This window comes from Rosa rugosa, chromosome 5 (genome assembly GCF_958449725.1).
Source record: "Rosa rugosa chromosome 5, drRosRugo1.1, whole genome shotgun sequence".
Taxonomy (NCBI): Eukaryota; Viridiplantae; Streptophyta; class Magnoliopsida; order Rosales; family Rosaceae; genus Rosa; species Rosa rugosa.
The window spans coordinates 9,712,224-9,834,119 of NC_084824.1; the positions used below are offsets into that span (position 1 = coordinate 9,712,224).

A 121,896-nucleotide genomic window follows, 5' to 3' on the forward strand; every position below is an offset into this window, starting at 1 on the left:
AGTTCAGTCGATACGCGGATCTGCGACGTGTTTCCAAGAGCTCGAGTTTTCAAGGCCTGAATGACTTAGCAAAATTCTGAGAAGATTGATCTAGCATTATGGACCATTTGAGAGCCCAACATATGTTTCCTTGGAGTTTTAGGGTGCCACATCACCTTTCTTTTGTGCTAAGTTATTAAGGAGTTCCAGAGGCCTAAAGCAAGAAGGAAAAGTTGCACCTTATAAAAGGAGAATGTGTCAAGATAGAGGAATGACCATTCAATATCAGATTTTCATCAAAGAAAGCTGCTGCCATCACGTGTTCACCTTCCATCTCCATTCAACAAGTTCTTTTATGTTTTTAAGATTTTCTATTATGTTTTCTTTGAACATGAGTAGCTAAACTCCTTTTCTAGGGCTAGGATGAGGCCCTAGCATGATTGTTTACATGTTTTGATATTCAATTGATGGATTAATAGTTTCTTTTTGATAAATTCTTAATCTCTGCTTGAATTGTGCTTATGTTAAAGTTCTATTGATTCGCGACCTTTAGGGCTTTGCATCTAGTTATCAAAAGATGAATTTGAGGCGTACCTGCAATATAATTCAAATTAGCTTCATGAGATAAAGAATTGTGAATTACATTATTGTCGTACCTGAAGTAATGGTTTGCATGATTCCCTTGTTTTCTAGAATGTAATGAGTCCTATATGTTAAATTTATGCCGTACCTGGATAGACTGCATGCTAGGATATACGACCTCTGCCGTACCTGGAGAGAATCATACACTTAAGGAAAACTATGGTCTAAGTGTCGTACCTGAACTTAGATACGGGAATTGTTATCAAAAGAAACGAAAGAATCCATTGGTTGGTTCAAAACGTAGATAAGATTGCTTGTGGTTGATTCCGACACCCTAGGCTCATCATCATCATATTCTTACTTTCAATCATTATAGACTCTTTTCAATTTCAGTTTATTTAGATTCACTTTTTAAGTTTCTGTTTTCAAGTTATTTTCCCATTATCAACAACTATTTTCAAAACCGTGAAAATCATAAGTCTTAGTTTGAGTCATTGTGTGTGTCTTAGTCGATTTGTGCTTATTGTTTTGTGTGTTTTTCGTTTAATTAACGTAGGTTTTCATATTGTGAAGTGAACTAATATCCTCGTGGGAACGACAACCCCTTTTCTTCCATTACTATACTACATCCACCCTGTATACTTGCAGGAATTCCATCAAGTTTTTGGCGCCGTTGCCGGGGATAATTTAGTTTACTTCAAAATATTGGATTCCTACTTTAATTCTAGTTGTGTTAGTTTGATTGGTTTTTCAAAATTTTATTTAGTTTTTGGAGTCGAAAAAAAAAAGTTGTGTTAAAATAAGTGAGTCCAGTTTTTATTTCTTTTACGTTCTGGAACTGTTTTGCAAAGCTGATTTCAAACTGATATTTTCATATTTTTCTAGGAGTGTGATACATCACCGGAAAGCTACGTGAGTCTAGTTTCCAACGCACCAAGAAGATCATCATTCTGAGCTGTGAGCTAAGAGATATTTGAGAAATACCAAACAGTACTCAATCTGCGCGGAAATCAGAGATTTTTTTTTGTTTCAAGCTGCAAAGAGTAAATTTTCATGGCTTTCCCTGGGTATTATTCCGAGCAAGTATACCACTCCAACACATATTCAATGTCCGAAAATAATTCATATTCATGGGATGATCCTTCATGGCCACAACAAGAACCATCTAATAGCAATTTGGGATGGGGAGATCATTCTAACAACTCATGGTCTGAAAATCCATATTATGAAACCGCACAATGGTCATATCCATCTAGCAATTTCCCATCATCTTATCAAGCTCCAATATATCAACAAGAAGATCCTACTGTTAAGGAGATGGTGGTTGAGCTATTCAAGAGATCAGAAAAATTTGATCAAGAGGTTGAAAGGCTTAAACATGATCAATCAAAGCTTGAAGAAAGGCAATCCAAGCTTGCACAAGCACTATTGGAAATTGAACTTCATATATCGCAGCTTGCTAATGCTTGGGAGTTAGAGGACGAAAGGCATGCTAGTGGAAGAGAAGAAAATTTTGATCGTAAGCCCGGTGAGGAAGATGACTATTTTGAGCTACATATTATTGATGATCAAGCTACCGAGAGCACCTATCTTCCTTCTTCTACTAAAGTTCCTATGGAGCTATGTGCTAACAAGCCAAAGAATGAAGAACCTGAATTCAAAGACGTGAGATCTCATACATTGGATGCTCTTGATGAAGTCACCACTGTGGTGGTTGATGCACCAAATCTTCAAGCATCTGCGGAGTACCAAATTTGCGAAGTTTTCCCTTCTTTACCCTCCAAGCTCGTTCTTCCCATTATTCCAGCTCCAAGACTTGAGCTCATCTGTGTTTTCAAGCCTCCCTCAAATTCTAAGGATGAGTTCCTCCCACAATCACTTCAACCTCCTTGGCCACCTCCTCTGCAATTGATGATGCTCTACTTAAAGTCCAATGCAAGAAATAGGGAACGGCCGCAAAAGAAAAAGATAAAAAGGAGGGAGCGTTGCAGATTTGAGAAAAGCGATTGGAGAATTGGAAATTCTCGTATAAGTAGGCTGTTTGCTGCTGGGATCTCAAGGAAGCTACTATTTTGGATATTTCGGGCATCTCGGGTAAAAGAAATCAGTTTTCACAGAGAAATTTGGGTTGTGATAACTTGCAGCAGAAGTGTCCGTTTTTGACATGTAATATGTCGATTTTATGTGATTTGACGAGAGCTACAAGACTCATTGCTTTGCAATGAGCCCCGGCAAATTTTGGCCAAATAACTCTGTCTTCAGTGTCCGATCCGGGGGTCAAACTTCACCAATTATGGAGATTTCTACTTGAAGCATGTCTTGGCCTTTCTTCCTCTTCGTCTACATCCAGGGAGCTCTAAACTCTTTCTTTTCTTTTCTTTACTTTTTGTGCTTCTTCCCTTACTTGTTTGATGCATTACTGCTAGCTAATATTTTCAACATTGAGGACAATGTCTCACTTAAGTTTGGGGGGAGGAATTTAGATTCTTGTTTTTAGCTTCACATGTGGTAGAATATATAGCTTAGTAGAAAATACTGAAAAAAAAAAAAAAAATAGTTCTACTTCGTTGTTATTTTGTGTGTCTTTTGCTTTAGTTTCTTCCAACACCTAGGATGAAAACTTGAATTTAATCCTTGTTAGAGCTGATGAATATGATAAGCATCAATTTAGGTCTGGACATCAATCTTTTGTTAATACTCTCTTATGGTGATCATGCTTGAAACACAACAGCCATTGTTAATATGAAAATTTGTGATCTAGAGAAGCATGTGACATTTAGTGTAGACTTAAAACCCATGTGAGTATTGAGCCTATTGCCTATTTTTGAGAGTGCTTTACATAGTTCTATGATCTTTCTTGTTAGATAGGTATGATCTCATCTCATTATTTTGTCCTAGAACTTGCTTCAATGACTCTCGAGACTTTATATTGATTCACATGATTTTTGGGAAGGGATTAAGGCAATTAGGATCATCACCATTATGGCCAAATAGCCTCCATTCCTGATTACATTATCCCTTAGTTAGCCCTTTGAGCCAAAATAAGCCTTTTCTTTCATAAAACACATATTCCCAACCCTTCACCCTTAAACACATATCCTACCTATGTTTTGAGAAATTAATGGAGCATTACAGAGATGCATATGAGGAATTTTGGAGTAAAGAATGTGTACTAAAGAAAACAAGTTTGGGGGTCGTGATGTGTACTTGCAGGCAAAGTGGAATTTGCAGGTCATACTTCTAAATTTCAGTTAAGGATTGTCAAAGTAGTTTTGAATGCAAGGTGTGTCTGAATAGTTACAAGAAAAAAAAAAAAAAAAGAAGAAGAAAGGAACGTAATGGAAGAGCTCGGAAAGAAGGTTGCCAAGCTTGGAATGTGAAAGCAAGAATGAAAGCTGCTTGGGAAAGTGACAGAAAGAAAAAGAGAAAAGAATGAGGCTATGTGTTAGGAACAGAGGAGTAAGTCGACGTGAAACCAACTACCAAGAAACAAGAATTGAAACTTGGAGTTTATGGTGCAGATTTTGTCTTCATTGTTCTATGGTTAGAAAGAAAAAAAAAAAGAAAAAAAAAACAATTGAGAATCACAAACCGTAGAGCCATGTCTTGAAGATTTCTTGGAGTGTGGTTTGGAGTATAAGAAGGTTAGATTGAAGTCAAGGTCTAACACAATGAAATTTGGCCTTCCATGTTCGTTATTTGAGAAGTGAAAGTGTGACACCTATGAGGATTTGGCTCTTGAGCATTGACTTATTTTTGCTCTATTGATTTCTCAGAACCTTTGAATTCCTTTATCTTTCGTTTCTTTTAGCCAAAACCCTTAGCCCCATTACAACCGGAACAAAGACCTTTATGATCCTAGGAAAAGTGTGAGGCAATTTGTGGAGATGAGTGAAAGAGGTGAGCCTATGGGGCAATTCTATAATTCAAGTGAAAGATATTCTTGCATGAGATCATTCTTTATTTTTATTTTCCAGAAAAAGCCTTTCCATCTTAACATTTATGTGAGCTATTTTGCTTTTATATATCCTTCGTCTCACATAAACATGAGTGAGTAGAATTACCCAGAAAATCTGAGCGCTTTATTCTGAGTGAAATCCTTGGTGAGATTTGAAGTTGAAGCTGATTTTCATGTGTCTATTTGGATTGTGGAAATTTGTATTGATTTATGGCTGTCTACACAAGCATGGTTGTTATCGGAATTTATTAGCACTCGATTGAAAGTTTTATGGACCTGTTTTGATAATTGTTGTTATTTGGATGCTATAATTTTGAGATTGATTCTCTGAGGTGATTGGAAGGATTAGGAACTTTCTTTCTTCTTGTGTGTTTGTTCTAGTTAGTCATTAGTTTCTATTCTTGTTTTGCTCGAGGACTAGCAAAGACTAAGTTTGGGGGTATTTGATGTGCTCATATTTTCCTATATTGTTGTACCTCTTAATCTTGATATTTATGTTTAGTTCTCCTTGTTTATAGTCTATTTACTTAGTTTAGTGTGTTTATAGGTATGAAGAGCAAGGATGAGAAAAAGAAGGAAAAAGAGAGGAAAAGGATTGAAGGTGCTTTGCAATCCTAAAAACTGAAGCAGCCTCTGCAGAATGGCTAACTTTGAGGATTAAACTGTACTGATCCAGAGATAACCAGAAGACGAGCCTTATATGCACGGAAAGCCCTGAATGTCTAGTTTCTGGAGAATTTTACGGTTCGTGATTTCGATATTCCTAGAGAGAGATATGGCCGTTTAAGTACAGGCAGTTCAGTCGATACGCGGATCTGCGACGTGTTTCCAAGAGCTCGAGTTTTCAAGGCCTGAATGACTTAGCAAAATTCTGAGAAGATTGATCTAGCATTATGGACCATTTGAGAGCCCAACATATGTTTCCTTGGAATTTTAGGGTGCCACATCACCTTTCTTTTGTGCTAAGTTATTAAGGAGTTCCAGAGGCCTAAAGCAAGAAGGAAAAGTTGCACCTTATAAAAGGAGAATGTGTCAAGATAGAGGAATGACCATTCAATATCAGATTTTCATCAAATAAAGCTGCTGCCATCACGTGTTCACCTTCCATCTCCATTCAACAAGTTCTTTTATGTTTTTAAGATTTTCTATTATGTTTTCTTTGAACATGAGTAGCTAAACTCCTTTTCTAGGGCTAGGATGAGGCCCTAGCATGATTGTTTACATGTTTTGATATTCAATTGATGGATTAATAGTTTCTTTTTGATAAATTCTTAATCTCTGCTTGAATTGTGCTTATGTTAAAGTTCTATTGATTCGCGACCTTTAGGGCTTTGCATCTAGTTATCAAAAGATGAATTTGAGGCGTACCTGCAATATAATTCAAATTAGCTTCATGAGATAAAGAATTGTGAATTACATTATTGTCGTACCTGAAGTAATGGTTTGCATGATTCCCTTGTTTTCTAGAATGTAATGAGTCCTATATGTTAAATTTATGCCGTACCTGGATAGACTGCATGCTAGGATATACGACCTCTGCCGTACCTGGAGAGAATCATACACTTAAGGAAAACTATGGTCTAAGTGTCGTACCTGAACTTAGATACGGGAATTGTTATCAAAAGAAACGAAAGAATCCATTGGTTGGTTCAAAACGTAGATAAGATTGCTTGTGGTTGATTCCGACACCCTAGGCTCATCATCATCATATTCTTACTTTCAATCATTATAGACTCTTTTCAATTTCAGTTTATTTAGATTCACTTTTTAAGTTTCTGTTTTCAAGTTATTTTCCCATTATCAACAACTATTTTCAAAACCGTGAAAATCATAAGTCTTAGTTTGAGTCATTGTGTGTGTCTTAGTCGATTTGTGCTTATTGTTTTGTGTGTTTTTCGTTTAATTAACGTAGGTTTTCATATTGTGAAGTGAACTAATATCCTCGTGGGAACGACAACCCCTTTTCTTCCATTACTATACTACATCCACCCTGTATACTTGCAGGAATTCCATCAAGTTATTATTGCCTCCTAATAATCATATTATTACCCTCCAATAATCATATTATTTACCCTCAAGTGAATTGCATAAACTCCGAAAACCAAAATGAATACACTACAGACACAATTGATCAATTTATATGTTTATTGCTCGACTGTTGAACATTTTTAAACCTCACTGGTCCTCATCATGACCACCACTTCTCCTCTTCAGTCTATTATGTGAGAAACAGTTCAAGGAAGACGACCAAAAAAACAGAAGCCGACGCTTTTGGCATCGAATTGTTCATGAACTCTCTCTCAATCGATCGGTTTAGTAGATTGCTGCTTTGGCTACCTTGCTTGTGAAATAATCGGAGGAAGAAGACCGATCGGAGAATATTCGCCAGGAACGACTTGTTGTTGAGTCCAGATCAAGCCGGAAAAAACATGATTGGATTGAATCGGTGAAAGATCGAGTCAAGGATCAGAGGTACGATCTCGCCGTCGTCTTCATTTCCGATGACTGGCGACCACGCCGCCCGGCCACCGTTGCCAAATTCTCCCCCAACGGCGAGTGGAACGTGTCCGCCGACGTCTCCGGCACCGTCAGGATTTGGGGGACCCACAACGATTTCGTCCTCAAGAACGAGTTCAAGGTCCTCTCGGGTCGGATCGACGACCTCCAGTGGTCCGCCGACGGAATGAGGACCGTCGCCTGAGGCCAAGGCAAAGGGAGACCTTGCGGCTGCGCGGGAAGTCGAGCTCACGGAGTTTATGGAAGGTTTGATGGAGAGGAGGTGTCGGTGATGGAGGAGATGGAAGCTTTCAGGTGAAACAGATCTGAGGCACAGAGAGAGAGAGATCGGAGAATGGGGATGAGAGAGAAAGAGCAGATCGGGGGAGAGTGGAGAGAGACAGGGAGATGCACATGTAATTAATTAATTGAGTTAAGGGCAAAACTGTCATTAAATATTAAATTGGGTAAATGAGAGTAAAAAACCCTTAGTGGAGTAACTGGGAGTATATTGGCCCAAATTTTGGTAAGTGGTCACAGCCCCAAAAACTTATCATACCTGAATTTGCACAAAAACTCCATCGTGTCTTCCACCCAATACCAGCGTTGAAAGGACAATGGCCTGATCAGAGGAATCTCAACCCTAATCCGGTACTTGCAAACCTTCTTCCCCTGCTTATCAATCTCCTGAAAATCTCCCAAAGTATATCCGATCATTGTCATCACCCTTTCAGATCTAAACGCAGGTGGAATACACTGCAGAGTGATCCAATAGGAGGACTTCACCAAAGGCACCTTCTCAATTGGCATAACCCCATCATACTCAGCCAAAGCCACGGGAGCACAGTTAAACCCCCATGGCGCACCCCTCCACACCCTAGCCCGATCTGTAGGATCCGAAAAAGTGAACAAAACCCTACCTCCTTCAGCTTCTTCAACTTGCAGCGTCCCATTGACCCTCCAAGCAGATCGGAACATACCTAGGAAGGAACAAACCTTGAACTCTCTAGCAGTGAGAAGTTTCCCAACCATAAAGACTTCAGATTGCCGCAAGCCCTTACCTTGCGATGGACGGAGATCTACCTTCTTCTTTCCCTTTGCCAGTGCAAGAGAGGAGGCGAGTCGGGCAGCCATGGCATCAACGGAACTCATGATGAGGCAGTTGAAACTTGGACAGAACGTCAAAACCCTAACCCTAGAGAGATAGAGAGAGAGAGCGGCGTTCTTATTTTTTTGGTAAAAAAAAAAAATTGTTCTATCAATCAAAACACATTTTAAAAATTATACTTTATTTAATGGTGAGATTAAGAAACATGATAATATTTTTTTGGCTAGTGCAAGATTTGTTTTTCCCTTTCTTTTTCTTCATAATAAAATTCAATAGGGGATGAGTCGGGTCCAGCCTATTTATCTGTTCATTAAAAAAAAAAAAGACAATATGAATATATATAAATGAGATTTTGCATGGTTTGGCACATTGAAAGCCTAAAAGGTGTCATGACACCTGTGAAATGCGTGACATGCCGAAAAATGTTAATCATTGTTAACACTTTTTTTCTTAAGATTCTTATGTACTATAAGCTAATGATTTGTAAAGCATGATTATAACGCGTTCCAATTGATGAAAACAAACATTGAACGAACTTTCTTATGAATTCTAAGTTTAAAAAGTTGTGGAAAAAAAGAAGAAGTTGTGATTTTAAATTTTGTCAATCTAAATAGTGTTCAAAAATCATTATTTAAGAGTGGAAAAATTTTGGTGAGAAAATAAGACCATGAAATTTTGGCCAAAACTCATGTGCTTTTATACTCTACAGTTTTAGACAAGAATGTGACTTTGCAAGGTATTGGAGAAGTTTTTTTTTTTTTTTTTTTCTTGAGACAGTAATGGAGTTTGGGCATGAACTATATTTTATTTATAATATTTATCTTTTTAGTTTCCTTTTTACCTTGAAAATAAATAAATAGAATTATATTTAATAAAATAAATTAATAATTAAAGCCTAAGTGAAGGGTTGAAACGCGGTAGTAAGCGGCATATTTTACTGCAATAGTGCATCGAATATATAAAAAAACCCTAGCCGCAAGAGTCTCTCTCAAATTTCTTCTCACTCGTCCGGCGACGCGTCCGACGGACGTTGTTGCCGGACGGGTAGGCCTAGTGTCTCTGTTTCTCGGCAAGTAGTGGCGTCGATCTTTGGTCAGTAGGTATTAGGTTTTGACCATTGTGAGTGTTGTGAAATTTTAATTAAAACTCGCAAGCGCACGAATCGTCGTTAGTATAGTGTGCAAGTACGAGGTCGTTCCAACTGAGGATTGATAATTAATTTAAATCCTAACCTAATTAATCCAAACACAAAAACACATAAACAATCAAACTAAAGAAAATATGGTTTTAAGGTTTTCGACTTAAACAAATAATGTGAAAATTAAAGAAAGAAAGAAACAAATAATGATAAAACCTAAGGTTTCAGAATCAATCGCTAACAATCCTATTTATGTTTCAATGCAATTAACAGATTCTTTTGTTTCTCTAGATGATAATTCCCGTATCTAAGTCCTTCTCAGGTACTCTAGACCATAGTTTTCCTTAAGTGTATGATGCTCTCCCTCTCGGGTAAAGATCTTATATCCTAACTATGTAGTTTATCCTTCTCAGGTATAAATTTAACATGCAAGACTCATTACGCTTTAGAAAACAAGGGAATCAAGCAAACCATTAGTCTTTCTCAAGTAATAATGTAATTTACCACACTTAATCACAAGAAGCTAATCAAATTATATTGCATCTCTGCTTCAAATTTGTCTTCCAATTACTATATGCAAAGCCCTAAGGTGATCAATCAAAGAACTTAAACATAAAGCATCAATTCAAATAGTGATTAAGCATTCATCATAAAGAAACTATAAATCCATCAATAAAACATTAAAATACATAAACAATCATGATGGAGCATCATCCTAACCCTAGAAAAAGGTTTAGCAAAATATAACTAAATAAAACATAGGAAAAACATAAAAAGAATGGAAGGGGAAAAGATGGGGAAGATGGATGAGTCGTCTCTGCTCCTTAGGCGTCTACATTGTGCTCCCGAGACTCTCCTTCTCATGTAAATTCGTGCTCCCTTATATAGGGAAGATTTATGCTCATCTTTAGCTTCAAGTTTCCTTGTAAGACTTGGATTTGGATTTCTTTCTTCATTTGGAATGGGAAAACCTTGAAATATCTCTTATAGAAGTAGGAATACATTCCTCATTGAATCCTCATCTGAATTAACTTCCTTGAAACATTAGGATTGACCATCTTGTGCCACGGAACTTGAATTCTCCACGAATGGTTGTAAATTCCCGAGCAGATTTCCTGTCCGACCTATCTTCACTCAAATAATCATAACTTTCTCCAGAAATATTGAAATCGAGATCTGTAAAATTATACAGAAAGTTGACATCCGTAGCTTTCCAATGATATAAGGCTCATTGTCTGATTCGATCTGAATAACTCCCAGTAATTCGGCGAAGTTGGATGTTCTGCACAGGCAGATTCTGGGACCTGGGCGTCTTTCAATCCTAGTTAGCTCATTTTAACTTCTTTTCTTCTCTTTATGAGACAAACCTACAAAAACACTATAACAACATAAATGACTCGAAATAAGGAGGACTAAGCATAAATACTAAGATTAAGAGGCAAAGAAATATAGGAAAATATGAGCACATCAGTGAGTTCGTGGGGTTTTCGGCCGGCGGAGGATGGACAGATGGATTGGAATGGGCGCGACTCATCGGGACTGGATGGAGTGGCTGGATCGATCCGGCTTGGATGGTCTGGTGGCTGGCTGGGGACGGGAAACCCCAGATCGGGGGTGATAGTTGGTTCGTTCCCGATCTGGTTTAGGGGGGATGGGTGGGGTGGTGGTGGTGTTGAGTTGGAGGTGATCCGAAATTGGGAGCGTGGATCTGATACTGATGCAGTTTGGCACTCTTCCTGCGGTGACCACAGTGGTGAGTGTCCCGGATTGCGCAGCAGGGGGCGGTGGCGAGTGTTTCGGTGCTGGGTTTGTTCTCCAACTTGGGCTTTCGAGGATTGAGGTGAAGGTGGTAGGGGATGTTTTTTGTTGGGGATTGGCCGGCGATGTTGGTTGACGGCGGTTGGGGTCTGAAGGAGGTGGCGGCGAGGTGGGTTTGTTGGTGCGACGCTGTCCCTTGCTGGGACGAAGGGGGTGGGGCGGATGGGCTTTGTCGTTGGCCTGTTTTTACTTATTTTTAGGGTTGGGTTTTTTTGTTTTGTTTTTCAGCATTAAGTCATTTTCAAGGTTTTGTTTTAAGTATTAGCTGTTGGGTCGGGTGCACTGCAATTTTGGCACAGACAATCTTCTCTTCGACGGTCTAAGGGGCATTCCTGTTCTGGAGTTGGGTCAGCAGCGGTGGCGAAAATGTCTGGCGGTGGCATACTAGCATAGACAATCATCCTTGGCCTTCTAGTGGGTTGTTCCTGTCTGATTTCGGGTCGGAGGTGATGGTGATTTGGAGCATTTGTGGATTGACGTTGTTGACATTAGGGTCCAGCATTTAGTCTCAGGTCTGACTGTCCAGCATTTCAATTTGGTTGGGTTCGAAGTCACAACGAGTGTAGACTTGGTCGATCAAAGGCAGGTCAGTAGGACTCTGAGTGGCGAGTTTGTGTTGACAAAGTTGTGTGTCAAGGATTAACTGCTCCTGCGCATTTTGTCTTTGTTGTTTAATTGTTGTGCAAGTTTTAAGTCTGTAGTTGAGTCGGGGCCTTTTTTGGCTCTGTCAGTCAGTCATTTTGGAGTTCGAGTGTGAAGTCCAGTGACAATTTCTGAATATGAGATGTTGCCAAAACTCATTGTATCCAGTTCATTATTAATGAAGTTTCTCCTTGATCAAAAAAAAAAAAAAAAGTGAAGGGTTGAAAAATAAAAGCCGACTTTTTATCTTGACTCCTTAACTATTTTGCAGAGCATGTTTGACAACAGAGTAGAAAAGAATACTTCAATTCAGGGTTAATTTTATAATTCTATTCATCCCACAATGAGGGTATATATACAAGTACAAAGGAGTAGTCTAACTCTAATAGGAAACAATCTTTCCATAATTACAGGATATCCTAATTAAATAAAATCCTAATTACATACAGATTTACAGCGATTCTACACTCCCCCTCAAGTTGGTGCATAGATATCTATCATGCCCAACTTGTCAACTGAGCTGTCAAATACCTTCCTGGACACTCCTTTAGTAAGAACATCAGCTAATTGCTCCTCTGAGTTTACAAATGGAAAGCGAATAACCTTTCTGTCAAGATTTTCTTTAATAAAATGACGGTCAACCTCCACATGCTTTGTTCTATCATGCTGAACTGGATTATGTGCAATCTCAATGGCAGCTGTATTATCACAATGCAAATCCATAGGCTTTTTAAGCTTGTAACCCAAGTCTTTCAAGACATTACGAATCCACAACATTTCACAGACTCCGTGTGCCATACCTCGGAACTCAGCTTCTGCACTTGATCTGGCAACAACTTTCTTCTTTTTGCTACGCCAAGTGACAAGGTTCCCTCAAACAAAAGTGAAGTACCCAGATGTAGAACGTCTGTCAGTTTTATCACCAGCCCAATCTGCATCTGTGTACCCAACAACTTCCAATTCATCTTTTTTCTGAAATAGTAACCCTTTACCTGGCGCCATCTTCAAGTACTTCAAAATACGAAAGACTGCATCCATATGCTCTTCACTAGGACAATGCATAAATTGACTAACAACACTCACAGCATAAGCAATATCAGGTCTAGTATGTGAAAGATAAATCAACCTTCCTACAAGACGTTGATACCTCCCTTTGTCAGTTGGAACTTGATCAGGATAAATAGCAAGTCTGTGATTCATCTCAATGGGTGTCTCCATTGGTCTGCAGTCCAGCATCCCTGTTTCAGCAAGTAAATCAAGGACATACTTCCTTTGTGAAAGCAAAATTCCCATCTTAGACCTTGCAACTTCAATACCCAGAAAATACTTCAGTTGTCCCAGATCCTTCATTTCAAACTCCTTTGACAGATACTTTTGCAATTCATTCCTCTCTTTCGGATCATCTCCTGTAACAATCATGTCATCAACATACACAATAAGAGCTGTAATCTTACCGTTCTTGCGTTTGATAAACAAGGTATGGTCAGAATTGCTCTGTCTGTACCCAAAGGCTTTCATGGATTTTGAAAATCTTCCAAACCAAGCTCTTGGAGACTGCTTCAGGCCATACAAAGACTTCTTCAATTTACACACCTTGCCAACGTCACTTGGGTAATTCTTAACACCTGGGGGCATATCCATGTACACTTCTTCCTCCAAATTCCCATTAAGAAACGCATTCTTCACATCAAACTGGTGCAAGGGCCAATCTTTGTTTGTTGCAAGTGAGATTAGAATCCGGACAGTATTAATCTTTGCCACAGGTGCAAAAGTCTCCTCATAATCAATCCCATAGCGTTGTGTATATCCTTTGGCAACCAACCTCGCCTTGTATCTATTAATAGTTCCATCTGCATTAAGCTTCACAGTAAATACCCAACGACACCCTACAGTCTTCTTTCCAACCGGCATAGGTACTAGCTCCCATGTTGCATTCTTTTGAAGAGCTTCCAATTCTTCATTCATCGCCTTTGTCCATTTTGGATCAGTCAATGCATCCTGCACGTTACTAGGAATAGATACAGTAGATAATTGATCAACAACAAGTGCATGTGACCCAGAAATCCTATGGTTAGACATAAAATTAGCTATAGGGTATTTAGCTTTGGCTTTGATATCTGGTTCATATTGTTTCTTAGGAATTCCCTTGGTAACCCTTTGTGATTTCCTAGGTTCGACACTTTCTAACCCAGAAGATTCATTAAATTTTAGGGGTACCTGAGGAGGATCATTCTGACCGGGATCTTCAGTTGGTGATGCAGAAGGGGGAATATCTTGTGTGCGAGCTTCAGATACGTCTTGATTTTGATTCAAACTATCCAGAAAAGTTGTCTCTTCTGTCTCGGAATTCACAACACTCTGTTCGGCAGTTACATTTTCTGTTTCGGAATTCACAACACTCTGTTCGGCAGTCGCATTTTCTGTTTCGGAATTCGCAACACTTCGTTCGGCAGTCGCATTGTCTATTTCGGAATTCATAATGCTCTGTTCGGCAACTGCATTTTCTGTTTCCAAATTTCTACCCTCAAATGTATCCTCCAAATTTTCCAAGTCTTCAAAGACATCAAAATCAATAATAGAACGAGGATTCCCTTCACAACCTCTCTCCCCCTGAAGGGAAGACTGAGAAGCGCCCCCTGAGTAATAAGGCTCGGATTCACGAAAAGCAACATCAAGAGAGACATGTAAAGTGCCAGTAAGAGGATCATAACATCGATAACCCTTCTGGAAGTCAGCATAACCAACAAATATACACTTACGGGCACGGGGATCAAGCTTGCTGCGTTGAGGCTTGGGAATATGAACATAAGCTGTGCACCCAAACACCCGGGGCTCCAAATTAGGCATAGAAGGGATGGTCAAAAGTGTATGAAGCTTCTGATGAGGATTTTGAAACTCAATCACCCGTGAAGGAGTACGGTTGATAAGATATGCTGCTGATTTCACTGCTTCTCCCCAATAGGACCGAGGTACATTCATTCCAAACAAGGAAGCACGAACAACTTCCATCAACTGCCTGTTCTTCCGTTCTGCTAAACCATTCTGTTGAGGAGTATAAGAATTGGAGGTTTGATGACGAATTCCATGTGACCGGCAAAACTCAATCATAGGGCCATTCACAAACTCTCCACCATTGTCAGACTGAAACACTCTGATGGATTGTTGATACTGAGTTGCCACCATTTTGTGAAATTCGATAAACATTCCAAATACATCACTCTTATTCTTCAGTAATGACACCCATGTCATGCGAGTGCAATCATCAATAAACGTTACAAAATACCGAGCTCCAGAAAGAGAAGGAATTTTCGCAGGACCCCAGACATCAGAGTGAATCTTCATAAAAGGAACAGGACTTTTATTAAGACTTGGTGAATATGAAATACGGTGACTCTTGGCCAGTTCACAAATGTCACAGTGGAAATCCAAATCACTAACAACTGAAAACAATTGAGGTTGCAGCTTCTTAAGATAACGAAAAGATAGATGACCTAAACGGCGATGCCATAACCATACAGCTTCCTTCGCATTCTCTACCCCGTTGATCTGATTAGCTTGTCCCAAAAGATGCTTCTGTTTCTTTCCAGTCTCTGTCAGATCCAGATAGTATAATTTCCCCCTTCTAACACCATAACCAAGAATCCGTCGAGTCAGAATGTCCTGAAACACACAGAAAGACGGATAGAAGGTCACAATACACGCAAGAGCTAAAATAATTTGACCAACAGACAGGAGATTATAGGCTAGTGATGGAACAACTAGGACAGATTCAAGGGTTAAGGTATCAGATAAAGCAATAGAACCTTCTCCGGTGACCGGAGTTGGAGTACCATCAGCAGTAGAGACAACGTCTTGAGGGGAACGTCTAAGGTTTTTCACAAGACTTGGGTCATTGGTCATATGGTCAGATGCACCTGTATCAATTATCCATGTACTATTAAAAGTAACCTTACCCTTCATACCTGACTGCGCTACATTAGCGGAGGCATTGTCTAGGTAAACTTCCTCTGTAGTAGCAACAGCGGCCTTGCCCAGATTCTTTCGCGGTTTCTTGGTGAAGTCCCACCAATCAGGGTAACCAATCACTTCATAGCACCGCTCCTTGCTATGACCTAATTCCCCACAGATAATGCACCTTTTGTTTGCATATGGATTTGATTTACCCAGAAGACGACGTGGAGAAGGTCCTGAGAAGCCTGGAGGAGGACCCTGTTTGCGTTGAGCCATAACAGAAAATTCGGTAGTCACCGAATGCCCAATAGCCTGTTTCTCTGATTGCATCATTGAGGAATTCATGATTTTCGCAGGTTTGGATTTTCAAGGGTTTCAAGATGGATATGAATGTTTTGGAAAAGAAAATTTTTTTTTCTTTTCTTTTTTTCGAAAAAAAGTAGGGTGATGGTGGTTTGAAATTCAGGATGGTTTGATTTCAATGGTGGTGGTACGCAGCGGTTTGTGGTGTTCTTCAGGATTCAGGATTCAAAGGATGCAGCGCAAGTTTAAAGGATTGAACTTGCTCTGATACCAAGTAGAAAAGAATACTTCAATTCAGGGTTAATTTTATAATTCTATTCATCCCACAATGAGGGTATATATACAAGTACAAAGGAGTAGTCTAACTCTAATAGGAAACAATCTTTCCATAATTACAGGATATCCTAATTAAATAAAATCCTAATTACATACAGATTTACAGCGATTCTACAAACAGCACCTGCACTCTTCTAAAATTTGACTGAAAAAGAACACGATGTTCTTAGTAAGGAGCATCTCCTACAATAAAAGTTATTTTCTTAAGAGTTATTTTCCTAAGTTAAATTGTCTAAAGTAAAATATAACTAGCAAATTTGTAACCTTTTATCAAACAATGCTATATATTTGTAAGTTAACCTAGAAAAAAAAAATGTTGAAACTTAATTGAACGTGGAAGTGTATGGCAGCTATGTTCTATTGTGATGTGAGCTCTGCTTGGGGATGCACTTGTACGTTTTCTTTCTTTCTATTCAACAAAGTTCATTCTCAGTGAAGTTTTAATTCCTTCTCTTGTATGGAAACAGCACCGCGCCGCAGTAGCATATGGATGTTTAATTATATATAGCACTTCAATGTTTGTAACCCTTCAAATTAATTTACGAAAGGTTATATATTTCAATTAAATAAAGATATTCTACGCTTCCGAACAACCCGAAAATTTGTGTACACTGACTCCACAAGACACGTATCAATTAAAACAATACTCGAAGCAGGCGACTACCTACCTTAAGGCTCAAGGCATGTAGTCATTGCCAGTGGCCCTTAAGAAGACAACTAGCTAAGAGAGAAACTGGAGCCGGATAGAGTTCCTACGTAGTGACACAACACCGATCTTAACTTTGATAAGATTTGTCAGACTAAATAAGAAAGATAAATAACTTTTATTCGATGCCAGATATATCAGATCTAGACAATATATTCTCTTCCATTTTTCATTGGTATAATATTCCTTTGCTTTTATTTATATGGAATAACAGATCCACCAGCCTTTTTAAAAAACTATAAAAGCAGTAAATGTGCCACACGAGGTTGGCCACTGCTTGTATGTTTCAAGAATATCAACTTTACCTAAGCTAAGACCTATTTGGAAATGAACAGGGAACTTGGGCTTATTCGATTCACATGAAGCTTCAGAGTTTATATCGTAATCAAATTTCTAAAAGCTTTATACTGATGTGTTTGCACAGATATTTTCTTTCGGTTCTTATATTCTGTTGGCGAAATTACAATAAAATATTATAATTTCTCTTGAGAGACTCGTTGACACAAGGCTGAGGCGCGGGTATCTCGCTCTCTTTAAGGAGATTCAAGCCCTCTGCGGAACAATGCCGGTGCACCAGAAATCTATTGACTTGTCCCCTCCAGGATACAACAGCCCAACAACAAGTTGTATGGCTCACACCAATCTGCACAAATTGGAGGAACCCAAAGCTCCACCAAAAGAACACCTTTCTCTGGCAAAAAAATATACAAGACTCTTTGGGGGATTTTGGAAAGAAAGTTGATGGGTGAATAGTTGAGTAAAAGTTTGATGTGTTTTAGCATGCAACAAATGGTGCTATTTATAGGCTCTTAGGACACTCCCTACAATTAATACGGTAGTAACCAAATGCCATAGGTTACAAAAATTAAAACCCAAAATAAAACAAAATAAAACACCATGAGTTACAAAATAAAATTCAAAATAAATTCAGAATTTAAACACACAAATAAATTCACCCAAATTTAATTTCAATAATAAATAAAATATTAAAATGTTACAACATTCCCCCACTCATTTTAATATTTTAAAAACAAATATAAACCAAAGTTACCGGCCAAAGACGAACCATTATGCATCATGAAGGTGTGCTCTGCATTGAACCTTCACTTAGTGAAACAGCAATCCCTACTCCAGAGTTGATAGTGGTCTCAGACTTGAACTACAACTGCTTAAGGGAAAATAAGAACTACTGCTCACACATAATAATTCAGGTGTTAATATGAGCTTTATTAGCCAGCATGTTACGGCCTTGTGCTTATCCCGGTTTTCATGAGTGTATTTCAAGAATAAGCCCAATTCTCATAGAGAGCGACCCCACTCTCACACTCATATAGGTAAAATCTGTCAAGGATGCTCTTGTAACTATGACATCCCACTCATATGAGCTACATATTTTATTAAGAGTTTTTTAAGTAAACTCAACCTTCATATACGTTACAAGATTAATGCACTTACATCCTAGGGATGAGTAAGAAAATTTAGTGCATTTTTCTTACGGCCACCTTATGATTCGTTTTTCCCATTGAACCCAGGTTTTAGGATCTCTAATCACCAGGTTGGGTGTCCTCATATATGGCTCATGACGATATGGGCTTCAATCCCATCCCCCTCGATGTACTCCAGACCTTATCTCTTGCCAAGCCCTTAGTTAAAGGATCTGCAAGATTATCACCTGATTTAACATAATTCACATTAATAATTCCATCACTCAAATATGATCTCACAGTACTGTGCTTTCTTCGTATAGGTCTGGATTTACCGTTATAATAACAGTTATTTGGAAAATTCTACAATGTGTTAACGTATGACATGCATACAATTGCCTTAAAAGTGGTAAAATGAGTCCTCAAAATAGTAATATTAGTCTTCAAAGTGGTAACATGAGTCCTTAAAGTGGTAAATTTTCTTAGTTACCACATTAGTCCTCAAAATAGTAATATTAGTCCTCAAAGTGGTAACACGAGTCCTTAAAGTGGTAAATTTTCTTAATTTACCATATGAGTCCTCAAAATAGTAATATTAGTCCTCAAAGTGGTAACATGAGTCCTTAAAGTGATAAAAATAGTTGATGTATGAGAAATGTTAACATACCATAGTTTTACCCCAGTTATTTACTCTACCAATAGCTGCAGTGCTATCACAATGAATCAATATAGGTGGTATAGGTTTTTCCCACAAGGGAATTTCATGCAATAAATCTCTCAACCAATTTGCTTCTTCACTTGCTGAAGCTAGAGCAATAAGTTCAGCTTCCATGGTTGAATTAGAGATTATTGTTTGCTTCTTTGATTTCCAACAAATAGCACATCCACCTAATGTAAAAATATAACCAGTGGTAGAGAGAGAATCACCTGACAGAGTATTCCAATCGGCATCACAAAAGCCTTCAAGTACAGCAGGATAATTTTTATAAAATAATCCATAATTTTTAGTACCAAGCAAGTATTTCATAACTCGCTCAATTGCATGCCAATGTTCTTTACCTGGTTTTCTTGTGAACCTGCTAAGTACTCCAACTACATATGCAATGTCAAGTCTAGCGCAGTCAGTTGCATAGCGCAAACTGCCAATTATGCTAGCATATTCCTTTTGATTAATCACATCATTTTCACTTTCCATAGGAAATAAGTGAACACTAGAATCAAAAGGAGTAGACACATGCTTGTGGCCAACATAATCATATTTCTTCAAAATTTTCTCAATATAATGTGACTGATCAAGAAAAATACCATCACATGTTTTTGTTATTTTCATGCCCAAAATAACATTAGCCTCACCAAGATCTTTCATATCAAAATTGCTCTTAAGCATAGTTTTTGTCTCATCAATTACATGCAAATTTGAGCCAAAAATTAACAGATCATCCACATAGAGGCTAATAATAACATGTGATTTTTTCCACGATTTATAATATATGCACTTGTCACATTCATTTGATTTATAACCATTTTCAATCATGCAGGAATCAAATTTTTCATGCCACTGTTTAGGATCCTGCTTTAAACCATAAAGGGATTTAGATAACTTACATACCTTGTGCTCTTGACCAGGTTCTATAAAACATTCTGGTTGGTCCATATAGATCTCTTCATCTAAATCACCATTTAGAAAAGCTGTTTTCACATCCATTTGATGAATAATCAAATCATGAATTGCAGCAATAGCAATCAATAATCTAATGGATGTAATCCTTGTAACCGGAGAAAAAGTATCAAAAAAGTCTATATCAGGTTTTTGCTTAAAACCTTTAGCAACAAGTCTAGCTTTATATTTGTCTACACTTCCATCCGGTTTGAGCTTTTTTCTAAGGACCCATTTACACCCAATGGTTTTAAAACCTGTTGGTAAATCTACTAATTTCCAAGTATTATTAGAAATTAGAGACTCCATTTCATCATTCACAGCCTCTTTCCAGAAAATTGCATCTGGTGATGATAAAGCTTCATGTAAAGAAATAGGATTTTCCTCAACATTATAAACATAATAGTCAGGGCCAAAATCTTTTTCAACTCTAGCTCTTTTACTTCTTCTAGGTTCATTGTCATAAGTTTATTGTATATGTAAATTAGAAGAAGAAGAACTAGGTTGGATAAAAACATTTTCTCTAGATTCTTGACCCCCACCATTTTTCGATTTAAAATGAAATTTTTCTTCATGAAAAATTGCATCACCAGATTCAATCACAACATGATTTTCAACATCAAGAAATCTATAGGCTGTACTATTTAATGCATATCCAACGAAAACACAAGTAGTAGCTCTAGCACCCAATTTTGGTCTTTTAGGGTCAGTTAACCTCACAAAGGCTAGACAACCCCAAACTCTAAGATAACCCAAATTTGGTTTATGCCCCTTCCACACCTCAAAAGGTGTAATTTTTGTATTTTTATGTGGCACTCTATTCAACACATAACAAGCAGTTAAAACTGCTTCACCCCAAAGATTAGAGGGAGCACCTGAATCAATCAGCATGACATTTGTTAACTCAATCAAAGTTCTATTTTTTCTTTCTGCCACACCATTAGATGCAGGTGAATAAGGTGGAGTAACTTCATGAATCACTCCTAAAGATTGAACAAAAGAATTGAATTCAGAAGAATCATATTCTTTCCCTCTATCACTTCGGAGCCTTTTAATTTTTCTACCAAATTGATTTTCAACCTCAAGGAGGAACTCTTTAAATTTGGCAAAAGCATCACTTTTATTTTTCAACAAATAGACATAAGCATATTTAGAACAATCATCAATAAAAGTGATAAAGTATCTGTTACCTCCACGAGTTAAAATTCCCTCAAATTCACACAAGTTTGTATGAATTAATTCCAATAGCTCGGTATTCCTTTCAACATTTTTGTGAGGCCTTCTAGTAATTTTTGCTTTACTGCAAGTCTCACATTTTTCAAAATCTTTTTGCACTGAAGGAATTAAACCTAAGCTACTCATGATTCCCACATATCTACTATTTATATGACATAAACGTGCATGCCAAAAATTAAAAGAAGAGAGCATATAAACTGAAGTAGATGCTTTATAATAATTTTTATTCTCAACGTTCAATTTGAACATGTCATCACAAGCATAACCTTTGCCCACAAATACACCTTTTTTGGTGATCACATATTGGTCAGATTCCATAGTTTGTTTAAAACCAGCCTTATTAAGAAGATAACTAGACATCAAATTTTTTCTCATGGAGGGTGTATGCAACACATCTTTCAAAATTAGCATCCTCCCAGAAGTAAATTTGAGTTCCACCTCACCAGTTCCAAGCACATAAGTAGTATGTGAATCTCCAAGCATAACGGTTTTGGGCTCCTTAAAAGGAGTGTATTTCTTGAACCAATCTTTATCATAGCAGATGTGCCTATTAGCACCACAATCTGCCCACCATCCTTCAACACTTTGAACCATATTTACATCAGTTATCATTGCCACATATGGTTCTTCAGTGACGTGAGCTTGAGGAACAGCGTCACGTTTTCGATAATTGCAATTTCGAGCAATATGCCCACTTTTGCCACAAACATAACAACAAGTATATTGTTGCTTATTTTCTGAAGGAGGATATTGGTTCTTATTCACATAGCTTGGTTTGCCTTTATTCTGTTGGTGAGATTTACCACCTTTTTTCATATTTTTCTTGTTTGGCTGCATATGAGAATTTTTATGAAAATGACCATTGGGCATATTATTATAGGAAGATACTAAATTTACCTTGGAGGTGTCATTGTTTGTATCTTGCATAAGAACATCTTGACCTCTTGCTTCCTCCTCAACGCGGATGCGAGTCGTCAAGGTCTCTAAGGAAATTTCCTTTTGTTTGTAACGCATGGATTTTTGGAACTCTTTCCATGTTAATCTACAAAACTTCTCAACATTTCTTTGAATAACAGTGAGTAGTTCATTATAATAATAAACATTACATGAGAAATAAGTCAAGAGATAAAAAAGAATAGTTATACTCATCTTTCTCAAGTTGAGATTTCCCATATTGTCGAACGGTTTCTCTTGTGCATGCTCCATGTTGTTGATTCTCCTTAAAATTGTTGGCGAAATTACAATAAAATATTATAATTTCTCTTGAGAGACTCGTTGACACAAGGCTGAGGCGCGGGTATCTCGCTCTCTTTAAGGAGATTCAAGCCCTCTGCGGAACAATGCCGGTGCACCAGAAATCTCTTGACTTGTCCCCTCCAGGATACAACAGCCCAACAACAAGTTGTATGGCTCACACCAATCTGCACAAATTGGAGGAACCCAAAGCTCCACCAAAAGAACACCTTTCTCTGGCCAAAAAATATACAAGACTCTTTGGGGGATTTTGGAAAGAAAGTTGATGGGTGAATAGTTGAGTAAAAGTTTGATGTGTTTTAGCATGCAACAAATGGTGCTATTTATAGGCTCTTAGGACACTCCCTACAATTAATACGGTAGTAACCAAATGCCATAGGTTACAAAAATTAAAACCCAAAATAAATCAAAATAAAACACCATGAGTTACAAAATAAAATTCAAAATAAATTCAGAATTTAAACACACAAATAAATTCACCCAAATTTAATTTCAATAATAAATAAAATGTTAAAATGTTACAACATATCCTAAAGAATCTACCATGGTATCAGGGGACTTGATATTTCATCCACTCATAGTTCAATACTTCAACCCCAAGGATTAAAATCCATGTGCACGTCGCACCCACCCAAAAGACGAGGAATGATTGTCTCAAGCTATTCGTTTTTGATTCTAGTTCTTCCAGACATTTGAACTAAAATTGTGGATGCAGAAGAGCTAGGGCAAGCGACCAGAAACCAGAAGACGCCTCTCTGACTAAAGCGGTCTCAGACTCTCAGGTCACATGAGGGGTCCTGATACGATCCAATAATTCAAGATATTAATTAGGAGATCTTCTACCACACATGTGCATCATGTTCTTCCAGTACTCTTAGAGAACTGCTTTCAATAGCTGATCGAAATGGTCCAAAAATATAATATATGTGGTAGCTCTATCTCTGTATGACAGAATCTCCCATTAGGGTGACTAATTCCGAAGAACCATGTGGTAGAAGTCTAAAACTGATTATTAGTTCATCTGTACTCGATCGCTAGCCAATAATTGATTAAAAAAACGAAAAAAAAAAGAAGATGAACTATACTATGAACTATACTACACCCTTTTTCAGCCCAGTGTTACCTAAATCGCGAGTCGTTGCGGTATGGGTACGTGGTACGAGTACGCGGTACATCAGTCTCTATGCTACGCGGTACGCTAAAATATATTAGTTAAAATTTTAATCAAAGATAGATTACATATGATAAACATAACTATGAAAAAATAATAAATAGATAACCATACATATGATAAATATAAATATTTTACGTAAATACCCTTTATACATATACTAGGAAAACAAGAGGGAGTCTTCTGTACGGCACCCGCACCACGTGGCAGTCGGGCGCCAATCACTGCCCAAGCAGGGGGCATTTTGGGTATTGCATATTAAAATTCAAGGACAGTTTTGGAAAAGAGGAAAAAATTTGGGGTTTTTGATTGGAGGGTCGCACAGCCCCACCACGTGGCAGCCCTCACGCAAGAATTTTTCAAACAACATTAATTTGAAAGGGTAGACAAGTAAAATTAGATACTAGAGGTAATAAGGATTTAGGATAAAAATCTTTTAGATATTATCTTCTTTTCTATCAGAATAGTCATTATCTTCTTCTCTTTTTGTTTTTTTGGTCCGAGTCATTAATTATCTTCTTCAGAAAAACAAAAAGAGGATAAACTCAAATGCTATTATTCACAGAAAAGAAAGCACAGAAGCTTTTTCAGAGATCTCACCGACGACAAAGTGTTGATTCTTGAAGAACACCCGACTTGATGCTGGGTAAATATGGGGTTGCTGGAATTACCGATCTGGTTCGCGATCGTACCACGTTTCGGATCGCGCGATTGGGATGGCGGGTCGCCGGCAAACCCAGCGATCCCAACATCTCTGTTTCAGCCTTCTGATAATTACATCATTGATCCAGCTGTACCTTGGATTGTCGTTGCTTTCAATCAGTCATTTGGAGTAACGGCATTGCTATGCCATTTTACTATTGTGGAAAAGCTCATCAGGAACCCTTTCTACCAAGTAATACAAGCATCTCTTATTAATTCACTTGCACGCTAAAGTACATTCCAAGCTTCATGTGCACGCAAGAAACTTATCAATATGAATGTTGAACGCTAAAGCTAGCTACATATGATCATGGGAAAATGTTAAGCATGTAGGAATCTATTCATTCACGTCCAATATCTTAATTAATAGTTTTACGTTTTAGTAAACTAGACTACAATTCGGATATTAAAAAAAAAAAAAAAAACTCGACCACAAATTTCAGTTACAATTTATCTATACTATTATTAAGAGAAGAGGCTTTGTTAGCCAAAATCTTAAATTTTGACAGAATTAACCCTAGAAGATTAATAAACTTTGAAAATTAATTAAATCACAAGGATAATTAAGACATTTACAAAATATATTTTTATTAAAAAAATTTGAAAAAAAATATCCACAACCCACTTTTCTCTCTCCCATTTTCTTTTCTCTGCAATAACCAACTTTTTTCTTTTTTCTTTTCTGAAAAAAAAAATTTAATAACTTGCACATGCAGAGCATGTGTGGAAAAATGCTAGTATTTTTGAATAAATGTGTAGTGTTACGAGTACATATTTCATATCGTCCAATATAAGTGGCTCAAAGTCCACGTATATACCAGAGCAAAACGAATTAATCCACGATAATTAATCAATTATATCAATCTACTTCTAATCGTGCTACTGTGTATTTAGCTTATACACGAAGAGAAGATCTTGCGTGGGGCACCCGTAGGGACATGTGGTGGAGAGGCCCAATCACTGCCCAGCAGGGGGGGTGTTTTGGGCATTTCACTTTAGGGAGCAGGGGCAGTTTCGAAAGAGATGGAAAATTTCATTTGTTCTGATTGGGTGGCCGTAAGGCCACGTGTTGGGGAAACCCCCACCTAAGTATTTGCCATACAGGAAACGTACACCTGACTGACTCCTAGAATTGGAATATATATGGAGGGACCAGCCCAGAGCCCTATATATATGCTCAACCCAGTGATCCATCATACACAGATATATGGCTCAGCGGAAAGATTGTAAGATGAGGCACCCAGCTATTGTGCATAGATGTCCTGATGTTCCGTACACTGAGAAGCAGATCATAAATATTTTCAAGAGCTTTGACCTGAATGGAGACGGCAAGCTGTCCTGGGATGAGGTGAAGGCTGCGTTTGCTAAACTTGGGGCAAACTTGCCCTACTACAGAGCTTGGCGAGGACGAATCTGTGCCGATGCCGACAAGGATGGCTTCATCTCTCTCGAGACCGAGCTCAATGAACTTGTCACCTATACCCTAAAACAAAGGTATAAACCGCAAAGTAATTAAACCATGCTTTTAGTTCATGCATGAGCTTAACTGCTAAGTACGTATTTTAGATTCTGTACGTGTTATATGTGTACGTGTGTTTGTATATGTGTAGACGCATGAGCGTCCTGGTGTGTAAGCAGTAATAAACATATAGCTGCGACCAACTAAGTGCAGGAAGGAGGTGACCTAATCCATATATACGTTGTCCCTCTTTGCATGTATTTCTAATTACCAAGTTAAAATAAGATTCAAGATGTTCTCTGACTGGATGTTTGTATTTGATATATATCTGTAATACCCAGTATTGAGAAGTTAACTAAAACAAATAAATATAAATTAGATATAAATTAGTTACTTGTAGTAAATCAAGAAATTGAGTACTCAATGTGTATTCAAAGAAAGTTAAATGAATTATATATATGTAGGTTTCTAAGCATACACGTGGTATTATATTTCTTGTTGACACATAGCAAATCTGGAGAGAAAGGGAAAGGTTGAGCATCTTCGTGGAGGCAAAAAGAAAGATAGAAAAGGAGGAAAAAAGAGAGAGAGAGAGAGAACGGGAGAGAAGAGAAGAAGAAGTTTCCTCTCGCTTCGGGAAGACTTAGTCTCGTCTCTCTCCTCGCACTGCTGCATTACCCAAACCCATACTCCTAGCTGATCCACTCATTAGCCTTGTCTCTCTTTTCCGATCACACCTCACGGCTTTAATATCATCTCTAATCTTTTTCAAGTGAGGAGCTAGTTTTTAAGTTCATAGGTAAAAGAGAAAGGTTGCTATCACTCCTACCTATTCAATTCAAGGGCGTCAGGGCAGGAGATTAATAGATCTCTGAACACCGATTTTCCCAACACTTTCTCTTCTCTCAATACAATTATGACGATATTTGATGGTGGTGATGAAAAGGTATCAATCTTAATTAGTCTATCTGCTGAAATCTAGACAATAGTGTATGTGGTTATAGTTTTTGAATTGGTGTCTATAAGATAATGATATATTTTTTTTTTGAAAGGATAAGATATATAGTGATAAGAACAATTCCAATTCACCTCTAATTCTGATTATTTTTGGATTATTTCGGGTTGGGTTGTTACAAATGGTATAAGAGCTTCAATCATTCTTTACATTCAATTAAATTCTGCCGTTATTCTCAACTCATTTGATATCAATGTATAAATGAATAAAAGAACATACCTACAACTGTAAAAGTGGTATAGGAACTAAGAAGAGGAATTTACCTGAATATATCTGCTTCCTAGAGATTACTGCATCCTTCTCTGGCTTCCACTTCCACGTACTGACCCATTACATATAATTTACATATACAAATTCTTAAATAGACGATACATTGGTATGGCTACATATACAAGTACAAGAGACAGCATCGTAAACTTTCAGAAACTAACAAATGAAGACTGCCCTATATACAACAGTGAGGAGAACAAGCACCTTACAAGAACAGTCCACCCCTTCTAACTGATAATTATAAACTTTCCTTAATGATTAACAGAGTTACTTCAACCTATCCTTTGCATTACCTGCAATCATTAACTACCATGTAGTTCCACAAAAACTAAATGATTCAGTTCATGTTAGAACACACTACAATACTTAAATAAGAAACACACACCTTTCACTCTAAATCATGTATTGATTCTTCAATTATAGCATGCAAATTTTAATTTGAAATAACTTTTAGTATGTCCTGATCATCACCTTCAAAATGTGGGCATGGAATTTCATCCAATAATAGAATGGCTTAAATAGTTAATGAACTTTTTTATTTTTTATTCTTCGAAAGGAACTTTTTTTTTTTTTTTACAGGGAATATGATTGAAGGACCTATGTATAGTTAATTAGTATTTCTAAGTTCTTCACCGTCAGTGCATAGAATATTTCTCGACTTCTTTGACTCATTCTCCACTAAACTCTGTCTCGATTTTTTATTTTTTATTTTACCAAAAACAATTTGACGGTACTCGGTGGTAAACAGAGAATCCCCAACATGACGTTTAATACAATTCTTTCCCGTTTGGATCATTTCTACTGAAATGCTCATTCTATAAAAGCACGAATTTAGAGTAGTTAGAATCGAATCTAAGGCAACTATTTCCCTCTCTCTGTGTCCAAAAAAGGCAACTATTGATACATAGCTGATTTGTTCCACCACCAATCTCCAAACTTGAGTTTTAGAACAGAACAACAGCCTAACAAATTTTTGAAAGGAAAAACATTACCAACTTTCAAGAACCAAAAACGAGAAAACACATATTTGGCAATCGGTCAATGGCCGGTTATACCAACATAAAACTGAATTTCACAGTTCCAGCACATTTCTAGAACTAAAAACAAGAATTCCAATAACCACGCTGTTTGTGATAGGCACATAAAAGAACCCCACACAATATACAAGTTGTGACATTGCAAGAAGAAGAAAAGCAGTAGTCATCAATCAATTTATTGAGTATTGACATAGACATGGGTCGTCGTCTAATTGCCGCAACTATCCTCACCTTCACCTTGTTCACCATCGTCATCCTTCCCTCCGAGGCCAAGGGAGAAGGCAAAGGGAACGGCTTACATGTCAGGTTTTACGCTTCGAGTTGCCCCAAGGTTGAGGACATTGTTGCTGAGGTTGTGGCCCGTGTTCATGAGCAAGATCCCAAGCTCCCTCCTGCCCTCCTCCGCCTTTTTTTCCATGATTGCTTTGTCAAGGTAAGAATTTCCTTAAAAAATTTACTTTATGTGCTGGTTATATATAACATTTCTCGTATAACATGTCAAGAGAAATTATTTTAATGACGGTGGATTATATAAAACTCTTGACTATTTAAACCCGCACTCATTTATGATCTGAACACTCGATCCTATAGTAGAATTCTGGCTTTGTCATTGTGTGCGTATATATAAATATTACTCTAAAGAATGTTTAACAATTCGATCATGTGTGCAACAGGGTTGTGATGCCTCGATCTTGTTGGACGCGACACCATCTGGTGAGCCTATAGAGAAAACATCACCAGCCAATGGTGAAACACTCAGAGGTCTTGAGGTTGTTGATGAGATCAAAGCCCAGGTAGAGCAGGAGTGCCCCCAAACTGTATCCTGCGCTGACATATTAGCATTTGCTGCTCGGGAAGCCGTTTACCTAGCCGGCCTACCCCGTCACAATGTCCCAGCCGGTCGCCGTGACAGTAGGACTTCACGTGCTTCTGATGTCAATGTCAACCTCCCTACACCTGTAACGCCTTTGGGAGACATTATAGACATGTTCGCCAAAAGAGGCTTGACAACAGAAGATATGGTTGTCTTGTCCGGTGCACACTCCATTGGCGAAGCACAATGCACCCAAATTAAAGACAGATTATACAAATATAGCGAAGCTCAGCCCCAAGACCCTTCCCTGGACCCAACCTATGCTGATGAGCTAGCCAGAAAGTGCCCAGCACCAGACACATTACCTGCGAAGCAAGCATTACGTACAATGGTGGACTTTGATCCAACAACACCACTTGACCTCGACAATCAGTACTATGTGAACCTGATGAGAGGGAGAGGCTTGCTTCAATCGGATCAAGTACAGACTGCTGATCCCCAAACCGGAGCAATTGTGTACAGAATGGCCGCTAGCTCTGAAACTTGGAGTAAAAAATTTCTCAAGGCCATGATCAAGATGGGGAGAATAAATGTTCTCACCAAAGATGAAGGAGAGATAAGGACAAACTGCCGGGCGTATCTGTAAAGAATATCAGTTATATGTTTATGAATAAAGCTTATATATGTTCCCTGAACTTAACTACTCAAGTATAACAGTTGAATTAAGAGAGAGATGGGAACAATTCAGGATGAACATGTTACGGGATGTAGGAGCCAAAGACTAGCTCATGGCTGGGAAGTTGGAACGAGTGGACCGCCATAGATGATACAGTTACATGGCAACTACAGCTTGAAATCAGCCCCCATGCCATTTCGCCAATAACTGTCTCTCGACTTGGCTCAATATATCTGGAGGAAGAAAGAAATAATTAAGTAGAAACTAATTAACATTTTAAGTAACACTACTACACAAAAGGCTTCACACGACGGTTTAAAACTGTCGTCTCACGTTTTGCATTTCCGTGGTCTATCGAGGCGTCGTCTGATGAAACGCTGTCAGACGACGGTTTTCAACCGTCGTATACCGATCATTGAGTCGACGGTTTGCAGCTGACTCCATCGTCTGATGGACCGGCAGATCTGCCGACATGCTGTCGACAAGCTGTCGACAGAAATATGTCGTGGTGTGATTTCTACTCATACCACAGTTTTTAGGATTCCAGCGTGGTGTGACTTCTACTCATACCACGGTTTCAGCGTGGTGTGGTGTGACTTCTACTCATACCACGGTTTTTAAGATTCCAGCCTTTGTCTCTTTGTTGTTCAGAAGTCAGTTTTTATTTTTAAGACGTTGTGTAAATTGTATACACACGACAGTTCTTCCAGCATAAAATGTGGTGTGATGACTTAAAAATTCAGTGCGCGCGCTTTCACACGACAGATATAACTCTAACCGTTGTATTGTGACATTTGAGACGATGATTTTTGCTTACTCGTTGTCTGTGTGTGTATCCAACAATGATATAAGTAAGAACCGTCGTGTGAATTGTAGAATTTTTGTTTGATTCCACCCTATAATCCTCATCATACGACATATCTTTCTATATATTGTTGTTGTAATGGCAAGATTTAGATTCTGGAATGAAAAATGACCAAAAGAACAGAAAATTAATCATAATAGATAGTTGATATAATCTCATAACAATCTAAATGGGTCTGATAATACAAAATAGGAGAACAGAAAAAAATCCAAGTCAAGTTCTAATTCACTGATCTCCTGCTCTTCTTAGCTTTTGTCTTCAAAATTAGGACCTGCTCTTCTTAACCAAATGCATTTTCTCGAAGAATATGCCTTGCAACAATAGGATCTGATATATACCGCAACAAATCCTTTCGGTCCAAACGCAAGCTTATACACTGAGCCATGCTGTAAAGTCCAACAGAAGGTTACAGAGAGAGTTAAATAACAAACCTTAGTACCACAGTTGCAAGAGTATCTTCTTATAACCAAAGGACAAGAAAAATAAGGAAAAAGAGTAACTTTCATAACCATGATTAACTCAAGTAAATAAAGAAAGGTCTAATATTCTATTGTACAAATGCAAAGGCGTATGATGGCATATGAGGATGCATATATATACCCTAAACTCTTTCAGGAAACTTTGTTAGACACTATATTTAGTGGCACCCATAGAGCACATGAAAATACACTTGGTCGTGTAAGCTGATTCTTATTGACAAAAGTAAAGTGGAACTAGTGAGAATGGAATCCTCGTATCTTGTAGACCAACAATACATAGACCAAAAGCAGACCAATAGATAACACCCAGACCAATGCCAATACTGAAAAAGAAAAAGCAAGCTAGTAAAGAATCATTTTTATCAATCGCCCTTATTTCACTTGTCTATGACAAAAGACTTAATTACAGTACGTAGACGTATAGGCAATGTTTTAAAAGGCTGAGGCGTAGCCGAGGCGTTTTCGGGAGAGCCTCAGCAAGGCGTTTGCCTTGAGGCGTAAGGCGTAAGCCTTACGTATAAATTAGCTGTATTTATGTATAGAACTAGTCTTATATATTGAACATGTATTGTAACCCAAAAACATGTATATAGAACTAGTCTTATATAAACCAATATCTTTAACTACTAACTCCACTAATTCGATTCAAGGCTGGCATAATAACCAAGAACAAATAACTAATAGTTGAAGACAATCCGGATTATTGAGATATTTGCATTACTGCTAGAAAGTTAAAAGGTTACCTGATATTGCATGAATCAAACCCTGCTAGTTTGGATGCTTTTGTCAAAGCATCCCTCCACTTGAGCACCTTGTCCTTGAAACATTCTTCAAGTTGAACAAATGTAGCTGCATAACTCTCCCTCTGGAGGCGTACTTGTGAAGGATCTATTCTGTAAAAAATGGGTATAACGATCTGCCCATGTCTTTCCTTGCATTCCAAAATCTGCACAAGTTCGTCCAAGCACCATGTAGACTTGAGCACAAGATGATTGTGCCGATATGATAGTAGCTGCCATAAACAATGCTTCTTTTCCAAGTGGCAAAATCTCCATTTTTCTAAACCATGTAATGTTATAAAAGGTTAAAAGAATAGCACTGAAGTTACTAACAATGGGACTCCAGCTACAGTTGATAAACTGTAGAGGAATTATAACAAGTCACTCCCAAAAAAAATAACACAAGCATAAGTAAAAGTAAAAGTTGATTCTAATTCTGAACTTACTTGTCTGCAGTCTTCAGATTTCTAAATGCAGATATTATATTCTCAACTTCAATGAGGGAGCTGTTACTTCTTTCTTCACTGGAAGCAGAGCTGTCTTCGACATGTTGTTTACACGGTAAGGACAAATAAGCCTAATTAAAAAACAGAAAAGATTTGATCAATATTCTGATGAGGGTTAAAGTACAAGAGATGCTACTGAGCGACTTAACATTGCAAGCCTCATTAAATCCATTTGGATATTCTATCATAGAATACACACAAGCACCTACACGTCTATCTATTTACATGTTTTGTTACCATAACAGAGTATATGCATAGCTAGGAGGCTAGAGGCTAGAGGCACAGTAGGTGAGATGCTACTCAAATCTATTTACATGTTTTGTACGATACCCATTTAAGGCCGTTGATTGCAGTAACCATAGTGACATATACACATAAATACACAAAATCCTGCATATCTTTTGAATACCAGAGGCTTTTGAATTAGATAATAACAGAAGCTTATAACACGAAATCCAAATTTTAATTCCAATTGCACATAACAAAGAAACACGAAACCATCCAAAGAAAAAAAAAATTCCCAGGCGTTCGCTTTAGACGCCTTAAGGCGAGCTTTGGCTGCCTTTTCCGCCTTCATCGGCGCCTTGTCCGCCTCTGCGCCTCACCTGCAAACAGACTCATTTTCTACAGCGTCTCACGCTTTCTAAGCCTTAAGGCGCGCTTTTTAAAACATTGCGTAGAAGTCTGAATCTAACATGCAAATGTTGGACCAAAGAAAAAAAAAGGGTTGCAGAGGAAAAGAGTTTTCTGCAATGACAAAGCCACCTAAGTTAGAAACTATTGAATCTACGGATATTATGGGGGATATGAAAGTTCAACGCAGAACTACTGCACCAACCATGACAGGCTCAATACAATAACAAAATGACAAAACTTTTCAAATTGTCATTTGTGAAAGTAACTGCAACAAAGAAGAAAGAACAAATGAGTATAATCAGGATGCATTCATAGTTTGAAATAGACTAGCAACCAACATATCATTCTTGAACATCAGTTATAAGCTAATAGAATTCCAATGCTTTAGCATCATCTTTGAAAAGAAAAAGGAAAAAAGTTGAGTTACAAAGAAAAGCCAGTACCTTCCTTACAATTCCATGCGTGTCATAAGCAAGACGTGCATCTACCTCAGTGGACACTTGGCCAGGAACTAGTTTTGCCAAATCAGCACCAACATTGACTAAAGCCTACACAACCGGAACATAATACTGAACCATATGATCTAGCTAACAAGGAATTCACATTACGAATGATTATGATACAAGACAACCAACCTTGTTACAGAAACATGACAATCTCAATTCGGAATTCTCATGCTTGTTACACTCCGAATCTGCCAGCGCCATATCCACAGCATTCTACACCAAAGAAAAGACCATCAATGACTACGTATTAGAAAGCAAACACAGTTTTTGTAATCTAAAATTCATTTTCCGAAGAGAAATGCTTACTCTAAATATGGTATCAGGGAACCTGGTTATAAATAATCAGTAAACTAGAAAATTCAGATACATAGAGAAGCGATTTCATTACTCCCCTGGTTCATACTAAAATCTTAGAAACAGAAAAAGAACGGAAATAATTAAATAACTTATCCGAAAACAGATAAATAGAAGATCAAGTCACTCTTATCAACTAACTAGCTAAAACATTATGATCATGTTAACAGAAAAATCAGATGCATAACAAAATCATAAAAATTTCAAATTCTACTTCTTTGTGAGTAACAAAAGAGAGGAAAATTATACTCAATGCCAATCAATAAACCCCCTCGCTACTGAAAATCCAAATTGCAATCTCAAGATTTAAAACTTCAGTCAACATGAAAACTGCATTGCAGAAAGGAAATTAAAACTTACAGGTATAAACCTTTTGCACAACAGGAATGATTCGAACACACCCCAAAATGAATTGCAAGTTCTCTAACATCCAGTTTGTTCCTGCACCACCACAACACAATCCAATCCACTCCAATAATCAGTATCCACTATATTTAGAAATGACATCAAAATTGAAACAAACAATAAAAAAAAATCAAAAACCCACTTTAGACCAAGGCTGTTCTGCAAGGAATTGAAGGATCTGGTATAAGCCTTCTTCAACATCCCACTCAAAAATCCACTTGAGAAAAGCCTCTACCTTTCTTTTCGTTTTTCAGCTTTGCCCTCAAAGATTGTTCCTTTAAGACACAAAGCAAGACAAAACATACAAACAATCAGATATTGGGATCAAAACTCGAGATCATATCAATGCAAACTAATCAATCAGTGTCGTAATACATACATGGAAATGTCTGAGCAACTCCCTCTCCTTTTCAGCATGACTAGCTTGCTCTTCCTCCTCCGGGTCACTATAGAGACATCAAGAACAACACAAGTGAGTAATGTTCAAATTAACCAGAAAAGAAAAGGATAATTAATAATAAAGTACATTGGTTTGAACAAAAAGTGAGGAGTTTATACGGTTTAACTTCAGCCTTTAGGCGAGCTTTTGGTATGAACCTCCTCTGAGTCAAAACAAAGCAAATCAGTAATATTGTATAAACTACAGGTTCACATTTAACAAAGGGCAGTGCACCATGCCTTTCTGGGAGCAGGAGCACCAGATTGTGGTCGTTGGCTCATTAGAGATTAAGATACAATCTACCAATCAACCAAAATCCAAACCACAATCACAAACGCCCTAAACCAAGCACATAACCAGGGACTTTACACGAACAAAACTTGCTCACCACAGCTGAAATCCCAGATAAAATATGGCTGATGACCACTATCTTCACCACCATAACCGATATCTGCAGAGCATTGGGTACAACAGTCTGTCATTTTCACACAAAAAAATAAAAAACCACATAACAAATAACACACCCAGCCATTCGAAAATTGAAAGACTCAACTCACATAATTAAGAACAGCATACATAGTATGCGCAACATCCGAGGCCTTAGCAGTGATCCTATAAGCAACATCCTCAGTCTGTTCAATGCAGCCTCCCATAGTCACGCCTGCTGCGAATAGATGGTGGACGAGCCTCGCCAGGACCAAAACCCCCAAAGCCAAGCCCTCATTTCGCAATCGCAAAAGATGGTAAAGCCAAAACCACTATTGATCTCTTAATTGAAGTAGTAGCAACTTAGTTACCTTCTTGGCCCAAATTTTGACATTTTTGCCTTCAATCTCAAATCCACAGCTCCAATGTACGTTCGAATCCAATACTGAGACCACAAAATTCAAATCCTAGTTACCCATAGCTGAATTTCGAATCAAAATCCTGAAGCCTGTCCAAAATCGACGCAAATCCCTAACCCTAATTAATCCGACTCCGATTTCGAACCCTGGCAATACGAGGTCTTCTTTCTCTGATTCAACTCCACCCGAAAGCAATAACCACCTTCGGCGAAAGATCTGAAGAACCCTAGAGGCTACCCATTAGGTTTTCTTCCCCTTCACTACTTCCCAGATCGAGTAACCAGATCGCTGCCCAGATCGCTAGAGGCAGAGATGGTTTTGGTCGAGGTTTGTCGAAGAGAGAGACAGCTTTGGTTGGGGTTTGTCGAAGAAGGGATAGGGTTGGGGTCTATCGAGAAAGGGTTTGTCGAGGAGAGAGAGAGGTCAGGGTTTGTGAAGAAGAGAGAGGTCGGGGTATGTCGAAGAAAGGGCAGGCGTTTGTAAGGGTCTCTCAGTGTCGGGGGTAGTTGTGGAGTGAATGCCGCTTTCTTCTAGGGCTTTGTTTTTTTCGTTTTTTCTTAAGTATATTTTGTCTAAATGGGCTCATTTGGCATGGACACATGTATAAGCAATTAGTCGATGCATATGTACAAGCCATCAGACAATGGTTTTACATATAAGTGTCGTCTGAATGCCACTTCAAAATTTTCAATTTTGCCTCCTCATGCTGCCTGGTGAGAGGGAAATAGATTTGGGGGGAGAGAATTGAGGGAAATGTTGGTGGGAATGTCGGTGAACATGTTTTGACTTACAAATCTATAGATTCACACCACAGTTTTAAAGTAACCGTCATATAAACACTACATGCTGAGGAAATTTAAGTGGTGCCAATTGGTGTGAAACTTGCCGCCTCTCTAACAATTTAACCTCACACCACGCTTCCATTTATAAACGTCTTCTGAAGCAATACATAATTCCAATATGAAAAACACCCGTTGGTTGAATTCATATTAGAAGACGGAAATTTTATAACCGTCGTCTCAATAATGAGAAATAATTCACACCACGGAAAACAGTGTAGCGTCGTATGAGAGGTGTCGTCTGATTCATTTTCTGTAGTAGTGTAATGTACGTATAGTGGAAATTGAACAACTTTTACCAACAATATTAGCAGCTTATGAACCCGGTGTTCTTCAAATTGTTAGTGTGAAGTGTGAACATAATTAAACGCTATGTACACACACTTGAGATGCATCAACCTTAAGTTAGAATCAAAACTCAGGAACAATTAAGCTCGAACATGCAAGCTTTGTTAGTGTGAACATAAATTGTTAATGTAAAGCGTGAACATAATTAAACGTTATGTTAATACGAGTTGAGCAAGCAAACAAACAAACTTTTACATTTGAATGGAAAAAAGAAAGTAATGGAATCTACAACTCAATCAATTTGTCAAAGTTTTTAAATGGAAAGAGCTTTGGCTCCCTATAATACACTACTAGAAGTATCGCTCTGATAAAAGTCATGTATAAAAAAATCAAACATGATACTCTAAACTTCCAAAACGATCGTACAATCATTTCTTATACCCTTTTATTTTGTTGTTGTTTTATAACATTTTGAGATTTCAACAGAACTTTTCCATTATAATGTGAGAACAAAAAAAATGTATTACATAACCGATACTGTAGTTGGGGCGGAGCCCCGCGTCGTAACCCACTTTGAAATTGGGCTCAACCTGGCTGAAATGTTGTACAAAGCCCCAACCAAAACAAAGAAGCCCATTAACAAACACCTCATATAGAATAGAGTGACTAGAACCCAAACCCTAGTTTAAACTGAGAGAGAAGAAGATCCTAGACCTAAAGCAGAAGCAAGAAGCGAGAAGCAGTTTCAGTGAAGAGTGAGACGAGCAGAGCAGCGCATCAATGGCGCTGGCTTTCGATGAGTTCGGCCGGCCATTCATAATCCTGAGGGAGCAGGAGCAGAAGTCCCGATTGAGAGGCCTCGATGCTCAGAAGGCCAACATTGCCGCCGGCAAGGCCGTCGCCAAAATCCTCCGAACCTCGCTCGGACCCAAAGGCATGGACAAGATGCTCCAGAGCCCCGACGGCGAGGTCACCGTCAGTAAGTTTCTCAAGCTTTTGCTTCGTCATTTCTCGTGGTTGTTTTGAGATTTAGGGTTTAGGGTATTGGGATCTGTGAGGTGAGCTCTTCATTTTCAGATTAAAACTACGTAGGCAAGAAGAAACAATTTCTTCGTTTGTGGTTATTTCACTGTGTGATTGTTTGTTTTGAAATTCTGTATGATTTTCTGAACTATTGGTTAGTGTATTATGAACCTGATTGCTTGATTTGGAAGTTTTTTTTTTCCTGTCAATTTCTGTTATTCAATTTCGATGGGTTTTGGTTATGTTATAGAGTTATAGGGTTTGAGATGTTCTTACCTTTGGTATCCTCTTTTCAGCAAATGATGGTGCCACGATCTTGGAGCAGATGGATGTTGACAATCAAATTGCAAAGCTGATGGTTGAACTGTCGCAGAGTCAGGACTATGAAATTGGTGATGGGACAACTGGAGTTGTTGTGTTGGCTGGTTCACTTCTAGAGCAGGCTGAGCGGCTCTTGGAGCGCGGTATTCATCCCATTAGGGTTGCAGAGGGATATGAGATGGCATCCAGGATTGCTGTTGATCATTTGCAGCATATATCAAAGAAATTTGAATTTGGACTGGAAAATATTGAGCCTTTGGTTCAGACTTGCATGACTACTTTGTCATCAAAGATGTAAGTAAACTTTTTTGGAATTTTCTTTCTACTTGTATGCCATTTTGTGATTTACCCATAGTTATGATGATTTAGCCATACCACCATCCTGTATGATGATTTCTGTCACGGACAATTTTATCTCGAGTAATAAACCATGCTTTCATGTTGAAAATTTGGCTTATGTAGATGTGGTGCTCTGCTTTATTTTTTTTCTCCCTTCTATTGCCGATTATTAGTGGCTTGTTGTCTTACTATATATCATTGGTATAATTGAGTTGAATGTAATATTTTCCTCGTAATTATGTAGTGTCAATCGGTGCAAGCGTCCCCTTGCTGAGATTGCTGTCAGAGCAGTTCTTGCTGTTGCTGATTTAGAGAGGAAGGATGTGAACCTAGATTTGATTAAAGTAGAGGGGAAAGTAGGGGGAAAATTAGAGGATACTGAGCTGGTTTATGGTATTCTTATTGACAAGGATATGAGCCATCCACAAATGCCCAAGCGTATTGAAGATGCAAAAATTGCTATCTTGACTTGTCCCTTTGAGCCCCCGAAGCCAAAGACAAAGCATAAGGTCGATATTGATACTGTGGAAAAGTTTCAGACTCTGCGTGTGCAAGAACAGGAATACTTTGATCAGATGGTTCAAAAATGCAAGGTAAGATTGCCTCCTATCCTAGTTTATATCTACCATAACCAATTTCTGATTTTCATGACTGCCACTTTTTTGACTATCAAGAATCTTCTCTGTTTTCTGTGGTGGGCTCTCTTGGGGAAGGGGGTTAACTCCTTGTTCACTGTTTTTATCATTCCATTTGAATTTACTTATGGATACATTGAGTTGCAGGATGCCGGTGCTACCTTGGTCATCTGCCAATGGGGGTTTGATGATGAAGCCAATCACCTATTGATGCACAGGAACTTGCCTGCTGTCAGATGGGTTGGTGGTGTTGAGTTGGAACTAATTGCAATAGCTACAGGTATTCGGATTTTTAGCACTTTTCAGCACTTGGATACTGTTTCTTTGTTGTTTCGATAGACAATATGAGCATTTTCTGTCTTATAATGTTGTCATCTTTCTTACCAACAAATTGCTGACATTTATGTATTTTTAGGGGGAAGAATTGTGCCCAGGTTCCAAGAGTTGACACCAGATAAGTTGGGGAAGGTATAACTCTTCAGGAATATTGTCCATGTTTTGTTCTTGTAGCAATCTCACATATTAAGTATTCATTGTTTCTTGCGTATGTTTTATATTCTTTATTGGTATTATTCAAACCTAATAAAGAAGTTTTTGCTTCTCAAAAGGCTGGCTTGGTTCGTGAAAAATCATTTGGTACTACAAAAGATCGAATGCTGTACATTGAACACTGTGCAAATTCAAGGGCTGTAACCATATTTATCCGCGGAGGTATGGTTCTATTTTACTTTTTGTGTTCCTTTTACCTCCAACTTGAATCAGCATGTCAATTGAGTGGAAATGGTGCGTATAAGATGAACCCTTTTTAGTAGCATTTAATGTATGAATTTGTGGAGGGTTGGCAGATTTCACATCAACCAGATTTTTTAATGTACTTTTTGCCTGACAAGGGATCATCTTTAAGGCTTATAAAGTTCTTATGAGAGATTTTGGTGTTTTGATTCATTAGGTAACAAAATGATGATAGAGGAGACCAAGCGCAGTATCCACGATGCTCTGTGTGTTGCTAGGAATCTTATTCGGAACAATTCTATTGTCTACGGTGGTGGCTCGGCAGAGATATCTTGCTCGGTTGCTGTAGAGGCAGCTGCAGATAAACACCCAGGAGTTGAGCAAGTATGAAGATAATTCATCACTCTTTCCCTTGCATTTTCTCTGTATTATTAGTTTACTGTCGTGACAATGAATCTTCCTTGTGTTCACAGTATGCTATCAGAGCATTTGCAGATGCTTTGGATGCTGTTCCTATGGCACTTGCAGAGAATAGTGGCCTTCAACCTATTGAAACACTAAATGCAGTGAAATCTCAGCAGATCAAGGTAAATAGAGCTTGTGATTCGAATTTATTCTGAATTTTGCAGTCTCTCTCTGTGGTAAACTTTTAACTTCAGCCATTCATTGTAGCATTCAATTTTGATCGTTTTTATATTTTTGGTATGCAGGAGAAAAATCCCCACTGTGGAATAGACTGCAACGATGTTGGCACTAATGATATGTGTGAGCAGAATGTCTTCGAGACTTTAATTGGAAAGCAGCAGCAAATCTTACTTGCCACACAAGTTGTCAAGATGATACTTAAAATAGATGATGTTATCTCCCCCTCCGAGTACTGATAGTTTGGCTTGATACATTGATGCTTGCTTCATCTGACGAAGGAATTTCTGTAATGTTTCTTGCTTTTTGGTTCAGAATTAATTTTGAGTGACTTGAACCATATTGCTTCACTTGAGGAAAACTGGTTGCCTGTAGATTTGGAGTGGCGTTCACTGATATTGTAGCATCGTCACTCCCCTATCTTAATGGATTGCTTTTTGTTGTACCTCTTGAGAGTTTATCGCTGATATGGGCGGATTTACTTTTGGTATTTGCTTTTGGTTTCGTAGGTCTTAGCTGAATTGCTTCTGGTATCATAGTTCTTGGAACAAGTATCGTAAATCTTCCTGTTTTGAGATATAAGATGCCACATCCCCTCAACACGCAAATTATCTATTGCCTCTTTGTCTTCAGTTCTTTATGGAATACAGACTAGATAAGTTTCCAGTGCTTCTGAGTTCTGATAGTGTAGGTCCTTCTGTCCTTTGGAAGGCTCTCAATCATTTTCATGTCATCTAATGTTCATGTTTGCATTGTCGTGTAGGCTAATTCAAGAACCTCGATCCTGAGATTCATGAGACTGTAAAAGCTAAAAACAATCACTATTTTCATTGATTTGTAGATCTACTGCAAATGTTGGTCGTCAGAGATGAACCCATATCCTGCTAATAATTAATGTCAGTTTTTCAAATTGCATGGTGCTCCGAATATCTGATCAAATTGGGCATATGTGAAAACTTGGAACGTGATATGTTATCTTCATAGGAACTTGATGAAGCCTCTGCTAAACCAGAGATCCAATCTTCCCTTCGTTTGGTTGCTAATATTTATTTCAGCTACCAATATCACCTTCAGAATTAAATTGTGTTAAGAGTTGTTTGAATTAGAATGACGGAAGTGCCATTCCTTTTTTCAAGTAATCTCTGCCGTGGATACTGTTGCTACTTGTGGATGGCATGGTGCTAGGACTGCTAGCTCTAGTCCTCATGAGTGTTGGTGATAACATTTATGGCAATCTGGCGTTGTCTAAATCAGAAAATTAATTGCATGCACTTGGGTTGTTTGTGACGGTTGAATCGTTAAAATTATCCCGTCAATCGGATGATCCATGCCAATTTTGTAATTTGATAATGTCATATAATTTTTAAAAATTAAACAAGTGAAGAGAACCAAAATTTACGATTTCAATTCAATGTTAGGCCTATTTTTCTTTGATATTAGACATCTGGGGATCTCAATGGTTTATCAGATATATGAAAACCTACGCAAAGCTATAGGTATATTTTTCAAGTCATAGTAACCACGGTTCCATATGTGATCACAATAATACATTATCTTAACAATATATCGGGTACATTAAATAATTTTTCGTTCGAATTAGATGGAGACAAGGAGATATACTCGACATACAAGTTTGTCAAGTCTACATTTCCTGTTGAAAAATGTTCTTCTTTAGGTCTGCAAAAGATGGACCTCCATCAATAAGAGCCAGCAAGCATTTATTTGCGCCCAACTTCATTCATTCATTCAAATCCCCAAAGTCCCCTAACCACTGCACCACCCATGTGCTGGGAAAACTGAGACGGACAATTCAGACAGAGATAGTCATAGATATATAACTTGTACTTTCACTTCACGTTTAATCATCAACACTTTGGTCTTGCTTCACAAAAATTACACACTTGGTTCAATGGCGAAACAAGCCAAGGTTGAGAACACCAAATTTAAAAAGTAAAAAAACTGATATACAACAACGCAATGGAAAATCCTATTAGCTACTAGTTGTAAATACATCCCATTTTTGTGATCAGCAACGTGAGCCCTTCTTACATTTGAGTGAACCAGCACCAGCTGTGATTGAGCTCACTAGGGAAGATGGCCTTGCACCCAAACTCGAAGCCTTGGCGTAACTCGAAGAAGCTCCTGCACCAGACGCTGTGAAAAATGCACCATTCATCAGTAAATCCCCTGAAGATCTCCAGTTCCATTTGCTCCACTCATTCTGTGGTGCATCCTCATGTTTAGTCACCTGTGACAAAGAAAGTAACATACTACATCAGAGCAAGTAAACAAGAAATCAAATTTACCGCGGTTGAGTTTCGAATTCTCACCTCTTTGTTAAATCTATCATTAGGTGCAAGAAACCTATTCCCTTGGCTGTTGATAGTTGGAGAAGCACTACCCCCAATTGCATACATTTCCCAATGTGTATAGTCATTGTTCACCACATGAAAATTTCCATGCCTACACCTGCAATTTACCACTGAATTAGTACTCTAACCGGTCGAAAGCTCACCTCAGTAAAACCCCAATTTTGACTGATTTTGACTACCTTGGCATCCTTTGAACAAGGCCTTCTCCAAAGTGATTGAACGCAATAGTGACCTGCATGTTCTTGTCCTGCGTGTAAGTGTCACTGTGACCCAACAACATGACCTTGTTATGGTGCGTCATGTAATTGTTGGAAATCGTAATAGCCGTAGAGCCATGAATCGCATCAATGAGACCATCACGGCAGTTGGAGAGAGAGCAATGATCCACCCAAACATGGCTTCCCCCGAAAATCGAGACCCCGTCTCCGTCGGACAAAGTCCTCCACCCATAATGGCTAGGAGAGTCTCTAACATAAGCATTCCCGCCTTGCTTGCAGTCGTGGATGTTCAAGCCGTGGATTATGATATTGGTGACGTATTGAATAGTAATGCAAGGCCCGCCGGCGATGTGTACATTGGCTCCTCGGCCGTCGATGGTCTTGAACGAGTTCATCATCAGCTCCTCTTTCAGCGTGATGGTCATGTCACCTTTGAAGATGATCCATAACGGCTCGTCTTGGATGACGGCGTAGCGGAGAGTCCCGGGTTTTGGGTTGACAGGGTGGTCGCCGGCGTCGGTGACGACGTAGATTTTGCCGTCTCTGCCTCCAATGGCGTGCTTTCCGAACCCGATTGCGCAGTCGGCGAGTCTCTGCCGGTTCTGCTCCCATTTGGGGTCGCACCTCCAGCAATCGTCGATGGGGTTTCCGCTTCCGCATGAAAGAAAACCCAAACTCCTTCGAGACGCATTAATGCTCCTGCAAATAACAAAGAATTATACATGATTGTTATTAGAAACTTTCGAATATATATTACAGAGAGTTTCGAGCAGTGAATCATAGTGAGGTTAATAATGGTGTGATACCTGTGTACTTCTTGGATTACGGAATCGGGGTTTGGGACCGGGGAGGAGGAAATGAGAGATGGGATAAGGAGGAGAGAGAGGAGTGAGAGAAGAGAGAGTGGCATTGCCATGGTTCTTGTCTCTGCTGGTTGGAAAAGGCAGAGAGGGAACAGAGGAGTGTGGGTTTGTGAGGAAGTTGAGGGGGAGGTGAAGTTGTATAAATAGGGGAACAATGGGGGTTTAAGAGCTTCAATAATAAACAATATTAATGGTGATGGTCCAACAGGATTATGATTTCTCTGATACAAAAGAAAATGGGGGTTCATGATTTCTGAGTTGAGGGGTCCCAAGACAGTAGTTTGGCCGTTAAGTAATCTCTCTCTTCCCGGAGGAGATTTTGCAAGCCAATCTGTTGATCGATCGGCTTTAAACTAATCCGATTGTTTTTTTTTTTCCCTTATCAATCGACGTTAAAAGAGAAGGATTCAAACTCAGGACTTTGAATATGGGTACGGGGAGATTTAGTTGTTCGATGATTATATTATTTAGCATCTTATATATATGGTATGAAGATAAAGTGTTCGAAGAATTGTCTAAAAAAATGTCAACAAATATCACACAAATTAAGAGTAAGGTAGTGTATCTCATCCCGCACACACAAAATTTATCACTCCGTCACTAAATGCTTACCGCCGCAGATGTTAATCGTTAGAAAACATTGGACCCTCAACGTCTTAACACTGTTGCAACATCACTATATGATATATTTATGATGCAAATTGCCAAGGAAACGAAACTAACAAAATGCATTATGAAAATCACTAATGTACACCGACACTTTCTCAATGAAAAAATTGTGTCGGTGAGTTTAGTTTAATGCACAGGGCAGAACATTTCCTTCTCTATCAGTCACATTCACACACAGGGAGGTCTCCTTTTGCATCTTCTTATGGAGGGTCTATTATCGTACACCTAAAATAGATGTGTTTGTGCCCTTTGTAGCTAAAAACACCTCAATCACTCTGAAGTTTCTTGCTTAGTTTCTTCTGAGTTGCAACCTCCTAAGTTTTAACCTATTCGATGACATGATTTATTTACCTCATTGTGTTAGTTAATTCTCCGGTTTTTAACCCTTTGTGGCTTCGGATTGAATAGCTATTCTACTTGAAACTATTCCGATCCTTCCTTATGAATTTAATGTCCTCTGAACAAAGGAAAAAGAAAGAAAGAACCAACAAAAAATACCCTTTTCTTAGAACATAGAACAAAATTGCACAGAAAGAAGCACATGTGTGAGATCAATGACATGGAGCATAGTGTGTAAATGGTTTACCCAGTGTGGAAGGTCTTAGATAAACAATCATAAAGACTTATAGACTTTTGTGTGCCTTTGTTGCATGTGGCATACCTCACCCTACCCTTTATTCATTCACTAATTTTTTGCTACATTTTCTCAATCCTAATTATATGGTATAGAATTTATAGATTGTTTCCTAATATGAACCTTTTCATAACCTTTTCACACCCCACTAAATTAGTTCAAGAAATGTAATTGAGGACCAAGTTCATTATCACTCCAACTAGGGATATGGTATAGAATTTACGGATTGTTTCCTAATATTTGCCTTTTCATAACCTAATATGGCCATTCTTCAACTAGGGACTATCATGTATTCTTCCTTTTTCTCTTCTATCCCCAGCTCACTTCCTCATTGCCCACATTACATTCACCTGCACTATTGTTGTGATAAGGAAAACCAAGTTCATTATCACTCCAATTGGTACTAACTCACTTTCCTAGATATCAACCTCCGTAGCCATCACATCCTTAGTAAGTGGACCTATTTTGTAAGAAAGAGACAATTTTGATTTTTTTTTTTTATAAATCTCGATAAGATATATTCAAAATAACATTAATTGTTTTAGTGAAGTTGTTTGAAAGTGTGAGGTTTAATACAATACATATTGGGTGAGCACTAATAGAATTGCTACATATCTACACTAAAATGTTCTCACTCAACTTTTCACCCGAAATTACATAGTCTATGATAAAGAGGAAAGGTAAACCCCTAAATCCTCTTCTTCTTCTTTTTTCTTTTTTTGGCAACATAAATCTTTAATTAATTAAATGACCAGAAAATTAATCTTCGGTTTGTGGTTGGATTAAGTGAGGGCGTTGGTTCACATGGGGGAGGGTCCGTACTATCCGTCCAATATGATGACGTGGCGACTTTTATGTTGAAAGTCACGTTCGCCCATGTGAGCTTTGCTCCCTTACATTCTGCTTTCTGTGGGTCCCATCGTACCTTAAGGGTCAAATCTGAACCCTCTGTTATTTAATTCTACGAATCTCAGGCCGTTATTGCTGGTAGTTGTTCATCTCCTAACGCAACTGCACCCAAAATTTTCCCATTTTTTTTGGTTGTGTTCGTTTGCCTGGTAAAAGTTCTTGGGGTCGATAACTTTCTCTTCACCTCCTTCATGAGAGTTAGAACAGTAGTACTAGAACCTCTCATCTGCTGATCTTCCCTATAAACTAATTAGAGACAAGAAGGATCATATCATGGGGACTTGTATGGATCACATCACTTCCTATGAGACAAAGAGGTTGAAGTCAGATGATTGTTTTGTTTGTTTGGTTGCTTGGTATTAGAGACAAGAAGGGTCATATCATAGGGAGTTGTGGGTAACCATTTTGCGTTTCTATTTTTTACTTTTTACTGCTATGTGAAATCTGCTTCTAAAATCTTGAATGTTTGAAATTTACTTTCGTTGAATCTATCGAAGGTGGTGTTGGTGTTGGTGTTAGTGTTACTCTATACGGTGAAGTTAATCAGAATATCTTTAATAATGCTCCTTATCAATTTCAAATGATCAACTATGATTACATAACACATGATGGAGATTTAAAAAAAAAAAATTAGTAGAGTTAATCATGAGTAAAATTGCTCTCACCATGATCAGTGATGAGTGCGGTGTGATGTGATAAGTACGTAGTGTCCTTCAGCTAAAGCACAGTGTCATTTGGCAGATGATGATGATGATGATGATAAATTCATAATGAGTATCTTGCACCTTGCTCATCGATCGAAAAATCAGGACCCAGAAAACAAGCTTAATTTGCGGCCATCTATATGGGGCTCGTGATCTTTAATTGCTAGCTTCTAAACAAATTAATAGCAAAGCTTAATCCATTTGTCTCATTCTAGCTAGCTAGGTCTAATAATTCAAGCAGATAATTACTGGGGAAACAGTGAAAATTAACTTCATAGCATGAGGGAATGCAACTATTTATTTATTTATTTTTGATCTGGTGGGTATACAACTGTGCATGAAGCATTTTCACACAGATGAGTGATCATCAAAGTTTTGTTTTCATTCTATCTTTCTCTACCTGCCTAGATCTGCTGAGATTGAGTCAACTATCTAGTACGAAATTTCGCATCTTCCTAGCTAGCTAACCCCCGGGACGTACAAGCTGATCAAGATCGAAGTCGATTTAATAACGAACTTGATTATATATATGAACTTAATTATGCAGGGAACTGGAGTACTATGTACCCAACAAGTTCATAGCTTTAATTCTGTTGTGATCGAAAGCAGAAAAAGCTAGAAGCATAGTCGGGTACTATGTACATTGTGCTTCTTATTGTTGTTGGTGATGTCGGTCGATCCTCGGACCTGATGGGCAATACATATAAGGCAAAGGCGAAGAAGGGACCGGTTACGTACATTTTGGTGATGTGAAACAAGAATATGAACTACTAATTCAAGTCACCAAAGAAATAATGAGTACTTAGGTACGTATAATCAATGCATGCAAATTAAGTAGCTAGTATCAGTACTATTGTATATTTGTATATATATGGATCGGGGTCGATCTATGTAGTTGGATCTTATTATTATGACAATGAATTGGTTGGGGGTGTACGTAGTAGTATAGTTACGTACATGTGAGCATGTGAGTTACTGCAGTGAAGGAACATGTACGTGTCGGCAAGAGGAAGATCCGAAGATGGATTTGATTGTGTTCCCCAATACTGACCAGGGGATCAGGACTGTTCGATCAATAGTGGAGGCATACAATAAATATCCAAAGATGGTAACACCGTCTACACAACTGCACCTCTATTTACAAAGTTTTAAACTTTGTCCTACTTCTGGGAAGGGTACACAGAAGAAAATAATCGCTAGACTGTTTTTTTTTTTTTAAGTTAAATTTATTAAAAGATTAAGAGAAAATACAAAAAAAAAGAGGGTACATCAATCAAAACCCCTCCCAGAGAGTTGAAATGAAAGCTGAGAAAAAAGCTAACAGAGAAAGCAAAACAAGGCTATAGTAAGATCTATGGGTGGCCATAGCAATTAGAACAACCACACATGCTAGCAGTAGCCATAAGAAACAAACCAGGAGATTGAAAAACTACACCAGCCGCACAAGTACACCATATAATTAAGCAAATTACAGGTGACTATACACCACATAATCGCTAGACCATTGATCACAATGATATGGTACGTATGCAATCGTTTGAATGATCAAAATTGGTGGGACACAACTGCAAACCAGCTACATCTCGAGTCATAATGTATACTTTTTATTGCAATTTGTATCGGCATAATTATAAATTATGTAAGAGAACTCTAACAGCTTCTCTATAATTTCTGTATTATAGGGAAGCAAAACTCAAAGCTCTAGCCTTTTTTTCTTCTCCAACTCCAATAGATTTCCTTAAAATTTTAGAGTTTGCTGTAAATATAGGGATTTTGGTTTTTTCTTTCCTCACTTTCTCTAAAATAGGGATAGTTATAGGGAATCTATTGGAGCAAAAGAGGCTTATTTTTCCCTAAAGTAGAGAAAAATCAAAATATAAGGAATCTGTTGGAGTTGCTCTAATGGTACACTTCTTCACACATAATATATTCGTTGTGAAGTAGATCGTTTTTGTTCACATGATTATATATATTCCAACAGTTTGCGCTTTGCAGGGTCCAAAATTTGGTGTTGAATTACTCACATGCATGTTTTTTACATTTTTTGTGCAAGCTAGGAATCTGTGATAGATGTTTAAATCGTGCAAGTACTCCTTAATTGATTACTAGTTATTGTTTCATTATTATTGAATCAAAACAAGTTAATGCGCCCTTAAGACCAGGGCTCTTTGAGGACCAGGTCTGAGTCGAGGGTCAAACTCCATCACATGCATGCCCTTATTCTTTCACATTATGCCCTAATTTTAAGGAAAATCGACAGTATTTGAAATTAATTTCATTGATTTGATTAACAATATCTGATTCACAGGTATTGCTAGCTAGTAGCTAGCTTAGGTTTCTTGTTGTATCTTCTCCCAAAAAAAAAAAAAAGGTTTCTTGTGGTACAGTCAAGGACACCAAGTCGTATACGATTTGTACGTAGAATTTGCAATTCGATCTGCAATCGTTCATCATCATAACCTAACTATGGAAGTATGGAACAGATAAACAGAATTTTATAATAACCGCTGGAATAACTTAATGATTGGATCATGTGCTAGCTAATTAGTTGCATTATTGTTTGTTCCCACTGATATAAACAACGTACGTACGTGATCGAAGGTGCACAGGAGAATAATACACTTCCCGACAGCTGGGTTTGTTTTGGTTATTGATCAAGCATGTTCGGTTGGATTGAGTTTGATGGATGGATTTGGATGTAGATCGATTTTTTTTACCTGAGATAGGGAGAGGAATTAGGGCTCAAGTTTCAGCCTTTAGTCCATGCATGTGGGCGGAAACAAGAAGAAATCACTAGGGATTTAGAGATGAATAATTTGTGGAAGAGGCATATCTGGGAATTTGTTGCTGGAAAGAGGGAAGTTTCGATGTTTATGTGAGTGGCGTTCTTCTGTCACCAGAAAAGATCAGCGATCTGGAGAATGTTAAATATATCTCAATTAGAACTGACCAATTTCGTTGAGTATGTAGAGTAATTACGTGATCAATTTGATACTTACGGTACATTTTAAGAGTCCATGAGAGTCTACTAACATTTCTTTTTTTCATTGGGGCATTACTATCTCCACTAATTATGCAACAAATCTGGTACCCACTATTCATTAAGAGCCCAAGAGGGCCCATATATATTTAAATGAAAAATTAGGGGTTTTGTCCATTTACTCTAATTCTAGGGTCATTTATCCCACTTATCCTATTAAGTTTTTTTAAATTCTCCCTTACTTATAAAGACTCTAATAAGGTATTCCTTAATACCCAATTAAGTTTTTTTTTTTTAGACTATTTTACCCTCACCCCTTTGTTACATAGAGAGAGAGAGAGAGAGAGAGAGAGAGAGAGAGAGAGAGAGAGAGATAGAGAGAAGCCATAGGAGACTTTGCCAGAATCCGGTCACAGGCAGCCGGATTCCGGCCAACGATCGCTGGATTCCGGTAATCAGCCACAGGCCACCGGACTTCTCTGAAAACTTCGCCGGAGGTCCCCAAAGATGTTTTCGGAGATCTCATAGGTCGCCGGAAAGGTTAATTGCCCCAAATAGACCTTTATTGCCCCTTAATAAACTTCTATTGCCTGCTAATAGACCTTTATTGAGGGGCAATAGAGGTTTATGAAACCTCGCTGGAAGTCCCCAAAGAGGTTATCGGATATCTCATGTGCGCAATAGACCTTTATTGCCCCCCAATAGACCTTTCAGTTGTCGAAATGGGAACTAATCTCCCTAAAATTAGACAAGAGAGCTTCTATTCATACCTCCTAAATTTGTATTTGGACCTCCCCTTCTAATATTTACACAAAACTTCCAATCTTGCCCTTTCTTGTATCCACACAATTTTTTCCAATACAAATCTACTAGTAATATCTTTTTTTTTCATCACTTAAAACTAGGGCTGGGCACGGGCTGAAATTGTGGTAATCCTGAAGCCCGTCCCGGAAATAGAGTTCGGTACGGGCCGAGACGGTTTAGGTTATTTTGAGAAATGATCCCGACAAGCCCGAACCCGATCGGTATCGGGCCGGGACCGGGCCCAATCAGGGACAGACCCGATTTTTTTTAAAAAAAAGACATGTTTCCTGAGTTTGCAATCTGGTGAAATCTTCCAGTTTGCATTTCTACTTTTCCATTATTTCAACACTGCATTAAAATGATCATTTCAAAAAGAGAACAAGCAAGAGTGCAATTCCCTACAACACTTCATCATTTCATAATCCAACAAGCTGATCTTATTCAATAAAAGCTAAAGCCTAAAACTGAATGAAAAAAACCTAAAAAAGACCAAATATGCATAATGCATAGTTCCACACTTCCACACTTGCAATTGCATACCAAACTGCCAAACTACCAAACCTGCAAGCTGCAGCTAAAAGCTAAACAAGAAGAAAAACAAAAGCATGACCAAATATGCATAGTGCTTTGTTGCATACCAATGTACCAAACCTGCAAGGCTGCAAGCTGCAGCTAAAAGCCTAAAAGCTAAAGTGCTAAACAAGAAGAAAAAATGACCAAATGTCCAAATCTGCATATTGCAATATTGCAATATTGCATAATGCATACCAAATGGGCAAATTACCAAACCTGCAGGTTGCAGGTAAAGCTAAAAAAGAAGAAAATATTCAAAGAAGACCAAATCTGCATAATCCAATAATCCATTACAGTCCACACAACTAAACACTTCAATTCCAAATTGTAAAAGATTAAGTTCTTAAACACTTAAGCCATAACTGAAAAGATGTGCACACCACTAAATGAAATCTTCAAAGTCCAAATATCTATCACATTACCAACTGCCCCAAGCTTTCCCTTACCTTTTGCTCTTGGAATTGGAGCTGGACACACATTGGTTTTGCTAGATGCAGTGCTTTCATGGTCTGCAAAAGAAAAAAAAAAAAAAGAGTGATGTAAATGCCTATGCATTGAAAATACTGAAAATAGTCAAAACACATGTAAAAACTAAAAAGTAGATACCTTTCTCAACTTCTTCATAAAACTAAAGGTTTTCAATTGAGCAATCATCAACAACCTCTGCAATATCATCACCTAGCAACCAGTTCTGCATGCAAATCAGTCCCTCCACTGTTTTAGGAGTTAATGAGCTCCTAAAATAGTCAATCACTCTGCCTCCTGTTGAAAAACAAGACTCTGAGGCCACTGTGGAGGTCTGAATTCCAAGAACATCCCTTGCTATTGCTGCCAATACTGGAAACTTGAAGTAATTTAGCTTCCACCAGCACAGGATGTCAAAGCAATCTTCATCATCAGTTGGGTCCAATGGAGCATCCAGGTATTGATCCACTTCATGTGCTACCACTGCCTCACTGCTTTCTTCAACAACATTCTTCCAATTATTGAGCAACTGGCCTCTAACTCCTCCTCTGCTGCTTCTACTTGTAACTGTGTTAGACGAAGAGCTTGGAGATTGCTGCCTTTGCAGGTGTCTACCTCCATCTACAACTAGGACATACTAAGACAAAAAAGACAGAAATTAATATATATTTGAAACCAAGTAAGCAACTGAAATTCAAACAATGGAAGTATGGAACTAGTGTAATACCTGATCATAGAGAGCAAGTAGAAGGGTTTTAATTTCCAAGGTTGTTCTCTGCACCTCATCATCATCTAAACCTTCAGTTTGAAAGATGTGAGTCACATTCTTCAACTTGAACCTTGCATCTAATACAAGGCCAATGATGATCATGTGATTGATTTCATGAAATGATTTAACCATCTAGATCTCTTGTTGGCTGCCATATCCATCAATATTTTCTCAGTTTCTGATTCACTAGCAATCTCAGGTGCCAAAAACATGTTCTCTATGTTTTTTTCCATGATAATCACATCATGGAAAGTTGTGTGCACAGTGGGGTGCAATGATGCACTAACTCTCAATGTGATATCATAGAACACTCTTAGAAACTCCACAAAGACCTCAGCCTTCTCCCAATCTCCCACTTCTGGAGGTCCAACCCTATTTCTCTTATTCTTGCTTGGTACAAGATTTCCATCTTCATCATATTCTTCATCTGGTTCCTTGAAGTAGTTTACAAAATTGCTATCTTCATTTTCAGCCATCACTGTAAATGCTTTCTTGAACTTCAAAGCTGCTTCCAACATTAGAAAGGTGCTGTTCCACCTAGTTGGGACATCCAAACACACAAGTCCCTTACAGGGAAGCTTATCTCTCTCCATAGTCTTCTTAAAAATATCCAATCTGTTTGCAGAAGATCTCACAAACTTCATTGCATTCCTAATTGCTAACACAGACTTTTGCAACCTCTTTAAGCCATGCCCCACTATTAAGTTAGTGATGTGAGCAGTGCATCTCACATGCATGTATTTGCCACTCAAAATCTGCTGATAAGATGCAGACTTGTTCATTTTAGACACAAGCCACTCTAAAGCAGACTTGTTTGCAGAGGCATTATCAACTGTAATGCACATGACTTTCTCAATTCCCCAATGCACTAAACATGACTCAATAAGCTTCCCTATTGATGACCCTTGATGATTTTGAATCACACAGAAATTAATAACCCTCTTGTGCATCTTCCAATCTATGTCAATGAAATGGGCAGTAAGCACCATGTAATTGACATTTTGAACACTAGTCCAAGTATCGGTGGTTAGACTCAACCTATACTTCCTCAAAGTTTTCCTCAAATCCTTCTTTTTGAAGTATCATACATACTTAGAAAGGTCCTACACAATTTCCTTCTAGAGGGAACATAAAAAAGAGGACACACTTTAACACAAAATCTGTTAAAGCCTTTCTTCGATCTCCACAAAACTAAAAGGAAGCTCATCAATGACAATCATCTCTACACAAGCTTCTAAATAATCATCTTGACTATAAGTTACTGTGGTCAGTCTATTGCCCTTAAATTTATCACCAACAAGATTTTTCTGCGGCTTATCCATATTAGGAGGATAATATCAACAATTCATGTTAATGTGCCTAATCATACCATAAGTGCCATTCTTAGAACTCTCAACAGCAAAATCACCGACCTTTCCCCTAGGACAATAGATGCAATGAGCTCTCTTATGAACTATCTGAATGTCTTTTCCATCAGCATCTTTAGCATGTTCAATCTTATCATACTCTTTAAAATGCTCCCAAACAAAGCTACATTTTATACCTGATTTTTCAGAAGGAGCCTCACCTACAGATGCAGCAGATTCGCTTCCAGAAGGTTGACTTGGAGCAGGTTGACTTGCAGCTACTTGACCTACTTCAAGAGTTGGATTTGGCCGATTTGTAGCTTCGGGTTGGCTTGTAGCTTCGAGCTGTGCAGGAAAAGCTGGTGATGTGGCTGTTTAAGAATCCTCAAGACCAGAAGCATCTGATCGAGGTCGAGCTATTTTCTTCCCTCTAGCCATCAGCTTCTTCAAGCTGCAAGATGTTGTTGAACTGAAATTGATGACTCGGAAGTTGCTGAATTTGGGAATTGGTGATGTTGATGACGTGATGTGCTGAATTGATGAACGATGAATTGGGGATCTAGGGTTCTAAGCTTGGAATCGATCAGAACGGTGAGTGATTGAGTGGTTACCGTTAGGATGAGAATTGGGGATTATCTTACCGTTAGGATCGACCTATCCAGTGTGCTCAAGTTCATATTAAGACTATAGACTCGAAAATCAACCAATCAAATGCCATATAAATAGAAAAATAAGAAAAACAGAATAAATGAAATTAAAACGGGCCGGGCCGAGCCTTTGCGGGATTCCTACCTTCCGAACCGAAGCCCGTCCCGTTTTAACTGAACGGGGACGGGCCCAAATAGTGGATTTTCAAGATTTCAAACCGTTCCGTCCCTCCAATTTTCGGTTCGGGATCGGTTTTCCAGTTTGAGGTGCCCAGCCCTACTTAAAACTCAGTTCATAGCCATGACTTAACACCATTCACCTTGTAAGCTTGGATACTCTTATGAAACTCCTTCTATATCTTAATAAAACGTGCAATTTACAATACCACAGGAGGACTATTATCAAAATCAATTTCCCTAAACCCAAATCAGGCTAGCAACATAGTCTACTCTAGCACACACAAAAAAACCATAAAAAGAGACCAAGATAACAATTAACGATCAACTCCATGAAGTGAAGCAATTAAGCCAAACTGGAAAGAAACAAAAAGAATAGGAAAATTTCTATGCTTTTCGATCATTATTTTCTCGATTGTTCTTCTCTATATTTTTTGTCCTTTATTCCATTTTGCAATCTTTAACATTCTACCTTAATCAAAGTTGCCCAATAATCCTCATGTATGGCTGTAAGAGAATGAGGGAGGGGGAAAGGGGGGGAGAAGAAAAGGTGCATATTTTATTTAATTTTTTTTATCTTTCATTTTGTTCATTTTTTAGAAGGGCAAAGTTGGATTTAAAAATTTCCAAAAATTGTTGGAGGTCTAAATACAATTTTAGAAGGTATGAATAGAACTTCCCATTAGACAAATAAAACTTTGATTAAGAAAAAAAACGAGGAGATTACATCAATTCAAATCATTTATTGTCCCCCAATAGACGTCTATTCCCCCAAAATAATTTTTTTTTTATAACTTTTTTCTTTCCTTCTGGGCATTCTGCCATTTTACCCAAAAAAATAAAATAATAATAATTGATATGGGCACCCATAAATTGCTCTGGGTACTGAATTGGAGATTTGGAGCAAACCCATCGTCAAACCGTCATCTTGCTTCTGCTGCCCATCCAAACACACGTAACCGGCGAGCACGTTTTTTATCAAGGCGGTTCGCCTCCAGAAGAAAACCGGGATTGAAACGGCCACCATCCAGTCAAAAATAGACCTCCGGGTAAAGCTATCCCCCTCGGCTATAGGTCGAAGTCCGAGTTGAGAAAGTTTCGAGAATCGACGTAGTCCATAACCCGGCACGAGTCCGACTCGTTCTGGCAGAGACTCAGTAACAGTCCCCGAAAATCGTTTCTGATAAGGCACGAGTCAGACTCGTCATTCAAAATCTTCCGCTGCATTATCTCTTTGTTGTACTTCTCGTGCCATGGTCTCTACATGTTCGCTCCTCGACTCCGGTAGCCGCGCACCTACCAGGTCTAATTGAAGAATCATTCAGATCGCACTCCTTGCTGCTGACGAGCGGGACCAGGATCCGAACCTGTGCAGACAAAATAGATCCAGAACAGAGTGTCCCCTGCCCCGGCGACTTAGTGCCAACGAGATCCGATGCGGCATCGACGCCAGCGTGAACAAGGACGAGAGAGAGAGAGAGAGGCAATGGTTGTAATTTTTTAATTGGGTGGAGGGCAAAATGGTCATTTGTTGTTAAATTGTGTATGTGAGAACAAAAATATGTTGCTGGGGTAAGTGAGATAATTTTTGCTTATTTTAGTGCTTTGAGTCAAGGACCCAAAAAACTATATATATGAGCTGACGAACAATTCATCAGTGAAAGTAATCTTCCTTTCTTTACTTGGGGTTGGTATATTACTAATCATGCATCAATATGGTTCCATAGGTTCACTGGAGCCCAGGAGGATCCACCCATGGAACTCGGTTACCAAAAAGGAACACCTCTGCCAGCGACTTCGCAGTTAGAATTAGAAATAGTTAATTGAAGTTTAGCTTTGGTGGATCAAGAAATTTCTCTCTCTAGCATGAGAGCACCTTGCCCCTACTGAGCAACCCGCACTGTAGTTAGTGCATACCCGCACTGTAGTTAGTGCTCCTTGTCCTTAGTTCATCTGTTTCCCTCTAAACTTTCCCTTATGTTCCCCTATTAACTTCTCATATTACCTAGTTCTTGGCTAATTCCTTCTCTACTTTTATTACTTGGATTACTTAATTAGCTCCTCCTTTTTTTCACACCACCTTTCCTCATGCAACTTGGTTTAGTACCTATTATTTGTTAGAGAGATTTCCTCTCAGCATTCAAAACTGATTCAGTAACTGCTGTAACAGTTTTGATATTCTGTATTTAGTCTTTAATGCTCTTCTTAGAGTTTTGTAACTATAGCTTATGTATAGCCTATATATCTGTACATTGTAAACACAATTGAATTAAGAGGAAATCATTGTTTACATGGTATCAGTAGTATAGGCTACTCACCTCGATCCTCTCTGTCTTTCTTGTCTTCCTATCCTTCCTTCCCCTCTCTCATGGCTACCACCACCTCCTCCAATCCTTCTCCCAATACTGCTAGCTTCATCAAACTCACCGAGACAAACTATCTCGTTTGGCTTCGCCAACTCAAGCCTTATCTCAAAGGGAATCAACTCTGGGGCTACATTGATGGGTCCAAACCAGCTCCTCCTCGTTTTCTACCCTCCACTACTGGCCAAATCACTGCCCAAGAACCCAATCCTGCATATGAAAAATGGCATACGACAGATCAATTGATCGTCAGTACCCTCACCACCACTCACACAGAAAACATTGCACAGCTTACCATTGGCTATGACACTTCCAAGGAGATTTGGGACTGTCTTCAACGTCACTTTTCCCAAAAGTCTATGGCAAGTGCAACCAATCTCAAAATGCAGCTCTTGGATCTCCACAAAGGCACCCAATCTATCGATGACTACCTCCGCCATGCCAAATCCATTGCTGACGCCTTGGTCTCCATCAACAAACCCGTGCCCGATGAGGATTTGGTCATTGCCACCCTTCATGGCCTTGGCCCTGATTATATCATGCTCCGCACCGCTCTCACACAAAAACCACCACTTCCTGATTTTACTGAGCTTCGTGCTCGCATCCTTTCCTTTGATGCGCAGCAAAGTCGGCCCTCTGATTCCAGCTCAGTCACTGCCCTTTTCAATCAAAGTGCACCGCCACGCAGTGATAATCGCCGCAATTTCCAGCCCGGCCGCCGTCCCAGCCATGGCGGTCGCACCAGACAAAGCGACGTTCGTCCCTTCCAGTCGTCATCTCCTTTTGCGTCAACACCACAGGCCGTGCAACCTTTCAACGCCCAGCAACCACACTCATTGCCTTTTGGGTCTTTTTCCTCCCCTGCTTGGGCTGCACGCTCTTCTCCCACCCATGGGCTTCTTGGGCCGGCTCCAACTTGGTGTCCTAATTGTCACACCAATCAGCATGGTCTTCATCAATGCCCTCACCGGTTTTCAGGTCCAACTATATTTGCACCTTTTGCGGGAGCCCATTTTGTAGCTGATCCAAATTGGTATCCTGACACAAGAGCTACCCATCATATGACTGCCATGCCTCTCCACAATTCTCAACCCTATGGTGGCCCACACAATGTCTATATGGGGAATGGGGACTCAATGCCCATTTCTCATACCGGTACCCTTCCTATGTCTTTCGGATCTTCTCATTTTTCTTTATATGATGTCTTTCGTATTCCATCTATCCGTAAAAATCTCTTGTCTGTTGCTCGGTTTACGAAAGATAATCATGTTTACTTCCTCTTTGCGCCTGATTTTTACCAGATCTATTGCTTACACTCTGGTCGTCTCTTATTTCAGGGCCCTTGTAAAGATGGCCTCTATCCTCTCCGCCTATCCAATGTCCCTACCACTCCAAGTGCTCTTACTTCCGTTCATTCGTCCATTTGGCACAATCGTTTCGGTCACCCTTCCTCTAATGTTTTCGCTCGTTTAAGTTCTTCTATTGGTACTAAGTTGTCATCTAGTTCCTTTTGTAGAGATTGTGCACTTAGCAAATCTCATCAGTTGCTCATCAGTTGCCATTTCAATCCAATAATGATTCCTCTACTTCTCTGTTTCATGTTGTTCATAGTGATGTGTGGATGTCCCCTACTCTTTTTGTTAGTGGTTTTAAATACTATGTTCTCTTTACTGATGAGTTTTCACGATACACTTGGATCTATCCTATGCGTCGTAAAAATGAGGTTCTCTCTCATTTTCAAACTCTGGTCGCAAAGATCCGGAATCTATTTAACAACTCCATCAAATTCCTTCAAAGTGATAATGGCACTGAGTATGTCAATCATGCCTTCTCTCACTACTGTAAGTCTTTGGGCATCCAACAGCGGTTTTCTTGTCCTCACACACCACAACAGAATGGCCTTGCCGAACGAAAACACCGCCATATTGCTACCATGGCACGCACACTTCTCATTACCTCCGGTGTACTACATAATCTTTGGGTTAAGGCTGTCTTGACATCTGTTTACCTTATTAATCTACTTCCCACACCCGTCCTTGCTTGGGATACACCCCATACTCGCCTCTATGGTTGTCCACCTTCCTATTCTCTTCTTTGTGTCTTCGGTTCTGCATGCTATCCTCATCTTGGTCCATATGTCTCCGACAAACTGTCTAGTCGTAGCCTTGAGTGTGTCTTTTTGGGCTACAGTCCTCATCATAAAGGTTATAGGTGTCTTGATCCCACTAGTGGTCGTGTCTATGTCTCTAGGCACGTCATATTTAACGAATCCTGTTTTCCTTATAAAAATTTGCAGGTTACTTCGGCCCAAGACTCTGGCCCATTGGATTTTTCTTCTTTATCCAGCCCGAGTCCAATTCTCTCACACCTCAACTCCTCTGAGCCGCATCCTGCAGCAGCTCCTCACCTGGAGCCATCGTCCACTTCCTTCCCTTCCATGACCGACACCTCGGCTCCTCTTCAGACCCATCACCCATCGTCGGTTTCCAGTTCGGCACCGCCGGCTCCCCCACCTGTCGTGCCATCTTCCCCGTCAGTTCCCTCCTCACAGATCGACGACAGCGGATCCAGATCCCCCATTCCGATCCTCACCAATCGTCGCCGCCAGCCCGCACCGCCTGCTCCGCCTCCGCTTCCTTCATCTTCGCGGATTGACGATGCCCCGGCTCCGTCCCCCACTCCGATCCTCACCTACCACCGCCGCCAGCCCGCGCCGCCTGCTCCTCCACTGCCTCCTTCTTCTTCGCTGCAGTCTGACGCTGCTCCGCCGGAGCCTGCTGCCCCGCCAACTGCTGTTTCGACGGACCCTTCACCACCTCCGTCACCTCCACTTGTTCAGCCCCGACGGACCCGATTGCAGAATGGTATTGTGCAGCCACGCATACGCACTGATGGAACCACCAGGTATCCACTTCCTCGTGCTCTTCTCGCAGCTCTTGAATCCACTGAGCCAACCTGTTTCACTCAAGCTTCCAGACAGCCAGAATGGCGCACAGCCATGGTTGATGAGATAAATGCTTTATTAAAGAATAACACTTGGACTTTAGTTCCTGCCTCACCCTCTCAGAATCCAGTTGGCTGCAAGTGGGTTTTCCGAGTGAAACGCAATCCTGATGGCTCTGTTGAACGCTACAAGGCTCGTCTTGTGGCTAAGGGCTTTCACCAATAGCACGGTATTGACTATACTGAGACATTTAGTCCTGTGATTAAGCCAGCCACAATTCGTACTGTTCTCTGTCTTGCAGTTTCTCGCGGTTGGCCTCTTCGTCAGTTAGACGTTAAGAATGCCTTCCTCCATGGTTTTCTTAAGGAAGACGTCTACATGACCCAACCTCCGGGCTTCATTGATCAAGCAAGACCGTCCTATGTCTGCAAGCTCAACAAGGCTATCTATGGCCTTAAACAAGCCCCTCGTGCCTGGTTCCATCGCATGACCTCTTTTCTATTTTCTGTTGGTTTTGTGCAAAGTGTGGCTGATTCTTCATTGTTTATATTTTGACATGGACTTCACACCATTTACTTTCTGCTTTACGTTGATGACATTGTGGTCACGGGTAGTGATGAACGCCTTGTTCAAAGCTTCGTTGCTGCTATAGGACGTGGCTTTGACATCAAAGATTTGGGCCCTCTCCACTTTTTTCTTGGTCTGCAGGTCACTCACCATTCCACGGGACTTCATGTCCATCAACTTAAGTATGCTCATGACATCCTGGCCAAGCATGATCTTCTGCACAGCCAGCCAGTGAGCACTCCTATGTGTGCCAAGTCTTCTCTTTCTGCCACAGATGGTGATCTTCTTGACAATCCTTCTGTTTTTCGGGAGTTAGTGGGCTCTTTACAATATCTCACCATTACACGTCCGGACATAGCTTTTGCGGTTAACTCTTTGTCCCAGTTTATGAGTCAACCGCGAGTTCCTCATCTTGTTGTTGTGAAGCAGGTTCTCCGCTATGTGAAAGGCACGCTTGATCAGGGCTTGTGGTTTGAGCCTCAACGTCAGCCAATTCGTCTCTCTGCCTACTCGGATGCTGATTGGGCTGGTTGCTTTCAGTCCCGCCATTCTACATCTGGGTATCTTATCTATCTAGGTTCCACTTTAATATCATGGTGCTCCAAGAAGCAACCCACTGTGGCTCGTTCAAGTGCTGAGTCCGAGTACCGCTCCTTAGCTCATGCCAGTGCTGAAACTACTTGGTTAGGTTTCTTGTTATATGAACTTGGTGCTCGACTTCTTTTTCCAGTTTCATTACATTGTGACAATCTCAGTGCTACTTATATGGCTTCGAATCCAGTGTTTCATGCCCGCACCAAGCACATTGAGCTTGATTATCATTATGTACGTGAAAAGGTTGCTCTAGGCAGTCACCGCGTGTATTTTATTCCTTCTGTAGATCAGCCGGCTAACCTTCTTACCAAGCCCCTCCACAAGTCTCGCCATTCTACTCTTTCTGCCAAACTTGTTCGTCCATTGCCGCCAAGTTTGAGGGGGGATGTTAGAGAGATTTCCTCTCAGCATTCAAAACTGATTCAGTAACTGCTGTAACAGTTTTGATATTCTGTATTTAGTCTTTAATGCTATTCTTAGAGTTTTGTAACTGTAGCTTATGTATAGCCTATATATCTGTACATTGTAAACACAATTGAATTAAGAGGAAATCATTGTTTACATTATTACAATCTACTTTCACTTACTTCTTGGTTAATTTCTTCCCTGTAATCATTTTGTTCTTTGTTCTTTAGTTTCTTAACATCTGTTCTCCCCGCTAATTCCATCTGTAAAATCTCCCCCTAATCTTTGTCTCCCTACGATTATGCATGTCCTTTCCTCCCTTCGTGCATGGTCTGCATGGTTGCATGCGTATAAATCCATGTACGAATTCCTTCAACCCTCACCATCCTCACCTTTCTCACTTACAGTTTCATATGATCACCATGGCTATTTCCTCGACTCAGTCAGTTCCATCACCCCTGAAATCTCTCTCACCCCCAAAGTCCAAATCCCTCCCCTCACCCCCAAAGTCTTACTCTATATCATCTCCTCCAATCCCTACTGAGGAGGAGGTGATTGGCGCAAAATTATACCTCCACCTCCCTACCCCTGTACCAGCCCAGGATCAAGGTATTCAATTAGTTGGTGGGGTCATCTCTGACCGTACACTGAATGCCCTTCTCTCATCCGTATTCTCACTAATGCCTGGATGGAGATAGGACGCTTTCATATGGCTCTCATCAGTGGTTCCTCTGTGTTCTCCATCACGGCACCTTCTGCAGCTGCTGCGGATCAACTTCTTGATCGGGGTCCTTGGTCAGTTATGGGCTGCAGTTTCTCTCTGCATCCTTGGCCACTCAACTGTCGCCTTGATGATATCCCCATTCATCTGATCACCTTTTGGATTCAGGTTCATGGGCTCCATCGTGGTCATATGACGGAAACCACTGCCACAATGATTGGTGAGAGTGTGGGTCAGGTCTTGGCTATTGAAGATCCTGACTCTCCTACATGTAGCAAAGGTTTTCTTAGAATTCGTGTTCAGTTTGATTCTAGATCACCTCTTTCTCCAGGTTTTTGGTTTAGCCGTAATGAAACGGAGGCAATCTGGGCAGAATTTCGATATAAGAGGCTCTCTGATTTCTGCTTTCGTTGTGGTCGACTTGGACATACTATCCATACCTGTACCTTCGGTCGTCACCCTTATTCGGATAAGATGGGACCCTGGATGGCTGCTCCGCCCCTTCGTCGCCTTCTTGCTGACAACCCCCGAGGCTGGGATCGACCTCTGAATCAATACTTTGAGAGCCGCCGAAATCGATATGTTGAGCGCCGTAATAATCAAGATGGAAATTACCGTTCCCGGCCATGGAACCCTTTGCATGTGACGGGAGCCCTAGTTCTTGCCCATCCCCAACAGGGCAGGTGGCAAGATGTGCCAATTAATTCACCAATATCTACTGTCCCTGTGGCCACCTCAGCAGAAGCGGGTCCTTCCCACTCCAAATTTGTTGATAAGGGCAAAGCGATTGTTGAAGATTGGCTCCAACCACTCACACCACATTCGCCAGATCATCCTATGTCTCCTGACGTGGAGGACATGCAGTTGGCTATATCTCTCTCACTAGCTGACGTGGTGAATCCTTCTCAACACTTCGGTCCTCATCCTGATGATTCGGGTTCTAATGTCATGCAGCATATGGGCCCAACTATACCTCCTGATTTGCTCCAGTCAGCTTTGGCCCATCAAGAAATGCTTTTGGATCCAAATCTTCTTTACCCAACCCCACCTTCTATTCCTGCGGCCCATGCCAATCTGATGCTACTTGATCCGACCCTAGCTCCCAACCTTAATCCCTAATTTCACTCACCCTGTTCCTTTTTATGATCCCCTTCTACCAACTGTTGTTCCCGCTTTCGTCCCAACCCCAGATTCTCTTCACCTAGGGTTTTATGGGGACCTTCTCAATCACTTCCTCCCTTGGGATCCTTGGCTACCTTAGCCCATCAATTCCAATATCTTCGTGTTCGTAAGCGTCTGGAGGATGCTTAATTTGGCTGAGACAACTAGGCAGCTGAAAAAATACAAGGCAATGGAATTACAAGAACCAGAGACCCTCCCACCCACCTCTCACAAAATCACTGCTTCCAAAGCCAAAAGGGGGAAATCAACTCTTTCAGTTTCGGGTCGGGGCAGCGGTCGCCGGGGCCGTCCTCGCAAAGCCGCATCTACACAGGCTATCCCACCATCCTCTACTACTGATTTCCAGGTTAGTGGTGGCATCTCTTCATCACTTTAAACTATTCAGGCACCTCCTCTCCACTCTGGGTTTGGTAATGGTCAAGCTGTGTCTTCAGTGGAGATGGTTTCTATTCCAATGGTCATGGGTACTTCTACTGTTGCACCACCAAGCATTTCTGTTTCTCTTGTTTCATCCACTGCTGATAAAGGCATAGGTAGCTGGCCTGGTGCAGCTACGGGTGCGGAATGAGGCTCATCTCTTGGAACTGTCAAGGACTCGGGTCATCTTTGACAGCAAAGGCACTTCGACGGTTATGGCGTAAGTATGACCCTGAGATTATCTTCCTTATGGAAACTCACCAGAAGGAGCAGATTGTCTCTTCTTGGAAAACTCAGCTTAAGTTTGACAACTACATTGTAGTTGACCCTGTAAATACTAGCTCTGGGGGCTTAGCCATTTTGTGGAATTCCTCTGTTCAAGTGTCTGTTTTGCATAATATCCCTAATGTCATTGACACTATGGTGTACTTTGTAAATGAGGATTTCCGTTGTAACATATCTTGGGTGTATGGCAACCCTAATGAAAATAAAAAGAAGTTGTTTTGGTGTTACATGTGTAGATACTTTTCAGCTCGATCTCTACCTTGGCTTTGTTTGGGGGATTTTAATGATATTCTTTGGTCTGATGAAAAATGGGGAGGCTGTCCCCCTCAAAAATGGAGAATGGCTCTTTTTCGTAATTTCCTAAATCACATTGGTCTCTGTGATTTACACTTTCAGGGCCCTTGTTATACATGGTTTCGTTTTCAGTATAACCAACTGGTTATGAAGGAAAGATTGGATCGTTGTTTAGGCAATGCTGAGTGGTGCGCTGCTTTGCCTCAGTCTCAGGTTTTCAATTTATTGATTGTCGGCTTTGATCACCGACCCCTACTGTTTGATTCTCATCCAAATGAAACTCACACCCCCAAAATTTTTCGTTTTGAACATATTTGGACCTCAGCAGTCTCTTGTGAACAGATCATTGCTGCTGCCTGGGTATCTGCTCCAACTAACCTTGCAATGCCTATCTGGGTGGCCAATCTTAAGGCTTGTCAGAAATCCTTATCCAATTGGTGCTTGAAGACTTTCCCCAACTCTCATAAACAGGTTGATACTCTGTTCATCCAACTCAATCATTTACATAATAGCTCAGTCCCTTATGCAGGCTCTCAAATTCGGGATGTTACACAACAGATTCAAGATTTATGGGTGCTGGAAGAAATTTTTTGGCAACAACGTTCAAGAATTTCTTGGTTAAAACTTGGTGATAACAATACCAAGTTTTTTCATCAATCCGCTACTCAACGGAGACAACGTAACCGGATTCTTCGTCTTCGAAACGCAAATGGTTTGTGGCTAGACTCTGACATGTCTATAGCTGATACTTTTCTTCAGTACTACAAGCAACTGTTCTCTACCTCAGGAGCAAGAAATTTGGCTGACATTCTTTTGCTTTTTGATCCGGTTGTTACCCCTGCAATGAATGATAATATGTTGGCTCCTGTAACATTGGACGAAGTCAAACAAGCCATTTTTGAATTGGGGGCTCTTAAGGCTCCTGGACCAGATGGCTTCCCTGGCATATTTTACCAAACTTATTGGAGTATTGTGAACTCGGTGATTCATCAAGCTACCACTTCTTTCTTTCAAACAAGGAATCTTTTATCAGAGTTAAACAAGACTTATCTGGTGCTGATTCCGAAGGTTCCTCATCCAGAGCATGCTTTTCAGTTTAGACCAATTGGGTTGTGCAACTACTCCTACAAAATTTTGTCTAAGGTAATGGCCAATCGCTTGAAGCCCTTTATGCCAGATTTAATTTCTGAAAACCAAGCTGCCTTTGTCTCCGGTCGACAGATTCAAGATAATGTGGTCATAGTACATGAAATGTTTCATCATCTGAAGCTTCTTCGAAATTCTGGAATGGGAGCTCTTGGATTGAAATTGGACATTACAAAGGCTTATGACTCTGTGGAATGGGATTTTCTTCGTGCTGTGCTTCTCAAGTTGGGTTTCCATGTTCATTGGGTTATGCTTATTATGAATGTGTTCGTTCAGTTATGTTCTCTGTTTTGGTAAATGGAAAACCGTATGCTTTCTTCACTCCTTCTCGTGGGTTACGACAGGGGGATCCCTTATCCCCGTATCTATTCCTGTTTGTCAGTGATGTGTTATCTACTTTGGTTTAGAAAGCTTGTGATGTTCAATGGCTTATCCCTTCACAAATCACACCCTCTGCACCGAAGATTAGTCACCTGTTATTTGCAGATGATTCTTTGTTCTTTTTTTGAAGCTACTTCAGCTAATGCCTCTCATCTTTTGTTTCTCCTACAAACTTATGGCAGTGCATCCGGACAGCAGATTAACTACTCGAAGTCTTCCTTGTTTTTTAGTCCAAACACAGATACTTCTCTGATCAATACTATTTCGGCTGCTTTGGGAGTTACTTCTGTTACAAGCCCTGGGAAGTACCTCGGTCTCCCAACTATTTAGGGGAGATCGAAAGTCTCTGCTTTGGCCTATGTCAGAGATGCCATTAATCGTAAACTTCAGAACTGGAAGTGTGGATGCTTAACTCAAGCTGGCAAGGAGATTTTAATCAAGTCCATAGCTATGGTAGTTCCAGCTTACCCTATGATGTGCTTTCAATTTCCCAAAACTCTGTGTAATCAGATTAATTCTATGGTTGCTCGATTCTGGTGGGGCAACAGAGGCGACTCTGGTATTCATTGGCTGAATTGGTCAAGGCTAGGCCTTCCTAAATCTAAGGGAGGCATGGGATTTCATGATCTTCAAGACTTTAATCAAGCTCTCCTAGCCAAGCAAGGATGGCGTATTCTTACTAATCCTACAGCTCTATGGGTTCGTGTTCTTAAGGCACGGTATTTTCCTGTGGATACTTTCTTCACTGCTAGAAAAGGATCCTCTCCTTCTTGGCTTTGGTCCAGTATGCTTCATGGAAGAGATCTTCTTAAGCCTAATGTGGTGTGGCAGATAGGAAATGGAATTAATATTCCAGTTTGGGATTCGAAATGGATTCCTCAGCTTCCTGGTATGCATCTTACAATATCATCTCCTTTTGATCATATGTTGCAAGTATCATCTTTGATTAACTGGACATCACACTCTTGGAATCTCTCAACAATTGTGGGGGCTACTACATTCACTCAAAGAAAAGCAATTCTGTCCATTCCTTTAACATCTCCAAATAGTCGAAACAGATTGATCTGGCTTATGGAAAAGACAGGGATTTATACGGTCCGCTCGGGATATCATTTAGCTCACTCAACACATCCAGTCCTCGCTACTTCTCATCCTTCTTCATCTTCTACTATCAACCCCCTTCTTTGGAAGCTTGTTTGGTCCCTTAAATCTCTGCCAAAAATTAAGCATTTCATTTGGAGAGCGGTTTCTAACTTTGTAGCCACTAAGGCCAATTTGTTTCGTAGGAAATTATCAAAAGATCCTCTGTGTCCTCTCTGTCATCTCTTTCCCGGAACAATTGAGCATCTCCTTTTATCTTGCCCTTGGACTCTTAAAACATGGTTCCTTCATCCTTTAGGTTATCGCCCTCCCCTTCATCAGCTCACTACTTTAGCTAAATGGTTTCTCCACTTATCTTTCCCTTCTTCTATTTCACTTACAACCAGGTGTAGTACTTTTACACATATCAGTTTCTTGCTTTGGAATATTTGGAAACATAGATGCCATTGTGTGTTTAATGACGCCCAACCTAACTCTGCATTGGTAGCCTCTCTCTCTTTTGCTGCATCTTCTGAGTTCTTGGGTCTTGTTTCTGATAGTTCCATTCCAAATGCCAATTTATATCGACCTGTGCGTCCTCCCCCTAAACCGAAATGGCTTCCTCCCCTTCCTACTCAGATTAAGATAAATATTGACACTTCTTGGACAAAGGAGGCTTCTGGTTTAGCTGTTGTGGCTAGAAATTCCTTTGGTTGTCTTGTTTCTGGGCTGGCTACGTTCACTTTTGCTGCTTCACCACTAGTTGCAGAGGCTTTGGCAATCCGATTGGGTGTACTCTTGGCCCTTTCATTGCGAGCTTCTCATTTTCTGTTTGAAGTTGACTCTCTCCAACTTGTCAATCTCCTTTCCCATTCCACTACATCTACAGATTGGGCTGTGTTGCCTCTTGTGGATCATATTAGAGATTTGACAGTTGATCTTGTTTCTCACAGCTGGGTTTGGACCAGCAGAATGGCTAATCAGGCAGCAGACCACATTGCTTGTTTAGTTCGCAGGAGGCAGTGTCCAGCTGAGTGGGTTCAGTTTCCACCTTCCTCCTTCTCTCACACTCTCTTGTATGATGCCGGACATGCTCCGACTTAGTTTTTGGGTTGTCTTGCTTCTCTTCCCTGCTTGTTTTGGGAGGGGTTAGTTTCTTTCTTTTCAGTTTGTTTGTTGTATTCCGTACTCTGGTTTCTTTACTGAATTCTCTTACGTTCAAAAAAAGAAGTAGAAATAGTCCTTTTGTTCTTTTTGTTGACTATATTTCTATCTCTACTAATTATGCGACCAATTTGATTCCTACAGTTCGTTAAGAGTCGAAAGACTATAACTTACGCGAACACTGATCTTCAAAGACATCAAAGAGAGGGAAACTATGCAAGGATTCAATATCTCCATGTTTAGCAGATATATGAATCAAATTGAGATAAATATGAAATGAACATTGACAAATGTACTAGCTATCAACAACTTGAAGCCTAAGGCAAGCCAAATTTTAAAATATCAACAACCAATGTATTTGTTTAGGCCCCTATGTACCTAGCTTGAACCTTCACAAATCCTTTGTTTCTTCTATGTACAAGAATTGACATGGAAATCTAAACATCAAATGCAATCAGTCATGATGAAGATAAATTAGAGGATAAATAGAGCATGATGGTGAGGTAGGGAAATGGATTTGAGTATTGAAATTGATGAACTATCTGAGATCAATATCAACCAGCTCTGGATTTCCCCTTTCAGTCTGATTAGCAACGAGCTCAATTCCTAGTTGACCTTTGTCCCCTGCCCCAAATGCATATAGTTTCCCCGATTCAGTGAGTGCAAAAGTGTGAGCATTCCAGTATATTGAATTGGTGAGACTGATCTGTACAACCCGCTCGTTTACTTGCTTGAGTGATGACACAAGCTCTGGAGCCAATACATTTGCATGCCTATTTCCCTGTAAAATACACAACATACAAGACGATTCACCGACTTTAACATGCCATTCCTGGACCATCTGTGTAGTGCATGATCATTATTAATCTGGTTTAAAAAAAAAAAAAAGTTGGTAGTAACTGTGCCAATAGGCAGAACAATTCTTGATAGAAGTGGAAAGCATCAAATTTCTTCTAGAATGGTGTATACGTTTTAAAGATGAGAGTGAAGGATTTCAATACCATTTGGAACAAGTGATTCAAAAATAGATTCTGGAATCATTAACTATGTTCACAATTCATTGAACATGTTGACTTTCTGCAATGTAGTTAAGGAGGCAGAACTAGAGTATATAAATGAAATAAAAGCAGTAATAAGCAAGACCTGTCCATCGGCAGCAGAATTGTGTCCAAGACTAGCTGATTCTCCACAGCCAAATGAATACACATCACCATCTTCGGAAACCACAAAGGTTGTGTAATCTCCTGTAGCTACATGCACAGCTTTCACATTGCTCAATGCTTCCACAACCTTAGGAGCTGATTCACACTCTTCATTCCCATGACCCAAGCACCCGTAACGACCCCAACCCCACGTGCAGACCCGTCCATCCTGGCCAACCACAGCAGCATGCCAGGCACCAGCCGCAACCACCATGGGCTGAAGGTTCAAAAGCTGAAACTGTTCAATCAGTCGGGGGTGTTTCTCATCAGTTCTTGAACCATGTCCAAGCTTGCCACCCAAGCCACAGCCAACAGAGTAAACAGACCTGAAATGGTTATCATATGACTGAGTAATTATAATTTTGTATACAGTAAGAAAAGCTTAAAATTTGGGGTTTAAGGAACAAACATAAAGATGTTGGCAAGAAGTCCTCTGGAATGCATTAAAAAAGTACAATGAGAAGGAGATATATGCTGTGGCCTAAAAATAACTTGGCTAGCATGACAGTCCAATTTTTCATCTTACTCATTCACAAAAATCGTGAACAAGATTATGGAACAAGTAGTTTCTTGGTGTCAAAAAACAAGTTCTTTTTCTATTAATTTTTTTAATTTTTATTTTTTGAGGCCACGGAGGCAAAGAGATGAAGAAAATGCTTACATTCCATTAGGCTGACAAGCCAGAGCAAGAAGGTAGCAGTATCCAGCTGCAATTTGCACCACAGGTACATTCTCAAGTGCTCCCAACAAAGGATGGGGCTCAACATCATTCGGTTCAGTTTGGTGACCAAGTTTGCCATCACTTCCCCAAGAAAATGTATATACCCTGCCTTCCCTTGACAACACAGCTGTGAAGAAGTTTCCAATTGCAGCTTGCACCACAAATATATCTTTCAAGGATTCAACCAATTGTGGAGTGGTAACCAGCTTTGATCCTTGGACCCCATATTCAGTTTCACCAAAAGAGTCCTTCCCAAAGGCATAAACCTTCCCAGCATCACTGATCAGCATTGTCCTCCCCGCCCCAGCAGCTGCATGAATAATTCGAATGCCTTGCAGAGATCTGCAACATAATGGAGGTCCATTAAGTCAACAATTTCTCTTTCCTGTTTCTCGCAATTTACACAATGGTGTCTAAGCAGTGGTCAAAAATTGGCAACCTGATTGGCCGAGGCCGCCATTCCTCGTCAGTGGTGCCATGTCCAAGCTGTCCTGAGCTGTTAGAACCAAATGAGTAGACAGTTCCTTTTGAAGTCACAGCAATGCTGTGACCAGGTCCAGCAATTGCCTGCGATTTCTCCCTTCTGAAACACGCCTCTCCAGCCAAAAGAAACCTCAGGACCAGTTTCCATGAACCGCCACATCTTTGCTTCAATTCTTGGCGCTGTTCAGTTGTCATTGGCTTAAATATAGCTCTCTTTTGGCACATGTCCAGAGCAGCAAGCTCAGATATGCACAAGTCAAAGTCAGGAGCAAAGTTTGCAGGCTGCCTGAAAAAGGAACATGTTCCCTGCAAAAACACACATCCAAAATCAAACCGGCAGCATCATCAAATCTAAGACTTAAAGCATCCCCACGAAATCAAAACACAGAGCAACAGATCACTTGCCTCTAACTTTGCAAGGTCTTGAGGGTCCAAATTGCAAGCAGTAAGGACATGAAGGACAATTGAGGGGTTGGCAGCTAAAGGGAACTCTCCAGGGGTTGAGGAGGTCCCAAAGCAATGGCGTTGCCGCCTTTCAAATGTTGGTACAGGAGTGGCAACAATGGTGGTAATTGGCTGGTCAGGAATGTTATGGTATTGTATAGTTGGGGTTCCGCTCGCTGTAGCATCCATTGGCACTGCCTAAATTCGCAGTGGCCAAGCTTGGCAAAGAAGAATTTCTAATATTTTGGAAATTCAAAATATCCAGCATTAGCATCTAATGTCTTAGAAATTCATAATGTTCTTGCTAATTTTATCTATGCAGCAGTATCTACCTTCAAAAATATGTTATTGATCAACAAACTTCATGTCTAGCTCAAACCTACAAATAGAAAGCATACCTATAAAAAAACTGTTTATATGACAGCAAGTACAACAACAAATAATGCAACAAGTTATGTCCATTCAACATGTCATTGGGAATAGTGTCAGAGAAACAAAAAGGCATGAACTGGGACTTGAGCATTCAAAAGAATTTCAGATCAAAACACCAAACATCACAAAACTTGCCCCGGAAGAAACTCAGTAGCGGATCATCCGATCATAGTTCAACCAAAGCAAATCAGAAAAATTTTCAGAGCCTCCAATTGAATAGGGGCAAAACAAAGAAACCCAAAAGCTTTAAACAGTTTGGTAACTTGATGTACACTGAAAGACGGTGACTTTGAGGAGAAGAATACGAGTCTTCCAGGATATCCATTTCCCACCCAACGCCAAAAGACACCCGAAAAAGGAAAGAATTTTGACATAAAAATAGAGAACTTGATCCATGTAAACTCATTGCAACTCAAACGGGTCGGAATAACCCGATCAAAACGATCCAAGTAAGCAAATTGAGCCTCCATGATTGAATACCAAAAACAGAGGTTGCAGTCATAAAGCAAAGTTTTGCAAGGAATTAACCAAAAAGATCAAAACTTTTGCAATACCCAGATCAGAAAATCATCAGAGAAATCCAAAACCAAACAGAATACTTGATCAGATAACCAATTAAGCCAAAAAAGAGAGAATCCACAGAGAACAGAACACAATCACATGCTTAAGAAACTTGTTCAATTCTACATTATGATCGCAACAGATCGAGACCCAACAACTCAGAGATGAAGATTACATATCAGAGAAACCCACGATTGCACAAAACCCATCTGCATCCGTCAATAATTGCAAAGAATTCAACGTTTTTCTTAGACCAAAAAAATAACCAGCCAAACTTGGATCAAATTATGGAGCAGAAGAAGTGGGTTTTTGATCAAAAGGCTGCTGTGTTATCCTATATAGAGTGGTATGAGGATTCTGTCAAGGATTTAGAGAGAAGAAGAGGTAGGGAGAATTTTTGGTTTGGTTTGTGTTTGTGTTTGAGAGAGAGTGGATGATGAATATGAATAGTTGAGCTTTTTTATTTTCTCTTCTTTTCTCTTTTTCTAATGGGGATTGTGAGAGTTTTATTTCCTAAAGATGAGGTGGTATCTTCTAGCTTGGGTGGTGATCAAGCTTTTACTTTACTATATATTTCTACTATGCCCATTCCTACACGTAAGCTTCCTCTTGACTATGGTGACTCCATAACCGATTTCATCACATCCTATGGTTTTACGGAAACTGAGGTGAAAATTATATGGGACAGATTGAGATTGAGGATTACATAAACTTGGAGTGTTTTATTCGTTCCAGTGGAATTGATTTCAAAGGTCTAATTGGTTGCTTCATTGGTGGATGGTGACAACTTGAGCTCTTTCTCTTCTTCTTGTTTGAGACGTTTTGGAATCAAATTAGTAGGGTGTTGTGTTTCCACCAAAGCCAAAGTAATAATTTAGTGGTAATTTTGTTAGAGATGTGGTTAATAATATGACATTATTTGCTTGGTAGTAGTATAAGTATCGATGATTAATACGTGGATATTATCATTTATAAGAGATTAAGGACAAGTTTCATGCATATGTGAGCAACGCCGAATAGTAAGTTGATGTATATGACATTTTTCACACATGTATAGGGAATTTCTGATAATAGATGGATGTCAGTGTTATAATGAAGTTCACAGATTATCTAGTGACAAATTCTTTTTTGTCTCTAATATCATCATTATTATTTGTTGATTACTTTTCAATTTTTGTTTTGTATTTTATTTTATTTTTATTTTTGATATAACTTAACATGGTCATTTGTCTCAAAACACACGTATCAAATAGTTATGTGTTAGTATGTGATACGCTATCAATCCACATTAAGTAAGATGATATTGTTAAATGTAGTGATCAATAATATGTAACATTGGGGAAAGGACCATGATGTTAAATACTTTAGACTGCTCAAGTATTCCGCATTTGCACGTTTTAGTAGCTTTATTTGCCGTCTTGTTTTCCAATTTCTCCTGGCTGTCGTGTTTCATTCCATTTACGTATTGGAACCGAAGTGTAAATTGGAACTTATATTGGCTTTTGGACATTATAGACGAGTTGATGATTTTATATTTGCTTATGTTATGTGTTATATTACACTTTATATAAGAAAGTCAATTATGTTTAGAAAATTAGAATTTGGGAATGTCGACATAATGATTTATTTGCTCAATGGTCCCAATTATGCATGGCATGAGCTAGAACAAGCTATTTGCTCGACACATCTTTGTATTTGTGGCTTAAGTAGACGTTGATTTTTTATTTCAATTGTATTTGAAGTGATTGAATTTCTAACTTATCTTAGTATTAGCAAACTTTTAAGTATTTGGGTTAACTCAAGTGGTGATTGAGTTAAACCTTTTTAAACATAACAACTTCACACTTTCCTTAACTATTCATTAGTCACCCTAAAAAGCTTAAGTTATTGAGTATTGAGTCAAAAAAATATCAAAAGAATGAAGATTGAAAGGTTCCAATTTGCCTGAATTTGTTGCATCAAATATCCTCATCACCAAAATTGCATGGATCCTTTCCATTAAGGACTAGAAGCTGCAGGTACCAACCCTGCATATATAAATCCAAAATGCAAACTTGAAACCTATTATTTTATTAAATCATTAATACAAATAAAACTCTATATTAGGTAAACTTGATTATAATGGGGCTGCATGCTAATAACAACTGCAAATGAGGAAAAAAGTCGATCTTAGGTAGATGAGCTTTGAAGAACGACCCAAGTGATGTTCATTCTCACCAAGATATATCTGGCCTGGGCTCTTTATTATGAAGAATACTCAAGTTACAAGCAAACTCCGTGAAAGAAAATTTCCAAAGCTGTGATTTGGGAGTTAAAGTTTTCTCCTTTTTTCAAAACAAAACCTTGATCGATCATCATCATCTGAAAGCACTGGGGTGGATATGTGTCGATGAATGAAGAAGGTGCATGTTAAAGGGGACACACACACCACATGCAACTCAATTAGCTGTCAAAAGTTGGAAGGAAAGAAACATAGGCTTCCATTATGAAAGACACAACCTTCTTCAGCACTCTTCTGGCACAAAAGAAAGGCATTATAGATTATAACCCAATTTCACCTGCATGCAAACAGTTGGAGAGTAAACCCAAAAAAGGTAAAAATGATGGTTTTTCCTATGATTTGGATCTCCATTAAGTGAGGTTGTGATTATTAACTTTTTAAAACAAGATCACATTTCCAATTAAGTACGTACTCCATTCTTTATGGTTAATCTGTCTCAAATTAGCCCCCAGAAAGAGGTGTAGGCTATGCTAGCTGTCCATTTCAAGGTGAATTTATTCGTGAATTCAAACTGTTCAATGTATCATTGAAATCAGGGTCGGCACACTACACATATATAGGTCGATTTAGTAGCCGCGTACCCACATATGCTCTTACCATTGTATGAGTCTTTAGCATTTTGAGTTTACCCCAGTTTGTTTGTCTCGAATCTCAAAATCTTAAAGTTGGCCACTTGGCTGTATTAATCTTAAATCTTTGTTTGGCTAATTTTTTTTTTCCCCAAATAACTTCTTAGCTAATTCATGAATTCTCTATGTTGTATATGTAGTAATAATAGACTTAACCAGAAAAGAAACAAAGAGTAACAATGATAACAAAGTGATTTTTTTTGGCTATGTTATGATTGTTATCTATATAGGTTACATTTGTACATACATTTAAATTTATAAGCAGCTAGTTGATTGTCGATCATGAACTATTAGTAAAGTCCCCGATCGACTTACTAAAGAGAAAACCAAATGATTTCGTAAATAACCAGTGATGTATAGGAGGTATGAACTTCAAGTCTTCAACATTGCTTCTTAACCCTTAGCTAATTAAGAAAATTGCAGCAAATGACCGGTTAAGACGCAAATTAAACATCCGTACGTAGGTGCGTGTTTAAACTTTACAATTTGGTAGGAAGTCTTAACTAATCATGCATTCTTATGCTGATGAATCTTGTTTTGGAAACATTATTCAAACAAAATAATGATGCAAGTATGGGGTCAGCTTCACAATCCATTAACATAATGATTAATTGATTATTCATTCCAATTATGGCATTGATCAGCAATTAAACAACTAATTAACACCCCCAATTGTGAAACAGACAGCATGCACCATCCATCTGTCTTATATATCATAACTAACTATTTTGTGTTAATTAAGCTAGCGATATTATGTTACGATTAAACTAAGTCAAGAGTTTCATTCTGACGTCTCCAAAGTAACCAATTAAGTTCGTACGTTAGAGAAGTTCATATGCAGCATCGATTTGGAACATTGAAGAGACTGAGAGATGATCAGTTGGCATGCAACTGATCGAAGCTTAATTTCGAAACAAGTTAACTAAGACTCAAGAGAAAGATGATGATTAAGAACTTTGTTAAATGATTAAAAGGCTTAATGGCATGAAGAGACCAAATGAAAATGCGTGCCATGCACTTGTTCTGCATGTGTGTGACAGCTAGATCCATATGTCTTGCTCGTTTGATAATTGCGGACAAGGGAACTTATTGTCTTCGATCTCAATTAGTTACAAGCCATGATATCATGACATTATTATTTTGACATAATCGTACTATCCCTTAAATCTTGTAATTCCTTAAGCAACATGATTTGAGAATATGTATCTGGATTTCATCATGTAATTACGTCTCAACGATTCAAATAGTTTAATTTTTAAGCCTGCAGCCTCCACTCAGATGATCATACTGAACACTCATAGTAATTTTTTTTTGTTTTGGAAGAGAGAGATTTTATTCATATGTAAACGATTACATAACAAAGGGATAACAAATCGAGATATTGCTAGCTTATAAAAGAATACTAAACACTATGTTATATCCTTCATAAATTATGGGTTACAAGTAATTAATTACAAAATTAGTCATAGAAGCTCAACCTTTAATCAAACCTCTCGCTCTTTTTTGCGGGCTACTTTACTGAACACATATATAGGCTATAGCTATCGACTATCATAATCAACTGATAGTATTCCATATTCTCAAAAAAAAAAAAAAAAAAAAAAGTATTGCATATTATGCTCCATGATTAAACATGAATTTTCATCCGTTCGGGTATGTCTTATACAAATTATGAAAAGTATTTGAAACAAAACCCTAATACAGAAATCGCGCCCATTCTGGGAATGGTGACCATAGTGGTGATGGCTCAGGCCATATTCAAGCATCAAACCAATGACATTCTCTCCTCTGTCCTCTTAATAGTCTCAGATGAGGTGGGGATGATAGAAATTCGGATCTCCTTGGTTGACGCAGGTACTGGTGCGAGAGGTTGAGGTTGCTGCATTGTTCCCGGCCGTGGACAGGAGGCCTGCCATGGGTCAGTGATCTCTAGTTTCGCTGTTTGCTATATGGGTAAGCAGGCCAGGGCTCTCTTCGTCAATATGATTCTGATTCAGATACGATGGTTGGTGGCCGGCTTGGGCTTGCCAGAGCGGGTGCACCCACTCTCTATGGTGGCGGTGCAGTGCAGTGGCACTTCCACGACGGCGTATGGTCTTTGGGCCCTACCTTCGGCCTCATTGGGAGTGGGTCAGCCAGCTAGGGCTGGGTCGTAGTTGTAATTAAGGCTGTGTTAACCTTTACTGCGTACATACTAAGTGAAGTGTTTGTACGCTGAATTGAGTGGATTTTTATAGCATCAAAATTGAGTGTATTGGCAAAAAAAATCTTACCTAAATTTTAATTTTGTGTCCGAATATTATACCTTACAAAATCAATGTACAAGTGAGCTTTAATGCAATACTGAGTTTCCTACTTGCTCAACAGATTATGAGCAGTTCAACAGATTATAAGCAGATAAAATATTTGTAAGTACCATTCTTGCTTGATTGAATGAGATGAACATTTTACAACAACAAAAAATACAAACTAAGCAAAAATTAAGTTTGTTAACTTTTAATGACGTGGGTCTCAGATCTCAATTACAAGCCCCAAATATGATAGACCAAACGAAGAATTTGCTTAACTTAAAAAAATGAATAATTACTAAGACAGTTGTAATGACGAAAACATTGTCAGCAAAAATTGTTTCTTAATTTTGTTACACACTTAGACCAACGAACTTTTAGTCAAAAAAAGTTAAACTAACAAAGTATCGTTAGCAAAAGTTCCCTCCTAATTTGTCAACCATTTAAATCGACAAAATTTTGTTAGCAAAAAATTTATATACGAAATTTTGACTGTAAATGTTGCCTCCCAAAGTTGTTAAGCCCTTAAACCGACTAAATGTCATGCAAAAGTTATACCGAGAGAAGTTCATTTGCAAAAGTTGCCTTCTAAATTTCTCAAGCATTTGTATGATGGAAATTTCTTTGGCAAATGTGATACTGATAGAATTTTGTCGGAAAAAGAACTAACAAGGAAATTTCTTCAGCGAAAGTTATGTTAAGAACATGTACCGACGAAATATCATCACAAATAGTCTTCACCTCATTTTGAGCTACTTTGCTGATGATATTTTAATATTTTATCGGCAAAAGTCCTCAACTAATTTTGTAAAGCCACTTTTACGAAATTTGTTACACTTGTACACTCAAAATTTCTTCGGCAAAAATCCTCTCCTAATTTTGTTTGGCCGCTTTTGCCTACGAATATTCGTTCGTAAATTTGTCTCCTAATTTCATCGAGCAACTTCTACCGATGAATATGCCAAAGATCGTCTCTGTCATCATTATTATTATTATTATTTTTCTTGTCATTGAGTCACTGTGCAATGAAAATCCAACAGATGAGCACAATAAGTCTCTTCAAAATTCAAGGCCTGAATGACACTCAAGAAATCATCTTGACAATCAAATCAAGACATCCCTGATAATGTTACATCAATAAATCTATTTGACTAGAACTCTGAGAAAAAAGAGTTGTGAAAGGAAAGGAAACACATACAACGGTTACAATGTTACATAGCAATAGCTGAATTTGTATATCATTCATTCATAACTTGTGCGGCTACACAATGAACAACAAAGAAAAAGAAAAAAATCCCATACATCTGCTAAGTTTCCTATCCATTTTTCCCATTTCACAAAAATAATAAAGAACATTGCCATTACAAGGGAAAGTAACCTTTTTCTGCAGAACATGTATTCAAACGCTTGTTCCAGCTACAGAGTGCTAACCCCAAAATCTCGTAGATCCTACTCGTCTCTCTTGGATATAATATACAACCCTGACTGCTTTGAATGGCTCGGACCCTATCCATATTCTACTTGGGTGATCAGTAACAATCCTCTCAACGTGAATAGCTAGACTCATTTACCGAATGAACAATGCTTATGCTACATGGTTTGTCACTCTCTGCCGTCTCCAGATACTGTTTTATCCACAGTGGTTGTGGAAGTTTGTACTTTAACCGCTTCCTGAAACATAGTACATATGGCAGTTGCTAATCAGAATGCAAGTCTAACGAGCAAGCATATGAAAATTCAGATTGCAAAGCATACTTCAAATATACCTTTTCATTTTCTCTACTTTTGAGTGACTCGTGCTCATCATTTGGAATGGTAGAAACTTCACTGCTTTCCATCTGAAGCGCAGACACTGTGTTCTGATCTTCCTTCAATTCCTGTATGGACCCATCACCATTCACAGGAACCCCAACACGAGAGGAATTATGAGTTGTGGTCTGAGATTCAACTTCTTCTCTCTTTTTCACTACTTCAACTGCAACTCCATTTTCTCTCTCAAGTAATCTGGCTTCTCCATGTATCTCATTAGCTATTTGAGTTCCTTTGGCTGCTGCCTCTTCAAGTTTCCTCTTTTCTTCTTCTCTTTGCTGTTTTCTCCGGGCTTCTTGCTCCTTTATCATTTTAAATCTGAAAAGTATTCTCAAATTAAGATTTTTTTAGGTCTGAATTCTCAAATTAAGGCAATAGTAACTATAAGCAAAGCAAAAAGATAGAAATGACAGTAAGAACTATTAACCTTTCACCAGGGCGCAGACCCTCTGAAGTCAACTTCACTTCTTGTTTCGCATCCTTTTGGGTTGAAGTAGGAGCAGAGACAGATTTGGTTGAATTTAGAGTAGAGACAGACTTGGTTGAACTTAGTGCAGAGACAGACTTTTGAATTTGGGGTTCCTCTTCCTTGACAATGGTATCACTTAGTTGACTAATTGGATTTTTAGCACCCCCAAACTTTTGAAGCCATACTTGTTGTGCTGTGCTCAGTAAGTTATTTGTGAACCTATATTCACAAATTTGAAAGATGTAAGAGAACATAGGCAATACTATCACCCAAAAGGAAAGTTGCTAATGTCATCAAGATGGAGATTTATGATTCATGAAAGGACTGTTATTCAGAAGACAGAAATTCTTAACAACTGCTCACCAATAGAGACTTAGACCGGAAGGAACTGAAAGAGAAAAGTAACCAATCATCAAAGGAAGGAACTTGGTAATTGCTTGTGAACTCTTCATGTTTGGATCGCTAGTCTGAAAGTTACAGCATTTGTTAATAAAAGGAAAGGGTAAACATAGGAAAAAAAAAAAAAAGGCTCCTAAGAATTCCCTAGAAGTGCTGGTTTAACCGGCCCAATTCAGATGAGGGAAAAGAAAAACCTGTGGCTGTGATGACTGCATAATTTGAACAGATATGTACTGCGAGGCAACCAGCAAAACGGGCAAGACAAGATATGCCAAGGTGTCTGACCATCCAAGGGGTGGATGACCATCCTGAAAAATTACAAGGTAGCCAAATATGATTACGAATTCCACAACTTACTTTTCACGAAAAATTTGTGAGGCTCATACAGAATGTACGTTACACAAAGTTGTTATGGGTGTGAGTTGTGAGCAATATATAAAAGTAAAGGAAGTGTTGAAGATGAAGACACACTACTCACTACAAAAGGGAAAAGCCAAGAGACTCCACTGCCACTACTTCGAGCAGCAATTGTTGTAGGACCGGCCAACGATGGTATCCAAAAGAAGCCTTCCGTAAGGAGCCCCTAGTAATAGAACATCAAACATCTTAAGTATCCATGAAACAGATTATAACCAAAAAAGAGTTCACAAACAACAAGCTGCTAAGAAACCAATGAAAACAAACACGAAGTCAGTAAGTACCTCATCTGCCACATTCGAAAGAGCCCTATACAGACCAATCCATATCGGTATCGTTGCAAGAGTAGGCAGGCATCCTAGCAACAAAACCACAACGATAAGCTAAAAATTCAAAATCGGAAACACTTCAAAATCAATCCAACAAACAATTGTAATTGCACCTGCCAAGGGGTTTATGCCAGCCAATTTATACAACCGCGCAGTTTCGAGTTGAATTCTCTCCTGCAAGTACATAACTTGACCTCATAAACATCAATTCACCAATCCATAAAAGTAAATTAAAGAGAGTAAATGAACTGAAATTTGTACCTGATCCCCAGCGTAGCGTTCTTGTATGGCTTTTATCTGAGGCTGTAACGATCGCATAGCCATAGTAGACTCGACTTGCTTCTTCGTCAAAGGAAAGGTCGCAGCTTTAACGAGAACAGTCAACAGTATAATCGCGAAGCCATAAGAGTAAGGAACATGAACACTGGAGAGCCCATCCTTCAAAACCTTGAGCACGCTCTCGAGGTAATTCGTAATCCCGGAGAGCCAATCGTTGCCCTGCTTGCTGCTGCTTAGTTTCTCCGTCGCCGACTGAGCCGAGACCGCCGCGTCGGCCACCGTGTACAGCAAGCTCTCGGCTTTAGTGAGCAGCTCCTTGAGCACGGGCTCGGCGTCTTCCGGGTCGGGGAGGAGACCCGACCCGAGTCCGAGGCGGGCGACGGCGAGCGAGCCGCGGTAGGAGAAGCCGTAGTGGAGGTGGGTTCGAGGGAGGAGAGGGTTCCGGGGATTCGGAGCCGGGGCGAGGAGTGGGGAGGGTTGGAAGGATAATAAAGTAGCCATTTTTTGGAGGGATTGGGAATTGGGAATTGGGGAAATTGGAAACCCTAGAAGGAGGTTGAGGTTGAGGTTGGGTTCAGCAGCATCACTGTGACTTGCTTCCTGGGAATGAGGGAGGAGAAGTTTGGTGTTTTCTCATTTTCCAATTTTGCTGGGACTACTGAAACCCAAAATATCTGTACAACGACGTGTCGTCTGGTTTGCTTCATGTGTCACTTGGTGTGTGTTGACTGTTGAGGATGAAGCCCAAGTTTCAGAGAGAGAGAATCTCATAGGCCCATGGAATTTTGTTGTTCAAAATTAGTGGAGTGACTGTCCAGTAAACTAATGTATGTACAATATAATAGAAGTAGACTACATACATTAGGCAAGATTGATATCTTTGGTGTTCTTCTATTTATTACATAAGAGTTAACATTACTTGTGAGAGAACATTAGTTATATGGTTAGTGGGGTTAGTTGTGATAGTGGAAAAATTAGAGGGTTACTCTCGCTATGATATACCATGAATACGCATCAACTTCTTCATTATATAAAGAGATTGAGATATCACCATTCCATATATCAATTGAATCATTCACAACTAAATCAATACAAAGCAACTTCTTGATCTCCACGCTTCTCTCTCTCTCTCTCTCTTTTATTTTTCTATCTTTCTTAATTGAGTCAATAGGCGACCACAACATAACTTAATTTAAAGTTTTAGAATCACAACCATATAATTATAGGTATTTGACATGGATTCGAATTTGAAAGTTGATTGATGCTTTACAATGTAACATGGCAATAAGAAATGTACATTTCTTCCCTCATACAAATTTGGGAGGTTGAATTCCAAAACTTTTTTAAAAAAAGAGAACTATAGCCTAGTGACAGCGTGCGTGACTAGTAACCATACAAACAGATTAGCATCCACAAAGTGAACGATTTAGCTACCAATTTTTCCCAGTAACAACAAGAGATAAGAAAGTGTGTTGGGCATGAACATGAGGTCCAAATCCCACCAATCACACTCTCTCTGGATAAGAAAACAATCCACATAACACCATTCCATTGGTTCTCATTTCCTTCCCTCTGCCCCACCCCTCTATATTCCATATTTTCAACTACAACCAGCAACCAACCATTGAAGCCTATCAATCCCTCCTTTGCATTATAGCTGAAACCTCAAGCAAATCAATCTTAAAGTAGCTCCACCACCAAGAAGAAGCACAAGTAATCAATGGCAGCAACAATGGCTACTACAATGGCAATAATGAACGCCAAGTGCTTAAGCACCACCACCAACTCCTCCTCCAAACTCATCCCCAACCTCAAGCCAATCACCATCACAAAACCTATCTCCCTCCTCTCCATCCAAAACCTTCCAAAGGGTCTAACCAGCTCAGCCCTAGCCGGAGCCATCTTCGCCACCATAAGCGCCTCCGAACCCGCCTTGGCTGCTCAGCAAATCGCTCAAATCGCCGAAGGCGACAACCGTGGCCTTGCCCTCCTCCTCCCCATCATTCCCGCCATCGCTTGGGTCCTCTTTAACATCTTCCAGCCGGCTCTCAACCAAATCAACCGCATGGTCAACAAGAGCGTCATCATTGGTCTAGGGCTTGGCGGTCTCGCCGCTTCGGGGTTCGTGTCCACTCCTGAAGCTTCTGCCAATGAAATGGCCATGATTGGTGAAGCAGCTGCAAAGGCCGGTGACAGCAGGGGACAGCTCCTCCTCATAGTGGTGGCTCCGGCTATTCTTTGGGTGCTCTACAACATTCTACAACCGGCTTTGAACCAGCTTAACAAGATGAGGTCAGAATGATAAGATCGGTCCTGGATTTTGTGAAGGGTGCGATGGCACAAAGTTAATAATCACTTGTAATTTGCACCTTATGTTATCAATTATATCTCCTTTTATGTTTATTAGTACTTTTTTTTGTTCTCTGTTGTTCAAATCCTCAAGTGTTCAGATATTATTATTAGTAGATTTGATCATTTTGATGTGTAACTACTGTGTATCATACAATATTTGATAGTAGTTAGAGTCCATTTTGAGTCGCTCCTCCTTTAAAATCGATCATATAGTCAATTTTTAACAGCAGATAACCCATGAAATTGAAGCACCCCATGCATCTTTTTGATAACGAATTTAATCCATGTTGTTGAAGGAATGGATGGATTTCAAAACTTTTTAATTAGTGCGGAATTAGTTTAACCATTAAACTACTAACTAAACATAAAATCCATTCCTTTAACCCATGATCTTGGCTTATTGTGATATGTATATAAACATAGCATGCATAGTAAGGAAGAACAAAGATGGAGTTTATGTTCTACTCACCCTTGGAGCGTGATTTTAATCCGATCCAAGTGAACCACCAAAGTTCCTCTCCTTGATCTCTCCTTGTGTGTGTTTCCTCCACCTTGAAGCACCTTGGATTAAGAACTCCTTCTTGTACTCCTTCTTGTGCTTGTAATCTTCTCTTTGATGTAACAAGTAAAGCCACAAAAGGATATGGCCTCTAAGGATCTTCACCAAGTGAATCAAGAGATGAAGAAAGATGAAAGAAAAGAAGAAATTATGCAAGTGTTCTTCTTTCCTTTAATTTCTGAAAAATGGACCAAGAGAGAACTCTTTCTCTCTCTCTCTCTCTCAAATCTGAAAATAATAGTGTGGAGACACACTTATTCTCTTTGTCCATGCTTTCACTTTTATATAATAGGAAATAACTCCAATTACTAAAAGAAAATATTGACTTTCATAAAGCCAATATTTTGGCTGGTCCATACTTGTTATTGGGCACTAAAAATGTGTCTTGGGCTTTCATTTAAATCTCATTTAGTGAAGCCCAAGTCCACACGAAAAGCCCGACAATCGTTTAGGCCCAATAGGTTCGGTTTTACCCGAAAAACTTAATTATGTCCAAATAATAAATCTAATTAATTATTTGGTCATAACCAACTCTTGTTTAATCTTCTTCATATACAATCTCAAGGATCCACTTATATGGTGTGCGATCTCTTAGGTTCTAATTAACAAGGCAGTGAAGCTTATAGAAACCATTCTATTTTGTTTACGAATCAAAAACTCCATTTTTGATTCTCCCTTGTTATTAGGATTATAAATGTTTATTAATCCTCGGGGACTTCACAAGTCATGAGTGACGTCTTGCAACATATCATGACTACCCTAGTTAATGTAGAATGACAAAGAACCTATTCAATTGGAATTACAATACAATACGGTCATTCTCTAACACTATGTTCTAAATCACATCATCGGGGTATGGAATTGATATGTCAATCCCCTAATGTGATTTTCATTCTTATGTGATTCTTAGAATGTGATTAAAAACTCCTTTTTAATCTCATTCAATGCTTTGGCCAAAGACTCATTGAATCACATCTTTGAACATACACCTTATTTACTTAAGGATAGAGATTCCTTATTGTACACTCACATGTCTCCATGACCGAATTGATTATACCAATGAATGCATCTATTATATCCATTAAGGGACACAATGTTATTGCATCATCAAGAGATAATCCATTCACTCATAAGACAACTATGGTGTCTCAGGTCAAAGGACTAATTTGTATTATTGCAATTTAGAGTTCAAGTTTGACATGTAAGTAAGACTCCATACAAGAACTCTAATGATCGCGTTCAGTGTACTCTTTAAGTTAAGAGCACCCACATACTTGTATTAGTGTCTCTACACAAATGACAAGAGACATATCATCCTCCATATTGAGCATACATAGTATGTGCTAGTCTTTCCGGATTATCAATGTCCAAGTGATAATCCTATGACTAGGAACCTTTTAGGATAAGAGTGTGAAAGAGTAAAGGTCTCACACATCTAACTCTTTAGATTACTTTCTCTTTAACTCATATTCCTTGGACATTGTTCAATCAAATATTAAATATAAGCAATGAACAATAAACTTGCCCTTTTGATTAATAATAATTACATCAAAATGATTGTTTTAGGACATAATTCCTTCAGTTGTTTAGTGTGAAGTTGTGCAGTGGTCAATGTTTTCTGAAGATGAGGAAGCAACTGTTCATTTTTCCAACTAGCTACTAAGTCGTATAATTTTGGATATTCTAGTGTATATACTATATATATTGTAATAAGCCAATTGAGTATGGCGATAGGAGATTACAGCTATACGACCGTATATGAAGATGATGTTATAAATAAGCCAATGAGTATGGCATAGGAGGGTAGAGCGTACATGGATATGATGTTATATGTAATTTAGTGTAAATTTCAATAAGCCAATGAGTATAGTGATGGGGATTGCAGCTATAAGACGGTTCATGATGTTATCAGGTAACAATACGATCTATAGGTCATGTAAATTGTAAAGACAGCAATTGATAAAGTATGAGCAACATTACAGTTTTCTTAAGCTGCTAAGCTGAAGACTATTAATTAACACGACCGCCTTTCAAAAAAAAAAAAAAATTAACACGACCCAATATGGATCGATCTTTACCTCTGTTCTTTTTTTTTTCTTTTCTTTTTTTCACTTTGCTGATCATTGTAACGTTTTGAAGAGAGTGAGTTCTATGATCGAAGGAGGAAAATGAAAAGCTAACTAGTTAGTCAGCATCAAAAGCAAAATGACAAACAAGTTTCATTATTAGTTTTATCACATGAAACCAGGCTAAGAAACCAAAAGCCAAAAGCCAAAAGCCGTCCATAATTCCACATTACCGCACTTTGTAACTATCGGCAGGATTAGGGCTTAGAAGCAACAATCAAAATAATAATCACACTAATAATAATAATCCTCTGCCAAAACAAAACAAAAAAAAAAATCAAAATAATAATAACATTTCACCCGAAAGTAACCCATGTCACTTCGTCTAGTGGATGCTGTAGATCCTAGAAGGAGTCTAGAGGGGGGTGAATAGGCTCACAACCAATTTTTTTCGTTCAAAAACTTTCTCAGGAATTGCAACTGGGTGATCAATCCTGAGTGCTGATATTGAACAGAATGTATTGAACAATCAACCAAACCAACTAAAGCAATAAAGAACACATGTTTTGTTAACGCAGTAAACACCCTATCGAGGGAGAAACATCTGTGTGGCCTTTAACTCTTGAAAGACCAAAACCAAATCACTAATGAAAAACAGATTACAAGTTTACAACCCAGGGATTACACTGACGCGGCAATCCTTCTAGACTAACTCACTAGACTGTTGTAATCACTCCTTGCTAATTGTTTACACAAGTGAACAATTCAGAAATCTCAACTATGAAACAAGCTATGAACGCAACAAGTTCTTCTGGAGATTTCACGTTTGAAGTTTGCAATACCCAAATGACCTCATGGGATGCAAGATATGATATGTATGAATGATTGAGTGGTTTGTTGTTTTTCAAATTGTTTTCAACATGGAACAAGACACTTTGAAAAACAGAAAACCAAAGAGATAGAACTTTAAACAACAAAGGGATTGAAAACCCAAATATTTTCAATACCGAGAATGAACAGAGTAACCAAGTATATATAGGAGGAAGAGGAAAATCAGTTCACTTAACAACCCTCTAAGCTAAGTTGGAGTAGGTAAAGCCATGCCCTCAATTTCAGATTGCTCCTGAAAACCCATTCCCCAAAATTCAATTTGGAAAACCAAATTTAGAAGCCAACTCCTAAATTCCTTAATCAAAGCTGACACAAGAAGGGAACCCATGAAAAACCATTGACTTTGTGAAAGAGATGCCATGTATGAGCTTACCTGAGCCATGATGAAGAGGGGTCTTCTTTTGATCTTCAAGTTTGAAGCTTGATCTTGGACAAGACAACAAGATGAGATGGGATGGGGAAGCACGACAGCAATGCAGCAAACTGTGATGAGGTTATCAAGTTGTAATTGAACTAATCTTCAAACTTGGCCTTGGCTTTCGACAGCAACACAACCACACAAAAGAGAAGAAGAAGCAAGTTGCAATTAAACTATCATGCCAAGATGGGGAAGCTGACAGCAAAGCAGCAAATTGATCTTTGAGACTTCAAATGGATCTTTGACAGCAAGACAACCACACTTGGTATAATTAAACAATTGTGGACTGCCCAAAACTTGAGCTTCTTAATGAGAGTAGAGTTTTGTTAAAAGAGGGAATGCCAAACATAAACTTATACTAACAGATGCGCACTAATTATACCACATGTTCTTTAGGTATTGCTTATTAGTTCACACTAATCACCAGTTCACCACCGAAGTCCCCTAAAGCATTTTCACAGGAAAAAAAAAAAGGCACACCTGAAGCATAATATATATTTAGTGCTGGCCCAATATTCCATTCATGCTAATCTTCCCTCTCTTTCTGTTTCATACAACAAAAGCCATCTCGCATAATATTGTCTATCACGCCTCATTCTTATTTTGACCCATACCCCTCTCTGTTCCATTTACCCCAACGGAGCATTTATCTTTCTTTACATAGAGGTCATTCTTCCTTGATACCTTTAAAACGGTATATAAAACCCTACTGTTCCCGGATATCTCTCTCCCCCAGTATATGCACGTTTCGGTTGTCATAGGGACCAAGACAGACCGAGACGGAGGTGGAGGAAGAGGCAGAGCAAAGAAAGATTTGAAAAGCGCCGGTTATCATGACTCCCACACACAGGAAAACCAGTACTCCCACACACATGAAAACGAGCACTCATCCACCAAAACGACGAGTCACTTCCAAATACATAACGTTGCTCTCTTCCTTCCTCTTCCTCCCTGTCCTCTATCTCTTCCTTCACGTCAAGCACAACCTCCACCTCACCGCCATCGTCGACCACTCACTGCCGCACCACGTCCAAGTCCCCGACATCCGAATCCGCTCCAGTTACACCTCCTACAAGACCTACCTCCAGCACCAGCTCAACAAGACCCTCAACCCTAAACTCCGCAAAGTCTGGACCACCCGCGACTGGGACCGCAAAATCCAGGTCTTCTCCGAGATTTTCACTCGGTTGAAGCAGGAAAAGCTCCTGTCAAATAACTCTCGGGCGTTGTGTATTGGCGCCCGAGTAGGGCAGGAGGTCCAGGCTCTGAAACGAATCGGGGTGAATGACTCGATCGGGATGGACCTCGTGCCCTACCCTCCCCTGGTTGTGGAGGGGGACTTTCACAGCCAGCCTTTTCAGAACGAGACGTTCGACTTCGAATTCTCTAACGTGTTCGACCACGCGCTGTACCCTAGGAAGTTCGTGGCGGAGATCGAACGGACGTTGAGGCCGAGCGGGGTGTGTGTGTTACACGTGGCGATATCGAAGCGGGGGGATAAGTACTCGGCCAACGACCTGTTCAGTGTGCGGCCATTGGTGGAGATGTTTCAGAGGTCCGAGTTGGTTTATGTCAGGAAGGTTGACGGGTTTGGGTTGGACACCGAGGTCGTCTTTCGGAAACGGGAAGTCAAACTCATCCAACAACGGTGACATGTCGATTCTTGTTTTTGTTTATTCAAAATCTGAATTTAGGAGAGTTTTGGTCGAAGATGTTATCCGTGTGACGAATATACCTGTAGACTCTTGTTTTTGACGAATATTTGTTTATTCAAAATCTGAATATCACTGTTAGACTTGTTTGTTCAGGTATACCATACCTTGTTTGGTGGGGTGATAAGGCTTTGGTCTCATATATAAGAGGTCAGGAGTTCGAGCCCCATCAAGGGTGAGAATGGGGTGGGGTTTTTTTTTTTAAAAAAAAAAAAAAAAAAAAAGGTATACCATACCTATGTAGTATGTAGACTTATTTTTGTCGACATTCTTTTGTGAATATCACTGTTTTCGGAATTTGATTTAAGTTTCATACAAGTCGATAAGAGTGTTGATCGACTACATATAGAAAATTTAAATTTGATAGGACACACATTTTGTCATAACAAGTTTAACATATTGGGCGGAGATATATCACATTTTGCCGTTTCAGGGAGTCTACCTTACCGACAAAGGTTTGGCCGGTTCAAAATTTGAACTTTCAATTTCTTAATGTTTACTGATAATTATATTCTACAATGGCGTCTTTTAAGCTAGGTGCTTAATAGTGCTAAACATAAAGTACAGAAAAAGGCTCAATCGGATATCCAAGGATTGCACCATAATCATATTTTGCTTACTTTAAGACTCCACTTTTGATGAGAATTTAAATAGAATCAAAACAACCTATGGATTACAAAACTGGGATCCAATTTTAATGGGCAAAATGCATGATTTTGTTGGCTAATAACATAACACATTAAAACCAAGCGGAAAATGGGGGACACTGATAGATTCTAGTTGCCTGAACCATGAAACAAACTATAGAAGATTCTTGGACAAAAAGGAACACCTCGTGATGTCCTCCTATCAAGTGCCCTACAAACTCTCATCGAAAGAGAAAATCTCACAAAACTTCATTGGAAATTTTAGCCAAATAACTAGAAGGCAGGCTGACTGTCTGGAACAAATTCAGGAGCCTGGCTGTCTTCTTCGAGTTGTGATTGAGATGCGGCAAGTTTGGCCTTCTTGTAGACGCTTGAATTTAGAAAAATCTCATCGTTTTTTAGCCTTCTTGTCAGTTTACCCTTTATGCTAGAATAACTGCTTGAAAATAATACAGGAATGATGAGAATGAAAGATCATGTTTGCAACATAAATGAAATACAGATTCTTTTAGTAGAAAAAAAAAAAAAAAACAGTTGCTAACTCACCCGCTTGTCCCTGTATTCTTCTTCCCTGATGAGGCACAAGATCCTATAGCAATTGCAATACATTAGATAACAATGTCATGATAACAAGTTAACAACTGCTGTGGATTTCAACAATCTAAAACAGAAACTAAAAAAAAAAAAAAAAAAAAATCAATTTCTTGGCAAGTTCATTACCTGCATTGCTTTCACCATCTGAGTAGTCAGATTCAGAGGACAATGAGTAATCAGACGAGGTGGTGCTGGCACCCGAATCAACAAATCCATCTTTGCCTTCAGAACTTTTATTCCTGTACTCAGGGGCCAACGGTGTCGCTGAGCTCTTCTTGCCTTTTGAGCTATTCAACACTTCCCCATCATCATTACCAGAAGCTTTTCCACTGGCCACAACATTCTGACTCACACCTGATTGGTGCTTCTTAACTGGTTTCTTTTGGTCTTTATTGTTTGATTTTTCCGTCTTAGAACTTGATATAGCAACAGCTTCATTCTTTTTCTCGGTAATACTATTGGCCCCAGAACCATTGGCAAGACTGCGCTTTCCAGCTACCTTGGGAATGGAATTTATTTTACCAGATGCATCAGATGATTGGGCTTTAGTCCCAGTTTTCTTGGGAACAATTTCCTCGGGCTGAGGCACAACACCATCAACATTAGATATTGATCCATGCGGTTGTATGGAGCTAGATTTGCTAGCTTCAGACTTTTCACCAATCCCTTGGTTATCATGCGACTTGAGTGGACTTTGCAGATCCCATGAGCAGCCACTTGAATCAACCGCTTTGCGGTTCTTTTTAGGCTTCTGCTTGTTATCCGCTTTTTTTGATTTCGTCACCTCTTCAGCATGTACTTCACCAGAAGCAACAACTTCATTCTTGCTTTGGCTAGGCACCATATATTTATGAAAGTTAATCTCTTCTCCTTCACAAGAAACCTCCTCATGGTTGCCAGAAAGATTAGGTTTGAGAGACATCCCAGCAATGTGTTCTTGTGCATGGGAAGGAAGTTTAGTAGACTCAGACATGAAATTTGAGCAAGCATGGAGACTACCAATTTGAACTCCATACTCGCTACCAGATTCCAGACATTTTGCATTTGACTGATCGATCAGAGTTGTTTTTGCCAGCTTACTTTTCTTTCTTTTGCTGGCTACTGCCTCAGTTCTATTATCAGTTGTTAGAGCAGGATCCTGGTGACTAGCACTCTTCTCTTCTGCTTCCAACTTCTGGAGATCTTTTGTCATGGCATCATGTTTCCTCTTCGATTTCTTTTTCGTACTCTCTGCATTTGCTGGAGTTTTGCCAACTTGCTGTGACGTTTCAACCTCATTGCCATCACACTTATCAGCTTCCATAACTAAATGGCAACTCTTTGTATCCTTTTCTGATATGTCTTTCCCATTTTTCTGAGAAAAATTACTCTCCTCGTTCTTAGCTTTATCACTGTCCTGTTCACCATGTACAGCTTCATGAGGTTCAGCCAATGAAATATCACACTGAGAATCTACAATGTGTTCTGCACCGGTGGAATCCTTGGTCTTCCTTTTCTTCTTTTTCTTCTTACTAGGGGTGACAGGTTCCATAACTAAATGGCAACTCTCTGTATCCTTTTCTGATACGTCTTTCCCATTTTTCTGAGAAAAATTACTCTCCTCGTTCTTAGCTTTATCACTATCCTGTTGACCATGTACATCTTCATGAGGTTCAGCCAATGAAATATCACACTGAGAATCTACAATGTGTTCTGCACCGACGGAATCCTTGGTCTTCCTTTTCTTCCTTTTCTTCTTACTAGGGGTGACAGGTTCATTAGTATCCAATAATTCAGATGTCACAATTAGTTTTGCATTGTTCCCATCTGTTTTACCCTGGCTTTCAGACAGCATTGCTTCCGAGTCATTTGTCTGTGATGGTTCTCTCTTCTCTCGAACTCTTTCAGCTGAACTTGTTCCATTTTCACTAGGAGCTTTGACAACAAGGGGAGGATGACCTTCTGGTTTTTCTTCAGTAGCTTTATTAAAATCTATAAAAGAAACAGCATCATAAGCTCACTGAAATAGACTTCTGTTTACTTCTAAATTAGTTAAATTCAAAACAACGTCAAAAAAACTATACCGGATCACCTATAAATAAAGCAAACATAACTCACCAAGTGAAGAGGGTGCTTTACGATTTTCCTGCAACTCTCGGATAGAAGCGCAGTTATCTTCCTTCGGACCTAGTCTACTGATAGGTGCTACATCTTCTCCACTTGAATTTTTATTATTAATTCCTGCAGAAGCAACCATAGATCTCTCTTCCATATCACCGTTTCCAGAAGGAGCTGCATCAACTACTTGGTGCAGAGGATTCGATGCTTTCTTTTTCTTTTTGTTCTTCTTTCCCCTGGAACTGTTTGTCAACAAATCTGTGGTTTCAGCAAGTGAACCATCTAAGGTAGTACTTGCAGTTTTCCCTGCAGAGAGTTCAGATGTAATTTCTGGTTGGGAAGCCTCTTTATTAGAATCACAAATCAAGACATTGTTTTCTTTGATCAAATCTTCAAGATCAGTTACTTTTTCAAACTTGCGCCTTTTCTTTGAAGCAGTCCAAGATTGAGAAGCATCTTGTTGGGAAGCCTCTTTATTAGAATCACAAATCAAGACATTGTTTTCTTTCAACGAATCTTCAAGATCAGTTATGTTTTCAAACTTGCGCTTTTTCTTTGAAACAGTCTGAGATTGTGAAGCATCTTCTACTGCTGTATTGCAGTGCATAAATGTATCCAATCTAATGTCAGTGTGTTTTCCTGAAACTTCAGTTTCTTTGTATGTATCATTGTTCCTATGAAGTCCAGAATCTGACCTGTTATCCATATTAGAAGCTGAAGCCCTGGGAGGTTCTTCTGTAGTAGTTCTGTTTACTACCACCGTATCACAGGGAACATCTCCACCCTCATTTCCTAATGAGTCTTCTGGAGGTACAATATCTATCCGCGACTGTTCTTCATTGAATCCATAAACTGGAGTGTCATTTTCTTTCAGATGTGCTGTCTCTTCACTTTTTTGCTTAGCCTTCTGTTGTCTATTCTTTGAAGAAGGTGAAGCTTTTCCCAAAGATGCGCTGCTTTTGGCCTCACTTATTTCTTCCTTTGAGGTATCTTCATTGTGTTCTTGTGCTGTGGGAACTCTAAACCCCTCACTACATCGGCTGCGATCCGCCTGTGTTTTAGGTTCTAGCCCATTGATTGACTCATCAAATGAAGTTTTGCAATGATCATCATCAGAATGCTTGATTCCCATCTCCAAATCTTTTAAAGTTTCTGTACCAGAATCCACTGAACCATTCTGGTCTACAATATTATTCTTCTTGCCCTCTAGTAGCAATGGTACCGAATCATCAACACTGAACAACCTTTTGCTAAGAACATCAAAAGGACGATCAGCCCCACTAACCAAAGGATTATCACAAATTCGAGAACCAAAATTGCGGGAACCATGCTGAATTTCACCCCTCTTCTCTATAATAGAAGCATCAGCAAAAAGAAAACACTCCCTGTCGACGCCACTGACAGCACATTTAACACGCATTGAATCCGAGAGGTGATACAAGGTTCCCCTCCGGTCCACCTAGCAGGTACACAAATCATTCTCATTACCACCAAACTGTTTTGCAAAGTGTGTACATTACAAAAAGTAAATCAATATATAAATTACCTTCAAAGCTCGAATTTTGATTTCTTCGAAGCTCAACGGATGCTCATTTTCCAATTTTCCTGCATACAGAGGCATTGACACAATCATTCACATTACAAAAATCATCAGATTTCCATATAGGAATGGTGAACATAACACAAACACACCTAGCTGCTTAGCTTATGGATTTTTAAGACTACTTAAAACGATGAATAAGAATCATTTTCAATTGGGTATTTAGGGTTTAATAATCTGAGCTTAGCCTACATTACTTGACGCAACTTCCAAAACCGCAAACACCCAGAAACCAACAAAAGCGCATAAAAAAGTTGTGGTCTTTGAAATCGGAGGTAAATAAAAGCAGTGATAGTGCAGAGATAAGGAAGAGGGTAGGCTTACTTTTGAGGTCGGAAACGGTGTCGTTGCCGGAGACGGTGATGGCCAAGTGGGTGTCAAGGCTCGTGTCTAGGAACACAGTGACGTCATCCGAGGCGGAGCTCGGGTTCTTGTCCATTGTTGTTGGGACTCAGAGAAGCACGAGAAGTTCTCGCGGTTCTGGAGTACTCCAATGGCGGCAGGGAAGCTACAACTACGAAGCTTTATATAGCTGCGAGGTTTATGCAATATGGGTACTCGTGCCCGGGTCGGGTACCCGGGCTTCAAATATTGAAGAGCCCTATATCAATTTCCCAGAAGCACAACAAGCATGAATTCCATTGTCGTCCAGCGGTTAGGATATCTGGCTTTCACCCAGGAGACCCGGGTTCGATTCCCGGCAATGGAACTTTTTTCAATTTTTTATTATTATTATTTTTTTAAACAGTAGGCAGAAAAAAAGTTGCAGAAGAACTTTTGTGCTCCTCCAATTCAAGTCCATATGATAGATATGCAGGTTTATCATGTGGTTTTTTTTTTTTTTTTTTTTGAACATTTAAGTGTTTTTAATGAGACCGTTGTATTGATAATATTAGAACACTAGGAGGCCGAATTTTGTTTAAGGCATTCATTAACAAGAATGCATAAGAGGGAAGGGAAAGAGTTTATTGAAACTTCTGAACAGAAAAAGTTATCGATTAACAAAAACCATGAAATTCAAAAACAAATAACAAAAGATGAATTCACAGCGTACAATGAACTTTCACAAGTTCTAATATGCTAAATCAAACTGCATTCTCAATAGAAATTTGTCAAAAGGTCTAATCCTTCTTCCTTGAATCTTTGAGTTGTCCCCTTTTTCGGATGCCTAAGTTAAATCGAAGTCGATATGCATCAACAATGGACTCCGGGAGCAAGTATACGAAACTCCAAATAAGAGTATGGGGCCAGTAAGGAGTGCAACGAGGTTCGTAGCCTATCCTGCCTAAAGCTGCCCGCGCATAACCATCAGTTGATGGTACAAAGAAGGAAGATCTCTTGATAGATGCCATCTTTGTTGCCACATACAATGGAACCTGCAAAAAGAAACTCCTTAGTAAATAATACAAACTCCAGAGCAAAGTCAACACAAACAATGAGCTCTAGTGCCAAACATTCAATGATCAACAGGTTAGCACCAAACTACACATTATAGTCATGACAATGTTTTCTTCTCACCCTCCTTGAATTAGATATCATTTAAACCAAATGCTTTGTGTATCATTAGTTATTGAACACTTAACTAACATTTCTTTAACCCCATACTGCTCTAAACCAAAACAATCAGAAGCATGAGAGGATAAGAGGGTAGCCCATTAAATTGGTCATAAATGCACATGACTCATCTCCACTTGCGCTATCTCAACAGTTGGAGGTTATAATACAATCAAGCTACTGGGCATCATTGTTGACTGCCTGTCACATTCATAAGTCTTCAATGTGCAGTATAGCCATCCTAATTTGTGTCATCACTTCTCAGTTTTTCATAACCAACAAAACGTTCATGATTATTTTCATTTATTTTGAATGTGAGATATACCTACAATACCATAAGAAATGAAGTTCAATAATATGGACGGCCTCTGAAAAGGAAAACAGATAAGAAAAAGCACTTTAGCACTACCTAACCATCAGCACATAACTGAAATGATATCCGGCCAGGAAAATTATCTGATACCCTCAAACCAAATTGTGAAGTCCAAGAAAGATGAAGAAGAAACCAAGAAACCAGAATTCTCTCCAATAGTTTTCAAGGAAAGAGCACATAAGATTATAAACAGATTGAGTGTTTTATGCATTTGTGCCACAACCGGCCTTAATATTAATATGGAACAATCATGGCCGATCATTGCAACACATAAAACAACAATTCTTTTATAGATTAACTTTTCAGTTCTCAACAGTACGCTCAAATGAGTAAGAGAAAGTCACCAAATATTGAGCTTCTATAGATTAATCTCAAGTAGCCTAAAACCTTACAACTGAGCTAGCTAGCATCTTCACTCATACAACTAGCATTACTTAGCAAGTTAGCATCAACTATAAGAACTCAAATGAATAGAAAGCGAAATGATCTGAAAATATAGAAATAAATACCTGACACTGGACATCAATCCCCTTCTTTTGGTACTCCACATGAAGGCACCTAGAGAACTGATCAATATACCTGAAAACAATCACAAAAAAAAAAAAAAAAAAAAAAAAAACCTTTCAACAACACAATCACCTTCACAAAAACCAACACCAATTAACCTATGCATCCATTATCACTTACGCTTTGGTAGCTGCGTAAACAGCATAGAGAGGATCGGAGGGGATAACCCCGGCGGCACCGGACCCAATATTGACAATAGCTCCTCTCTTCCTCTGCAACATTCCCGGCAAGACAGCATGCGTAACCTTAGTGGTCCCTTCAACGTTTATCTTAATCAAGTTCCGCAACAACTCCTCATCCACCTCATGAAAGTACCTGGCATAAGGATACGAAATCCCAACGTTGTTGATCAAGACCCCCAAATCCAAACCCTCAATGCTCTCTTGAATCCTCTTCACGCCGTCGTCCAGGTCGCCGCTGAAGTCAACGACGACGGTCTTGATCTGGGTCTTGCCGTACTTGGCCAGAATCGCATCGGAGACGTCCTTCAGCTTACTGGGGCTCCGGCCCACCAACACCAGATTGAGCCCTTTGCGAGCCAACTGAAAAGCAAAGCCTCTGCCAATGCCGTCGGTGGGCCCGGTGACGAGTGCCCAAGATCCGTACTTTTTGAGATTCTTGGCGGGTCTGAGGAAATTGACGAAGACCCAGTTGAGTACAGAGACTGAGAACCTGAGAATGGACAAGGAACCAATAGAGAACAGAGCCAAAACCCACCAAGGCTGAGTCTTGAGGTGCCCGAGTATACAGCACTCCATTGTTTTGGGATCTGAGAAATTAGAGAGGCTTTGGATTTTGAGTCTCGTAGTGAAGAAGAAGCTGAGGGAGAGTTATGGTGGGAAATTGAAGGACCGGGAGCTAGTATTTATTAAATAGAAGCGTGTGATAGGAGGAGAGAAGAGGTTGATGAAGTAGATGAGCGGAAAACCACCGCATTTAACTAACACTGTTTCGTGGACAAATTTCTATACTCCCCATTATTCTGATTGGTAACGAAGAATTTCAATTTTGAAATGTTGGTTTACCTAGGCACTGATCCATGGAAAGAAAAAGAAGCAAATGAGGAAGGCTAGTAAAGATGTTGCTTTCTTGTTAGGGCATAACTACCTTGTTATACTGGATACAATGTAGGAACTGTCTCGTTTTTGAGAGCAGCATCGACACATGGAGATACTAATCATACTCAACACGAGTAGAAACTAGAAAGCTGTTGGGGTTGTAGGACAGTTTGGGGAGACCTGCTTTGTGTAAGGTGGTGTCACAACTCACAAGTGAACAAGTTGGATTTCTGAGCCTTATGTTGGTTTAGAAATTGTGTGGTTACTTATTAATCTTTCTGAAAAAGAATACTCAACACAAGTAATAAGTTATTTGTTTTGTTAATTGATTTGTAAAATCTTTTTTAACAGCTTAAGTGGTTCGTGATTGCTGATAATCATTATAGTTTCTCAAGGTCCTTTTCTGGGGTAGACCTTTAGACGTTGATTATGCATTCATTGGTAGAACAAGGAAACTTGATTATGCATCACTGCCTAACAACCTTCAGATACGGTTCTCTTAATATATTGCAGCTGTAAGCAGTTGGGAGTTAATGGAGAGACAGTTCCACAGCCCAGAGGGGGTTTCCAACAATGGTTAGGCAAATAATCTTAAAATTGAAATTAGAGTATGTATGCAGTTTAAAGTCAAATTTCGTGTATTTGACACTTTATTTTGAAGAACTTAAAATAGTTTCATATCGGAGAGAAATATTACCAAACTTTGTACTAATGTAGACCTTAACTCCTTAATCAATGTCAAGCATCTTGTGTATCTACGTATACACTTCTTAAAGATTAATAAAAGATTGAACAAGTGCGTGGTCACATATTACATGTAACCGTACACATTCTCTCCACGAACTCCCCTTTAATCAACATTAAAATCAGAAAAATGTGCAATTAGGGTGGCACACAAGTTGATTTGACTTCTAAAGAGCTTGCCATAACGTATCACGTGGCGGTGGGGGCAGCCCAATTAAAACAAAAAAAAATTTAAGTGTTCCGGAACTATCCTTACTTATTAAAATGAAATACTCAAAACACCCATTGCATGTTCACTAATTGGGCAGCCATACCAGCCACGTGGTACGTTTGCCTTACGCAAGACTCTTTAAGAGAAAAATGCACCAACAGTCCCTCAATTCTTGTGCACCGGCCAGTTTGATACCCAGACTCACAAAACTATCAATGTGATACCTATAGAGTCTTATATTGCCATTAATGACATACCTTCGTAAAAAATCTGTGACATCTCTGTTAAAAACTGACGTGGCAAGCACGTGGAGAAAAATAAAGGGGGAAATGACCAAAATAACCCAGACTAATGGCTTCAATGAATTATCTACCCTTGAAATTATTTATTTATTTAGACAATTCATTCTCTCTCTCTCTCTCTCTGTTGCTGAAAGCCTGAAATGGAGGGCTGATTTCGGTCTACTTTGGACAACTGTGTGATTCTGGGAGCTTCCTCTGTCATTCCCAGACCCAAGAAGCCTTCACTTGCAAAAGACGTCGTCTTCGGCGGAGGGCCTTGACAACGCCTTGACGCCTTCAACCTATTTAGAATTTTATTGATATTACTGTCAATAAAAATAAAAACAATAAAAAAAATAAAAAAATCGATTAGTTATGCCATTTGGGTAAAAAGACATGTTTGCCCTTTTTTTTCTTTCCTCTAAATGCTTGCCACGTCAGCTTTTTAACAGAACAGTCACAAAAATTTGACAGATGTGTCATTGATAGCAATATAAGACTCCAGGTATTACATTGATAGATTTGTGAGTCTGGGTATCAAACTAACTAGTGCACAAGAGTTGAGGGACTGTTGGTGCATTTTTCTCGTTTTCTTTTTTAATAGTTTTTATGAAATTATAACTATAGATTTTTGTTTATGATCCCAAAGTTTTCATTCGTGTTAGTTCAATACTTCATAAAATGTGGCCATCAGATTTGTACCCTGGTTCATAATTCTTGAGAGCGTATCTAATTGGCGGACCACCTTAGTTATAACTCAAGGATGCAGCTAGAATCTGGCTACGTACTCTTTCTAAATTCCAATCTATAAATCATCATCGTTTATACTAAAAAATAAGTTAGTTTGTGCACTATTCGTGTATACTTGATACTAGCACAGGATTGGATTCTAATGGGTTGTTGCTTGACCCATATTTATTTGGCTTCTGATTGATGCTCCTGATATTATATGCATATGGGGAATGGGAGATTGTTATCCCACTTGAATAAATTTTGATACCAGATTCTTGGAGTTTTGATCCAAATTGAGGGGAAACATCATTAATCTCCCAGATTCGTTAAAAATGGTTATTCAATCCCTTATAAGTTCCGCTGTGTCACTGCTATGTTAAAGCAAATAGAGTAGCTATTTGTGTACTCTTTGCTAGTTGGTGCTTGTTAGAATACAAGTCTCCTGTAGAGATTTCTGATCTTATTTCGGAAAATACTCTAGATGCTTATTGTAATCAGAGGTTTAGGCTCCATGTCCCCCCCTTGTATTCGACAGTTTCATTAATCAAGGCTTGAGGGCAGCCGCACCCCCTTGTATACTCTTTGCTAGTTGGTGCTTGTTAGAATACAAGTCTCCTGTAGAGATTTCTGATCTTATTTCGGAAAATACTCTAGATGCTTATTGTAATCAGGGGTTTAGGCTCCATGTCCCCCCATTGTATTCGACAGTTTCATTAATCAAGGCTTGAGGGCAGCCGCACCAGCCCTTTATTCAAAAAAAAAGTTCTGTTTGTACATAGTCATTCCCTTATAAACCGTACGGTTTGTATAGATCTTGGTGATTTTGAGTACATGTATCACCACTAATTAGAAGATTGCATTGAACTAGAGGAAGACAGATGGTGAACTATAATTTAGGCTTAATAGTCAATTTGCTAATTTAGGTTTTATTTTTGTCAATTTATTACCATTTCATTAAATTAGGGTATTTCTAAATGTACCTAGCTAGCAAATATCTATCTAGACCCAGCAAAAACTTACACCCAACAAAATGATAACAAAATGATATAATTTTTAATTGCACCTAGCAAATTTTCCAATAATACCCTCACTTTTAATTAAACCCAGCAAAACCCACACCCAGCAAAATCCACACCTAGTCCCAAACTCAAAATTTATCTCTTAGAGTTCGTCGTCATTGCTACCTCCTTCGCTCTTCCTATTAGTTTGGTGACTATCTACCGAAGCCTTTAATAAGTCTTTGGGGCAGTGTCGACACAAGCACTCATCGCTGCTTCCCCTTCACGAAAGGTTACCTACCCATAGATACGATCATATGTATATATAAACACCATTAAATTAGCTACTAGTACTCTAGTACAAATTAACCAAGATTAATATCATAATTAATTAAATATAATCATGTATATGTTCATCAAGATCTGGCAGAAAACAATTAGGAAGCCATGTATGTAATATTTACAAAAGAAAAAATATATATATATATGGATGTGATAACAAGATCAAAACAAAAGAATTGAAGAAGACATGGATGAACAGAAGAGAGGATAAGATGTATATATGCATAAATATGCCCTTGGATCTGCCGGTGGCCTTGTCAGTGATGACAACAACGTCCAAGATGTCACCAAACTACTCAAGATTCATAGTCTCCTTATGGGTCTCCCAAGTCAGTCCTCCAACAAATTGCACTCACAACTTTGCTAGAGAGATGAGACAATTATAATGAAAAGTGAAATTTTGGTTTGAAGTTTTGTCGGAAGAAACAACGTAACAACTTGAACACGGTGAACTGCTGGGTACAAATAGAATAAAGAGTTTCAGATTTTATGATTTCTTTTGTTATTATCTTAATTTACTATGACTTTAATGTCATTTCGTATAAGGATACAACTGTCTTTTCATATTAAATTGATTTGCTGGGTCTAAATAGATATTTGCTGGGTACATTTAGAAAGACCCAATAAACTTGTTTTAATCCTTCCATTCCTCCGTCTAAACATTGATTAATTTTGAAAACCTAGAGTAATAAACGGCTAATTTTGAAAATTTAGGGAAGCAAATCGGTTATTTTAAAAAAATCTAGAGTAGTAAATTTGATAGAATGGTAGTAAATTGGCTACAACAAAACGAGAAGGGATTCAGAGCACCGACGTGCACTTACACCAAGTATATATTTTTTTTATTAAAAGAAAGGTTGACTACAAATAACAATAGTTATAATCACCTAATAAGTGCTTAGTCACTTGCACTGCCGGCACATAGAAGAATTTTCGAGTGAATTGACATTAAGATGAAACCTAGGTAACAAATTGGCAATTTTGCCTGAACTTATTTAAGCTTAAACTCAATTGCAGAAACAAGGACAAAGAAAAAAAAAATACAGATAAAAAGGGTTCGATCGAGGCAGGGAATCGTGCAAAATGAAAAGCCTGCAAATCTGACAATTTCAATGCTGCATCAGATACACCTATTAACCTATAGTTGATTGCTCTGTCGTTGCAGTATATTTTTCTTCTGCAACTCATTCAATTGGCCTCTCTTTCTGTTACCAAGGAAATACCGAAAAATGGTCGCGGTCAGGAGAGCATGGGGCAATGCACGGGCTACAAACCCCATCATAGAGTGGCTCCAGTAGGGCGTACAAACATTGTCATAACCAATCCACCGAATGCTTGATTTGCTAAACGTTTCTGGTGATGGGATGAACAAGGAAGATTCCTTTATCTTCGCAAGCCTTGTCGCGACGAACACAGGAACCTGCATTACGTATATGAATGCAGGTGGATTAGTGATATCCAAATAACAACATTTAATCATTAGCCTAAAGAGGTTGTCAAACGAAAAACAGAGAAGCAGAAAAGGAATAAAATGGGGTGGAATCAGAACCTGACACTGAATGTCAATTCCATGCTGCTTGTATTCCAAACTAATGCATCTTGAGAACAGTTTTAGGTACCTGCATCACTCATGGTTGTCAATTAATTAATTATTCATAGCACTCCTAATTATTGTTTGGGCTAAATACTGATTACTACCCTGTAGTTTGGGTCCAAAATCAATTCAGTCCCTGAACTTCTAATTTCATCAAAAACACCCCTGCACTTTCAATTTTGATCTAATAGGTCCAATTTGTTAGTTTTCCAATAATTGAGTTATTTAACTTGTTAACGTGGCTCATATATGGCCTATGTTTTATGATGTGGTGTTGAGGTGGTCTGCATAGTCAATTTAGGAGTGAGTCCTACTTTAAAAATAAATAGATTTTCAACAAATAATCCAACTATAACTTGAACTCATAACAAAATATTAACGAATTGGACTTATTAGATCAAAATTGAAAGTGCAGGGGTGTTTTTGATGAAATTAGAAGTCCAGGGACTGAATTGATTTTGGACCTAAACCACAGGGTAGTAACTAGTATTTAGCCCTTATTGTTTAGTATGACATTATTTCCTTGTAGTGGAAGCTTGTAATCAAGTATGCAGTTAAATCGATCGATTGTATATTTGTATATAGGATGGAGGACAAGCAAAGGAGACCAAAAGAAGAGAGGCTAATAATATACAAACAATATCAGAATGAATTCTAGAGAATAGTTACAAGCTTTTCCTTGTTCATCCCGTGAAAGGAAAAACATGATGATGATCATATGAGATAGATGTTTAAGAAGACTCACGCTTTTGTTGTGGCATAAAGAGTGTACAGAGGAAAAGAAGGAGCTATCTCAGTGGAAGCAGAGCCAATGTTGACAATTGCTCCTTTCTTTTTCTTCAGCATTCCCGGAAGCACAGCCTTAGTCATCCAAGTTGCTGCTTCCATGTTCACCTTCATAATGTTCTCCATGAGTTCTGAATCAACCTCATGAAAAAACCTTGGATAAGGGTAACACATCCCTGCATTATTAACCAAAATGCCAACATCGAGCCCTTTCGTTCCTTCCTCTATGGTTTTAGCTATCTCCTCACCACTCAATTTGGCCAAGTCCATCACAATGCTCTTGATCTCAACTCTCCAACCATGTTTTTCACTTAATTCATTGGAGGTAGCTTCAAGGGTTGAATGGTTTTTATCAACCAAGAAAATGTTGAGACCCTTTGAAGCCATTTCAAAGGCAAGGGCTTTCCCAATTCCTTGAGCAGAGCCAGTGATAATAGCCCATGATCCGTACTCCTTGAGTTTCTTTGAAGGTCTCAGAAACATGACCCATATCCATCTCGCAAAATTGATCAAAGATATACAAACAGATACCAACCCTATAGTGATTGCTAGGACTATGAAAAATTCTTGTAATTCCATAGCCGATCTGGATCAGTTATCAGCTGCAAAGCAATTAGGTGGGGTTTTTCTCAAAAGAAGCACAAGTTTTTATTTAGATGATGAAGAAGAATCTCAATAAGAAAGGGACCCTTCACTATTGCTGGCCGGTGAAAGTAAAGAACAATAGTTGGTAGTTGGGGTGAGAGTAAAGGTTTGCACTTTGCAATTAGTTGGGGTAGATCCGTAGATGATCATATTGTTATATACTGTGCTATTCTCCGGATTAATTTAGACACACCTGTTCAAACTCTTTCTTATATATAATTGCTGTTTTCTAATTTACTCTTCAAAAATCATTCGTATATCCAATCATCGAATAGAGAAAATTAGATATAAACCCAATTCATTATTCGCCTTCCCTTTCAACATTTTCTATTTATTATTCGCAAGTGTATTCTGACTTCCCTCAACCAAATTGATAAATTGCAGAACCACAATAAAAAAATAGAAAAAAAAAATTGTATCCACAACACCAACTCATTAAATATGAATTTAATTTTAAAGAATCACAACCTGACATATCTAGGTACAATCTTGAAGTACTCCATTTACAAACAAATACAAATTTTATAACTGACATCATATTGTCAAATATAAAATGCATTACATCTTTTTTATGTATGATAAGTATAGGAAACATTATTACATAGTTAAGCACCACTGTACACGTGGTGGTCCGAGTTAATGTAATTAGTCCATGTAAAATATACCTGTTGTAGATTGATTACTTTAAGATTTTTTTTTTCGCCCCTCATTTTCCTCCGCATAGATGTCGGTATCCTATGTGGTATCCAGAACCACGTAATAGTTATGTGTAACTGTAGTGTTTGCTCAATAAATAATTATCCTTTAATTTTGGCCATATTGAATAATTTTGAATGTTGAGGAGTTTTTGCACTATAATTTAGCAGACTCATTATTATCATTGATTGTTTTTACAATTGAAAATGAACTTTACAACATTAAGAAGTTTCTTTTTAACATCAAGGTAATTTAAACACACCATTTATTTTTGAAGGAATAAAATCTAAAAATTTATTGTACTAGGGACAATGAGTACAACTGTAAATGACGTTCATCCAATATTGAACTACACACAATTTCAATTTTATTTTTACAATAGAAATATAGACTTTACATTTGCGAACCTAATATAAAGAACATGATAGCACTTCATTCATCATCTCGACTTGCATTTTGCTATGTAGTATTCAAAAATCTCCCCACTACTAGTGCCTTGCATGTTGTGGTTCCTTCATTGCAAAGTACCTTCATAGACCTATTTCAAAGGTAAAACTCTATTAGAATTTACATACATATATCCGAAATATATCATCTTGTTCAAGTAAATCCAGAATATGTGTCTGGCCCAAACTCTAAGTTACTTGACCTAGTTGTAATAGGGTTTAGAATTAGAGATATTCTCGGAGATATACATAGATATCCGATTAATTGTACGATTATCATTCCTTGTACAATTCTGATTCTTTGTCTTGTAATCTTCTATATAAAGAGGGCCCTATTATCAATGAAAACACGACTCAATTCTCTCCCAATTCAGTTTTCCTTAAACACGTTATCAGCACGAAGCCCTAACTCTAAAACCTAATAGCCAAAACCCTAAATCCGAATACAAAACGTTGAAACCCTTTCGGCCCCCGCCGCCCACCTTGAAGCCCTCCATCCCAGGAGTCCAGAACCGGCGGCGCCACCCCAAGAACCGGCCGGAAACCTATCGAACCGGCCACCGGAAGCTCCAAACCACCCGCAACAAATATTTCACCGGTTCACCACCTTCCAGACCTCCAATTGGTACCAAATTTTTACAGAAGCAGAGTCTCAATCCCACAATCCGGGAACCGAAAATTTTTTTCCCGGAACCGGCCACTTAATCCCCGAACCAGCCAAAAGTTCTAGATGCACCTTGAATTGGCAGAAAAGAAAGGAAGAAGAAAGAGAGAAGAAAGGAACAAGCCCAGTAGCCCAAAGTCAACTCGGCCCACTGACCCACAGCCGTTGCCACGTCAGCACTACAGCCACGTCAGCACCAGTCAACGTCGGTTGACTGTTTCTGGTCAACTTTCCGGCGACTTTTTCCGGCCAAATTTTCTGCGACCTATTTCAAGGTAAAAGTTCCCGTTTTTTGAGTTTTTATTCAATTTCTCTTATTTTTCTCGGGGACTTGCAAACTCCCTTCTTCTGGTCCCTTTCTTCATCATAGGGGAGACCTAATTAAGCCGAACTGTGGGGGTTCGTGCTCACTCCAAGCTTGGAGCTTGTTAAGATCTCCAAACTAAGAGTTTGTAGAGAATTTATGATCGACCACTTACGTCATTGTTTCGATCTAATCCAATACCTCTTGGAATTGAATTTCTTGGAAGCGATTACGCTCAGAAATTTTATATGTTTTTGTGGTAGCTTTTTACGCTATGAAACTAACCCTAATTTCTTGTTCTCTTTCAGGATGAGTAACCTGAACAAACTGGACTTTGCTCCATTAGGAACAACTAGCTCTGGATATCACAAGTGGGTTCGTGATATTCACCAGCATCTCAAGGCCGATGGAATCCTAGATACGATTCTTGAGCCTAGCCAGGATGTGTTAACTGTTGAGCAAGCTCAAACTTTGGAAGCAAATAGAGCAGCCTTAGAGGCAAATAAGGCGAAAGCCATCATCCTAATGACTCGTCATATGGATGATTCGCTCCAGTACGAGTATATGAATGAAGAATACCCCAAAAGGTTGCGGGTCTCACTCGAAGAAAGATTTGGTAACGTCCGTGACTCCATGCTTCCTGAACTAGAAGTGAGATGGCATAGCCTCCGCTTCTGTGATTTCAAGTCAGTTCTTAACTACAACTCGGAATCACTTCGCATTAAATCCTTAATGGAATTCTGTGGTAAAGAGATCACAGATGCGATGTTGATTGAGAAGACTCTCTCTACCTTCCTCGTCTCTACATTGATGGTTGCTAAGAACTATCGAATCGATGTTACTGCAGGACGGATCACAAGGTTTCATGAGCTTATTGGAGCTATGAATGTCGTTGAAAAGAATGACAACATCCTTGTGAAGAACTACAATTCGAGATCCGTGGAAACAGAGCATATTCCGGAATCCAATTATAGTCGCGCCTCTAAGAGAGGGCGCTAAGAGCAAAACCCTAATCCTAGGGATATTTCTAGACGTTCTGGTCCATATAATCGCTCTACTTGGGAAGGTAATCGCCAAAATAATCGAACACGGAACCGAAGATATCAACGTGGAAAGAGAGAGGGAGGCAACGCCTCTGGCCATGTTGGTGGTGCCACCAATACTAATAGTCATCTAAATGACGCTTTCAAAGCACCTCAATCAATGGAGTCTAAGCAAAGAGATGTATGTTCTCGATGTGGAGTATCCGGTCATTGGGCACACATTTGTAGAGCTCGTGAAGAAATTGTCACCGCCTACAAAGCATATTGTGAAGCAAGAGAAGCTCACGATGTGGAACAAGAAGATCAAGATGATGATCTAGAGTGAAGGGTTGAAGACTACAAATCTGACTGGGATCAATAGATCGTCAATTCTGTTTCAAGAGTGAAGGGTTGAAGACTACAATTCTGTTTAGATTGCCATATACTTTGCAGTAAATGCCATTGGTTTAGTTTTTCTTCACATAAGCTCATCCAAAATGAGTATGATGTCTAGGAAGGTTTTGAGATAAGTGGTACTTAAGCGAGCTTTGCTCCACCGACATCTCTCTACTCACCTGGTCATATTTATTTTGGAATTACCAAAAGAAGTCAAACGACTACCTTTGTTTTGCATTAGCTAGCATTTGGATTAGATTCTCCTAATGGTTAAGAGACAATGATGTACTCCGTTGGCTTATGAATAAAATTTTGAGTTCTTTTCATTATGACTCAATTTTGATTCTGAGTATATTTCTTTGTGACTACGATGGCTGGGCCATCAGTATTAATTCAAGGACATGAAATAGCCCAAGTTCCCCTTGCCAAATGGCACCTTGATTACTGTCACAGAAACTCTCTACGCTCCTAGGAAAAATCGCACATATGAATAGCCAACGGATTCCATGCGAAAACGCATGTAGAGAACGGAAATGAGTTCCTTTGGAATGCCTCTAACGATTGCGAACAAAGGCATATCTTAGAGAAGTTTATGTGTCTCTCTAGTGGACTCTATATCACTATTCGAGCTATTAAATCCAAATTATGCAAGAAGATCTCTTGGATTTAGACACATATTGGCTTTGTCACGACAAGATAGGTCATCCTAGTCATTATATGATGATCCGTCTACTAAAGACTTCACATGGACATCTTTACTCTCGAGCGAAACGAAGCATGAATCAAAAGTTGATTCCAAGACTAAATGTGACCGTCGCTGCTGCCTCTGGCATCGCCACCATCCACCACCAGCCTAGGGCTGGCACAATCCTTATCCATGACGCCATGGATAGCGTCCATCATGGTGATGGTGCCCAAGGTGATGCTGCAATCACCAACTTTGCTTAAAATAGCGTCTCAGACGCTTAAGCCCAACCAAAATCCTCATTGGTTGCTTCTAAGGCCTTTCGCTCGTTTTACAAAGCCCGGTCCTTAGGGAAATTAGGACTGAGACCGTCCTATGAAAATGATATGAAAATACTCATTCTGTTCTTACATAGAATCCATGGGGATTCTGTGGACTAATTCAACTAACTTGCGGACGTTTAAATATCTCATGATGTTGGTTGACACGCAAACACGCTGGTCACGTGTTGTGCCATTGTCCACTTGTAAATGCTGCTTATGCTACACTCCTAGCACATATCATATGACAACGGGCTCACTCTCCGGATCATCCTATTCAGTCAATTGGATTTGACATTGCTAGAGAGTTTACATCGAAGTCTTTCGATGGTTGTTGCACTGGGACTGATGTTGGACATCATATTCCCATGTACACACCTAAATGGTCTCGCGGAAATGACTACGATGGTAGTCCGGACATTGGTAATGCGCACCAATCTTCTTATATCCGCTTGGGGTGATGCAATATCTCATGCAGCTATGCTAATTCGTCTACGACCCACCGTCACTCAATCTACCTCTGCGTTACAGCTAGTGACTGGGTATAAATATCGTACTTACGCATATTTGAGTGTGTCATTTATGTGCCAATTGTGCCGCCACAACGCTCTATGATGGGTCCTTATAGACGAATGGGTAACTACGTTAGATTTGAGACTCCAACAATAGTCCGCCACTTAATGCCCTTGCAAGGCGATTTTCTTACCGCTAGATTTGCGGGTTGTCACTTTGATGAGACAGTCTTCCCGTCGTTAGGGGGAGATAAGAACACGGATGTTCAGCAGGAACGACAGGAATTATCGTGGCTTGTCCCCACTATGTCTCATCTTGATCCCTGTTAAAGTGACGAGATCACACATTTGCTGCAAATATGCCTGCAAGGAAGGACGTCCTTACGAGAAGACGTAGCGCCACCCTACACGGAGGTAGGCATGGCGCCAACACCAAAGAGAGTGGCACTCTGGCGTTATAGGCCATGGCCCCAGCTAGGATGCGTGGGAGGCCCGTGAGGTCGAATGATACTTTGGCACAACTCAATCCTTGGATCATCGACACTCAAAATCCGTCTCATGAGAATCTTCCGGATTATGGTTACCGTTGGGGGATGCCTTAAAGTCAGAACCTATTCCTGAGAATATAGAGCTCTATGAAAATTACACTAGTGTACATGAGACGTGGGATAGAAACTCCATCATAATTGATGATGTAATCGCGCATGAGGTTGTTGAGTCCGATGATATCGAACCACGCTTCGTTGATGAATGAATGCCAACGTAGAGAAATTTGGCCTAAATAGAAAGATGTGATCCATGTTAAGTTGGATTCTCTAGCGAAGAGGAAGGTTTTTGAGCTAGTGATGCCAACACCTCCTGACATAAAACCTGTTGACTAATGGGTCTTCGTTAGAAAGCATGACGAGAAAAAGAGATGGCAATCTCGCCTTATGGTGCAAGGCTTCTCACAAAACGCCCTGGAATCGACTACGATGAGACATATTCTCTCGTAATGGATGTCACTGCACTCCACTACCTTGTCAGTTTGGTAGTTTCCAAATAACTGAACATGCAGTTTACAAATGTGGTTAACACGTATCTCTATGGGGATCTAGATACGGAATATACATAAAGGTTCATGGTGGACTTCATTTACCTAAGTCAAGTGGCTCTAGACCATGGAGTGCGTTTGCAATAAGGTTGAAACGCTTGCTAAAGTGACTACTGGATTGGGAAGGGATATACCCGCGCGTTTTCATAACAAATTTCGGATTATATCGCAGTTCATGTTGGACATGATCTTCATTGGAAGCCCTTAAAGAGTTAAGGGAAACCGCTGAACACTTGAAATCCGATTTTGAGATGAAGGATTTTGGGAGAACACGATTATGTCTCGGTTTGGAACTTGAGCAACGTGTTGATAGATGCTTAGGCATTTTGACAAGGTCAAACCTTCAGCCATCCCCATGATCGTCCGTAGTCTTGATCCTGAAAATGATCATCTTCGTCTGAAGGATGATGACGAAGATGTGCTAGAGGCAGAAGTGCCTTACTTGAGTACAATAGGCGCATTATTGTACTTAGGTCAATGCACAAGACCGACATCTCATTTGCCATGAACTTGTTAGCTAGATATAGCTCTGCGCTAACGCAACGCCATTGGATTGGTGTAAAAGATATCTTTCGGTACTTGAGATGTACGATTGATATGGGTTTGTTCTATCCCTACAAAGAGATGATGGATTCGGACCCATCACACGTACACCAGGAACGCCGCCAACACTGGCCTGCGTCCACTATCCCCATCCCAAAACAACATGTGTTTTGGAAGGTTTTGCTGATATTGGGTATCTCTCTAACCCACACAAAGGTCATTCCCAAACTGGTTAAGTGTTCACCATGGGTAAAGACCGTGATATCTTGGAGGTCTACAGAATAGACCCTAGTCACTATATATTCGAACAATGCAGAGATTATTGCCCTTCACGAAGTGGTTCGTGAATGTATATGGATTGGATCCATAATTACACATGTCCGAACAATTTTGGTTTGAAGTCTACCACAGATGAGCCTACGAGCATTTAGGATAACGCTGCTTGTTTTGAACGAATGAAGTAAGGCTACATCAAAAGCGACAACACCAAGCATAATCAGCAACAACAGACTCTCCTCAAGATCAAAGTGAACTAGGTTCAATATGAGGACAGTGTGGCAGACTTGCTCACTAAATCATTGCCTAAATTCCACTTTCGAGAAACATGTTGGTAGCATCATTTGCGGAAGTTATCCAAACTCCCATGACTGTAGTCATTAGGTAGAGATGCAGACATCAGGGGGAGATATCTACATGTATGGTCTCGAAACGTGAAGGGTGTGTTGTGCTCTTTTTCCCCTTCGATTGAGGTTATTTTTGTCCCATAGGGTTTTTGTTACTCGGCAAGGTTTTTAATGAGGCAAAGGGAGGAGCACTACGTTTGGGCGACACAAGGGGGAGTGTTCAAGTAAATCCAGAAAATGTGTATGGCCCAAACTCTAAGTTACTTGACCTAGTTGTAATAGGGTTTAGAATTAGAGATATTCTCGGAGATATTCTCGGAGATATTCATAGATATCCGATTAATTATACGATTATCTTTTCTTGTACAATTATGATTCTATGTCTTGTAATCCTCTATATAAAGAGGTCCCTATTATCAATGAAAACACGACTCAATTCTCTTCCAATTTAGTTTTCCTTAAACACATCTAAATTATAGGTATATTAATTGTCAATACTATAGGTTATGGAAAGAAACAAATTATGATATAGAGTCACACAAGTAATTTAAAATTATAAAAACAGACGTCTAAATCATATGTATGACATATTAAAGCAATCCAAGTATCAGGTAATTAGAAACAACAGTTCTATTTTGAAGGAATGAAACTAAGTCTTGTACCAGATTCATAGGTTGAAACTTCTTATTACTAAAAATCCACCCAATTAAAGCTTTACACAAAACCAAGAGATTAACGAAGATATTATACTAAATAAATTTGATGATTAGGTGATTTGAATTATGAATATGATATATGTACCTGTGTAAAAGAGAGTCTCTAACCCATAAGCAAATGATGAAATTTACCTCATGAATAGGTCGTTTGAAATCTTACGCAACTTTGTGAAATGACTCCACCCAAAGAAAAAATGACGAATATATATATATATATATATATTATTGGGGCGGGTTTGGGGATGGAAATCATAGTACCATCCCCGCCCCATCCCCAATCTTAGATAGCGGGTATTGGGGATCCCCATCCCCATCCCCATTCCCCATTTGTCCCTGAATTCTCCCCCCATTAAGGGCGGGTATCCAATGAAGCTCCGCCCCGCTAGAGATTTTTGCCATCCCTAGTCTTGGTTCAGCTAGTTACTATATATAGGTTGGCTTGCAATAATTCTTTTTACGTTTTTTCATAATTGAAGAGACTTCCAGCTAGATATTTTCAGCTTTCTCTCTCTAGCTTCTGGTAAGCTTCTTCTTCCTTCTCTGTGCTCTTTAAGCTTTTGCATCTATGGCTGCCATGTTAACAATTAGTAGTATTATTATGTTGATTCTGTAAGAGTTGTAATTGGTTATGAAGGTCCTTCATTCTTTAAAATATATTATTAAACACAGAAAAGTTCCAATCTCTGGCAAGAGTCTGAAAAGCATGAACTTTAGTAACAAAATTTTTAGTAGCAGTTCCATGAGAGGCAGTGAGCCGAGTTCTATTTACCACATAATGAAAATTAGGATGAGACAGCCGCATAGCCTCAACTTTAACAATTTTCTTTTTTCTAGGCATACGAGGATTAAAGGCTAAGTAAATTGAACCATGATCAGAATCACTGATCGATATGCAAATTATTTAAAGATAAATGAGGAAATAAAGAAAGAGCAGCACTGTTTGCAACAGTTCAATCAAGTCTTTCATAAATTCGATCCTTAGCAGAATAGTAGGAAGATTTACTTAATTTCTCTCACCCTTTTTCCATCACCTTGTACTTGAAACTAATGAATTACAGAATTAACCACTGCAAGTGGCCTAGTGGTTCTTGCCTAGTTGGGTGTGCTCTCCAACATAGGTTCGAACCCCGAAGCTGTCAAAGTGGCCAGACTCCCAATAACATATGGGAAACTTTGGAGGAATATAAGGTACTAATTAATTTCCTCAATAATAGCACTGGGACGTGATACATACATATCCAAATGATCACATCAAAGACAACCCTTTTGTAGGCTGGAATAGACAGTGAAAAGTTCCAAATACTAATACAACCTCAGAGGTCCTCAGCACAACATGATCGATCAAATACTTATACATGCATCTCACAGTACATTTTCTTGTTAATCACTGCATCTTTTTACTGTGACGTACTCCTTCATTTGGCCTCTCTTTCTGATACCTCTGCAGATCCAAAACGTGATGGCATTAACTAATGCATCAGGAGCTGCATGTACTATGGACCACTCCACTGAATGCAACCAGTAGGGATTACATAGATGCTCATAACCAATCCATCGAATGCTTGCTTTCGTGAATCTCTCCAGTGTTGCCACTACCAAGGGAACCGACTTCTTCAAATCCTCTGTCATCTTCGTCGCCACGAAATGAGGCACCTACGAGCATTATTGGTTCAAGCATATTGAACTATCAATGACGACCAATAGGATTAATATCTCCAGAAAGCAAAGAACAAATTTTAAGAACAAGAATATGTTTAAACAGAAGGGGAACAAGAATATGTTTTAAACCAAAGGGTAGGAGAGTAAAAACCTGACACTGAATATCAATTCCATGCTGCTTGTATTCCAAATTAATGCATCTTGCGAACATTTTAATGTACCTGTATCATACGTTTATAACTCATTAGGGGGGTGTGTGTGTGCATACACACTGGAGTCTAGAGTACGTGTACAGTTCGGTCCACTGTGTATTATGATTTATGAAGCTAATCATGTTTCTAAACTCTTAGGTTCAATGATCCATAAATTAGTTAGCTTCCTATGACTAAATGCTCTTTCTTAAATTTCAATATCATTTTTGTCCCATTACAAAACAATATAATAAGAATCTTGGTTTATCCTTTCACTGAAAATTAAATGAAGAGATAATTCCCTCAAATAGAATCCATCTTTCACATTAATAGTCCAAACTCCAAATTCAACATCAGAAAGAAAAGTAAATACGAAGAATTTAGTGTTTTAACTTAAATAACTCACGATTTGGTAGCAGCATATAGTGTGTAGAGGGGCAGAGAAGGGTGCTTGGAGGAAGCAGAGCCGATATTGACAATTGCTCCTTTCTTCTTCTTGAGCATTCCTGGAAGCACTGCCCTAGTCACCCAAGTTGGGGCTTCCATGTTCACCTTTAACATGTTCTCCATCAGCTCCGAATCAACCTCATGAAAGAACCTTGCATAAGGGTAAGACATCCCTGCATTATTAATCAAAATGCCAACATCAAGACCTTTGATTCCTTCCTCTATGGTCCTAGCTATTTCCTCCCCACTAGCTTTGGCCAAGTCGACGACAATGCTCTTAATTTCCACTTGTTTATGACTGTATTTCTCGCGGATTCCATTGGAGGTAGCTTCGAGCTTCAAAGGGTTTCGACCAACCAAGACGAGGTTGAGACCCTTCGAAGCCAGTTCAAAGGCAAGGGCTTTGCCAATTCCATCAGTGGAGCCAGTGATGATTGCCCAAGATCCATACTCCTTGAGATTCTTGGGGGATCTCAGAAACATGACCCACACCCATCTCAAAAAATTGACCAAAGCTTTACAAACAGAGATGAAGCCTAGACAACTTGCTGTGACGATGAAAGCTTCTTGCAATTCCATTGCCAATATTATTGAAACAGTTATCAGCTGCAAAGCAATTCGGTAAGTAGGGTCAAAAGAGAATTGACTAGCTACAAGCCTACAAGTATATCTTCTTTTTTTTGGTGCAATGAAGTTCAAGCAAGTTTTCACTGTGAATAACAAGTGAACTGAAGTAGAAGATTTTTCACTAAAAGAAGCATGTTGGCACGTATAAAAGGACATGTAATTAAGAGACCAATCGGTGGTAGTTGACAAAATTAAGAAAAGGGCCGGACTTCTTTATCGTGTATGATAATTAAGAGACCACCGATTGTCAGTTGAGAAAAGTAAGGAGTAGTTAGTAGTTGTAGGGACTAAGGAGAGTATATCTCTAATTAATTGGTGTTTAAAAATTTCAACACCGGTTAATAAAAGTAAAAATAGATGAATCACATTTTAGTGCACCACTTATAACCCACTTTATGTGACAATATATGTGACATAAAGCAGACTTTAGGTGGTACACCAAAATGTGATTCACTTTTTTTTTTTAGAAGAAATAAAATCCATTAATAACCGAAAAGATTACAACGCATTGGAATGACCGGTTGTTGTACTACACCACGACACACATTCCTACAAAGATCCATAGTTATGGGTCCGTCGCTAATAGCAACATCCATGAGCCAAATGAGCCCAACCGCTAACCAAATTTTACGCCCGAAACCACGAGCTACAATGAAAGATAACCAATCCCGAGAGTAACGATACAACCTTGCCACCAACCTAACCAAATTTTACGCCCGAAAACATGATTCACTTAGCATCATATGCAGTAGAAAGACTTGAGAGGTTGTTGTAGAATACATAGATATGATCATTTGACCATTCGTTAACCGAAAAACTAAAAGAAGATGTTCGCTTTGGTTCGGTTTAAATCTAGTTTGATATATTTTTTCTTCGATGCAAAGTAAAATGTCGTAATTAAGCCATGAATTTGTGTATTGTATCATACTAGCAGAGAGCTCACACCCCATATAAGTGGGAGAAAAGTAAACAAAATTTGGAAAATAGTCTGTAGTTTTTGTGAAGAATGTGTTAAATTTTTTTCTTATTATTTCTTATCTTCTGTGAACTAATTTTTTGTCTTTTTTGTATAACTACGTTTTAAAGGGAGTGAAATTCACACTTCTATTTTTCAATCCACACTCCATGTTTCATTTTTTAGTATTTTAAGTTTTGTCTTTTTGTAGTGTGGATTATAAAATATGTGATGTTAAGAAGAAAACATGACGTGTAAATTGTAAAATTTGAAGTGTGAATTTCACCCTCAGTTTTAAAGGTTCAATAACCATTGTTTCATTTTATTCTTTTACATTTAATTATTTTTTGCTTCATATTCTAGTTATTTTTAATAATTTCTATATATCATCATTCAAGAGAAGAGAATTTATTAACCATGATTATTTTTGTTTCGTTCTGTTTTATTTTTATTTTTTATATTTTTACATAAATGCTCATCAATCAAATATTATAATACTCTAAATATATCTTTTAAAAAAATAATACTCTAAATATATAAAAATTCCTAATTAAAAATAAAAATGTCAGACCGCTAGCAAGAAAATAAAAAGAAATAAATTTGCAATAACTACCCACATTCTTCAGAAAACTACCTTCACGGCTTCACTAGTCCCACATCCAGTCACGCACCATTAGGTGTGTGAGTATTTCTAGTCATATAATATTCTTTGGGATGTCATCTTTATCAGTTTTCAATTTTCATTTTTATTTTTATTCTGAAGAGTATTGTAGACATAAAGAGAGTGGAGTCTCCTAATATGCGGTTTTTTGGTGCGCACAGTGAGTGTCCTATTATTTGGCCTTGCCTTTGTACGTTTAATCTCTTATAAGAATGGTGATTTTATTTGGGAAAAATGCACCAATAATGTCCGGACACTATGAGGACTGTCAGAATGATACCTGAACTTACAAAGTTATCAATGTGATACCTGAACTCATTTTTTCGTATCAACATCGTACGTACGACCAAATTCCGTCACGGAACCGTTAAATTTTGCATGTGCCACGCACGTGAGTCACTTAATGAAGACAAAAAGACCGATTTACCCTCAATTTTTATTTATTTATTTATTTATTTATTTATTTCTTTCTTTCTTTATTTCTTTCTTTCTTCTTCTTCTTTTTTGGTTTCTTCTTCGGAGTTCTTCCCCTGATTTGAATCATCAAGATTCAAATCATCTCAGTAGCGGGCCATTCCGGCTACGTCATGGCCTTGAAGAACACCGGCGCCGCCTTAAGCGATTACGGCCACGGTGAATCACAGCAGACACCTCCTCACCCTGCTCCGCCTGTCGAACTGCTCGTCCAAGTTCACCCCCGCCGCCACCGCCGATGGCTTAGCCACCACCACACTCTCGTTCTCTCCTCCGACCCCCTTGTATACACCATTGATCAGAAACTCAAACCCCGTCAGCCCTCCACTCTCAAATCACAACTCCAATCCCACCCCGCCATTCTCTCCGTCACTCCCGACATGCAACACCACCTCCACAACATCAACAACCACATGAACAACCTCTCCGTCATTCCCGACATGAACAACCACACATACAGAAACTCAACAACCCCTCCATCAAATTATAAGATCCAATTCAAACTCAACTCACCCATAAAACTCATCAAACGAAACATAGCACACAAAAGTGATCTATACCAATCTCAAACCCATTGGGCAAGCATATATTCAATAATTTCCAATCAATTTGAGTACCTTCTAGAGCTGATTGTAGCTGACATCGTTGCGATGCTTGGACCAAAACTCATTGGGCGAAGAGAGAGTGTAAATGGGTGAAGCCCCATCACTGAATTGGTCGTCTCTCTGAGCTAAGCCGGGGGTTTTGGGTTCAATCAGAGGCAATTGTAGGCCAGAGAATTGAGAGTGAAGTCGGAGGCCGACGATGACGACGAAGGTCTGGAAAACGAGGATGCAGGGGGTTAGGTTGCCCATTGCTGAAGAGGACGAGGGTGAAGAAGAAGTGGACCGTGAGGAATAAAAAGGGTTTCGCCGGAGATCAAGAAAGGAAATGGGCTCGATGGGCGCGGCGGTGGTGTTGGTTGAACTGATCGACTGGTGTGGTCTAGTGTTGGTTGCGGTGGTGTTGGCAAGGAGAGAAGGAGAGTGAGAGGAGAGAGAGAAGAAATAAGAAATTTCTTCTGTTTTTTTTTTTTAATAAAAATGTGTAAAAAGACAATTTTACCCTTAAATTTAACGGTTCCGTGACGGAATTTGGTCGTAGGTACGATGTTGATACGAAAAAATGAGTCCAGGTATCACATTGATAACTTTGTAAGTTTAGGTATCATTTTGACAGTCCTCACAGTGTCCGGACACTGTTGGTGCATTTTTCCCTTTTATTTTTGGCAAATCTCTGTGGAACGGGGAAATTTATTAAGAAAAAAAAAGGCATATGAGGGCTGAGAGAAGACATAAACCTCATCTCAGAAAAGCAAGAAAAACGAAATACAAAAAAGTGAACTGCATTTCTACAAACCCGTCTTACATAAATCTTATCCCAAACAAGCTAGAAAAATGAATACAAAAGAGTGAAGCTCATCTCTATAAACCTGTCTTATAAACAATTAATAGAAACAAAATTTAGGTATTCCTAACCAATCACAACTACTTATGGGGTGGTAGATCCCATCATACCAAATCTGTGGAGTTAATGTCATGATTTGTCAAAACATCCTTCATTTAGTTACCCTCACGAAAGATACGTGATGAGCAAAATTTAATTGAGAAATACGGTGCAAGCTTTATGCTAAGAATGGAAAATCAATCTAGCTTCCTAACTCGGGGGGAATGTTATAGCTCATCCTTGTGATGTAGACATTTAAACGTATTACATACTGCAATCAAATACAATCATTATAATGGATTCTTATTTAGTGTATCATCGATCTTTTTATTGCCTCTCCTTCATTTGGCCTCTCTTTCTGACGGTGCTACACATCCAAAAGGAGAGGGCATTAATCAAAACATCAGGACAGGCATGTATCATGAACCCCTGCACTGAATGCGACCAGTAAGGATTACACAGATGGTCATAGCCAATCCATCGGATGCTGGCTTTGCTGAATTTCTCTAGTGATGCAATCAACAAGGGAACTGGAAGTGACTTCAAATTCTTTGTCATCTCGGTCGCCACAAAACGAGGTGCCTGCGCGTGTTATTAGTTTAAAAGTTTATGAGCGAAGATGGCTAACTAATCATGAGCAGTAGTATCAACAATGAAAACAAAGAACAATAACAAAATACGCTGCGAAGAAAGAAGGAAAATTAACCTGACACTGAATGTCAATTCCATGCTGCTTGTATTCCAAACTAATGCATCTTGAGAACATTTTAACGTACCTGTATCATAAGTTTATAAATGCATCATAATTAGTTACGACGTTGCATGTATATTGCTAATTAGCTAGGAGTCCAAGTTCAACGACAGAAGAAAATTTATAGAAGGAATTAGGGTTTTAGTTGAGAAAACTCACGATTTAGAAGCAGCATAAAGAGTGTATAGAGGCAAAGAAGGGTCCTCGGATAAATCAGAGCCGATATTGATAATTGCTCCTTTCTTCTTCTTGAGCATACCGGGAAGCACTGCCCTAGTCACCCAACTTGGGGCTTCCATGTTCACCTTTGTAATGCTCTCCATCAGCTCCAAATCAACCTCATGAAAGAACCTTGCATAAGGGTAAGTCATCCCTGCATTGTTAATCAAAATGCCAACATCAAGCCCTTTGATGCCTTCCTCTATGGTTTTAGCTATCTCCTCGCCACTCAATTTTGCCAAGTCGATGACAATGCTCTTAACTTTCACTCGTTCATGAAAGTATTTCCCGCGGATTCCATTAGAGGTAGCTTCGAGCTTCGAAGGGCTTCGACCGACCAAGACAAGGTTAAGACCCTTTGAAGCCATTTCAAAGGCAAGGGCTTTGCCTATTCCATCAGTGGAGCCAGTGATAATTGCCCAAGATCCATACTCCTTGAGATTCCTTGGAGGTCTTAAAAACATGACCCATACCCATCTCACAAAATTGATCAAAGATTTACAAACAGATAGGAAACCTATGGTGATTGCTGCCACAATGAAAAACTCTTGTAGCTCCATTGCCCAATAATGTATCAGTAATGCAGAGCAACTTGGAGTACAAATGTCTCTATTTGGTTATGCAATTTGGTGTACAATTTTCCTTATTTGGTCATGCAATTAAGTACAAAAATTGATCCAAGTAGCAAGTAACAAGTTGGCCTGTAGAAAGGGACCATGCGTTATCGTGTAATTGACAACCCAATTGTTTCGTTGGTGGTTGTCAGATTATATAGGAACCGTTGGTAGTTTTCAGATCCCTGGTTTGCATTTAGAAGTTGGGGAAGTAGTATTGCACAAACACATCCATATATTAATTAATAATGTAGATTGTAGAGATTCTCCTGTTAACTTGGGGCCTAGTGTGAGTTCTCATTAGTTTGGTCTCTCTTTCTGATGCTACTGCAGACCCAAGGAATGATAGTATTAGAAGTTATAAACCTGAATCGGGAGAAGATCGCAGTGAGGAGTGTGAAAAGAAAAGCAAAATATAGAACCGGACCAACTTCCTTGTTTCAATACTTTGGAACATCGTAAGTAATCTGGGGTTCACATCCAAAACCAATTGGCAATGGATGGAGTGACCCAAATCTTTCTAAACCCATAGGCAATGTCCAATTTTTTCCCATGTGGGATGTATAATCTCAACAAGCCCCCGCACGTGTAACGAATTTTCAAGCCATACACGTGAACAACATTGGGTGACGTGGAGCCCTTGTGGCCGTTAAGCATGCACACGTGGGTAACCCGTTCTGATACCATGATAAACTAATCTAAGGTTCACATCTAAAACCAATTGACAATGGATGAAGTGACCCAAACCCTTATAAACCTATAGGCAATGTCTCATTTTTTCCCATGTACTTTTGAAATTTTAACCACAAAAACAAACTGAAGCCATTTCAAAGGCAGGGGCTTTACCAATTCCATCAGTGGAGCTATTGATGATAGCCCATACTCCTTAAGATTCTTTGGGGGGTCTCAAACATGATCCATACTCATCTCACAAAATTGATGGAAGCATTACAAGCAGAAATGAAGCCTATACTACTCGCTGCTACAATGCAAGCTTCTTGCAATTCCATTGCCCAATATTATTGAATCAGATATCCGGGTCTTTTTCTCAGAAGAGACTTGAGTACAAGTTTCTTTCTTTTGGTGATGCTATGAATTACAAATTTTTCACCGTTTTTAAATAACAACTGAAGTAAAGGATTTTTACTAGCTAAAAGTAGCAACAAGTAGCCCGAAGAAAAGGGTCCCTTCATTATTGTGTAGTTAAGAGACCGATTTTCGGAGGGAAGATAAACAAGAAGAATGGTTGGTACTTCATAAATAGTTGTGGGGTTGAGGTTATATCCCAGGTATGCTCAAGAACCAGAATGGTTGGTGGTTCATAGCTGCCGCTATGAAAAAGTTTCGTGGTTCCATTGATCAATATAAATCAGTTATCAATCAGCTGCAGGGGCTTAAATACAAATTTCGGAGAAGAATGGTTGATAACTGATTCACATTGGTCAATGGAATACAAATTTCTTTCTTTAGTGTGCAGCAAAGCACAAGTTTTTGATTAAAAACTGAAGTAGAATATTCTGAGTAAGAAAATAGCGCCAGTAGAAAGGACTCCCTTCATTATTGTGTAATTAAGAGGCTGATTGTTTCGTTTAGAAACCAAAGCGTGGTTTGTAATTGTGTTGAGAGTTGAGTGGTTCGTATTTGCATTTAGGAATTTAATCATTGAAGAACTAGCTACTTGCTAGGAGGTTGTTGATACTTGATAGTGACGCTAGAGGTGGCACTTCAACAAAAGAAAAACCGAAAAACTAAGTGTGGTGCTTCAATCTTGTCTGGTATTCTGGTAATACAGTTACTTGGATGCCAATTAAAAGATTGTATATTGTACTTGTAAATATGTATTCGTAAATAAATACTCTGATTTTTTGGAACTTTTCAAAATGATTTATATTAAGGGTTTTTGTCCATTTACCCCATTTCTAGGGATTTTTTTCCCACTAACCCCATTAAGTTTTTTTAATTCCCTCTTACCCAATACACTCTAAGCGAGTCTTCCCTAATACCCCATTAAGATTTTTTTTTTTGTTTTTAAATTTTTTTAATACCATTTTACCCCTCACCCCTTTGTTACTTATAGAGAGAGAGAAAATAGATGAGAGAGAAACCATAGGAGACTTCGCCGGAGCCCGTCACCGGTCGCCGGAATCCGGTCACCGGCCGCCGGAATCCGGCTAACTTTCGCCGGATTCCG

At 39.1% G+C, this 121,896-nt stretch overlaps 16 protein-coding genes, 1 long non-coding RNA gene and 1 other non-coding gene across 21 annotated transcripts; 6 read left to right on the forward strand and 12 right to left on the reverse strand.

The window, feature by feature from the left end:
* Positions 1 to 7,549: 7,549 nt before the first annotated feature.
* LOC133711168 (uncharacterized) lies at positions 7,550 to 8,149 on the reverse strand. Its single transcript, XM_062137330.1, has one exon. The coding sequence runs from the start codon at positions 8,147 to 8,149 to the stop codon at positions 7,550 to 7,552; it is 600 nt and encodes a 199-aa protein (XP_061993314.1).
* Positions 8,150 to 28,354: 20,205 nt separating this feature from the next.
* Positions 28,355 to 29,702, forward strand: LOC133708046 (peroxidase 5-like). The gene is made up of 2 exons (XM_062133496.1): positions 28,355 to 28,675; positions 28,917 to 29,702. Exons 1-2 carry the CDS (start codon positions 28,439 to 28,441, stop codon positions 29,700 to 29,702), a joined length of 1,023 nt encoding a protein of 340 aa, XP_061989480.1. The 5' UTR covers positions 28,355 to 28,438.
* Positions 29,703 to 33,330: 3,628 nt separating this feature from the next.
* Positions 33,331 to 33,710, reverse strand: LOC133709648 (uncharacterized). The gene is made up of 2 exons (XM_062135457.1): positions 33,633 to 33,710; positions 33,331 to 33,545 (listed from the first exon to the last, which is right to left on the reverse strand). Exons 1-2 carry the CDS (start codon positions 33,702 to 33,704, stop codon positions 33,363 to 33,365), a joined length of 255 nt encoding a protein of 84 aa, XP_061991441.1. The 5' UTR covers positions 33,705 to 33,710; the 3' UTR covers positions 33,331 to 33,362.
* Positions 33,711 to 34,202: 492 nt separating this feature from the next.
* Positions 34,203 to 35,338, reverse strand: LOC133708331 (uncharacterized). Its single transcript, XR_009845758.1, has 5 exons — positions 35,259 to 35,338; positions 35,090 to 35,152; positions 34,642 to 34,708; positions 34,405 to 34,537; positions 34,203 to 34,298 (listed from the first exon to the last, which is right to left on the reverse strand). It is a non-coding gene; the product is annotated as an uncharacterized LOC133708331 (long non-coding RNA).
* Positions 35,339 to 37,343: 2,005 nt separating this feature from the next.
* On the forward strand, positions 37,344 to 40,810 carry LOC133710313 (T-complex protein 1 subunit epsilon). Its single transcript, XM_062136357.1, has 9 exons — positions 37,344 to 37,652; positions 37,993 to 38,311; positions 38,601 to 38,949; positions 39,139 to 39,271; positions 39,407 to 39,459; positions 39,600 to 39,702; positions 39,941 to 40,107; positions 40,197 to 40,310; positions 40,434 to 40,810. The coding sequence occupies exons 1-9, from the start codon at positions 37,454 to 37,456 to the stop codon at positions 40,602 to 40,604; spliced, it is 1,608 nt and encodes a 535-aa protein (XP_061992341.1). The 5' UTR covers positions 37,344 to 37,453; the 3' UTR covers positions 40,605 to 40,810.
* A 1,381-nt stretch (positions 40,811 to 42,191) lies between these two features.
* Positions 42,192 to 43,945, reverse strand: LOC133712368 (probable pectate lyase 5). The gene is made up of 4 exons (XM_062138477.1): positions 43,762 to 43,945; positions 42,917 to 43,654; positions 42,696 to 42,834; positions 42,192 to 42,613 (listed from the first exon to the last, which is right to left on the reverse strand). Exons 1-4 carry the CDS (start codon positions 43,869 to 43,871, stop codon positions 42,392 to 42,394), a joined length of 1,209 nt encoding a protein of 402 aa, XP_061994461.1. The 5' UTR covers positions 43,872 to 43,945; the 3' UTR covers positions 42,192 to 42,391.
* Positions 43,946 to 56,615: 12,670 nt separating this feature from the next.
* LOC133707878 (uncharacterized) lies at positions 56,616 to 58,326 on the reverse strand. The gene is made up of 3 exons (XM_062133343.1): positions 57,154 to 58,326; positions 56,993 to 57,068; positions 56,616 to 56,960 (listed from the first exon to the last, which is right to left on the reverse strand). Exons 1-3 carry the CDS (start codon positions 57,374 to 57,376, stop codon positions 56,810 to 56,812), a joined length of 450 nt encoding a protein of 149 aa, XP_061989327.1. The 5' UTR covers positions 57,377 to 58,326; the 3' UTR covers positions 56,616 to 56,809.
* Positions 58,327 to 63,835: 5,509 nt separating this feature from the next.
* Positions 63,836 to 65,710, forward strand: LOC133711169 (uncharacterized). Its single transcript, XM_062137331.1, has one exon. The coding sequence runs from the start codon at positions 63,836 to 63,838 to the stop codon at positions 65,708 to 65,710; it is 1,875 nt and encodes a 624-aa protein (XP_061993315.1).
* A 2,588-nt stretch (positions 65,711 to 68,298) lies between these two features.
* Positions 68,299 to 72,391, reverse strand: LOC133707870 (ultraviolet-B receptor UVR8). Of its 4 annotated transcripts, none has more exons than XM_062133337.1 (7): positions 72,074 to 72,391; positions 71,221 to 71,267; positions 70,850 to 71,124; positions 70,401 to 70,750; positions 69,902 to 70,303; positions 69,182 to 69,566; positions 68,299 to 68,819 (listed from the first exon to the last, which is right to left on the reverse strand). In XM_062133337.1, exons 3-7 carry the CDS (start codon positions 71,075 to 71,077, stop codon positions 68,577 to 68,579), a joined length of 1,608 nt encoding a protein of 535 aa, XP_061989321.1. In that variant the 5' UTR covers positions 71,078 to 71,124; positions 71,221 to 71,267; positions 72,074 to 72,391; the 3' UTR covers positions 68,299 to 68,576. The 4 variants fall into 4 exon arrangements, with proteins under 4 accessions (XP_061989321.1, XP_061989318.1, XP_061989320.1 ...); XM_062133334.1 differs by having other exon boundaries at positions 72,057 to 72,391; XM_062133336.1 differs by lacking the exon at positions 71,221 to 71,267 and having other exon boundaries at positions 72,057 to 72,391.
* Positions 72,392 to 78,288: 5,897 nt separating this feature from the next.
* Positions 78,289 to 81,458, reverse strand: LOC133710090 (ALBINO3-like protein 1, chloroplastic). The gene is made up of 9 exons (XM_062136073.1): positions 80,764 to 81,458; positions 80,616 to 80,676; positions 80,458 to 80,531; positions 80,235 to 80,339; positions 79,951 to 80,064; positions 79,721 to 79,824; positions 79,316 to 79,576; positions 78,846 to 79,206; positions 78,289 to 78,750 (listed from the first exon to the last, which is right to left on the reverse strand). The coding sequence occupies exons 1-9, from the start codon at positions 81,280 to 81,282 to the stop codon at positions 78,682 to 78,684; spliced, it is 1,668 nt and encodes a 555-aa protein (XP_061992057.1). The 5' UTR covers positions 81,283 to 81,458; the 3' UTR covers positions 78,289 to 78,681.
* Positions 81,459 to 82,356: 898 nt separating this feature from the next.
* Positions 82,357 to 83,269, forward strand: LOC133712307 (photosystem II reaction center proteins PsbY, chloroplastic). The gene has a single exon (XM_062138416.1). It carries the CDS (start codon positions 82,502 to 82,504, stop codon positions 83,081 to 83,083), a length of 582 nt encoding a protein of 193 aa, XP_061994400.1. The 5' UTR covers positions 82,357 to 82,501; the 3' UTR covers positions 83,084 to 83,269.
* Positions 83,270 to 86,047: 2,778 nt separating this feature from the next.
* LOC133713081 (uncharacterized) lies at positions 86,048 to 88,849 on the forward strand. Its single transcript, XM_062139207.1, has one exon. It carries the CDS (start codon positions 87,901 to 87,903, stop codon positions 88,717 to 88,719), a length of 819 nt encoding a protein of 272 aa, XP_061995191.1. The 5' UTR covers positions 86,048 to 87,900; the 3' UTR covers positions 88,720 to 88,849.
* A 583-nt stretch (positions 88,850 to 89,432) lies between these two features.
* On the reverse strand, positions 89,433 to 94,229 carry LOC133709273 (uncharacterized). Its single transcript, XM_062134951.1, has 6 exons — positions 94,042 to 94,229; positions 93,664 to 93,722; positions 92,118 to 93,576; positions 90,147 to 91,991; positions 89,973 to 90,015; positions 89,433 to 89,862 (listed from the first exon to the last, which is right to left on the reverse strand). Exons 1-6 carry the CDS (start codon positions 94,154 to 94,156, stop codon positions 89,700 to 89,702), a joined length of 3,684 nt encoding a protein of 1,227 aa, XP_061990935.1. The 5' UTR covers positions 94,157 to 94,229; the 3' UTR covers positions 89,433 to 89,699.
* Positions 94,230 to 94,354: 125 nt separating this feature from the next.
* Positions 94,355 to 94,426, forward strand: TRNAE-UUC (transfer RNA glutamic acid (anticodon UUC)). Its single transcript has one exon. It is a non-coding gene; the product is annotated as a tRNA-Glu (tRNA).
* Positions 94,427 to 94,662: 236 nt separating this feature from the next.
* On the reverse strand, positions 94,663 to 97,361 carry LOC133710645 (very-long-chain 3-oxoacyl-CoA reductase 1-like). Its single transcript, XM_062136782.1, has 3 exons — positions 96,332 to 97,361; positions 96,154 to 96,223; positions 94,663 to 95,093 (listed from the first exon to the last, which is right to left on the reverse strand). The coding sequence occupies exons 1-3, from the start codon at positions 96,967 to 96,969 to the stop codon at positions 94,839 to 94,841; spliced, it is 963 nt and encodes a 320-aa protein (XP_061992766.1). The 5' UTR covers positions 96,970 to 97,361; the 3' UTR covers positions 94,663 to 94,838.
* A 4,084-nt stretch (positions 97,362 to 101,445) lies between these two features.
* Positions 101,446 to 103,701, reverse strand: LOC133712693 (very-long-chain 3-oxoacyl-CoA reductase 1-like). The gene is made up of 3 exons (XM_062138797.1): positions 102,917 to 103,701; positions 102,127 to 102,196; positions 101,446 to 101,997 (listed from the first exon to the last, which is right to left on the reverse strand). The coding sequence occupies exons 1-3, from the start codon at positions 103,534 to 103,536 to the stop codon at positions 101,716 to 101,718; spliced, it is 972 nt and encodes a 323-aa protein (XP_061994781.1). The 5' UTR covers positions 103,537 to 103,701; the 3' UTR covers positions 101,446 to 101,715.
* An 8,909-nt stretch (positions 103,702 to 112,610) lies between these two features.
* On the reverse strand, positions 112,611 to 114,648 carry LOC133711005 (very-long-chain 3-oxoacyl-CoA reductase 1-like). The gene is made up of 3 exons (XM_062137165.1): positions 113,879 to 114,648; positions 113,433 to 113,502; positions 112,611 to 113,275 (listed from the first exon to the last, which is right to left on the reverse strand). The coding sequence occupies exons 1-3, from the start codon at positions 114,496 to 114,498 to the stop codon at positions 113,003 to 113,005; spliced, it is 963 nt and encodes a 320-aa protein (XP_061993149.1). The 5' UTR covers positions 114,499 to 114,648; the 3' UTR covers positions 112,611 to 113,002.
* Positions 114,649 to 118,181: 3,533 nt separating this feature from the next.
* LOC133712770 (very-long-chain 3-oxoacyl-CoA reductase 1-like) lies at positions 118,182 to 120,803 on the reverse strand. The gene is made up of 3 exons (XM_062138881.1): positions 119,032 to 120,803; positions 118,828 to 118,897; positions 118,182 to 118,703 (listed from the first exon to the last, which is right to left on the reverse strand). Exons 1-3 carry the CDS (start codon positions 119,649 to 119,651, stop codon positions 118,449 to 118,451), a joined length of 945 nt encoding a protein of 314 aa, XP_061994865.1. The 5' UTR covers positions 119,652 to 120,803; the 3' UTR covers positions 118,182 to 118,448.
* Between the last annotated feature and the right edge of the window lie 1,093 nt (positions 120,804 to 121,896).

Bases quoted from the DNA above. Each gene is read 5' to 3' on its own strand.
- LOC133708046 (XM_062133496.1), top strand. From the start codon at position 28,439: ATGGGTCGTCGTCTAATTGCCGCAACTATCCTCACCTTCACCTTGTTC. The intron at 28,676-28,916 runs GTAAGAATTTCC...TGTGTGCAACAG, and splicing joins TCCATGATTGCTTTGTCAAG to GGTTGTGATGCCTCGATCTT.
- LOC133709648 (XM_062135457.1), bottom strand. From the start codon at position 33,704: ATGGCGCTGGCAGATTCGGAGTGTAACAAGCATGAGAATTCCGAATTG. The intron at 33,546-33,632 runs GTTGGTTGTCTT...CCGGTTGTGTAG, and splicing joins TGTCATGTTTCTGTAACAAG to GCTTTAGTCAATGTTGGTGC.
- LOC133711005 (XM_062137165.1), bottom strand. From the start codon at position 114,498: ATGGAATTGCAAGAAGCTTTCATCGTCACAGCAAGTTGTCTAGGCTTC. The intron at 113,503-113,878 runs GTGAGTTATTTA...CGTATGATACAG, and splicing joins CTATATGCTGCTACCAAATC to GTACATTAAAATGTTCGCAA. The intron at 113,276-113,432 runs GTTTTTACTCTC...TAATGCTCGTAG, and splicing joins GAATTGATATTCAGTGTCAG to GTGCCTCATTTCGTGGCGAC.
- LOC133710313 (XM_062136357.1), top strand. From the start codon at position 37,454: ATGGCGCTGGCTTTCGATGAGTTCGGCCGGCCATTCATAATCCTGAGG. The intron at 39,272-39,406 runs GTATTCGGATTT...ATGTATTTTTAG, and splicing joins ACTAATTGCAATAGCTACAG to GGGGAAGAATTGTGCCCAGG. The intron at 39,703-39,940 runs GTATGGTTCTAT...TTGATTCATTAG, and splicing joins AACCATATTTATCCGCGGAG to GTAACAAAATGATGATAGAG.
- LOC133707870 (XM_062133337.1), bottom strand. From the start codon at position 71,077: ATGGATGCTACAGCGAGCGGAACCCCAACTATACAATACCATAACATT. The intron at 70,304-70,400 runs GTTGCCAATTTT...ATTATGTTGCAG, and splicing joins TGGCGGCCTCGGCCAATCAG to ATCTCTGCAAGGCATTCGAA. The intron at 69,567-69,901 runs GTAAGCATTTTC...TAACCATTTCAG, and splicing joins GCTTGTCAGCCTAATGGAAT to GTCTGTTTACTCTGTTGGCT.
- LOC133711168 (XM_062137330.1), bottom strand. From the start codon at position 8,149: ATGGCTGCCCGACTCGCCTCCTCTCTTGCACTGGCAAAGGGAAAGAAG.
- LOC133711169 (XM_062137331.1), top strand. From the start codon at position 63,836: ATGAGGCTCATCTCTTGGAACTGTCAAGGACTCGGGTCATCTTTGACA.
- LOC133712770 (XM_062138881.1), bottom strand. From the start codon at position 119,651: ATGGAGCTACAAGAGTTTTTCATTGTGGCAGCAATCACCATAGGTTTC. The intron at 118,898-119,031 runs GTGAGTTTTCTC...CTTATGATACAG, and splicing joins CTTTATGCTGCTTCTAAATC to GTACGTTAAAATGTTCTCAA. The intron at 118,704-118,827 runs GTTAATTTTCCT...TAACACGCGCAG, and splicing joins GAATTGACATTCAGTGTCAG to GCACCTCGTTTTGTGGCGAC.
- LOC133712693 (XM_062138797.1), bottom strand. From the start codon at position 103,536: ATGGAATTACAAGAATTTTTCATAGTCCTAGCAATCACTATAGGGTTG. The intron at 102,197-102,916 runs GTGAGTCTTCTT...TGAGTGATGCAG, and splicing joins CTTTATGCCACAACAAAAGC to GTACCTAAAACTGTTCTCAA. The intron at 101,998-102,126 runs GTTCTGATTCCA...TACGTAATGCAG, and splicing joins GAATTGACATTCAGTGTCAG to GTTCCTGTGTTCGTCGCGAC.
- LOC133712368 (XM_062138477.1), bottom strand. From the start codon at position 43,871: ATGGCAATGCCACTCTCTCTTCTCTCACTCCTCTCTCTCCTCCTTATC. The intron at 43,655-43,761 runs GTATCACACCAT...TGTTATTTGCAG, and splicing joins GTAATCCAAGAAGTACACAG to GAGCATTAATGCGTCTCGAA. The intron at 42,835-42,916 runs GTAGTCAAAATC...GGTAAATTGCAG, and splicing joins CTTGTTCAAAGGATGCCAAG to GTGTAGGCATGGAAATTTTC.
- LOC133707878 (XM_062133343.1), bottom strand. From the start codon at position 57,376: ATGAAGGGTGGCAATGACCAAATCCTCATCGGGCACGGGTTTGTTGAT. The intron at 57,069-57,153 runs GTAAGCTGTGCA...TTTCATATGCAG, and splicing joins TGGAAGTGTCATAGCCAATG to GATTGGGTTCTTGGGCAGTG. The intron at 56,961-56,992 runs GTAGCCCCAGAG...CTTTGAGATAAG, and splicing joins GCTGGTTTGGACCCATCAAT to GCTTGAGTTGGCGAAGCCAA.
- LOC133709273 (XM_062134951.1), bottom strand. From the start codon at position 94,156: ATGGACAAGAACCCGAGCTCCGCCTCGGATGACGTCACTGTGTTCCTA. The intron at 93,723-94,041 runs GTAAGCCTACCC...CTCTGTATGCAG, and splicing joins CACCGTTTCCGACCTCAAAA to GAAAATTGGAAAATGAGCAT. The intron at 91,992-92,117 runs GTGAGTTATGTT...TTTCTTTTATAG, and splicing joins TAAAGCACCCTCTTCACTTG to ATTTTAATAAAGCTACTGAA.
- LOC133710645 (XM_062136782.1), bottom strand. From the start codon at position 96,969: ATGGAGTGCTGTATACTCGGGCACCTCAAGACTCAGCCTTGGTGGGTT. The intron at 96,224-96,331 runs GTAAGTGATAAT...GATTGTTTTCAG, and splicing joins GTTTACGCAGCTACCAAAGC to GTATATTGATCAGTTCTCTA. The intron at 95,094-96,153 runs GTATTTATTTCT...TTCTTTTTGCAG, and splicing joins GGATTGATGTCCAGTGTCAG to GTTCCATTGTATGTGGCAAC.
- LOC133713081 (XM_062139207.1), top strand. From the start codon at position 87,901: ATGACTCCCACACACAGGAAAACCAGTACTCCCACACACATGAAAACG.
- LOC133712307 (XM_062138416.1), top strand. From the start codon at position 82,502: ATGGCAGCAACAATGGCTACTACAATGGCAATAATGAACGCCAAGTGC.
- LOC133710090 (XM_062136073.1), bottom strand. From the start codon at position 81,282: ATGGCTACTTTATTATCCTTCCAACCCTCCCCACTCCTCGCCCCGGCT. The intron at 79,577-79,720 runs GTGAGCAGTTGT...TTGTGAATATAG, and splicing joins TCCGGTCTAAGTCTCTATTG to GTTCACAAATAACTTACTGA. The intron at 78,751-78,845 runs GTATATTTGAAG...ACTATGTTTCAG, and splicing joins AAAGTAGAGAAAATGAAAAG to GAAGCGGTTAAAGTACAAAC.